Genomic DNA, 144,179 nt, shown 5'->3' with positions numbered 1-144,179 from the left:
ACAATGTATAAATCAACTGATTATTTGACTCCTCAGAAGGCTGTTCTAGGACTCAGAAGGGTTCCAGCAAGCAGAGGTCCACTCTTGCTCCCAGATTACTTTGTGTTGTTGTTTATTTTATACCAGCATTTTTTTGCTAAATCTTATCTTCTGCGTAATTGACGCTTTTCTGTCTATTTTCTTTATCTCTTGACATGTCTGATGTATATATGCAGTAATAATAACTGCACTTTGGATGCAGATAAATAATTATGATATTAACACATAGCTTCCTCTGTAAATTTGACTGTCCTTAACTGCCTGTTCTCAATGACTGAAAAAATACAGAGTTTTTATGATTTGTAAAAATAAACTTATTATCTTATAGAACTGTATCATATTCTCACTCTGTGCTTATATATGTGCTTTTGAAAAGCGGTATATTGATTTGTGTATTATTCTGAAACTTTTCAGAGTTCATGAATTATATTCAACTATTGTACTTATGAGAATAAAACTCATTAAACATTATTATTCATATACGTTTTATTTATATGTTTCAGAGAAAGGGAAGTAGGGCTTGTGCAATAGCATTGCCCCTGTGAAAATAAATATACAAATGAAATCAAAATTTTAGCTTACTGATAAATTCTGAAAAAGACTAGTTCTATAAAATTTTTTGTTGTTTTTCTTGTTTGAATGCCATTTACTAGAGTTCATAAGACAGTATTTTGAAAATCATGCACATTTGTTATGAATTAAATCCTTTATCTGGTTTAACATACTGTTTAGAATTTTTTAACAATATGATATGCATAGCATCTACAGACAGCTTTTTAGAATCTAATAAAAATGTATTTCTGGTGTGGAATTCTATTAGAAGAAAATTTCAGTGTTTTCAGTTGTGTAGGAGTATTTCATAGGGACTGACTATGTGAATAGGACATGTGAGGATTTGTGTATAAATGAATTCAAACTATTTGTGAGTGGAAACTTTCACTAGAATATGTTTCTTGGCTTGATATTAATGCAACAGAGAGCAGAATTTATTCCATTAATAATCCAAGTTCAGTGTACATTTTCTGTCTTGTCATTATTACAAAAGATTAAGAATACTATATTCATTTTAAGAACTACATTTACATATTGTATTGTACATAACATTTATCCTGTTGCAAACCCTCTCTAAATTCAGGGCTTTTTATTTTTTTAAATAATAAAACTCCCTGACAGAACACCGTCAACCAATGAAATAAAGCCTGATTGACTGTTGTAGGATTTTTCAAATTAGCACTGTCTACCAACTTCTGCTTTAGCTGTCTTTTCACAGTTCTCCCAAGAGGGAAAGAAAATAAGACTGGCTTTTGCCACAGTTGTAAAATTGCTATTCTGTAGGGAAGGATGATCAGAACAGAGCTGATCGAATCAGCCCTCCTGGTTTCTCTCAGTATGTAACTGCAGTGATGCTTATTTAAGAAATGGGCATCTCATCCATTCCTGCTTTCAAAATTTAGGGTATCTGAGTTCTGTAATGAAATGCATTTTACATTAGATACAACATCTAAACAACTCCTGGAGCAGAGAGAGATCTCAGCACTTCCAGTCCTAATTAACCTGTGGGTTTCCTCTTGTGGTATGGCTTGGGCCTATTAAATCTTGTGTTTCTTACTGCACAGTAGCACAAGTTCAATGCGTGGCATGAAAAGTTTCTTCCTCTTCCAGAAAACTGTATTCCAGTTGCTAGTGAAAGTTCTGGGGAGGTGGATGCAGAGATTTGAACTCCCTCCTGCTGAAGCAAGAACCAAATTCAGTTGATTCTCTAAACCTTAAAGGAAAGGTAATTGCATGCCAACCACCTCTTATGGTTTTCTTTTAGAAGAATGTACATTCTTGGAAGCCTCTAACTTGCTAATACTTGAGGACGTGATTTTCATAGATAAATCCCTCCCTTCTGGATTCCAGTGGGATGGAAGGAGAACAGAGAGGCAGTATTTTACATCCTTACAACGCCTACAGTGTGGAATTTTAGAGAACTATCAACTCTAATGTCAAATATAGATAGGACAAATACAGATGCAACTAGTTACAGAAATGCTTAGCAAGAAATGGTGGTAGTGATGGTGGGGAACAGAAAAACATTTGTGATACAATTTTGAAGTTAGATAACCTAAATTCCACTTGTATGCTGTTATTAAATGACTATGAGCCTGTCATTCCTGACAGAAGATTCATGGCAGAGCACAGGTATAGATACAGAAAAAATGATCATCCATACTGTTTAATTACAAGTATACTCTCCAGCACAATCTCACTCTGTTCCAACTATCATGTGAGAAAATAATTCTCAGACATACTTTGGAAATTAGCAGAGCAGGAATCATTCCCAGTAGGCAATTTGAATATTGTTAGCTTGTTTTTGATGGCAAGAGAGCTTAATAGTAGCAATGTGCCAGTTGGCTTTTGTGTCAAAGAATGCCCTAGGCTCTGTTTAGTTTGCTAGTGTGGAGTTCTATTGTTTCTAACATCTAAATCTAAGCTAAATCTTACTGTATTCTGAGGAGGTGAAGGCTGTTTTAGGAGGTTGTCCTCCTGATTTGGAACCAATCTTGAAAACTTTATTCATATAAATTATCATACGTCAAAAGTTCTATTGATGTAGCATTAACATGCAACCTATAAAGTAAGGAGAAACGCTTGTGAGTGAGGTTTTGCAGAATCAGCACATGTTGGGACAAGTGTAAAAAAAACCTTGGTATCTGTGCAGTAGTGCATCATGCTTTCAGTTTGCCTAGATTCTAAAAGTCTAAACACCAAAGCAGTCTACCTCACCTTTGTATTGTTTACACATACGTCAGCTGATTCTGTGGCCTTTCCTCAAATAAGCAGTCAAATGTACTTCATCTTATTTCTATCCCTTTACAAGGATGAGGAAAAAGAATTCCACTAAAAATGCTGACTTTGTAAGGACATACAGAATAAGAATACAATGCTGTGCAATAGCTGTTTGAGCTATACGACTTCTTCCTTTCATCTTTTCATCCACTGTGACTTTCTTATATAGTTTGTATGTCAAGGAATTTCTTCTTTGAAGAAAAAATAAGTTATGTATTGTCTGTAGTAGCCTTAAATATTCAAAGCTAAAAAGCAAAATGTTATTAATTAGTTAGAAAAGAAAAATAGTGGCCATTTTTATTATGCTAAATAGTAATTATGGTTATTACATTATTGTAAAGATTTTCAGTGAGGAAATGGAGGATCAGGTTTCCCATGTAACCTAAGGTGAAAAGATATATCTTGTACTTCAGTTTGGAATTCTTTCCAAAGAAGCAAAGAGTCAAGAAATATAATCAACAGGACTGTTCCCTTTCTTCTGCCATCCATACCTTCTGACACCTGCTACAAATCATGCATCCAATGCTTTCCACACAGTCCACCGCCCCTACCTATTCCAATATGATCGGGTTTGTACCGCTCTCCTGTTCACTTTCTACAAGTTTTCTAAGAAAGATAGCAGCTATCTTCATACTTCATTTTCTGCAACCAACTTTTGCAAAGTCCTGACAATGCCTCTGCCATCTGAGAGAAACTAATGTAGAGAGGACTCCACTTCTTCCATTCATTAGGAATAAACAGCAAATCATAAAAATCTTGTCTGGAAGGAATCATAGAATGGTTTGGGTTGGAAGGGACTTTTAATGATCATCTGGTTCCAGGCCCCTTGCCATAGGCACGGATATCTTCCATTAGATCAAGGTGCTGAAATCCCCTTCCAGTATAACCTTGAACACTTTCAGAGATGAGGCATCCACAGCTTCCCTGGGCAACTTGTTTTCAAATCCTTCATCTTCCCTTTGCTCCCTTTCTCCACATTTCAACTACCTATATTTTAATATATAAAATATAATAGAATATTATATTTTATACAGAATATAAAAATATTCTGTGTTATTCACTGTTAGAGTAGATCTTAGAAGTTTTTCTCATTTATTTTTCTTTTCTTTTCTTTACACATCATTCCTAATGTTGCTCCCTTCATTCTCATCATTAATAACAACAACTGCAATTCGGTGGTTTTCTTCTCTGGCCTCTACACTGCTTGCAAATTTTCTTTTACAATTCATGTACAGAAAAGTGCATCAGATTTGTGTTTGTCTGGGACATCTGTAATTCCTTTACTGCTGTTATACTCTTATATGACCATCACCAGTTTTCCACTGCCTGGATCTATCTCGGTGTTGGTGGGACTTTTAGTGATTTTCAGCTGGAGTAATTGCTTCTTGTCTGATGTGAGATTTGATGAGTTCTTTTCCACTCAGTCACTCTTGCTTCAGCAAAATTATTCCATCTGTCACTTCCTTTCCTACTAGGTCTTTGCATTTCTTTACTACTCTTCAGTGTAATGCATAGTTTAACTGTCCGGTTTGTATGCTGGCAGAATCTATGTAGATTCTAATCTAATCTGGATTTTATTTAAAGCTTGTGACTAGGCCAAAAAGGCCTGCAGTTTTCCTTGCCCTAGTTACTACTCTCTGGATCAAGTAAAATTCTGAATCCAGTGGGAGGGAAAACTGGGAAGGACTATGCTCAGCTCAGAGAGGCACAGAGTGTAAAGTAAAAGGGAAATAAAAGGTATTAAAATCTTAGGAAACATAAAAAAGTGCAATATGAAAAAGGATCAGCAGACTTTTAAGATAAACAAGAAAAAAATAAACCACCACAACCAAGCTTCAAAGATAGAATACTTTTTTTTGTAATTTAGATGGTGCAACATACAGGTGGTATGAGTCGGAACACTACTAGGGGACCATGAACAAGATTTTCTGAGACAGAGCAAAGTGAGAGATTATTTTTTAAAGAACATTATTTTAATTTGTTTTTTTTTTTTCTTTCAGATTTGAGTTTTCATTTTAAAATTGATCTCTTCTAGTTTGTAATTCTAATTAAAGCTTCCTTTGAGTATTCAAAGTCCTTTGGATGTTTTTAGAATAGCCATTTCTGGAATGCATGCAGCCAGATGAACTCAAAATTTGGAATGACCCAGAGTCCTGTTCAAATGCCTTAACAAACTTCCGACCCTGCAAAACTGTCAGCATTCACTTGCTCCACTGATATCCTCAGAATTAAAATTGCTGAGGCATATACATGGTGGAGGCTTACTTCCTTACAAACTTGTTTCATTCTTCAGTCAGTACATTTTTCTTTCTAAAATAAGTCTACTTCTCTAAGTTAATTGATTTCTGTATCTAAAACCACAGTTTCTGTCTCCTTCAACTCATTCTTCACAACATCCTTCTGCCTCCATTTTTCTCTCCTCAGAGGACCTTGCCAATTCCTTTTGAGAGAAAGGAGATAAAATATGTTTCTGTTTTATTTCTTAGATCTTTTTTTTTCCTTCTCACCCTCTCATATTTCTCCAGTGGTGAGGATGGGAACACTTTATATTCTGCTCTTCTCTAGTTCCACAATGTGTTCTTGAACATTTCCCATCTCCTTAACTTGCTTTTGTCTCACATTACAAACATGCTCCAATTTTTTTTTAGGCTTAGGGAAAAAAAAATAGAAGAACAACAACAACAAAAAAACCACCAGAACCAAAATGCTTAAACACACATTTGCACTTAATTCATTATCTTTTTTTCCATTTCACTTGCACTTTTTTGTTTAAAGACAATATATTTTCCCATCAAAAACCTGTTCAGTTATGGCTTCTATGCATTGCACTCTATAAAAGCCCTATTACTTTTGTCATTTCTGATGGCAAATACTTGAATCAATGTTCCAGTCTCATTCTCTGCTTTGGCTGCCATCACCAGTCATGTTTTCAACACTGCCATGCTTTTCTTTCCCTTGAAACAGAGACCTCTTTTGCTCTGGTGACCCTGTTCTCTTCTGAGTCTCTGTTACCTTGTCCTATAAAGACTTCTCTTCATCCCTTCTTCACTCCTCTATGGCTGTATGTTTCATACATCTCTGCCCTCAGTCCTTCTGTCTTCCTCTTCTAATCATAGGTAACCTTAACCATGCAACTTCAACCACAGTTCACTAATATGCCACTTTGCTGTAGTAGAATCTCCTTCTGTCCAAAGGAAAGTTTTGAATTGTTTCTCCAGTATTTCCCCATAACTATCTAGTCACCTCCTTGAACACAACCATGGCTAAACAAATATTTTAAGGAAGATTTCAAGCAAAAGCTCTTCCTCCCTAAATCTTCCTGCAGATGGAAGTGCCTATGCCTATCATTTAACGTCTCTGACTCATACAACCTTTCTAGGTCCTCAGGTATAGATTTGTCAGTGGTTTACGGGCTGGTTCGGCCTGGTTCTGTGTCTAATGGCACGGGGGGACCCATGGACCCACGCCCTGGGAAACGGGAAAGGGGAGAGGGTAGGGGGATGGGCCTAAAAACAAAACAGTGGCAACGATCTGAGGAGAAACAAATTAACTTACTAAATAAGATATCGGAATGCAAAATAACACAATATAATAGAATATAATACAGTATAATACAATATAATTTAAATTGAAACTAATAAATCAAATAAAATGAGAGAGAGTGTCCAAAAACCAAAAGGCCTTACTGTAATGCTGGCGGCGAGATGGCTAGGGAGAGAGATACTGCCAGGACAAGCAGAAGGGAAGCAAGCAAAAACAAGGGACTTCTCGTGATACCCAAACAGTTTTTATCTTTCCCTCTGAACAGAAAATGGTAACAGAACAGCAAGTAGTCCTCTGGGAAATGTAGTTCTTCTTCTCTTTTATTGATGGTTCACGGAACTGGAGCATCAACTCTTCAACTCCCAGTGCACTACATGATGTTATGATGTGGAAGATCGATAACCAAAAATCATAAAACCATGACAAGATTACCTTTAAATATTGTATTTTCCTTTTAACTTTAATCTTTAAGACACAACTTTTCCATCCATCCCTATTACTCATAGTATTATTCTCTTAGATGGTATCGGTCAGATTTCAAGCATTTGTACACAGTATAGACATCTCTATCATCTGCATTCATGTTACTTCTTTTGTATTCCAATCATTACAGTGGAATTTTTACTAAAATAGATGTCCGAATCCCACAAAACTTTTTTCTTTCCTCCCACTCTAAAAATAAATAAATAAATACATAAATAAATAATAATTTATCTTGCTGTATCTTGGAGGACTAGCTTAAGTGTAAATATTCATGTTGCAGATTTCTAAAATTAGTTGAACTTAATCTTGTCTCCTTTTCCGTTTCTCTCTTTAACACTGTAATTTTTTTTCCTTTCAATCCTACTGATGTCAAGGTATCCCCACCCTTAGACTTGGACTTAGAGTCTAGTCTTAGACTTAGAGTGGACGCTAAGTCCACTTCAAAATAGTAACGCAGGGTCATTTTCCCAGATGGTAACTTTGATTGTATCATTCATACTTATACATCCCTTCAGTAGCTGTACCTTTCACCTGAAATTTATGGAACTTTTCTTGTTCTCAGCCTTTCATCTTATTTACTGTCCAGACTGACATCCACATCCAGTTAAACCTTGCTGCTATTCCACATTTTTCACTTAAAACGTTTTTCAATAAACTTATTTTGTAGTTCCTTCTGGGCTGCCCTGCATATTTAAGGGAATGTTCCCATAAACAACTACAACACTATACGAGTTATCTTTTTAGAAAATCCCACCAATTATCTTCTTTCCTGGGATGTTTAGAATAAGCTTCACAAGTCCTAGGCTTCTGGTACACTGAGCCTCCTGACCTCATGTAAGATATTACTGTAAATAAAACATTTGGTGTTTTAAGTATTTCTAAATGTGAAATGAACAAGATCTATCTTTTCTCTGTCACCTTGAAAATTCACAATGAATATCATTTTCATGATGCTTCAGTGGAATTAAATACTGCTTTATTGCACAGTAAGAATAGCTATACGTGTTACTCAATTCTTGTAGAGTAAGAAGGATGAGCCTGCATTTTAGACTGAATTTGTCACCCGTCTCTACTGGGAATGGCAAGTTATTTACAGTAATTCAGGAGCATTCCTATCAAATAACTCAGCAGTGACAAAACTGGATTATGTGTCATATTTTAGGTTTCAAGGAAACAAAATAATATCTATGAAAAAAAATTATTTTCTCCTATCAGCTCAAGTGTTCCCACTTCATATACTTTTTCAAATAAACTTCATATACAGGCTTTTAAATTTTATAAAGAAAGATGGTAGTACTATTTTGGACACTTTACAGATGTATAGGCTTTGCACTGAATTAATTATATATAGCTAAATCTGAATTAAAAAATACACAGATGAGTGAATATGAGTGGTACTGACTTGTAACAGTGGATTAAGGAAAATATTACACTGTTACAGATATTTCTGGTATCTTTAATATTTTTAAGAATCTGTTTTGTACTATCTTTTTTTTCCCCCTTTAATCTGTATGACGAAAAATTCAATTCCTTATGGAGACTACTGAATGAAAGAGCATACATATAGTGTTATTCCCGGTATCATCAGTAGTCAGAGAATATTTATCTAAACTCAGTATTTTCCTCTTCACTTTATTTATATAATCTGGAGATATATGCATAAACAAATAAACTTTCCTGTCAACTTTATATAAACTAGGATGCAAAACGCTGTCACTTTATTTCATTAAGCTCCGCTCCACCTCATAGGATGGAGACATGAATTTGCAGTGATTGACTGCAGCAGAATTAAGATCACACACTATCACAGAGAGCTAGTGCACTTTTTAAAAATGAATTTATTTCCATAAATGTAAGCGGTGAACAACTGATTCCATTAAAATTATGGATTACTACATTTAGAATTTCTATTTGCATATTTTCTTCAAGTATTAGTTTTTGAAGTTCCATTTTAGGCAATCTTTGCTGAGTGACAGATACAGTTTCTCATTAGGTTTGTGGCATGCTGTTGTCTGAGATTTCAACTCTAGAGGACAAGCCCCATTAGAATTACTTTAAAATATGCTAAACTGTTATCAAGATTTAATTCCACAAGAAGATATATATATATTCAAGGTTATGACACTCCGAAGAGTGTCATTATTATTTTCTTTGAGAAAATAATAATAATAAAAAAGATAAAGCTTGCAAAAAATCACAAAGTCAAGAAATAATTCACACTGAATAAAATAATCTAGAAATATTTTGTAAAGCTTTGATTTGATTGCATGTTTTTACAGGGGAAAAAATCATCTTAGTAGGACAAAAAAGTAAAAAATCACATGAAATGCTAGTGAGATTATGTTACGCTCTACTTTCTAAAGCTGTAAATCCTTTTTTTTTTTTTACTCAGTGATTTGACTTTTTATTCTTGGCCACATTTATACATTCTTATTAGTCTTACAATCCAAGTTCATAGTTCTGTCTCAAGGGAGACTTCCACTCATGTTTTTAAATGGGAAAACGACCTTAATTGATAGCTGTATTTGGCTTCCTCTGAAGATCTTGAGTATGGAACCTAGGGGTTTTGTATGTTTATGAAGGAAAGGAGAGTGCAGAAGGACTAAGGAGGAAAGGAAGCTGGAAGATAAAGGAAAAAATAAAGAAGAAAATCATGAGGGAACTGCAAGTGAAGATAAAATGCAATATAGCATCAGACTGCAAATGCAGATGGACAGAAGTGTAAGGAAAAAATTACGAAAGGTGTTTCCTCGAGAGATCTTGTGTCACAGATGTTGCCACTACTGAAGAGAAATAGGATTTAAACATCTATCAGAAGCCTGCTGTTGTCCTGGTGGGAAAATAAATAGTTCAACATACAGCTCATCTAAACCAAAGTTACCCTGTAAACATTTAGAAGGTTGGGAAACTTGGGAGTTTCCTACAACCTCTTCCTTACCCAGTTCTCTTCCTTTCTATTTGTATCTTTCTCTATAAATGCATAAAATATGTATAATTATGTACAATGTATATAGACTCTGTATTAGTTGTGTGTGCATGTATGTACAACAGCTGCTCTGAAAGTAATGCTTCCTGTTTTATGATATTGGCCCATGACATCAGAGGCAGATCTTCCCACCAGCATTCCTTTACATTTTGTTGCCATGTGCAGCAGAAGGGCAGTCTGACAAAATGGTGTCTGATATGGAAGTGCATATGAAGGAAATGTCAGTCACTGAATGCCTCCATGTGGAAAAAAATTGCACCTATTGACATTTATTGACACCTGATGAACATTGATGTTCAAACAGTGAATATGAGCAGAGTGAGGTGGTGGGTGTTGTGTTTCAGCAGTGGCAACAGTGACAGTGATCACCTCTGCTGGTGCAGATTTTTATGAGCATGGCATGCCGACTCTCACTCATTGCTAGTGAAAATGCATAGCTAATGATGATGACTGTGTTGAAAAATAGTGTTTTGTTGCTGAGAATTTGCTCTATCTAGTCTTAGTAACTAGTGTTACCGTGCCCGTTGTGTCTGTTGTATTTTCTGTGGAAATGAATAGGAGGCATTAATTTCAGTGCACCCTGCATATTTATGTGTAGAGGTAGCTATAAGCCTGTATGTGTGTATACGTGCTATATAAATATGCATATATGTATAGAATCATTTGTATATATTCTTTTTAATCCCAGCTGAAGTCATGTAAAATTTTGTTTAGGAGTTGGCTGGAGTAAATGAGACTGCATGCAACAATTCCATACCTTTGTGCACGGATGCACATACTGATCATTGATTGTTTTAATATTTAAATGCAAATGGTAGATAAATGTTATAATTTGTTGTAGATGCCTATTGGAATTAGAAATATTTCCAGAAGGAAAAAAATAAAGCAAAGCAAAGGAGAAGGAAAAAATTAAAGCAAGTAAAAATTAAAGGTTTGGAATCTGAGTTGGATTCATACCCAGTGTACTTAATAACATAGCTATTCTGCATCATTTTTAAAATATGCTTGGATGTGGAATCAGATTTATTTCTCTTTTCTTTTTCTTATAAGAAACAAAAAGATTAGACAGACTTTGGAAAAAATGTCTTGAAAATGCAATAGAGCTAACATTCTTTCATCTTCATCCCAGGAAATCTCTAGCCTCAACAGGACTGAGAGGAGTAAGACTCTTCCTCCTTGTAAAATAGCCCTTGTAAATTAATCTTCTGAACATGACATTAAAAAACTGTTCAAGCCTAGTTCTCAATTTAACTTTTTTTGCTGTTGGATTCTGTTGAAGTAAATTAAGATCATCGTATTTAATCCAAGCCTTTATGTCTGTGTTGACTGACACTTGGAAGAGTTGCTTATAAACTGGATACAGCATATAGAGAAAATTCTTTCTTACAATGTTTAGCAGTAAAGCCACATTAATGAATTTTCTGAACTCAGTTTCTGAGTTTGCATAGCTGGTAAAACAGCAGATATTCACTTCATTCTTCTTGTTTTTTTTTTTTTTTTTTTTTTTTTTTTTTACATTACCGTAAAATTATTATATGGGTTACAAATGAGGTTCTAGACTTTTGAACTTTGATACTTGGCTGAGGACAAATTTATCAGAGTGGAGCAGTGGTAGAGCCAGCTGGAGTCTGTTGAGGTGTAAGAATCTATAGCTAATGTGTTTAAATAAAAGTAAGTATAAGCATTGCTGTTCTTAAAGCATTTTAAAAATCATCTGTGCTGGCCAGACAAAAGCTGATCATTTCTGTAGGTGTTGTCATTTCTTCCATGGTGTTCAAAAAAGGTTCTGTAACATAACACAGAAAGGCACTGAAGAGAGATTGTTTCCCTCATTGTATTATTCCTTCCTTTTTTCCCACAAAATCTCAAAGGGTTAGTTAGCCGAGACCCATACTTTTCCAGAGATCCATAACCTAAATTTTATTTTATAAGAAGTCCTGACAAGAACCTTGTGAAGTTCAACAAGGGGAAGTGCAAAGTCTTGACTTTGGGGAGGAATAACCCAATTCGTGTCTACATGTTTTTGTTTTTTTTTAGTTACAAAGCAACAGCATCCTGAGCTGTGTGAGAAGGAACATTGCTGGCGGATCAAGAGGTGTAGCCTTCTCCACTCATTCACAGTGCTGGTGAGAAAAATTCAAAGTGCTGAGTCCAGCTCTGGGCTCCCCGGTACAAGACAGACATAGACATATTGGAACAAGTCCACCAAAGGACCACAGAGGTGGTTATGAAGAGGCAGATACAATGAGATGATGAGAGAACTGGGACTGTTCACCCTGTAGAAGAGAAAGCTCAGGTGAATCTTAGCAATGTGTATCAATACCTGATGGAGGAATGTAAAGGAAATACAGATGGAGCCTTCTCCATGGTGCCCACTGATAGGAAAAAAATGCACCGGGCACATATTTAAAAATGTTGAAGTTCCATTTAAACATAAGAAAAAGCTTTTATTTTTTTTCTCTCCAATTTATTTATTTGTTTTTTGTTGTTGTTTGTTTGTTTTTCAGTGTTGTCAAACTCTGGCAAAGGTTGCCCAGAGAGGTTGTTAGAGTCTTCACCTTTGGAGATACTCAGAATGTAACAGTTTACTATCCTGGCCAACCTGCTGGCAGCTGATCTTTGTGAAAGAGAGTTGGACTAGAAAATCTCCAAAGGGCTCTTCCCATCTCAGCCACGTTGTGATCCTGTGATATGATGAAATAGACATCTGGAAAATCCTGCTGAGTCTCCTCTCTGCACCCCTCCTGAGGCATAACAGTGCCTTTACTGTAGGTATTGAACATTTATCTTACTTCTCTTCCCCTCCTAGTTGTGGACAAGGCACTGCTGTAAATCAGGTGATTTCCAGAGGCTGATTAAAAGCATAACAGCATAACAAGAGGGTCAGCATCTTATCAGAACCTTTTATTTATGCCTCAGTAGCATCAGAGGCCAGCTGGCTGGAAGGGAAACCAACCATGCTCAGAATATAATCATTGCCATGTAGCTGGGGTTAATCTTCCCAGCAGGCAGGTGTTGAGAGCCATGTTGGTCCTAAGACAATAAGCCTTTATAGTTTTCTTTGTTGCTGGGTTATTAAATCTGTAGACACGGAAGTATACATGAACAGCTCTATTCATCTACAGTCATGCAAAACTGAATATTACATTAAATAATTTATATGTTTGCAATCTTAAATCACTTTCCATCTTTGGCTAAGGCATAGTAATTTTAAGAGACTGTTATAACACTTTGAGATGAGGTGCCTTCTAACTCGATACTCCTTTAGTGCAGTTTTGTGAAAAGACTATCCAGAGATAGTTTCTGGGATACCTAAAAGTGACTTTTCTCTTGTCCTTATTTAGGTAGCTGGAAGGGGATTACAGTATATTGTGTAAATTTAATGTCACCCTGGCAAGAGGTGGCAGGTTAGGAATCCTGTCAGTCACTGATTTACTGCTCAACAGTAGGGAAAGGCTTTAGAACAAACCCCGCAGGAGAGTATAAGCACTTCTTTTTTGTCAAGATGTCAGGACACAACAGAGGTTAGCCACTAAGCTTAAAAGTGATTTATGAAAAAAAGACCACCTGGAGATTATCTTATTTTTATCATTTTAAAAGGACATAAAGAGATCATTTTTTGTCATATCTTTTTCCTGGTCAGTACACAAATTCACAGAGGAACAATTTACTCATAAAAAGGCCATTGATGTTATGAAATTGTTCTAATTTCTAAAGTTGCACGTCATTTATTTCTGTTACTTCGAATGACCTGCAGTGCATTTTACTAAGTTACATCCTCCCTTTTCTCACTAAATTTTAAATTTACACATTCAAACAGCTTAATTTTCCCCAAGCTGCAGGAGGCATACAGAATCTGCTAAATATTTTAATGCTGAGAGATACAGAGACTTGAAAGTGAGAGTATTGTTAAAGACTATGGCATGTTCTACTAATTTTCCATCAGTTATGGTTCCAGAAAACTATAATTTAAGACATTCTGAAATCCTAATACCAATCATATGAAAAAACAGCACTTGCTATAAATAGCCAACAATAAAAATAACCTTTGTAAAGAATAAAAGCTAGTAGTAGAAGTCATAAATTGAAAACTTCAGTGTGATTGGATTAATAAAAAAATAATCTGTAGAATCCCAACAATCTATGTTTAATGTCAAGGTCAAGACTCAAACATAAAAGTAACATAAAACAAAGCAGGGTATTATTTTTAGCAATAACAGTACCTTGTCCAAAGTTGCACTTAAAGCTGGTCTAAATTCAGTGCAGATTATTTACCTGTTTTCCTTCTTATAGCTCTTTTTTTTAAAAAAATATTATTAACTAGAAAATGCATTATTAACTGGAAAATGTGGCTTGGTTTTACAGTTACATTGTGTACCTCTTCTCTTATTACATGGAACTGTTTCCAACTAAATTGGAAAATGTTCTGCAAATCTGTGCCATAGCCTGTCTGACAGAAACTATTTTCAGAATCTAAAATATTCAGGGTGAACCAAGCACTGTTTATGATGACCATGGAAAAATGTCCTTGGATTGCTTATCATATAAAAACGAGGCTTGGCTCAAGCTTCAGCAATATAGACAAAACATAATTTTCTGAAGTTGGGAAGGAGGGGGAAGAGAGAGCATTCTTAGAGACTTTTCACAGTTAGGAAACTGAAGTTTCAGGATGGGAGCTGGGTCCCAGGTTTCTCAGTGTGAAGGACCCTGGAGAACAAGGTTTCCTTTCAGTCAGTGCCTGAGAGGCTGGAAGAGATGGAGATCCAGACACTGTGTTTGAAATGGGGCAGCATTTCCCCAGTTCCCCATAGGGTACTGACCCTACCTTGGCAGTCACGGAAGCTGAGTTTTCTAGGGCTAAGTCACAGACAAAGGAAGTAACACTCCTGACAGTCAGCTGCTCCCTTCGGAGTCGTGGGAAAAAAAACCCAAATCTCTGTTAATTGAGGAAATATGCCCATCTTTTCTTTAAGAGGTGGATGAAATGATTACTAACTTGTTTTTTGTATCCCAGCAGAAATGGATTTTTTCTTCAGAGGCTAGGTGGAGGGATTGAACCATTCACCTCAGATGCATGTGACTAGCACCCCTTCAAAATACCATAAATAACAGATAATTATTTTCTTCTGGTGTTTTCTACTCGGGAATGTAGATGCAGAAGACCTGGATATTACAAGAGTCAGAATAGATTTTTATATCCATGCCTGAACAGAAGTCTGTTTACAGAATTTCTCAGGTCCATCAGGACAAACTATGTATTAGGAAATTTGCATCACTCTGTGTGGAAGTTATTGGTTTGAAACAAAATTGGAAAACGTCCACCTGATTTGATTTTCGAATTGAAACTACAAGTTTGCTGAGGAACATATCTTCTCTCAATTATTCAGATGAATAATAATGTAACCTCTTTTTACTATATTAATTCTCAGAATAAACTAAAATTATTTTTTAGAAAGTTCCTAATATTTATCAAAAGCATAGTTTTTTAGTTACTTGGTGCTATGCGTTTCTCATTTGATTCAAATACTACAAGTCTTCTTTCTTTCCTATTGCTTGCATGAACTTTATTTTTAAGGTACTCATTGGAGCCATGTGTGTATAAAAGCAAAACCTAGAAGAAAAGTAGCCACCAAGCTTTAAAAGTAGTGAGAAACAGAAGTTGTCTACTGGTTACAGATATATGTCTAAAGTGGTATACAAAAGTATTTTTCTTTATGTAATTTGTACATTAAGTGACTGTGAGTTTCCTTTCTTCTCCTACCCAGTACCATGGCTACAGAATATAGCAGTACTTCTGAGAGGCAACATCCTTTGGAGTCACTATCAAGCAAAATTATTGCAACACAGACATATGTGCAAAATTGTCTTTTAAAGGCTGATTCCATGAGACTTTCTAACACCTCATTTCTAGCCTTTAGTCCATCTTAATGCCTACTTTTATTGTGTTTTTCAGTGAAATCCCTAAATTTCTGAAACATTTGGATCTGGCAATCTAATATGCAGACATTTATCCTATTACAGTTTACTTGATAATGAAAATAAAAATATTGTTATTTTTAACTATTAATAACTTTTAACTTCTCATTTGATTTGTTTGTTGATTTGCTTTCTTTTTGAGTGATAACTATTCTGTAAAGGATGTCTTTAGTAATAAATGCAAAAATAAATCTTGGCAATATTACAACATATCAGTCAACAGTTTCATACCATGGCAAAATTTTAAAAAGAAATATAATTTCCCTTCATTTTAAAATTCTTCTGCAAAAGGTAAATAGAACTGATGCAGCATCTTTTATATTTTTTCTTTGGAAATGAGTGGAGGTCAACTACTCTCTTAAATCTTGTAAAAAAATAAGACCTTTTTACATGCTTGGAGATCTTAAAGAAAGAAAAGGGAAATATAACAGAGTTGAATAATTATATTTTTTGTGGCATGTTATGTCACTTACATTCACCTCTTGTATGACTCCATACAGAAAATTTCATCTAGATATCTGATGTTCTATAGGGAGTTTGACCATATGAGCTTGTATAAAGATATTTTTTCATTAGAATTTAGATATGAACTTTATAACTTTTTGAAACTGTTCTTTTCTCCTCATCTGAGTACTTACTCATTATCATCAAATGATCTCCTTATCTTTTATTTTCCTTATTTATATGTGAGAAAAAATGATGAAACTCTTTGAGCATCTCATAATAGACTGTTTTACAGTCACCATATAATTTTTATTGATTTTACATATATTTTTTAAAGAATAATGTTTTGTAAAAATAAGTTACATGTCTTGTAGAATGGTATAAGTAATTATTCCATAAGCCATGACTACTATCTTAGAGACTCTAGTCATTATATACTGACTAAATCTAATACATGAAAATATACAGTGAACACCCACACCATGATGTCATTTTTAACCTTGTAGTGATAACTGTAATTTTTTAATTACTTCTCTTTTCTGTCTTATTTCAGTCCAAAACTAGGAAAGTATTTTTTTAAGAAAAAGTAATCAAGAAAATGTATTTGGAATTTGTGTAAAGAAGTTGTTAAACATAAGTTGTATAAATATACTTCTGTAATATTTTGTAATCTATTAATAAAACAATGATAACATTACATATATCGCTGAATACATCTTCTTTGATGTCATATAATTATCTTTGTAATATACATCTGCTGTAAGAGCAATCTACTGGCTCATAATATAACTGTAAAAAATTACAACAAGTATGAAATTAAAATACAACATTAAAGACATCAGTTCTCTTATTTTTTTTCTCTGAGAAAAGGCAGAGGGTCATCAACATAACTAAAAATGAAACTGTTCAACAATTCATTCTTATTATTAGGATTATTACTCAGATGATAGACGTATTAATGAACATTGCTTTCAAATTTTTAGTAAAGGAAATGAGTGAGGGTTTTAGTCTGAAGACCTAAGAGAAAAATGGAGAGAAAAATGAAGCGTAAAGCACCTGAAGTAGTAAATATGAAGAAATAACTCCCTGCCACAATGTATGTAGAGGTTCCAAAGTGGAAGTAGAGGCTGCAGCAGACTTGTTCAGGCTTACTGTATCTTCAGGATTTGCCTTGTTTTGTAACCATGTGGAAGGTTCCAGGTCCTACGGCAGAGAAAGGATGAGCTGAAACATAGGATGTCCGCAGTTCAGGAAAGCAGAAAGGGAACTGATGGTGCAGCTCGAAGGGCTGATAAAGCTACTCAAAGTAAAGCACTGGGGATCAGAAATGCAGTGCATCCTCTCCACAGTATGGGATTGACTGTTCTGACACTCCTGCATTGCTGGTCTTACCCTTATAAATACTTTATAAGGAATGGAAGGAATTTGCAAAAACTCATTTCCTTACAGGCTCTGCATATTGGTGCAGATGGTCAATGATATTTCAGGTTCATACACTGCTTTTGGGGTTAAAATATCAAGAACATTGGAAGTTTTTGGAGAAGTGTTAGATTTGGTAATCACCTGCATGGTGTTCTGGATAACAGTTCCATTCTTTTGAGAGTAGTTGGAAAATACACTATATAGAGAGTACAGCTCCTCATGGCAAAGTATGGGCAGCATGTTTTACAAAGCAGTAGTGCACCAACCCTATGTTGGTTGGGTCTTCTTGTTTCACCATTTGGTAGTGTTCTTATCTATAGCATACGTTATTCTTTGGATTTCTGATTATTTTCAGAGCCTACTGCCAGAGTTGAGCTCACAGTTGATCACCAGACTCTGAAATATTGTTGTATGCTTATTTCCATTCTTTAAATTGGACATGGGCCTCATTCTATAAAATAAGTGGGAAAACACTGTACTCACTCAAAGTGTTTTTGATCTAAGAGATGCAATATGCAATGGGAGAAATGGGAGAAGGATGAGGAAGAGCTTCCCCAGGAGGATGCTGAGGCAGTGGAGTGGTACCCAGAGGGGCTGTGCCATTTCCCTTCCTGGAGGTTTTTGAGACCCAACTGGACAGAGCGCTGAGCAGCGTCCTCTGGGATGTTGACACTGTCATGAGGGGAGGTTGGACTGGAGACCTCCTGAGTTCCTTTCCAACTTGAGTTATCTCAAGAGCCTGTGACTATTTTGTCATTACTTGGTTTTATGGGTTGCATTATGGTTGGACTTATGATCTTAGAGGACTTTTCCAACCTTAATGATTCTATGATTCTAAGGTAAAGCAGCTCTGCTATATACATAGGTCTCTTTGAAAGTAATGCCTCCTATTTATTTCCATGGAAAAGACAATAGATACAGAGCACAATAACACTGTTTCATAGAGCAAATTCTCAGCTACAAAGCACTATTTTTCAGTATAGTCATCACCATTAGCTATGCATGTTTTCCAGCGATGAACAAGAGTTGGCATGCCACACTCATAAAAATATGCACCAGCAGAGGGATGACACTGTCAGTGTCATCACTGCTGGAATGCACCACCCACCACCTCTCTGTGCTCACATTCGTTGGTTTGTCTCCATAAATGTTCAGTAAGTGTCAGTGAATGCCAACAGGTGCAATTTTTTCAACTTGGAGGAATTCCACAACTTTGCATCATAGGCATGGCCATGTCAGATGCCATTTTGTCAGACTGCTCCTCTGCTGCCATCTGTTGCGTGGCAACAAAAAGTAATGGAATATTGGTGGGGAGGTAAAACCTCTACTGCCATACCACCAACATCCACCTCTAACATCGTGGGTCAACATCATGAAATAGGAGGCATTACTTTCAGACCAGCCCTTATATGCATTTTCATATACTATTCCCATCAGAATCTGTCTTGTTAAAGGGTCAGCAACAGTTCAAATGCTGCTCTTGTACTTGTGCTTCAGCCCTTTCCATCTATTGTTGATGCTTGCTGAGAGTTTTCATGTTAAGGTGAAAGAGGAAAGCAAGAATCATGAGGCAGCTCTAGGGAAGGCAGAGAAGGCAAAGAAGAAGAGATAAGAGGAATAAGACTGACACTGAGAACAAAATTGAACGCTTTATTTGACTTACAGAAAACAACTTGTGATGGTTTCCCGTGGAATGGGGCAGTTCCTCTCTTTTTCTTCTCTCAGGTCCAGAAAATCAGCCTAGCCTATGCAGACTGCTAAGAGCTTAAAAGGGAAACCTTTCTCATTTCAAATAGATTTTTCTTAATTCCTCATTAAGACTATGGCACCCACTAAGCTTCAGGAACATCTTGCTGATGTTCAGACACAAAAAAAATAGGAAAAGGTGTTTCTTACAGAAATGAATATATAGCTAATTGCAGCTTCACTCAACTGTACAGCTTTATTTATACATTTATTTATTTATTTAAATAAATACATAATTGTAGGATAGTGTCTTGGCTGATTCAGACATATTTCAATTTGGCAACTAAATAATTCCACGCGTTTCTCATTTTTTGGTTGGAAGCCATTTGAAATCACAGATATTGTTAGCAAATGCGAAGTGTTTTTTTTTCTGTTGAAAAGTGAAGCACTGCAGAAAAAATGTTCAGCCTAAAATACACAGTACATTTTTAGCATAACTGAGTTGCAAATCATTATAAAAATATTATCACTGTATGACTTTGTGATCAACTTCTCTATTTTATCTGATCTGAAAATCTGATTTGTAAGTTTCTTGTTGTATTGAAGTTAAGATCCCAAGTTATGATCCCAAGCAAGAATAAAAGTTTATTGTGGCACATACAGATGAAAATAAATAAATAAATGAAGAAGGTGGTGTTTATATTTGTCACAAAAGACAAGTGGTTGTCATCTTTTAGGCAATTTACATTTTTCAACATGTACTACAGAATTTTATGGCAAATACTTCTCAGTATTTTGCCTTGCCAACATCTTTTCATGAAGACGTTTAGCTGAGGAGAAAAATAATTTAGAAACATGTTGTTCTGGGATTAGTATATGTTTTAAAGCCAGACAGCATTATTAATGAAAAACGAAACAAAACAGAACAAAAAAAAAACATCTCAGAGAGCATTAATGCTTTGAGGCCTTCTTAACAGAATGTTCCATAGTAAAATAGTAAAATAGCATCATTTTGTTTAATCTTCCTTGCTCTGCAATATTTTTTCCTCCTCTCTTGATCTCTACCATGTCAATGAATTAGTTATATTTAACAAAAGCTAGAGAAACAGACTGTTTAAGTGTGCAACTCAACTAAGATTTTTGAATGACTTGGTAAGCAAGCCTTATTTATAGATGTGTTTTATCCACATGCTTCCAATTCAGAAGAAAGTAGCATTTTAAATATTTGAGCTTGGGTGAGGGAGGTATACAGGAAATACGAACACCCACTGCAAAAAAAAGAGATTGCTGGTGATTATACTCCCAGCACACAAATCTCATACACAAATCTGAAAATACCGTTTTGATGTACTGCATCATTAGAATCATATCTTTTCATTCTTCTCATCTTTTTAAAACTGTAGAACAGCATATAATTTTTAGAAAAAAAAATGAAACAATATGATGCCAATCACAGACATAATTCAAATTTTTCTTGAGAGGACTTGAAGGTCCCTTTTGAGTGTTATCTTTCTCCTTACACTTTGTTCAGATTATTTAGTTTTGAGCAGGTAGGTTGAATGAAATGGTGGTGTAGGACTATGATAGACATTAAGAGGAGGTCAAATGAAATGTGTCATAAAATATTAGTGATCTTAAGTCAGCCATGTTCTCTCATAGTACTGTAGTTGAAAAACTCCCAAGAGAGTTTTTCTCTTATAGGAAACCATTTCAATTCAGATATTTGTACTCTAATTTCCAAATCTGTTGTTACTCTCTATTGCAGAAATTCTTAGAAATATTCTCTTTCATTTACTCTTTCCTTCACCTCCTTCCTGATTTTGGTGGTGCTGTGACAGTGCATTCTCTGTATCCATTTTTGCTCTGGCAAGTGCTCTTCAGGCTGCTACAAGTTCTCTTACTGTGCCATCCCACTGCTTCCCAGTTCTCCTGCCTCACACATATGTGGTATAGTGTTGTGGGTCCCACTTGGCAGACTCCTAGATTTACTGTGAGGCCAAGGCTAACAGTTTCTGCTAAGTTCAGGATTCAGACAAATACTTCTTTATTACAAGAGGGAGGTGCTCCTGAGCTCGGAGAAGGGGAGGCTATGACATCAGTCTCTCAGGGAGGAGGACATTTGCTCTCATCAACATCAGTTTCTGGCGGCATTGACTGATTTTGGATCACAGTAGGAAGAATGCTTGCCTTTCAGCATGCTGAGGTGCTTCTGTATCTGGCCTCTGATGGCTGCTAGATGGATTTTTTCACCCTCTTTACTATCTGCAAGTGGAGATGCAGCCATCTTTCAGGAAAAAAAGTATGGGCTATGAGTAGCATACTGATACCTACTACTGAGAACAGAGCAGTAGCCTGCCAAGCACTGCTACATGACACATAGCAGTGGCCTGTAAAGTAAGGTAAAAATTATACATGAATATGGATAATGTCAATGAAGAAACCTGCACCACTCATGCTTCCACCCCTACTGCCAGCTTCAGGGATTAGTAGCAGTAATAAGAATCATCAGTTAAAGACACTGGCTGTAAGATAACCAGCAGTAATAAATCAATATGTATGTTGGATTTAATCAGCTATGTCTCAAACGTATTTATAAATAACATATACTTGGAATGAAAAAATGTCAGTATCCCATGTGGGACTGGAGGAGATGTTCCACTTAGTCCTCAAGTACAGAGAAGTTCCTCTGTAACTGGAAAAAAAAAAAAAAGAAAAAAAAAAGTGTGAGGGGAATGATCAAACATCAATATCTATCCATTCTGTAATTGAAATAAGAGGGGCTTTGACCAGAAAGCATAAATTGTAGAGTGTTGTGAACCCACTGTGACTGTGGCTTTGTGGTGAACAATCACCTATGGACATTGCTATCAGCCCTAATCTTCAGATAAATAGGTAAATGAATAAGAAATATGCAAAACCCTAGTTAAAAAGCTAAGTTTGAAGTAGCCAGGATGCTTTCAGTGTAGTCAATAAAATCTGTCAGTGCAGTTACAAAAAAGCTAAGTGGCACAAATGCCAGAAGATTTAAAAAAAATGTTTGGTAAACGCAATTGGAAAAGAAGTCCTTGTAGATAAGAACATAACTGGAAAATATCCTTAGACTAGTTAAGAGATTTATCAAACTCTCAATCAAGGTTTAAGAAAGGAAGTTTGAATGTGAAGAACCTGTTAATAGCATTCAGTTAGCTGAAGTTATCTTGATAAACATTTCTCTTTAATCTCAAAAGTGTATTTTCTGCCTATTGTTTTAGAGTGAGGTGAGCCAGAGTACATTTGTGACTACACTCTATAAAGCAGTATTGGAAAAGACACAAGTCCCAAAGCAGCATGCTATTCTTCCATATGATGAATCTTCATAGAGTGAGGAATACTATTTCTACTCCATACTTGCAATATCAAAGGTATTATGTTGGTATATGTCCCAATTATCCTGTTAAGGGTATTACATAAAACAGAAATTACTATTGTAGGATTTGAATGACTAAATTTATTTTTCTCATCTGTCTTAATTTTCACATCACCAACATTTTTCAAATGCAGTAACTAGCAATCTGTTTCACTCATGCCTACATCTCAGGAGGATAACATCAAGGTTAAACTCGTTATTTCTTTAAGCCTTGTAATGCTCAGACTCTCTAACTTCTAATATTGGAACATCCCTGGACAAATTCTTGCAGGAAGGCAATTTTTGTTCTTTTAATGAAGCACATCATCTCATAATGGAAGTAGTAACCAAAATATTTGGTTATGCACAGCATATACTCAACAAAATGGAAACAGAGATCAGGGAAAGAAGGAATCTGCCTTCAGGAGTGTTTCTACTACTCATGACCAATGATTGAAATTTTCTACTTGCTTTTCTGCTGAACCTGCTTCTGGGTAACAAGGAAGACAGGCACTGTGCTGGAAACCAGCTCAGGCACGCAGGAGGAAGCTGTCTGTGCCACCTGTTATAGATGCAGCAGCTGAGTGGCATAGTGTGATTTTTCAGATTATTTTTCCTGAGTGGCTTCCTGCAGGCAGCCAACTTGTCTTAGGTAGTAATTCCCAGAAATATAGTACTTATTTTATGTAAACTGCAAACACAAATGCAAAAGTAACAGGAGGATTGTTATGCATGAGCCAATTCTAGACAAATATACCAAAAAAAGAAAAAAGAAAAAAGGCAGAAAATATTGAGGCATACTGAACATACAGAATTTTTCCTAGTCGCAAGTGATACAACCATTTGGCAGGCTTTGCATGCACTCATACCTGAAGCTATGGCTTCAAAAATGGAGGCTTTAGCAACTGTAATATTTTCAGATATTTTCAATGTGTTAGTCTGATGCTATAACAGCATCACTATCTGTGCTGCTGGATGAACTCAGTAAAGGAAAGAATCCAGATCAGATAGTGTATTAATTATATACATTTTTTTGATAGAAGTTTTCAAATCAGTGATACCCTGACCCAGTTCATAATGGCACCACACATAGAGTTATGCTGGCATAAATGAAGGTGATGGCAAGCTGCTGCAAAATGGAGTATAAAACATGGAGAAGATGAGTGTGGGGGGGAATCTTAATCCAGTATTGCTGTCAGAACAGTACTTATACTTGGGAAGCCACGATCCTGCTTGCATCAAGGATGCATGATGAGACTACCAACTAGGCAGAGACAAAAGAAAATTTTTTCACCAGGATAAATTCTCTCTGTCATAGAGAACAAAGTGCGGCGCCTGATCTTTTGTGCTGCTGAGTCCAGGTAATTTCAGTGCCCTCAGGTAATTTCAGGGACCAGAAACAGCAATGCTTTAGATTGCCTAAAAAGTTTAGGTATGGGAAGAAGGAAATTTTCCTTCTCATTCTTGTTTCCCTACCCCATGGTAATTGGTCTAGCTAGCTGTAGCTTTTATTTTGTTACTGATCACTGCCGATCATTTTCCAAAGTAGAAATTTATATTCTTATGGCTAATCCTGGTCAGTCAAGCCCCTGTTGAATCCGAAACTTCTTTGTTTTTGTTATTGTGCTTGTTCTTTTTACTAGTTTACTGGAAGTAGAGCACTGAAAGCTTGGGAGAACCCACGTGACAAACATAATTTGTTAAGTTTCTATTCCTGAGGATAGCTTAATTGGGTAGAATGCTGCATTTGAAAGAAGGGAAAATTAGGACAGCAAAAAGAACAATAATTTTTAAAAAGTGTTTGAAAAGATTGCTTTGGCAATTTGAAACCAATTCCGTTGATTAAAGAAAGAAAAAGAATCTTCCTAGAGAAGAGAAAAATAAGGTTGTTATTTCCTACATTACATTAAAAAAAATCCTTAAGCTCCTCAAGTTCTTTTTTCCTCTCTGACTGGTTTGGATCATAATTAAAGAAATTAATAAGCATAATTTTAAATCCAGCCTTTTGAAACTGTAATTGTGTGGTCAAAATCATGAAATAAACTTCATTTATATCAAATATTATCAGATACTGTTACACTATCTGGCTGTTTATTGTGTGTGTGTCCTTTAGATGCAACAATGCAACAGTTGTCACTAGTTACTGAAATTGAATTTCTCCATTACAAATGCAGTGCAATTGCCAGGTCACAGCCTGAGGCAATGGTTGAGCACCAAGTGAGAAGGCGTGGCTAAGCCAGGGAGCTGAGGTGCAAAAAATGCACCCAAGAGACTGGAATGGGTGGACTCTAGATCTGCCCCTCCTCACCCTCATTTTAGGGTTAGCAGCCGAGGGAGCAGTATCTGTCTGGGTAGAGACAGTATTACTCTTGAGGTGTCAGTTGCTGATGGAAAGAATGAGCTAATTTTTCTTCATTATTTTCTGTTGCTTTCTAGCTCTTGTGTCCCAGTAGAAGGTGCTGTCATTGCCTTCTTTCGCTGCTCAATAAAGTATGGGAGATAAGGGTATTATTCCTTTCTGTGTGCTATAATCCTGTATAAATATGTCAGTACTGTCTAAAAGCCCATTGTCTAGGTGAGAGAGAGTTAACTACTGAAAGCGTGGTGGAGACCAGGTAGACTGCTTAGTGAAAGGAATAACAGGAAACTGTTAGGAAAAAAAATAACAACCACCAAACAAGATAAGAGAAGTAAGGGTGGCTGAATATTTAAATCACTCCTTCCAGGGATGGCTAAACTGGAGAACTATCAAATTCCTAGAGCAGCCTGTGAAATGCACTGAAAATGGAAGAACTTCTACTATGCAGAGTCTTTGATGTGAATATTTAAAAGCATTTAAAATACTTTGGTCTTTGGTAGTAGTTGTAAGTAGTAATTACACACACTCCTTCCTTGTTTGTTTGGGTTTTTTTTTCTAATTTTTCCCCCATTCCATAATATTGTTTAGATTTAGAATCCATGTATACGAGAAAACTTACTTCAAGTGTTTTTGTATAAAGCTTAATTTTTTAAAAACTTTTAAAAGTCTTCTTTTGTCAACCCATCCCATGCTTAAACCTCAAATTGCACTTATCAAAATTATACCAAAGCAATTATATTCAAAATGAGATTACAATGAACGGATTACTATGAAAATTACCTTGCACTTTCAGCTGTACCAATTTCACCTGCATTTTAAAAATATTAACAGGTTTTTTGCAGGTCAGATAGTAGAACACAGTTCATATTTTCAGTGCAGTTTTACTCTTCATAAATCAACCAAATATTGTGAAATGTATTATTCTATTTCATTTTAATTATTAAGATATTAAAATACTTATTTCAATTTTCAAATTTTCAATTTTATTTATTTTTGATTCACTTTCAAGTTTCTGCGTGTGCATGTGGTCAAAAATTTCTGAAAATCTTTAGACGACTAAAGTAAAATGGGCTATAGTCTTGTTTAGGATAGTTTTTCACAGCTTTTTTTTTGTGTGAAGATTTTAATATTGTATTCTCTGTATTTATTCACGTTTCAGTGATCCTCGGTGTAATATAAGCCATATATGTTTGTGTTTTTTGTTTATCTTCTGTGTGAAGCTATCTAAGGTTGAAAGCATTTCTATTTAATTTCTTTCTATCCTTTGAGTTTAGCAAGAAAGTGAGTATGTGGCAGTTCTTATAAAAGCTTCCTACTATCAGACTATTCAGCACAAGTAATAAAACTCTGTTGTAAAGGTTTTGAATAAAGATATTTTCAGACTTACAGCCATCAAATGAAAATCATGTTTTTCATTTATGTCTTCTATGCAAATAATGGTTCCTATAGTTACAGTTAATTGTTTATATAAATATATTTATTTTATTTCATTTTAATTAAACTCTATTTTTCAGCAGTTTGTGATGGTGCTGGAGATCTCATAGCAACTATATGTTCAAATTAAATTTTGCTCTTCTGTTGTAAACTGTGTTATAACAACTTAGGGCTAAATATTCAACATTATACCACTTTGCTTCTCTTATGCCTTCTTCTGAGATAACATAAGCTTGCTTAATAATATTTCTGCTGCATTTTTTCCAGCTCTTCTGTAACAAGATCAGAGGTTTAAACTCACTGAAAGTTTCCTCCTTTTTACAAAAAATACACAAATCAAGCTCAGTGTGCCTGAGGGCGATTGATACTCATATAACTGTCCAGGCAGGATTTCACCTATCCCTTACGAGTTTGTATAGATTATACTTTGAGATACCATCTCTAAGCTGAACAAACCTAAGATACTACAAATGTCAATGTCACTTCTTGAGAAGTGACAGTGAAATGATTGTTTTATTTTTGTTGCATTTTCTTTTTAACATAATCTTCTGAAATAAATCATGATTACAGATGTATATACTGTGCAATCTTCACTAAGATTGAGTACTTCTTCATAAAAGTAGTCATATTGAAGCCAGTGGGAATATTTGCATGAGTGACATTAATAATATGCATGGATCTTTCAAAGACTGCACTGTGAGAGTGGCTTGAACTAGCTTTGCCTTTTGCTTTTGTCAGATAGACTTAAAAAAAAAAGCCATGGGAAACTGTTTTAGTTTATTCACACTTTAAAAGAAATTCAGCAAGTACGTACAAAGGCTAGCTCATTAAATAATGACTGAAAATAAAATATAAACCATTGAAAAATCATGATAATTTCAAAGCCTGTAAACATTAAATAAAATATCTTCTTGGTTTAGACCACTGGGAGATAGAGGTTTGAAGATTATAAGTCTGTTATTTATTACATTTCTTCCTTAAAGACAAATAAATAAAACTTTAGATTTTATACAACATCTATTTGGAATAGCCTGTGGTCAGCAAGAAAATAATCTGGAACGCTGAAATATCCAGCCTAATATTTCCTTAACTTTCCAGGAATTTTTGAATTAATTATGACTATAAATAAAAAGTTCACAGGCCCTGGTTCTCATAAGGAACTTCAGCCAGCACAATATTTGCTTAAAGGACAATCCAAAAGAACAGAAGTAAATGAGTTATCTGGAGTGCCTGAATGACAATTCCTGACTCATATGGTTGAGGAACTGACAAAGGGATGTGTTCTACCAAATATTCTATTTGCAAACAAGGGAGGACTGAAAGCTGAGGGCAGCCCTGGCTGCAGTAACCATGAGATAAGGAAGTTCAGGATCCTCAGAAACAGTAGCGATAAATATATATCTGTTCTAAATATATTACAAAACAAGTGATGCATAACACAGTTGCTGGCAACCAGCTGAACAGTGCTCAGCCAAGGCCCCGAGCAACAGCTGCCAGCTCCCCACAATTTTACTTTTTTTGTTTTCACATGCTGGCATATGGTATGGAGTGTCCTCTTCGCCAGTTTAGGTAAGCTGTCCTGGTTCTGTCCCCTCCCAGTTCCTTGTGCTCCTCGAGTCCTCTTGCTCCTCTTGCTGGCAGGACAGTACAAGAAGCTGAAAAACTGAGATGTCCTTAGATCTGCGCAGTCACTGCTCAGCAACAAATAAAACACTGATGTGTTATCAACATTGTTTTTCTCCTAAAGCCATGATGTAGCATCATAGCAGATGCTATCAAGAAAATAACTCTGAAACCAGGACATCAGGTTAGGGAGTACTGAAACAAAAGGGAATTTCACAGGTACATTGAACATGATGGAGTGTACACAGCAATGGTGAGAAATCTAATTAATGTTACTGCAAGGACATTCTTGAAAAGGCTGTGGAGACTGGGTTCTTGAAGACTGGATGAAAGCAAATATGGTTCCTTTCTTCAAGAAAGGCAAGGAAGAACTACAGAGTGATCTGTCTCACCTTTATAACTGGGTTGGTGATGGAGCAGATCATCTTGAAAATGATTTCCAAACAACATATGGATGATAAGAAGGCAAATGGAAGAGATCAGCATGGATTTATGAAAGACAAAACATTCCTGATCAGTCTGACAACCTCCTACAATAAACTGATTGGCTTGGCGGGTTAGTTAAAGTAGATGCCTTGAAAAAAAAAGGAAAATAGTATGAATAAACAACCGTGAGAGGAAGAAATTAAGTGGCTCGTATGGAAAAAAGTTACCATTGAAAAAATCAAGGGTAGAGTCAAGGGATAGAATCTAAATTTATGGAGTACTTATCCTCATGCCGCAATTCTTTATAATCATCTACAAAATAATTTGTGCAGTAAGTGAAAAACAAACAACAAAAACAATTAAAAAGAAGATCTCTGAAATTTCCAACTCATATGCCAGATTTCTCTAAACTTCATTTAGCTGCAATTAAATTAAACCCTGGAAGGTCTACCTGGATACAGCATAATCTATGCTGTATGAGTTGCAGTTAGTTATTTTGTACTGGGATATTTTGCTTATTCTGTATGAATACTGGCATCAGTTTCTTTAATATTAAAACACTTATTAAAATGTGATTTGTCATTCATCTCAATAATTTTTAAGGCACTTGGATATTTTCTCTACTGCATCTGATTTGAAGAAGTCTACTCCTAAGATTAATTAAAATTAATCTTGGTTACTTTTTTTGCTGGAAAGTACTTCTTCATCTTCTTGTTTTACAAGAATATTGGCCAGCTTCTCTTTCAGTACACACCAGAAGCATTTTTTGAAAACATCCTGTCACTGGATCATTACAATTTTTGAAATGTAATTTTATAGCTCTTTGTCTTATTGCTAAATTGTTTGGTCTTTTGTTCATAGCAGTCTTTAAAATCTTTTGGGCTTTCCTGTTGCTGTGTTTAGGGGCTTTTTTGTTAACTCCAGCTGCAGTAATTATGAGATTTTTTTTTAACTTTTATATTCATATATAAATTTTCCATATTTCATTATATTTAAATATTTTTAAAGTAAAATTGACAAATATTTTAATTGGAGGGGAAAAAATATGCTTCTAGTATATTTCAGAATGATTTTAACCAAAGTTGTGGTTTTAATTACAGAACTCCAGCTTTTTAACTTTCTGCCTAACCCTTTGTGATGATTTCCTTTGTTTTAGTCCAGCTTTTCAGTGTATTTTTTGCTTTTCTAGCCCTAAGAATTTTTTCCCAGTAACTGTCTTCTGCAGTGGGTAATTTTTCCTATTGAAATATCACAGATGTTTTTGGCTGGGGTTTTCTTGGCTACAAAGTGTGCAGTGTCTTTTACTTTATGAAATAATTATTTATATTTTTATCATTTATATTTATGTGATGCATTACTAGCCTGTGTTGGACTTCCAGTATATATGTTAAATAATAGTTCTCCCACAAGACCCTATTTTTTCCACATTCGATGCTGTTACTCCAGTTACAATCCTTGCAGTTCTCTGGTTAGAAGTGTTGATTCAGGGCAGCCTGAATCCTCTAGTCCTTTTACCCTGTTCAAAATTATGTCCTTCTTAACACTGTTATCGATGGTTATTCCAATCTTCTAAATATATGTTCCACCAATTTTCAGTCATACCAATTACAGCAGTTTTTTTCTCATTGATTATGTGATTCATGCCATTCTAAATATGAAATCTATAACAAGAGAAACCAAGTGCCAGGTTCTGCACTTCAGTCAAAACAACCCCTTATGATGCTACAGGTTTGGAGCAGAGTGGCTGGAAAACTGCACGGAGGAAAAGGATCTGGGGGTGTTGACTGACACTCAGCAGAACATGAGCCAGCAGTGTGCCCAGGTAGCCAAGAAGGCCAATGGCATCCTGGATTATATCAGAAATGGTGCAGCCAGCAGGAGCAGGGAGGTGGTTATAACTATGTACTCAGCATTAGTGAGGCTGCATCTCGAGTACTGTGTTCAGTTTTGGGCCCTTCACTACCATAAAGACATCGGAGCATGTTCAGAAAGGGGCAACAAAACTGATGAGGGATCTGGAGCACAAGTCTTACGGGGAGTGGCTGAGGGAACTGGAATTGTTTGTTTAGTCTGGAGAGGAGAGGGCTCAGGGGTGACCTTATTGCTCTCTACAACTGCCTGAAGGGAGGCTGTGGTGAGGTGGGGATTGGCCTTTTCTCCCAGATAACAGCGATAGGATGAGAGGTGATGTTTTCAAGTTGTGCCAGGGGAGGTTCAGATTGGATTTTAGAAAGAATTTTGTCTCAGAAATAGTGGTGAGACATTGGAACAGGCTGCCCAGAGAGGTGGTGGTATCACTGTCCCTGGTGTTGATGTGGCAGACAAGGACGTGGTTTAGTGGGCGTGGTAGTGATGAGTTAACAATTGGACTGGATGATCTTTGAGGTCTTTTCCAACTTTTGTGATTCTATGATTTTAGAAATGTCTACATTGCTGTTGACTACTGTGCATACTGTTTAAACAGCAGAAGGTATGAACTTGAGGAATTTTACAGGTCAGGATTTAGATCTTTAAGAGTCCAACAGGTTTGGACTAATACTAATTACTAATACTAATTTTCTTTGTTTGAAATGCGTGTAAATGCCAAGGAAAACAGACAGCAGACCTCAATTTTAATTGAATAAAAGAATTAGATAATCCCTATCATACTATTCTTTAAAAGTCAATAATAATAATAGTAACACCACCATGTGATTAGGAAGATTCCTAAGATTTGGGATTAAAAGTTAATTTTAAAGGTAGAAGACATTTTCCCTGGGAACTATCTTCACCAAGAGCCTTTTTTTTATACCTACATTTATCAGTTTTCAATAGGGAATATCAATATGCTCATACACTAAGAGCATCATAATCTGGTAAGAATTGATATGTTCAGATTGTGATAGTTGATAATATAAATAAAATATATAAATATATTTAATTACATAATCTGTAATATTACATTTTAACCTTACTAATTACTAACAGCTTTGCTCAAGTTGTTATTCCCAGTACAAATTTGTATGACTGAACACTGTATCAAACACAAAATATGCGCAGAGTTTAATTTGTCTTTAATTTGGGGGGAAAAAGTTAAAAGTACAGTGTCAAATCCAAGGGAGTTTTTGAAAAATTCTGCTGAGAGCTTGACACAAAGTGTTAATGGAGCTTATGGCAAGTGTCACAGTATCTTGCACTTAAGGGCTTGGGATATTATATTTCTACCCCATCCATATATTCGTTCAAGTATCAACTATCTTAGCTTCACAATGACCCTTTTATACACAAGACACCATTTGATATGCATACTTTCAGTCAGCAGTGCTATGTTAAGCAGTGCCCAAAACTCTAGCCCCTGATCCTATTCATTATTCATGGTTTTAGCCACTCCTTACATTCACCTGCACGTCTATTTGTGTGGGAGTGCACTAGGATGAGGAACTGATCCTACAGGAAAAGGTGTCTTTTCCTTTTATTGGATTCCATTCTAACTGTATTAATTACCTGTTTAAGGTTCACTGTATGACCTTTCAGACTAGCAGAAAGGCAGAAACGAGTGTTTAGATTAGATGTGGAATCAGAAATGGACCATGAATTGCTAAAATTGCATTCAGCACTGTTACTGTGTATAGAGGTGGAAGAGATGTAGAGCTGAGGGCCAACAATGCGTCGCCAACTGCCCTCTGGGCCAGACAATGGTAACAGAATGTGCCCCAACATTTCTGAATTTTGCCCAGGCTGATCAAAGTAAACTGTGAAAAGCTACCATTGAAGTAGACTCCAGCAGTCTTTTTCACCCATCATGCACCTTCCTCTCACATTGCTTCCTCAGGCATAGTCCATAGAGTAGGGATCAGACAGGCAATCCTTCTGACGCAGTGATGCTTAAAAGTGTTTTATACAAGTGAAATATTTCTGCAAGACATTCTTCCTTCCTTCTTTTTTCTGTCAAATTAGTGAACTGAGAAATCATGAAGGTGTGTATTTGAAGACCCCCTATGCTGTAACGTCTGCTTGTAAACTTAATCTACTAGGCAATATACCCCTGTCCTCCACTTCTCCGAACAGACTTTAAAACAAAATTAAAAGATACATTTTATTTTTATTTGTCATCATTACAAAATCTGTTTAGTCAGAAAGCACATATGGCAATAAGTAAATAAATAAAAAATAATCCTAGTAGTTGTGGAGATATAACAGCAAAAAACATTTGAAGCCTGAAGCATTACTGATGTGTTTGTTCTGAATGCTATCATATGCATCCGTATACAGGAGATGTATATTTGCCTTTGTGTCAGTAGGTAAAGTATTGCTAAGTCTTCATATACTTCTTAACTTACTGGTCAAAGCACACAGTTTATACTTGAGACGCTCATTTCATATTTACTCTTTACATTCATTGCAGCCTCAGGAACTGAAATATAACAACAAAAAAAACCTGCTGGACTGCCAGGGGCTGTAATCATGTCAGACTTTATAAGCAAAGTAGGATTTGGGCAGCTCAGTGTTGAGTGAAAGCACATCAAGGAGAAAAAGAGGTACTGGAGTAGGTTCATATGTCCATGTACATAAAACTGCTAGTGCTATTTCATTCTGCAGCTATTTCTACCATATCCCACATTTGTAATTCTATAATTATTTTAAGATATAAAATTAATGGCAAAAATTAGCCAGACAAGATTTATGTGTACAAAATCCACAGAAAGGTAAACTTTGCATTATTTCTTTTATAACAGCTAGGTAACATTCTCAAAAATACTTAAATAACAGTATTAATATTATGCGTGCTTGATATTAACTTAAATTCTTGGAACAAGTTTTTGCTTTAAATTATTTTATGTACAGCTACATCTGTAACCTTTCTATTGATTTTCTCAGATGGGATTTAATAGCCTTCTTATATGAAGCAAACCCAAATTTGAGAGAAGTGACTTAAAATGGTCATGTTGCTAGTCAATGGTAGTCAGAAAAAGAAGATAGTGAAATGCCCTGGAAATCCTTTTTCTGGATAAAAAGAAGCAGAGTTTTATAGCCCTGTGGGCTTTCAGATGTGCATATGGCAGAAGTTTGTGTAGGCACGCATCCTGGACATGGCTTGCAATGTAGTACGTGCATTTGCCTGCTCAGGGATACACAAGTACATCTTGAGTACTGCTGTAGAAATCCAAGGCAGTGCAAAATCCTGCAGAAGACTGCTGAACGCCGCAGTCCTAAATAATGGAATTGCTGAGCTACTCAGAACTAGGAACATATTGAGAAGGCTTGTTGACCATCCAGTTGGTAACCAGTTCTGTTCAGTACCTCCCAGAAATCTAAACAAACTCTCAGGCCAGGCATCCTGGGACTGGTTTCTCTCCTCAGATATCTGGACTCACTGGACAACACATGTTCTTTATCTCACTGAAGTAAATGTGGAATTTGCTGGAAAGTGTATGTAGAACACAACACAGGGCACAATGATACTGTACTCATAAAGAAATGTAATTCTTTGGCATTGTGTGGTCATGTTTAACATGCTGAGTAGAACTGCTATGGTGTCATAACGACAGACCCTTTGTGAACTCATGTGAAACATCAAGATATGGTTTAGCTCCACATAGGTTAAATTTCACAGTTTAAATGCATATTACATTCATACACTTTGAATACATGACTGGTGAAGCAATGTATTTTGACAGCATGACAATTTTACACTACAAAATTGGCATAGTTATCATTTAATCACTTGTTAATTATTCATTTGTCTTAAAGAATATGAGTTGGCTTCTATTTTAAAGTGTCTCCTTCCGGTGTCTGATAGAGTTACATGATGGGTTGATTGATGTTGAAGCTTTGAGGAAAACAGAATATTTTAGGAAAAAAAAAAAAAAAGAAAGTAGCAAGGGAACTGCCCAATTGGAATAATCTGAAACTGTGATGAAACTTTAAAGAGGAAATGGTAAAATTAATATAAACTACCATTCACCAGAATGATAGTAATGCTAATATTTAATGCTAATGTAAGAGAGTGTAAATGGAGCCAAAGGCAAAGCAGATCATATATACCTCAGTCATCAGCTGGAGTCCATCTTTGCTCAAGAGTTGATGTTCAGATGCTCAGAGCAAACAATGTTTTAATGGTAAAGAAAATCTGCAGGCAATGAGGACCATATCCCATTGTCCTAGTTCCTTGATATAGTATCCAATTAAACTTTCTCTAGGCAAATTGACCAAAGGAGAGGGCGTCAACAACTGATAAACTTACAGTATCTCTCAGATTGCGCTCTTCTTTCTTTTTCTTTCTCTCTTTCTCCCTTTCTCTCTTTGTTTTTCTCTTTCTTTCTTTCTTTCTTTCTTTCTTTCTTTCTTGCTTGCTTGCTTGCTTGCTTGCTTCCTTCCTTCCTTCCTTCCTTCCTTCCTTCCTTCCTTCCTTTCTTTGTGAAGCAAAATAGATTTGGCTAAGTGAGTAGGATCCGTGAAATACTATCCAGTTAGCATCTTAAATGTCTCTGCTTGCCACAAACGACCAATTAAATAGACAAAGGAGCTTCTTTACACTTCAATATGAGATAAAAATCTCTGTTTCAGCTTTCAGAAGTTATTGATCTTAGTTTGAATATATTTAAAAAAATAAACAGAAATCACAAGCTGAAAGATAACCCTAAGAAATAAACAATAGGGAAGCCTTTTAATAAGGAAGATTCTTCACTGGTCGTTAAGCACAATCTGTTAAATTTCAGCTTTGATATGATTCATTTAACTTCAGTGGAGCTGAGTATACTAAGGACTGACTTTCCAGTTAATGTGGTTGTTTTAAAAGTTTTTATTCACTTGTTTTTCACATGTATATCCTTTTTGTTGACATGAAATCCAAATTTTATATTCACATCAAAAAATCATTGTTCCTACTTGAAACACAGTATATAAATAAATACACTGTAAGTTAATTTCTTTATGAGGTAGGCAAAAAATGACAACTACTTCTTTTTCATAAAAGGAAAAATATGGTCTGACAAACAAATACAAGGTCACATAAGTTTGGTGCAGTCTGAGTAAAAACTCAGAAGCTCAACCAAGTTGAAATCCCATAGTATACCTGTGTTTATATTTTTTCTTTCCAAAAATGCTCCCAAATTCCAAGATTCAGAAGATCGCATGACTTGATCATATGTATAGTTTTGAATGTGTAATGCTAGCCTACACATTTGTTAGCACAAGTTAGCGACTGAAAGCTGATTTATGCTGCGATTATATTGAATATACTCCCACTGCTTCCAGAATACTGTGATAACACTTTGGCATGTAATGTTGGACTTTGGTTTAAACTAAAGCCCACATAGACTCGTACCAATAAATCAAATGGTGTCCAGGAATTTTCCCAGGCATGAGGACAAGACTGTCAATATTAACTAACTGTTACTAATCCTTTGCACATGCTATTTAACATTCTCTCAGACAATTCCCAGACACAATTCAGGATGTAAAAGGTTCCAGGGACTATTCCTGTTATGCAATTTGCAAGCAGCCATCTTGCTTTGGAGCTACTGTGTTGATGTAGAGCGTGTTGTTCCTGTGAGCTGAAGAGCTTAGGAATGTTTGTGGGACCTTTTAACCTCTTACATAGACACAGCTACTTGTCTAAATCCAAAATCATGATTCACAATATACAGACCAGTTATGTTTGAGAGCCTCCTTCTCTCAGATATGAAATTTCTTCCACTGATGAGTACATCTCAGGCTTCTGGACATCTACCTCTAGCTACTACCTTTTTTATTCATGTTGTGAAGATGACAATTTCAAAGAGATAAATACTTTTTTTTTTGTCTCACATAACTTCAAATAGTGAGATAATGAAAAATGAGTTTGTTTTTTTCCTTTTTTATCTCCTTTAAATACAATATTGTTTTTTAGTTTTTTTTTTTACTTTCAAGTGAAAGGACTATTTTGAGTGTTTCCTAAAAGCCATATTTGGAAATCAAATTATTGAGTACTTACTTGCATAAGTACTCCCACGACAGGTCAAAGAAATCAGACCAAAGTTAGTTAGTCAAATGTTGAATATTAAGTGCCCAGAAGAAGACTTAAGTCCATGATTAAATATTTCATTTGAAATTTTGTTAAGAGAATAAGAGTGATCTTAATGTTTTGAGGAGATTTAGTAGCTAGTTGACATTTAGTAGCTAATCTACCAGATGAAATTAAAAAAAATGAGTTAACACCTTTCCATTCTAAATAAATCGTAACGGAAATTATCTTTCCTGGGACAACTGTTAAAATCATACATCATGGAGGAAAGAAGGTGCTGGCTTAAGGTGCAATTCAAGTGAGAATGTCACCGTGTTTACTCCTTTCAGTTACTTTTGATTGGCAAAGGAAGTTTACCATCATGGTAATCATCAGGAATAAATACGTTAATGAAAATCCTTCAGTATCCTTTAATAATTTTGCATCCTACCAAGGAGAGCAAAAGAGAAGGCAGAACTTGAGCATATTAAAAACCAAAAAAAAACCAGATAATTCATGTGTAAGAAAAATGAAAATTTACTTTAATATCTGACGTCAAGAATTTCTCTTGATTGGTCAACAAAAGAGACAACTTATTACAAAGTAGTTTGTCAGGTTATATTTGGTCTACGTGGAAGACAAAGTGGCTGAGGAAATAAATTGGCTGAAGTTAGAAGAGTATTTGTTAATAGATTTTTCTCTTCATATCTCAGTACTTAAGATGGAACACAGGTTATAGAGATTATGGAATATCCATCACTATTAATTTTTTTTTTTGTGTGTGTGTGTGAGGTGAAAGAAATGTAGTAAAGACATTTTATTCTGTTTCCATACAGGGAGAAGCACTGAATCACTTCTTCAAGTCCCTCAGAATGTTTCATTTCCTTTACTTCTGTATTTCAGTGAACAAAACTTTATATGTTTATCTTAGTATCACCATCACTTCTGTTTAGCAGATTGACAATTCTGAAAGCTACGACATGCCTGTGCATCAATGTCAATAAACAGTAATAAAAAGCAGTCAGGGAAATTGAAGGGGGTTAAAGGTCTCAGGAATTATTCAGCATGAAGAAAATAAATTTGAAAGTGGCAGTTCTTCTTTTACTCCTAACTACTAATTAATCTGTTAGTTTTCCTTGGCAGAGTCCTGACAATAGCACTGGACAAAAAATACATAGTTAATTTTTGTGGAAACAAAAAAATTGTTGAAATAAATTTGGCTTTTATTGTTTTGCAAGTACAGCTTTTCACAGAGCTCTGTGGGGAGCTATATAGACATAACCAGAGATGATTCATGATGTAGGAAAATAAGAAATAATAGTAGAGTTAATAAAATAAACTGCCTCAATTCTAGTCATTTCTGGTGGCTACGCTGGTTTTTTTTTATAGTATATTCAACAGGTATTCTTCCTAAGCTTTGACTAGAGACAGGCAGTCTAGTTAAAAAGAGCATATCATTTTGCTACTTGTAACTGCTGCTGTATAAGGGTTTACAGTGTGTATTTGTTTGTTCAAAAGAATGGTTGTAAATTCTGCAGAAAAGTTGCATCCAGAAAGACTTGTTTCATTTAACTTAAACAATAGAGTGTACTGATGTCGTCATTTTCTTGTCTGCATACTTTTTACATTTGCTTCAAAAGAATATACGTTAGAAGATTAAACCACAATTCTTAATATTTGAGCAGAAAAAGTAACTAAAAGCTATTTAACAGATTAAGACCAGAATACTTTCCCACATCTTGGAAAAGTGGACTGCCCTGGGCTGTTTTTTTTTTTTTTTTTTTTTTTTTCCCCAGCAATAAGATTTCAACTTAGATCAACCTAAGTAACTGAATTCTTATTTTCTAATGTTACTGGTGTTTTCTTATCTTGTTTTGTCCTGAGGAAGCAGGTTCTGACTTCAACAGAAACTACAGCATCAATAACAGTCACTCTCGGCACCTTCCTTCTAAAATAACAAAGAAATTCAGTGATAAATGTAATTTAAAAACTGCTTACAGAAAATTTCCTTAGAAATGGAAAGGAAGTCAGGCCAAGAAACTACAGCAAAAACTTCCAAACACTTTCTGTTTCAAGAGCTTCAAATGCTTTACTTAAGTTTCTTTACCTTTTGTGTGTATCTTTTGGGAGAAATAAGACTTCTTTTGTTACAGTTGTTTGCTACAGGATGAAAGATGACATCATTGCTCTAGATGTGATTGTCTCTCCCCTTCTGCTGTCTGGTATTGCACAGTGACAAAATCATGTCAACTCTGACTGACTGAACTCCATCAAAATGGCCACCCTTTGAATATAGACCCTTCAAGTTTATGTGCTTATAAACTATTACAAAACAATAACAAAACCTTTTTAAAAAATATTGGAGAAACCAATAAATATTATAAACTAAACTTGAAGCTTTTATGGCATACTCTTGTTGTCACTGTCCTTTGCAACAAACACACATCTCTCTATATACTTATATATATTTGTTTAGCTGAATATATGTGCAATACTTCCTACTAGAGTTTGGAATTTAAGTAGGAGTGGCAGCTGTGGTATTTAACCTACAGTGGGACAGACAGAAACCCTGATATTGTGTAATAATAATTATAGCTCAAGCTGCTGAGGTGAGTTCTCTTGGATAACAGGGTCATTCCGTCTGTTCTAAATAGTATCAGTAACAGTTTAGAAAAATAAATCGGTCTGTCTCAGAAACATCCATAAAGTGTTATAAACAGTGGTATATTTTGACTCATACAAAATCCCTATTGGCATTATGCTGTTAATATACAGTGTTGTATTCTCAAAGACTGAATGGTAACTGCAGAAAAAGGAGAGAAAAATCCACCCAGGAAAGTCCTAATAAAAATTGATTGGAGAGGCTGGAGGAGGGAGATATATCTGTTCAGTATGAAAGCTAGCTGCAGTTTTTCTCTTCCTTTTTTTTTCCATCTCACTTATAGGATAGAAACAATGATCTCAGGATCTTCAATGGACATTTACCATTTTTAATCAACCAGGAATTTGGATTATTTTAGTACAAAATGTTCTCAGTGAACCTACAGGTTGCGTTCAGTTAAACTCTTTTTCTTTTGCCTCAGTTGACTTACCTTTATGAAAGTTCAGAGGACATTCAGAGGCAAAGAAATGAAATTTCTCTGATTAGACTCATGAGAGGCAGAAAGTTCTTTAAAATCACTTTTTTATATTTTGCAATAGTGTTATATTAAAAATACATTTTAGACAGTATTTTTTATAAATTGTTTTCAGTGATGTAGTAATTTATAATCTTAAATTATGCTCTTTCTTTTGAAATCAATGACAATATTTATTTAACTGTATAAAATGAAACTCTGACAACATCATTAATATCTAGATAACACAATCATAGAATATTCTAGGTTGGAAAAGTCTTTCAAGATCGTAAAGTGCAAGCATCAGCTTAACCTACTGAGTTCCATCACAGAGCCATAGAAACACAGAATGGTTTGGATTAGAAAGAACTTAAAAGGTCATTTAGTTCCAAGCCTCGTGCCATGGGCAGAGACACCTTCCACTGCACCAGGTTGCTCAGAGTCCCATCCAAGCTGGACCTCAACACTTCCAGGAGAAGTGCACGGGCAGAAGTCCAGTGCATGCATTACTTCTCTGCATAACCTGTTCCACTGCCTCACCACCTTCAAAGTAATGATTTTTTTCCTAATCTCTAAATCTCCCCTCTGTTAACTTAAAACTATTACCCCTTGTCCTGCCACTATACTTTCTGATAAGGATTCCCTTACCATCTCTCCTGAATACCCCCTCTCTGTGTTCTTCCTGGAGCCTGTTCTTTAGACTGAACAACCTTCCAGATCATCTTTAAGGCCCTCCTCTGAATCTGATGCAACAGGTCCATGTCCTTTCTATGTTGGATTCCTCAGAGCTGAGCACAGTAGGTGAGGTCTAAGTGGAGTCTCACAAGAATCATTACATCATGTTTCTTAGTGCCACATCTACATGTCTCATACATATACCTATAAGGATGGAGCCTTTGCCACTTAGATTGCTTGAGATAGTCTTTGTGATGTGGAATGAAATTGTGTTTATTTCTTCTGTGATAAAAACATGTAATAGTATATCCCAGACCAGATAACAGGCAAAGTCTCAGTGAAACACAGAGTACCCTGTGCCACCCAACTGACTGAATCAACAGGTTCCAACAAGAGAAGCCAGTTGGAGTAAGTATATCCATAGCTTTGAAAATACTAAAAAAAGCAATTTTATGTTGCACATTCAAATGGAGAAAAAAATAAAGATCATTATGTACCTAACTATGAAACTACTAAATATTGCGTATTTGAGGAGAATTGTGTCTAGGTTTTTTTTTTGTTTTTGTTTTTTATATGCAGCACTGAGTTTTTTCTTGAAGTAGGAGTAGCTACAGAGTTGCTGACTCTTTTCATTATCTAAAGTGGATTTTTTTGCGTGATCATGTGAAGTACCAGAGATTTTTAAGGTAACCATTTTAATGAACAAACAGCTTATTAGTGTATCCACACGGTTTAGACAATTCTTAGTCAGCAGTTGAAAGTTTTCAGAATCATTATTTTTGGCAAAAATGTACTTCAATTATTATTATTTGCTTATTTTCATTGAATGAATACATTTTCCAAGTTTTTGGCTTGGAATACTGAGGAACCATTGCCTACCTAGAAATGAAGACTATCTGACTAGTTTTCCTCAGATATTAAACAATCTACATCCAATGTTAAAAATAAAAAAGTGCTTTCATCTTCTTGGTAACTGGACATCCAAAAAGCTTGAAGTATGAATGTTTTTAAAATTCACAACAAATAGTCAGAGCACGTAAATAGCTCTTAAATCACAATATTTTGAGCAAAAGGAGGTAAAAGTTGTAGAAACTGGGGGAAATGGGAGTACATCTATTTTGTTATTCAGAAACTAGAAAAAGGTGATTACATTGTGCTGCTATATAGGAAAATCAAGTTCACTGTGGAGGACAATCAAGGAAGTAGAAAAGGGTTTGAGGAAGTGTAAAAAGTCTGGAAGGAGAATATGTGCTGATAGATGTGTTCACAGCTAAAAGAATTATACTTCTGTAGCATAAAATTGCATGGTGGAAAAGAGGAAAAGTATCAAAAATTGAGCACAAACTTTTGGCTTAGCAGAAAACTTTTACTAAAAAGAAGAAAAAGATTGAATATTGTTTACTGGCAGATTGCCTGGAATCTTTTTATTTAATAACTGATTGAACATCAGCACCTGAATCAAATACAATAACTGACAGAACAACTTATTTTTAGAGTAAAATTTATTGAGAGTATTCACTAAATATAGGGATATTTTGGAAGGGTGTACAAGTTTAAGTATCATTTTCCGTAGTGATTCTATGATGACAGCTAAACATCATGGAGACTGGCATACTAGAAAAGTTGGAGATAAGTGGATTTTTGTAGGAATTAACAAACTATTGGTTAATCAGAAGAATACTGATAGAATACATCTACATCAGTGCTCAGGAGAATGCTTTTGAGGAGATCTCTCTTGTCCTCCCTCTTCATTTCTAGATCTGTTGTCTCCTCTGGTCTGGTTCATATTGTGGAATGCTCTCTGAGCTCATGAACTACATTTCTCCTGGAGGGACTTAACTGTGGAATGTATTCCAGGACCACATGTAATATTATCCAACTGCTATCCCACAGGATCAGACTCAGTTTATGCCAAAGTAACTCCCCTTCATCATCAGTAGTTTCACCCCATAGATTCACTTCTATTTTGCTGTACAACTTGTTAATGCAGGCCACAACTAGTTCTGCAAAGTGTCACATGCTCCACTTTCATCACTCAGAAATGTATGCAGCATCATTTACACAAATCATAATTAGAAGAGGAGAGGAAATTGAGATGAAGTAATATAGTTAGAAAAAATTCATGCTAACAAAAAGATTTACTCCAAAACAAAATTAAATATATTTCAGTTTTGAATCTTGAGACCTTGATGCAGCAGAAATATCTATTTTAAATACACTAGTGAACATCTTTAGGTATATGTGCACATACATTTATACAAACACAAGAAAATATTCAGGGTTCCATAACAAGGCACATAATTCAAATTATAACTAAATTTAAAATTAATTAGACTTTTACCAAAGTGCACTGAGGGATTTTTTCTCTACAGTGCAACAGAAATACTTGCAGCACAGTGCTGTGTATGATTTATTTATAGGCTGCTAATGAAGACATATCTAATCATCATAATTAATTGGTATTTTTGAGCTTTGGGGCCTAATCATAGAAACTTTCAAATGTTGGCACAAACTGATTTTAGCTGTGAGGCAAAAATTCATAGGGAAACCTGATATTTCTTTGTTCAAGTTTTCTGTCCATTGAGCTTCACTACTGTCGAACGCACATCTTGCCACCCCCATGTATTGCTGTTTTGACTCCAACTTGCAGTAGTGACATCTCATCACTGATAATGGTACAACCCAGGAAATCATCAGCTTCAACCACATATTGGTTGAATAGAATCTGATAAACTTGTGTATCTTGTTCTTTCTGTTCCTATGTGAGCATTCATTGTACCACCTGGTGCAACTTTTGTGATATTCCAATGTTGCCACCATAATTTTCAATGTATTGAAGATGATATTCAGCTCCATACACAGTTCCCTGGCTGTAATCCACCAATTCACATGGATGACCTAATTGAGACACTCTTCATTTCATGGTGTGACCTCTGGAACATGGCTTGTCTTTCCTTGCGCTGTCACCACTGCTGAAACTCACTGCCTCACTGTGGTCACATCTACTGCTTGGTCTTCATAAATACTCAGTAAGCATGGATAAGTGTCAGTGGGTGACATTTTTTTTTTGCATGGGGGAATTCATTGATATACTTTTGCTTCATATGTATTTCCATGCCAGACAGCATTTTGTCAGATTGCCCCTTTGCTGCCATTCGTCACACAGCAACAAAATTTAACTGTATGCTGGCAGCAAGGTTCAACCATACCACCAACTTCTTTTTCTGATGTGTGGGCCAGCGCAGTAAAATAGGAGGCATTACTTTCAGAGCAGCCCTCTTAGAATGAGTTGTAAGTCTGATTTTACTTGTACTTGCTGAAATAAAAGTTCTTTTTACTTTAAATGGGGACAATCCCCCGTAGGTATTACAGAATTAAATTCTGTTCTCATCTCTGTTTTAAATACACATGTACAAAGAAATACATGTTGTGTAATATGGAATTACACACATAATCTGTGGATGCACAAAAAATACTGTCTAGAATATTCAGTCTTTCAGCTACGGCTGATGAATCTACCATTTCATACATCTGAAGTGAGCAGTTCCAACTTGCTGTGTCAGAAATGTCTTAGGTAATCTAGCTATTCCAAATGCTACCTGTTGTAACTGACTTCCATCTTGCCAGATATTGGCTACTGCATAAGGGGAAATTAATACTCTTTGCTAATACAAACTACAGAAGAGGAGGTAATAGACTAAACTGTGTTTATTTTCCTTTTTAATCTAAGCTCATATAACTTCCATTAAATATACCAACTTGCATTAATGTTAAAAGTCATATGTGGCAGAATAATTCAAGGCCAAACGCAAGGTCCTGCACTTGGGCCAGGGCAATCCCAGGTATTTATACAGACTGGGGGAAGTACTCCTTGAGAGCAGCCCTGCAGAGAGAGACCTGGGGGTCCCAGTGGACAAGAAGTTGGACATGAGCCAGCAGTGTGTGCTGGCAGCCCGGAAGGCCAACTATGTTCTGGGCTGCATTAAAAGAGGAGTGGCCAGCAGGGAGAGGGAGGTGGTGGTTCCCCTCTACTCAGATTTTGTGAGGTCCCATCTGGAGTACTGTGTCCAGGCCTTGGGGGCCCCAGCACAAGAAAGACGCAGAGCTCTTGGAATGAGTTCAGAGGAGGGTGACTAAGATGATCAGAGGGCTGGAGCACCTCTCCTATGAGGAAAGGTTGAGGGAACTGGGCTTGTTTAGTTTGGAGAAGAGAAGGCTCTGGGGAGACCTCATTGTGGCCTTCCAATACTTGAAGGGAGCGTATAAACAGGAGGGGGAGCAATTGTTCACAAGGGTGGATAGCGATAGGACAAGGGGGAATGGTTTTAAACCGAGACAGGGGAGATATAGGTTAGATATTAGGAGGAAGTTTTTCACCCAAAGGGTGGTGATGCACTGGAACAGGTTGCCTAGGGGGGTTGTGGATGCCCCATCCCTGCAAGTGTTCAAGGCCAGGCTGAACGTGGCTCCGGGCAGCCTGGTCTAGTGGTTGGTGACCCTGCACTTGGCAGGGGGGTTGAGACTCGATGATCTTTGAGGTCCTTTTCAACCCAGGCCATTCTATGATTCTATGATTCTAATTCTACCAGATAATTTAAATCTGATGCTTCTCTCTGAACTTTTCTTATTTTTTTTTCTTTACATATCCAAAATAGCAATTTTCTTTAGCTTCTTTGGCAGTTTCTCAATACTTTTTCTCACATCTCAATCATGTTTCATGGATCCAAATTTTCAAGGATTTTCATTGTCTTGGAACTGTAAATGATTTGTGATTGGCACAAGTAGACTGTCTCCAAATACTTGGAAAGGTCTCATTATTTCTAATAGATACTTCATCTTGTTTTAATTCTTTATGAGTATATTACTAGATGTGGCACACTGTGTAAGGCACACTGCCTATCCTGGAAATTGGAGCTAAAGGCCCTTCCATCCCAAAGCATCAATTTTACCAGCTGAATGAAAGAAGATCTGAATTTGTTGTTCTAGTAGCAGCAATTCTTAAGAACCATTTCTAGGTCTGCATACAAAGGAAAGGTCATTAAATACTTCCCTTTCATCCAGTAAAGTGCTTGAACTCAGGAAAACAATACAAAGATGCATCAGTGCAGTGCTTAAATGGTATGCATACCATTCCAGCCAGTGCACTTTAAGGGTATCATATAAAGCTAATTAGATGCCTATGTGAGTAACCTATCTTTGCCGGGACTTAAACAACTGGTTTCCTATTACAAAAGGAATAACTTTATTTCTCTAAAACTATTTGTCAAGGAGAAATACTTTCAGATATTTTAAGTGTCCTATCTGAGTTCCAAAAGAAAAGTATTTGAACCATTAAAAAACAGTGTTAGTCCATTCTTCAAGAGGAGAAATGATTTAAGTGAGTCTATCAGGAGGGAAAAAAAAAGAACACAACAACAGGGACAAAGTTAAAAGTAGCAACACTTATATCATCCTTTCAGTTTCCAGACATGAACTAGTAAGGCCATTAATACTACAATTTTTAACAGATGGCCATTCTTGGTTGGACATACACATACATCATCTTAGTTTTACCCTCTTTAATTCCCACTGAAGTCAATGGGAGTTTCATCTGTGTAAAGGAGAACAGAAATGGACCACTGGAGATATTTTTCCTTTGTCTTAAGTGACATATTGTTAAATGCAGGGATTAACACAGAAATGAAACTGTCATGGGGCACTGAATCACACAGAATTTTGTTTTAATGCTCATGAAATAAAAGTTTGTTAATATTTAACTTTCTGAAGGCTAAAATGAAAAATCCTATCATGGAACCAAGAGTGAACAAATTGCCCATAGGTGGTCTGTGATTGCATTCCTTTATCTGATGTCATCTTCCTTGAAGATTCACAATCAAGACAAATTACCTGTTTTCTTGTTCTTCAACATACAAGGACAACAAAATAATGTATATATCACCAGGAATCTGAGAAAGTTATAATTTTTCTGAATCTAAAATCTTTTGAGTTGAAAGGGACCTTTAATAATATGCAAGCCTTCTGCAGTCTGAGTAATAAGCTACACTTTAAGACATAACATCAGCTTTAGATGACCCTATAGAATACATTTGATTTTTAACTAGTACAAAGACACAGGAAAAAATGTGTTATTTTATACATTTTACATAGCCACATCATAAAAGGCAGAAATATTCCCCTGTGCATTTTGGTATACGATGATCTAGGCTGTAAACCTATTCTGACTAATCATGTTTATTATGATTGATTGAGCTAATTGAAAAACAACACAGATATTCCCTGTAGGTGCATTTTTCTCTGATAATATTTGTATAATAATAAAAAAGGGATGTTTCCAGTTCTCAAAAAATAATTATCTTGGCTCTTTTTTACCTGCCAGAACAGATTGCTTGTCTGACTGATATTAGTCAGACGGGTAAGCAGTCCGTTTTCAGGGCTTGACCATATTAAATCTAACCATTAATGGTCTAAACAGCTTTTCAGAATGAGATGTTCAGTATATCATTCTTAATGCCAATATATAAACTATTTTCCTGAATTGTACTGTATCTGCTTTGACAATGTTGCATGGTCACAAAAATATTTCTTAGCCTTCTCATCAGGGCCACCACTCTCCTAATACATTTAGTGGTCATATTTTCTTGGCTCCTAGAGTATTCTGAAAGGCCTGATAAAACTTCACACTTCACTTATCTTTGTTATAGTGAACCTTGTGCTTAGTGGCAGTTATACATCTTTGTCAGAGAAATGAGGAAAAAGCTTAAAATAACCTTTCATGAAGAACCAAAAAAGTGCAGACTGGAATATTATATTTAACTCCCTAAATTGTATGATGACTTCCTCAGAAACTGCAAAGCATTGCCTTCTTATTTATGAGATACTACAGTACTGAGATCTATTTTTTAATAAAATAAAATAAAATAAAATAAAATAAAATAAAATAAAATAAAATAAAATAAAATAAAATAAAGAAAAAAAGTGGAGTTTAGCTTTTCTTGGGTTATGTCAAATGTCTAATACAAAGGTGAATGAAATTCCAGGCTTCAAAGGCTGAGAGAAAAATAAAAACTTTTGAATGATCATCCAGCACAGGTCAGATTGCAGTTTATATTTTTTGCAGGAGAAATTTTATGAGTAGTTTTTCTCATGGAATCTCTAATACTTTTTCTTACTATTTTTATAAAATGTAGAATATTAAAAAAATATGTTTAAAATACAAAAGACCTAGTTGATGAGTTAAATCTAACACACTGAAAACAGTTTTAACTTTAAAGGAAGATAGCCTGACTCGTGACATTAAACTAGTAAACTAGTGGAGAGCAAACTACTTTCTCCAAAGAGAAATGAAGACTAGAAATAGATATTGTAAAAGTCCTGTATAATAATCTGAAGGAGGAAATCTATATCACTCAATTGACAGAATTTCCATGATGTAATATAACTTCAAGTGCACTAAGACTGTGTCGTATTTAATGAGTTGGTTTATAAAGATACCAGCTCAAGCCAAAAAAAAAAAACCAGACAAATTTCAGGAAAGTGTTTTTGAGATCAGCAATTACTTTACAGCCTCACAGTGTTCTTTATTCAACAGATCTTTTTTAGTTTCAGTTCAGCTAAACCCTTGAATTAAATTGTGAATTGGCAGCAGTCAAGTACAGTAAAAGTGAAAACGTTGATTGGAGCTTTCATTTATCTACACATGCTTTTCATAAAATTGGTCATAATAAACATTCTTCTGAAACGTAAGAGAAAATGTGGATACTTGTAGTAACAGGAACATTATGGAACTGGGCAGTCTGATCTAGTGGTTAGAAACACTACACACAACATGGGTGGAGCTGGATTATCTTTAAGGTTCCTTCCAACCTAAACCATTCTATAATTCTATGATTCTATGATTGATTGCATGATTCCACGACTGCTCTGAATTTCAATTAAAATAAAATACTTTTCTAAATTATAACCTACATTTGAATGTCACATCTGAAGATTTGCAAAATTTCTTTGTGTGCTAAAACTCACATAAGGAATGTTCATGCAGCCATCCTGAAAGTTCTTGGGGAATCACTCAGACATGAACCAGGACAAAAATGTGCCACATAAGTGATCACAAAAAAAAAATGGTCAGGAAGACCATTAAGTAGAGAAAATCACTGAGCTTCTGTTAATAGTTTATGTGTAGTCCCATCTTCCAAAAACAAAGAAATAGAATTCACAGAATCATCAGTATGTAAAGGCATTCCAGACAAAGCTTTGATATGTACTGTTCAACCGCAAAAAATAGCATGATTGACAGAACCCTACTGTTTTCCAATCCCTATAAATATTTCTTTCTTTACCTATATGTATCACCAGGACATTTGAACCAAATAGTGGGATATTTTGATCACTAAAGAGAAAACAATTTCTATTGTTTGATGGAAAGTTCAATTTTACAAGGATACCCAGTGACTCGTCCTATCACTTCACTGCATGCACATCTAAAACACGATTGATTCCGACACATCTGTTACCAGCCAGTTATTGGTGACAGAATCCTATGAATAAAAATCAGAAGCTATTTGTTGGTAGGGACATCACAATACTTTCAAAAGGTGTGTGGGTTCAGTCTCTGAAATAGTTTATTGACTTCTTTCCCAATGATTACCAGATAATGAGCAAGTGTTGCCTCATCATAATACATATTATTTTATACTGGCTTGTTAAACAGAAATGATATTTGATCATGACAAACATTAGCTGGCATGTCTTATTAGTTTTAATGATGAGCTGTATGGTATACAGTATGTTATATAGCTATATAATTCTAGAGAATTTTGTCCTGACTGAAAGGATACATGTTGTAACAAAAGATTTTTTCCCTTTTATCTGTTGATGTGCTGTTAGTGATTTGGTCTAAGATGTGTAGACTGTATTATTTTGCTCAACTATAATGTATTTATAAGGACAAAGCTAGTCACATCAGAGGCTTCATCTGTCTTCCACCATTCTTTGTATATTTCCTGTGTCCTCTCTCATATGTAGTCTTTCCAAAGATTAAAGAGCTGGCTAAGCCAGCTTTTCTGTTTTCTGTTCATTACCGCAATATCATTGTTTATTTTTTTTCCTCATAAGAGAAAATATATCCGGGGAAAATATTGTATGTGATTTGACTAAAGTATAGAAAGAGTATAAAATAAAAAGGTAGCAATAGTATTTATCTGTGTAACTCAGACACTGTGAACAAGTCTGGCAGATAACGTACTGTATTTTCAGAAAGAAATAACAATGGTGGAATTGGTTGGTTGTGCAACTTTTTTTTTTAGCTCATCTGGCAGTTCCATGCTGATATGTAGTTATCAGCTCAAATTCAGCTTGGTTAAACTATTAAAAATTCTGCCTTTTCTTCCTCAAATAGTTCTTCACTACTCCATTTCTTGATCATGATGGACAAAGCCATCTTCCTGCTTGAAATGTTAGTTTAAATTCAATTCAAGTGCCAATATCTTCCTATTTATATTCTCTTTAAATATTATAGCTCTATCCATCCATAAAATAGTCATTTCTCTTGGTCCGCAAAGTTAAATTTCTGGTCCATGTTTTCTTCATATCTTCAACATCTGATGTACTCAAACTAATCTTATTCAAAACATCACTTCAGTTCATCACTTTCTTACAGTTGATTTTTTGCTTACACTTATTGAATCCACCTGTTCATTTTCATCAAGCATAGTGCTTCTCTCCACTTTCAGTACATTTCTGAAAGATCACTTCTTGACTCAAGTTTTATTCAAAGTTTTATCTCAGAATCTTTCATTAATTTTTAAACAATATGCTCTACAATATCTTCGGTCATATCCTCCGTGCTTGAGAGAAACTTTCCATGTATAGTTTCCAAATTTCAACATTATTTTCTTTCTGCTGCTGCTAGAATGATCTTACAGTAGTTTGTCTGTTTCTATCATGTTTTCTGTTTCCCTGTAGCTCTCATCAATCTGAAAGCATCTACTTCTTACCCTACACTCAGGATGGAGTGCTACTTTGTATAAGAACTCCTTTTTATTCACTACAAACATGTACATTGCCTAGTATAATAGGATCCTGATCCTTAGATTGGTCTTGAAATTTTTGGACAATGAGCAGAATTAATAATATGATGACTGGGTGATAGAAACTGTATCATATCATTTTTACTTTCCACCAGAAAACCACTAAACCACAGTGACGTAAACAATCCAGATTCTGCATAACTTAAATCAAGCAGTAGTACACTATGAAGCTAAGGGAGGCTTACCAGAGAAATAACAGATACAGTACATGAATAGAAGCATTTTCCTTTCATATAAAGTTTTGCTCATATGGACTGTCATTTTAACAGTGTGATTTTTTTTTTTTACTCTTCCACAGGACTTACTAACAAATTCTTTTTATTATTGCAAAAATGATGATGATTCAGACATCCTTTCTGTGCCCTTCGAAGAGGGCATCTGTCTGTCCTCTTGCACATGATCCACTGAGATCAATTTTCAAAATCCTCTGAATCTCAAAAATATTTTAGGTTCTTTTTCCAGGCAAAGAGGCTGTGACAGAAGGTAAAAAGGAGCACCCTAGGAAGGTAATTCAGTTACGTGCAAAGAACCACTTTATCTTTCTGAAAAGCAGATAAGGTTCCTAGCAGGAGAGGACCACATACTCAACCAGCCTTATGGGCATATGCTATGTCTCATACCACCAGAAAACATCTTGATGAAGTGGAATGTGATGTTCTGGTAATTAAAACGACATTTTAATTAAAGTACATTCCTTCAAGTATAACCTATTTTATCTGAATCTCCCCTAGAATGTGTCTGGTTGATTTAAATGGTGTTTTTGACTTTTTTTTTCATTCTATTTAGTATCTCGCATATTGAGATTTAAGTACAGTTAATTATAGTTGATTCTGATCACATCAGTTCTCACACTGAAACTTGTAGGATCCTCCTTCAGAGCTTCATGAATTTTTCCAAAGCATGAAGTCTTAAATAAATTCTATTCTTTCTGTGAAAATTTCTAGAGTACAGAACTTTTGTGTCACCAGCTTTACTTTGATAAGATTTTTATCTGATTTTTTTTCAGAGCAGCACCAGCTGTCAATCTATCACCAGCTTCCTAGAGATGTTTCTTCTGCCTCCCTAAATTTAGATTATGTATACCTTACCATGTAAACACAAGTTATTCAGGCTCTCACAGGAAAGCTCAACCACACTTTGGTTATTTTATGGGAAACTTATGAAGACAAGCAAATACATCTCCATGCACTGAATTTTTTTGAAGCTTATAGGGATTATTTAATGTAAATTTATGGTGACAAGAATACAACTTCTTCAAGTTTGTTAAAAAGGAATTGAAGCTTTTTGAAAAGTCTGGTGTACATACCCGAGGCATTGGACAGATGGCCATTATTTAGCTTGTACTCTGGGGTACATTAAGCACAGTATAGCTAATTAGTCAAAAGAAATTATTATCTTTCTAAGTACTGATGTAACATTATCTCTAGTAATGTGTGCATAACATAAGAAGGATATAAAAAGTATTAGAACATCTCCAAAGGATGGCAACAAAGTTGGTGAAAGGTCTAGAGAGCGTGACCTGTGAGGAGTGGTTGAAGATATTTGTCTTGTTCAGCTTACAGAAGAGGAAATTAAGGAGTGACCTCATTGCCCTCCACAACTTCCTCATTAGGGGAAGTATGGAGGAAGATGCTGATCTTTTCTCTCTGGTGATCAGTGATAGGAGGTGGCAGAATGGTTAAAGCTTTAGGGGGAGCTTAGACTGGACAGTAGGAAAATGTTCTTCACCAGAGGATGGTTGAGCCCTGGAACAGGCTCCCCATGGCACTGGTCATGGCCCCAAGATTCCAGAATTCTAGTAGCATTTGGACAATGTTCTCAGAAATAGAGTTTGAACTTTGAGTGGTGCTGTGTGGAGCCAGGGCTCAATGATCCTTGTGCACCACTTCCAACTCTAAATATTCTATGATGCTATCATTCTAACATTCAAAATCATATATTCAAATTCTCTGAGAAGAACTATAGTAAAGAAATCTTTTCTGCCAAATGCCTTAGTGCCATCTCATATTTCACTAATTTTTTCAGTGCACATTTATGACCATGGGGATGAATGTATTCAGTATTCTCCCAAATTACTTTCTTCCATCATACATACAAGAAAACAAAAACACCAAAATCAAAACCAAAACCAAAACTTGTTATTCTATGATCATTTCTAGAACTTCAAGCGTCTTCCTTTCCCATTTAAATCCTGTCAGGTCAAGCTAAGAGTAAAGTTATTGGCTTTTCTCTTGAAAAGCCCTTTTTAGTTCTTTTCAATTACCTATTTTCACAAAGCTTGTGAAAACTTGCTCTCTGCTAGACATCTACCTCTTAAAACCAATTGAAGCTGCCAAATCATTTCAAAAGTTAGTGTTGAAAAATACACCTCTGTGTACTTGTACTCGAACAGACACGAATACAAACTCAACATATGGTTATAGTAACTAGATCTATTTAGGAAAACAGACAAATTTAGATTCCTAAATTTAATTATTATTATTAATAGGAAATAATAATCAATAACTACATATGTTATTAGGTTTTTTCATGAGAGATATTTGGTCACTAGGAAGTAAGCCATATAAGCAAGTGGAAAGATACCACAGAAAAGTGAGAAGTACATTTCTCACTCCAAGATTTATTAGGGAAAAAAAAAAAACAGCATAAAAAACAAAGAACGCCAACAGATGCAATTAAACAGAACTATGGCAATATAATGCTCACCTAATATGCAGAAGCATTATTAAGTGTAGAAGCAAAATCTATTTCCATAAATAGCTGTCTATAATCATATACAATTGGCATGTCATTATTCACAATACACAAAGAACAAATGAGAACAGAAAGCAATATTAGACTCATAGAATTAAGCTCCTGATTAAGTCCTCATTCAAATAACTAAGCTTCTCAATCTCTTCTTCCTCTCTCATTTCTCAAGTATGGTCATTAAAACTCACTGACAACATCATATGCAAAACATTTGTCTCATGCCTGTTCTCCATAAGAACAACATGAAGCTTAGCAAGGGACAGAATGGCTACAGCACATCAGCTCCTAGGTAAGAAAATCATCCAAATAACATTAAAAGTATCAGGCAAGAGAATACAATCTTCTCTTTTTAAAAATAATTTCCTATTTTTTTACATTAGAGAGAAATTTATCTTTGTTTTGCATTGAAATAAAACTGAAGGTGTTAGAATGCGCATTTATTAATAGTGGACTGATCTGGAGTATTCTGCATGAACATTGACTGTAATTAAAGGTAATTAGAAGTTTCCCTGCCTTGTTAAATAACAATCAATACTATTCCCAAAGATTGCAAAAGGAATTAAGAGATCTTCTTACTGATTTTTTATTCGATTATTTGAACTTTTTAGCTGTCTTCAAGGGATGAAAGTATATTGCTTTCCACACTACAATCCCATCTTAATTTGAGTTTGTGTTTACATGCCCCAAACCTGCTTAAAATAGCAGGATTAAAGACAGATAACGTATGATATAGAAATGCAGAGATGGGAACAGAGATGAAATTTTTCAGGGTAAACTTGAAAAGCACCACAAGTCAAAACTACATAGTGCTGTAGCATAATTCATCTGTCCACCCAGATATCTATAAAATCATATTCTGAGAAAGCAGTATAGCCATAACAGCAGTCTAAGATTTTGGTTACTTTATCCACTTTCAATTTGGAAGCTGGGTTATGGTGACTCCTATCTCTGTGTTTTGAGATTGAGTTCAAATCATTTTTTTCCTGTCCCATTCTGTGCAGATGATGCCACTATTTAAAAAAGTTTTCATTTTCTCACTTAACACAGATACACACTGCTACCCAAAATCTCAGAGTAAACATTAAGAAAAAATATTAAGAAATAGTAACAGCATTAACCTCCAAATCCTCCAAGCCGCAGTATAATCTCTTCAGATAATGGTTAAAACAAATTGCCAGGGCTGGGTTAGGGATAAGAAATTGTCTTTTGCATGTTTGGACACACAGAAAACTTCTGTTTCCAGCACTTTTCATGTGTTTTCTGTTTGTTTGTTTGTTTGTTTGTTTTGCTAGTTATTTTTCTCATGTATTTGAAAATTTGACTAGAATCAGAGTCAAGAGTTGAGAAATTAGTAATGCCTTCTCTACTGCTAAACACAAGGGGGCTTTAGAGTTATGGCCTCTAGGAAATGAAGCTCTATTATGGAAAGTAGAAAAGGAGCTTGGTGCAAGTTGACCAATGAATATGCATCATTGCAATCTACTCTATCCTGGGACATTAGATGCAGCCTCCAAGGGGGCTGAGCAGACAACGAGGAAACCATAAAGCTCTGTGACAAGATGTCCTTTCCTCATATTTCCGCTTTTTGAAAGAGCAAATTTGAGTCTTTAGCGGACTAAAGTAGCCCAGTGGTCAACTGGGGCACCTATATACAATTATATGAGCACTGAGCCAAATTCATCGCTATGGTCCACCTGCTTTCCAAAACATTGGAAATGCAGAACAAATGTCTGGCCTTCCCAGCCAACTAAGATGGTTTAACTGTGTATTCCAGCATAGCAGTAGCTCAGAGCAGACAGAGCAGATCATGGAATCCAGTGTATTGCACATCAAGCCAATTCACTATAATGTGGAAAAAACGTTCTGTCCAAGGAAATTAGAAAATAAAATAACATGTAATGTTAATTAATTAGTTGTATTAAGGAATCAGATACAATTATGTGTTACTAAGAAAACAGGAATTTAGTACTTGTTTAGTCTATTAGTCATTTTTTGAAGTCTGTAATTTCCTTACCTATTCACTGAACTTATAGCTTTCTTATAGCTCGTTTATAAGCATGTTCATCCTATCCACAAAATTAAAAGAATAACAAAATAAAATAATGCATTCTGGGCACATATTTATTTGCATACTTTTTTAAAAGATGAATGAGGGAACCACCACCATTTCACTTTGTTTACTTCTCAGAATATTCTGAAACTAAATAGAAGTTTTGTTTCGTTTTCTATTTCTGGAAGGAGTTTACGGTAAACAAAACAGGAATATATTTTCACATCTCCTCATGCCAAAGGACATGATGACGCATTACTTCAGAGATGCATCTGTCATATTGAGCTACATAAAGTGACATGATAGAATGTGACATGTTGATGAACAGTGTGACAAAAACTACATATTTCAATGGATCATTCAAGGCAGAATTGTAATAACAGAAGTCCCAAATTTAAAAGGAATAGAGATCTCTGGATTTCAGAGATACAGATTCTAATTTTGTTTCTTTTTTCTAGAAACACTAAAGATCGCCCAAAAAATATGTACCTAAACAGTAGTACTCCATCTCATTAGTCACACAGAAAACATAATTATTTTTAGTATGAATTTCTAGCTGCAAAAAATACCCACCCTTACAGGTAGTTAGGAAAGAGTAGGAAAGGGATTTTGTTGTTGTTTTGTAATCTGTTGCTTTTAAGGCTGCTGAATCTTGTTCTGGCTCTGTATATTACCAAGTTGTGAATAATGTAGGCAAAAAGAAAAAATAAATTTATCTCAAGAGAAAATAACAAAAAATTTATAACAGCTGACAGTTGCTGTTTATGAGAAAGTATTTTAGTATAGCAGTTATTGTACTGTACTATTACCAGACTGTGTTGTAGTTATGATATATATATGAGCTTGGATGCAGAAGGAGCACAATATCGGTTACTTAAACAAAAAGGTCTGTTGCCTTCTAAATTACTTGAACTGTGCTCATATGTTGTAAGTAAAGCTATAGGTGAAAGTATATTAATAGTGAAAAGATTTATTACACATAGTGCAACTTTAAGAAGTAAAGCCTTTCTTGTGTTTATTTATTTATTTAGTAGATTTCATAGTTAAACAATACAGTCGCGGGATGGAATTGTAACACACACTGAGAGAAAACTAAAAGAAACTCAGAATGTGAAAAAAAAATTGAAATAGAGGAAAAATAAAGGAACGCCGTCTTGAAAGTGAAAGAAAATACTCTTATCTCAGTGTTGATAGGATTTTAAGAGAAGAAAAAGGTCATCGGAAAAATTAAGGTATTTTCCATAAGCTCATGTTGTGTGTAAGTCCCCAGGGATCAAAAAATAGCCACCCTTCATGGATATTTGTCAGGTCTCTTCCCTGTGTATAATGGGATAATGAGGAATGATGCAAATCAGGTCACTGATAGCTCAGAGGTGCTGAAATTTTCCAGTCTATGATTAATCCTTGTACTAAGGCCAAATCCAAGCATTTATGTAGTCCCGGAAGGATCCCAATATCCACCTTTGCTGATTTCAAACTGAATTGTCTTCTATAACTGGTTCAGTTTAATAATCCAGAGAACACTAGAAAATAACAGAGACCACACAACAAGCTTTAAGATCCTCATAACAAGCAGAAGATCATATCAAGCCTTCATAATACACTGCTGAAGATATGGAGGTTATATTCATCGTAAATCACTGATGTCCACACTGATCCCACAACATATGGAAAAGAAATAACTTGCAGGTTTGTTTCTTTTCTCACTTCTCAATCATCTCTAAATGTCAGTTCAGTAGACTCTGCTGCAAGCAGGATGTTTTGGACTGTACTATCAAAGCCAGCAAGTTAAAACAAACAAAAAAAGCACTCCACAGGAATGAAATCACAGCCCTGTTGAAGTTATTGGCAAAATTTTACCGAGGACAAGACTTTGTCCATGGTTTAAAACACTACTAAAGAAGTGTTCTTCAGATGGCTGCAATGATTTCATTTGTTTTCACAGTCCCAAATACTCACTCAGTTCACTAACAGTGAATTCTGCTCTGTTCCTTTGCATGATCTTATTAAACAAGGTACCATTTTAAGGTAGCAGTATACCATCTATACATAAATTCTATTTTCCAATTTGTATAATTACTGGGTCAGTTTAAATGCAGTTGCAAGTGACATAAGTCAGCAAAGAATTTGGCTCATTCTATAAACAGGAGTGAAATCAGTGAACAGCTTGTGAAATGGTATTATCTTTGAAGAATAGATTATTATCAATAATTATGGTGCCCATGATGACTAATATGACTTTTATAGATCCCTATAATTTACATGATTTCTATGTTTAGGAAGGGGAGAAATGAAAAAAGCTTCAGGCTATTTGGGGAAGGAAAAAAAAAAAAGTAGAACAAAACGTCAATTTCTCAAAAGAGCATCTAGATAGACTGCATTTTAGAGCCATCAACACTATGAGCATTTTAAAGATGAGAGGATGAAAGTAAAAATAATGTGATAAAACAATTCACAACTAATATCAGGAAAAATGAAATTTCAACATTGTTGTCATTCTGCTGACTGAGTTGACAAGATGAGCTGATGTAGGGCTTTTTAAAGCTGTGACTGGCCTGCCAGCATGGATTTGTGTTGTCATGCTGAGGGCCCCTCTAATAGCCCAGAGGTAGCAGGTGGCTGCTGACTTACAGAGTCTTGCATCTATTTTATTATTTGCTGGCTCTTTTATCCCTGACAGATTCAAACATAAATAAATTCAATCAAGAACCTTTGCCTTTCTATGATTTCATTTGGTACCTGTGGCCAGCTGCAGCTTATTTCTGAAATAGCAGTACAACAACCCCAGTGACGTGACTAGAAGTAAACAAGATGTTTTATGTCCTAAATGATGATACCTGGGCATCTGAAACATGGAAGGAAAGAAATGTAAGTTTTCTGTGGGATAAAAGTACACTTTAAGACAGAGCCCTTAGCTAAACTTTTCTTGAAAGTCAAAGGGTGAAAAATACAACAATATATTGTTTTGAATAAGAGTAGAGCCAAGGTATTTTGAAAACTGTGCCTACTAAGTACAGTGGATAAAAGTATGACCTGGTACAAAGTAGTTACATTTTTAGCGTATTCTTACAATTCCACGTTCTTCACAATGAACAGGATGAAAGTGGCTTCCAGTCAGCTCTAACATTATCAACCCAAGGAGTGGTGAAAAGCTAATATCCTCAACTACATTGTATTACGTGATCCAAAGAAGCTGAAAAGGGTCACCCTTTCTTAGAGTCATAGAGAATGGCTTGGGTTGGAAGGAACCTTACAGATTATCTAGTTCCAACCCTCTCCATGGGCAGAGCTGCCCCCACTAGATCAGGCTGCCCAGGGCCCTATTCAACCTGGCCTTGAACACTTCCAGGTATGGGGCATCCACAGCTTTTCTGGGCAACCTGTGCCAGTGCCACACCACTCTCTGAGTGAAAATTTTCCCCCTAACATCTAATCTAAACCTTCCCTCTTTTAGTTTGAAAATATTCCCCTTTGTCCTATCAGTATTAGACCGTGTAGAAAGTCAGCCTACCTCCTGTTTATAAACTTCCTTTAAGTACTGGAAAACCACAATGAGGTCTCTCTGGAGCATTCTCTTCTCCAAGCTAAACAAGTCTAATTCCCTCAACCTTTCTTCACAGGAGAGGTGCTCCAGCCCCCTGATCATCTTTGTGGCCTCACCTGGACTCCAATTCAACAGCTCCACATCCTTCTTGTCCTGGGTGGTGAAGGCTTGGACAGAGTACTTCAGATGGGCCTCACAAGGGAAGACTAGAGGGGGACAATCACCTCCCTCACCCTGCTGGCAACCTCTCTTTTGATGCAGCCCAGCATACTGTTTGCTTTCTGGGCTGCAAGTGCATACTGCAGGCCCACGTCCAGCTTTTTGTTCAACAGGACACCCAAGTCCCTTTCCATAGGGCTGCTCTCAATTTGCTAAGTTTGCTCATTTGCTAAATTTGAGTTTGTCTCTGAATGCAAATACTTCAAGTCTCTTAGTGGGTGTTGCACATCTCTGAGGTTCAAGTTACTCTGTCACAGGCTGTCTGAAGAAAAAGGAGGTCTGCAGAAACGCGTGTGTGCAGTCTCTGTTTCATGATAGTTTAATTGATACTAGCAACCCATTTTCATGAATCATTTTAATGTAAATGTGAGATTTGCGCAAGGTCAGTGTAACTTGTACTTTGTAGAGGTAAATGACCAGCAATAAAGAGAAAATATTTATTAATAAATATTGATACTGTACACTTGTAAATTTTCTTTCTCTTGTCTTTTTCAAAGAGATATTTGAGAACTCTATTTCCAGCAGTATCTGTTTCTGACTTTTGAATCAAGGCAAATTTCTCCCTCTCTTTCCATTTATATTTCACTTGAATTATAGAGTAATATATACATAAAGCAAAAGCACATATTTCAGGAAACATCTACTCAGTTGAAGAGAGAGAATCACTGTTCCACCATCTGTCTGAACTGAAAGGCTTTTAAGCAGTTTTTATGTTCTGGGAAGAGGCATTTTTGATGAAATGGTCTTGTTAGCTTTTATCCAGGTAGCTCTATCCCAAATTCCTATTCAGTTATCTGATCATATTACTGAATTGCCCCTCTCTTCCTTCACTTGAAAGCAATAAATACATAGTACAAACCTAGAAGATCCTGGACATTCCTAGTCCCCTCACCTCTTCCTGCCCTAGTCTTCCCTTTTCTCCCTCCATTCTTCTGCAAAATGTAGGAATGTTGTTAACACATTTAGATTGTTACAATACATTTTCCTTCAGCAGCTTATTTTCACATTACTCTCAAAGACAAGGTCAGCAGATGAGGAAAAGTATAGCAGTGCAAGCCAGCAGAAGTAAAAGCATTTGTCAAAAGGCAAAAAAAAAAGTTTTGTTAAGTCAGTCAAAAAAGAACAACTGGAAGACAAACCAATCCTGTTCAGTGATCCAGCTAGCGGGAGTCAATTGCAGAAGTCCCAAAAATTATTTTTCTCTCCTTTTTGGGAGTCTCTTCTTACAAATGCCTTTAGTATCTTAAGAATTAGCTAAATCTTTATTATATTTGTTATCTATTTAAATGTACTCATCATTGTTTATATGTTTGCTGCAGTCAAAATACCTGTAAGATTTTAAAAAAACATAAAATAAAAAAAAATTTAAAAAGACATAAAATATTTTGCCATATTATTTTTCCATAGATATTTTCATCAATTCGTAATGAAGGTTGAGAATTTTTTGCTGTCTACAGATGTTTACACTGTGATGCTCCACCTTTCAGCTCAAGTCAGCATTTCTTCATGCAGTTAAACCTTGCTGCATCAAAAATAAAGTATCACACAATCCTGATTAAAACAGTAGAGTCTCATAGATGAGTATTTGATGTCTGGCAAATTACAAATTTAAGTGCCTTTTACTATGTGTGTGCTTAGCTGTCTCTGTGTGTCCCTAGCAGTGTGTGTGCGTGTGTTTACTTGTATTGGAACTTTTGGTCTTCATTAGATGGTGAATAAAATCATAATAATAAAAGTATGGACTAATGAAGGCCTAGATATGATAAATAACTTATATCTATGATTTTCTACAGTAAAAAAAATTATGTAAAATTAAATTATTTAATGAAAATGTGTTTTCAAGTTGAACTTATTAAAACAATATTAAGTGGAGAAAAAACCATAAGGAGATTTGAAATGAGAAAATAAAATTATATGTAAAAGTAAATACATTCTTTGTAATCCTTACACAAAGGACTTTACATAAAATAAAAAACAATACATAAAGTAAAAACAATAAGGTATAAGATCAGGGATAAATATTTTCTGTAAGTGTGTGAAATTTAATCATCTAAGTACAATCCTGCTTCCTTCCAACCAGTGGTGAGCAAACATTCATTTTTTGGTTTTCTGTGTTAATGTTGTGACCTAGCAGGTACAGGCTCCAGGAGATGCAGACCCGCCCTTGTTCTAATACTGGGAGGAAATGTATGTACACAGTAAATGGAAGCATACAGTGGCACAAATAGGTTAAGTTCAGATAATTAGAACTTTATTTAGGATCCAAGGACAGATTGTAGAGTAGAGGGTAGACAGGTCTATGCTTTTATTTTTCACATGTAATTTCACCACTAAAATAGTCTTGGGAAGACCAGGATTCCACTGCTTATACTCCGATGCACATCTTCCTTAAAATCTATCTCCCTGAGCAGAGAGGAACAGCAATTGTTAGTGAAAGAGTAAACCATTACGTTGTGTGCCACATCTTCTAGATTAGTAAGTTCCTTTTCCTATTTAGACATTTTCTGATTAGTTTCTCAAATAAATAAATAACAAAATTGAAATGCCAAAACTGACAGATAAAATCAGCAATTCAGTATAGCTAGACAAGCATACATGAACAAAAACAATCAGCTGAGAAATACATGGGGGAGTGGGATTTCATTGGTTTAAAGAGAAGACTCAGAGTGGTAACTTTTCCAAGTGTAATCATGTCCTCACCTAAGTATTTTTTCTAGTTCTTTTGTAATGGAAAAGATAATCACACCAACATTGCATCAGAACCTTTAGTTGCTAAAGCACATTTCATTTTATGTTATAGTTTATGTTACACCACTGGTTAAATTTCACACATTTTTTAAGGAAAAGAGGCCAGAAAGGTTTGCTGGTGAAATTCTTCAGATAGAAATTCCAGGCAAACATATCTCTCAAACTAATTTCAGTGCTTCAAATCCTTTTTTAGTTCAAAAGATTTTATGTTATAGAGATATTCTATGAGTTAACTTCGATGCATGCACAGAAGATGAAACAATGTCCCTTGTACCCGTAAAGCCTACAGTTAGTCTATTTGCATACAAATAGTGATTGCCTCACTAAATGTTCTTTGTCAGAGTCCAGGGCTTCTCTACCTTTTGAACTCCCCCAAAAGCTTGCTACATTTGATATTAAATATTTAGAGCTGAAAAAAATTACACTTAAAAAACACTACTTGAACAGAAAATACAGGTTTCAAGTTGTTTAGTAGAAAAGCCAAATGCTATGAGTCAGACAGTGTGTGCAATATTTTAATTTCTCTAATAAGACACCATAATGGTCCATTATTGTTTTTACATGCCACCTTACTGTGCTCTTTGAACAAATTTTCTGTCAAATTTTCTTTTAGCTTAAATATATTACATTTGTATTGACCCTAGGCCCTTTCAAAACATTATGTTAGAGAAATGTTGAAGTGTTTCACTAAAAGTGCTCAAAGCCATTTAGAACCTTCCAGTAAACATGTAGTTATTCTTCTGTCCATTAGAGATATTATGTGGAAGTTTATGACTATAGATATGAATATTTATATGTATATGTATGCACATATCTATAACTGTACATTTCTATGTATATATTCATATATATATACACTGACAGATAAACTGTAGAAATCTAAGTATTTATTAGAAACATGCTATATATAAGAAAACACAGTAAGAAATCACAGGAATGCAGATAGATTAATTAGATAACCTCTGAAGCTGACTGACTTATACATTCTAAGGTCTGCTTGTTTTTTAGAGGAGTCTCCTGATCCATTAACTGATGCAACAAAGGCCACATTCAACTTGTGCACCCATAAAAATAGGGTACACATGTATGTACCATTAGTTACGTATCTTGAGGACTAACAAAAGACTCTAAGTTAACATGGAAACAGTTTCTGTCCAGTTATTAAATAAGGATCTTAGATATGGCAATTCTACCATGAGGAATGGTCTGAATTTATGGGATTGCTGAGGACATTCAGGCCTATCAAGTTTAAACTTTCCTATCATGTCTGCTCATAATAAATAACACTTTTCCAAATTGTCTTTAGTCTGAATTCAGTTTAAATTCACTTCTTTCCAGAATGTACAAGCAGAACTGTGTATAGTGTTTGAGGAGTCCTATTATGCCTTCTGTAGTGATATATACACTTCTCTATTTCTTTACAGGTAATTCTCTCTTCAGGTAGTTTCCAAGCACAAAGGAAACTTGAGAAAAGACACTGGTCTTTTCAAACATTAATATGGAATAATTTCTTTACTTTGTATGGTCAAAATATGAAGCTTCAGGCACAAAATGAACACAGGTACTTTAAACAGCTACTAGTGATCTTAGCAATGGTAAAGAAGGATAAACTATTGTGTATTTCCTAATTCATCATATTAAATGATTTTAAAAGTGTTTTGGGACATTTAGGACAATGTGAAACAAAGGTGTGACATGAATTGTAATTAGTGAAAGACAAGTGCTAATTGGAAGTCTGAACAATAAAGGTAGAGACTGATTAATGATGGAAATGTGTAACTAATTGCAGTATGTAGAAAACCAATAATGAACAGATCAGAAAAGTGTGACAAGATCACGCAGTTATATAAAATATCAATTACAAAACTTGGAGCTTTAACACTCTTTCAAATCATCATGAACACAAATACATGAGGCAGGAAAGCATAATGCTTGAAATTTTTCAGTTCAGGAATCATAGAATCATAGAATCATAGAATTAGCTAGGTTGGAAAAGACCTACAAGATCACCTAGTCCCACCATCCACCTACCACCAACAACCTCACTAAACCATGTCTCCCAATGCTATATCTAAACGTTTCTTGAACATCTCCAGGGACGGTGACTCAACCACCTCCCTGGGCAGCCCGTTCCAGTGCCTGACCACTCTTTCAGAAAAGTAGTGTTTCCTAATGTCCAGCCTAAATCTCCTCTGGCGCAACTTGAAGCCATTCCCCCTCGTCCTGTCATTAGTTACAAGAGAGAAGAGGCCGACCCCCAGCTCACTACAACCTCCCTTCAGGCAGTTATAGAGAGCGATGAGGTCTCCCCTGAGCCTCCTCTTCTCCAGACTGAACAATCCCAGCTTCCTCAGCCGCTCCTCATAAGGCCTGTGCTCCAGACCCCTCACCAGCTTCGTCGCCCTCCTCTGAACACGCTCCAGGGCCTCAATGTCTTTTTTGCAGTGAGGGGCCCAAAACTGGACACAGTACTCGAGGTGGGGCCTCACTAGGGCTGAGTACAGAGGGAGAATGACTTCCCTACTCCTACTGGCAACACTATTTCTGATACAAGCCAGGATGCCATTGGCCTTCTTGGTCACCTGGGCACACTGCTGGCTAATGCTCAGCCGAGCGTCAACTAATACCCCTAGGTCCGTTTCCTCCATACAACTTTCCAGCCACTCTGCCCCAAGCCTGTAGCACTGCCTGGGGTTGTTGCGGCCGAAGTGAAAATATACTGTTGATACTTTGGAGGAAATGTTGCTTCGTACTTTTCTTTCTTGTAATAAATTTGAATACAGTGAGGAGTGGTTGTGGAGAAGATTTTTTACAGGCAGCAAAAGGAATTAGTAAGGATGAAACTTCAGAAAGCACAGTAATATGAATTTTTGGAAAGCATCAAGCCGCAAAGATTATCACATTGCAGCACACATATATATTTTCCAGAAAATGTAGGAATGCCAAGTAGAGGTGAGATCTGACTACTCAGTAATAAACAAGAAAGGCTGAGCAGACACACACTGCAAAGAACCTTGAGTATAAAAATAAGTAATCTCCATTGGTTTGTAAGAAGCAGAATTAATAGAAAGATGCACATAGAATGCTGTCATCACCAAAGCAATGAACTATGAAAATGATATTTTGCTGAAGCATTTTGAATATGATGAGAACCTGAATGAAAGCTTTGTTAGGGTAGCTGCATAGGAAGAGATGCACCTTGTGGTGTAAATTATGAGATGTCCTGAAAGTTGGCTGTAGCCTCAATCTGAAAGTACAGAAAGGTGATGAAGCCAAATATACCATTCAGGTTTGAGTCTCTTATGATTAAGATTTTCAGTGACGACAGAGGGACAGTGTGATGACATTCAAAGAAAATTTGAAAAGAGGAAGAAGAAGAACCAGGTGGGTTTTTTGCTTGTTTGTTTTGTTTTAAAATCAGTAAAAACTTTTTTTTTCTGTGATCTAGAGCTTATATTTTATGAGATTTTAAGAGATCTGTAAGTGCACTGAAATGACTGCAAAATTCTAAAATATCTGGATCTTGCAGTCAAATAAACCGATATATCTGGGCCTGTATGAAATGTTTCCATAAGACAAATACAATTGCAGGAAATATGAGGTACTCATATACAAAAGGTGACATATTGGAAAGCAATGTTCTGAACATTTTCTTAAAGGCACAATGGTCAATTAAATATATGTACAGTGTTTTGAGTGGCAAAAATGACTAACACTGAATTGTAAATTACCAGGTTTTAGAAAGCTAAATGCTTTAGTATATACTGCTGGTAAGTTCTGTAATGCAAAGTCTGTTTATTTTTGTCATCTGTATCTTTATGAAATGTGCATAGATACACCTGATTTGGACTAGATGACTTTTAAAGGACACTTCCATTTCTAAGGATTCCATGGTTCTATGATTTCTCTCTCTCTCTCAAAAAAAAAAAAAGAAAGAAAAAAAAAAGAAAGAAAAAAAAAAAGGAAAAAAGAAAAAAAGAAATGTTATGGTTTTGTGATTTTTTTTGTTGTCGGTATTCCACATCATTACATCATGTAAGGTACGGGCAGTTAAAGGGTTAATTCCCCGGTTACTGTAAACTGCCTTTTTTGGTGTGGCCCTCTGAGGGGGAGGGGAGGAGGTGCACTCCCCAGGGGTCTTTGCGGGAGAGGGTGGTGAAGCCACGTGGGAGACGCGGGGTCTGTTCTTCCCAGCCTGGCGGAGAAAGCACATGGTCCTCCTGCATTTTACTGTGTAAGATTTTCAGCCTGTAAACCCTCTATCATAATTCTACTAGCCTCATTTTGATATATTTAGTAAAATTAGTTGTTCCTCCTCAGATCGGTGCCGCTGTTTTTTTTTTTTGTGTGTGTGTTAGATCCGTCTACGGGTCCCCCTCTTCCCAGGTTGCGGCTCCGCGGCTTCTCTGCCGCTTTAGCCGCCGGACCGCCCGGGGGCTGGTTCTTATCGCCGGCGATTTTTTTTTTTTTTTTTTTTTTTTCTTTTTTTTTGTTTTTTTTTTTTTTTTTGGGCTTTTCCCCCCTTGTCACGGACGCAGACCCTTAGACAATACCGTGACAAGAAAAAAAAAGAAAAAAACAGGAAGTAATAGGAATTAATAGTTTTATTCTCTTCACTCTGGTCCAAAACAGTTCTCTACGAAGTGACACATTTCCCAAAGGAAATACAACACTCTCGTGATTGTATTCGAGGGCACTAAATCTGTGAGAAGACCCAGCTCCCAGAGGAATTACTCAGAAGTAAGAATTAAGAATTGAATGAGGCACTAGCTTGGCCTTTGATTTTGAGACCTCTAGTGACTTTCTTTAGAAAAAAGTGTGTCACAACCAATGGTGTGTGGGGAAAAACAGTCCCTATTCGATCTCTGATATCTTTAAATTATGTCATAATACATATTGGAATCGTATGCTAGCTAATTATTTCTTACCACAGACAAACAAAGATGCAATTAAAAAGTTGTAAGAGATTATCTTTTTCCCCCATTTTGTTTTCCTTGGCAGATCCCTTAAGAACAACAACAAGATTAAAAATAAAATATTTATATCCCAGATGGTTAATGATAAATATTTAGGGTTAGGATTTCAAAGCTGCCTAGGGGATTTGGACTCCTGTTTCCTGTTAATTTTAAAGCCAATTGTTATTGTCCAAAAGTCAGATTCATTACCTGGTATGCAGTAATCCAGTCTCAGACAAGATATCAAGTTATTGCAAAGTTGCACAAGTTTGGGTGCTAGGTGGTGTTCCACAAAACTAACATACTCTGGGATTTTTATGATACTTTTTTAGTGGATATTTTTATCATTTGACTATTACTCCGCTACAGCATCCAGCCTACAATCGGTCAGTTAAAGACAGGGATAATCTCCCTACCTGCAGGCTAGCTAGACATGTTAATTAATTGCAAGTTTTTTCAAAATGCTCCTATCTTCAAAAGCAAGTTTAGTTGTCACAATGTGATTAAGAGTTTCCCCTTAATCACTTCAACAGTTTCCTGGATGGTCATACTGACTTAGATAACATGTTTGCTGTATCTAAGGATATATATACAATGATATGTATGAAGATTATTTTTTATTGACAATGTTGTCAGTTAAACTTTCATTTTTAAGGATGGTCTTATATGAATCAGCACATCAAGATGTCACTTCTTCTGTACAGCTTTGTCAAATATAACCATTGTTTTATCTTTCATTCTTATTCCTTTTACTTGTCACATAATGGTCTGCTAATGGACTAAATATCTTTACCATTGCCTTAGCCTCCTTGAGATAATAATTAAGTGATGGAAAATAGTTTCTGATCAATGTTTAAGTAATTTTAAAATGGTGACACTTAAAGGACTTTCTTGTTGTGCAAAATAACAGAAAACAACTCTAGCTGTTAGAGGGTTGCTCTTTAGGACCGGAAATATTGGTGAGTTCTAAATGCAAAACTATTAACTGGATGATCCTTGATCCCTGACAGGAGCTGCCGGCCATGGCCCAGTCTCTGCCTCCTCATCTCCCTGTGGGAACAACAGTCCTAAGAAGATTACATTACACAAATAACAATCAGCTTGAACAGAGGACAAACCAGAAGAGAGTCCATTAAACCTTTCACATCATTACAAGCCTCATTGTTTTGCAGATGAGCAACATAAAGTAGAACATATGCATGAGGCCACTTACTGACTCTGGATAGCAGAGATTTCAACTATCTGAACCTAGTTCGTTGCCGGTAAATGAATAAATAACCTTGAAGTAATCCTTTGTTTTTGCTGGAAAGGTGCCCCGCTTAAATACCAGATAATGAAAAAATGTCCAGATACCCTTTATCATATTTTTGCTTCTCTGTTTTCTATATACTAAATTGTAATTGCTATGGTCATTGCTTTTTTCCCATCTGCTCATACTAAAATATGAAATTGACATTTTGGAGGGAGCCTTATTAAACTGGAAATAAATAAATAGGACTAAGTAGTCTTCATACAGCATCTGATTTAAGGCATAGGTCTTATCTAGAAAAGATATTTTTCATAGGGACATGGTGTCCTGAAGTTATCAGCTTCCATGGCTGTATGTCGCAACAACTGGATAAAAGATGATTTATTCAAAACTTAACTGGCTGGTTTATCTTTGTAATGTGCTCCTACAAAAGCTGTTTTTCATTTTCTGTCCTGGGTGACTGTTGATCATATTTCACTTATGGATATTTAATAGTAATTTTCATGTAATGTTTTTTTCCAGTATTATTTTCCTCAAATGTCAAAAAGCTGACTTGTTTATTTGATTTTTGAACTATTGCAATAATAGTAAAGAGCTCTAATTTTAGATCAGAACATCAGTGCTAGGTGTCTCATCTAACTACAAGTCATGTACGTTAATTGCTCATTTAGCCATTCATTAGTATTAGAATTCTTCCTTAAAGAAAGAGGCAGAACAACAGAAAGTATTACCCTATTTGACCCCTAAGAATATACTATAAACCCATTTTTACATTGATATTTTAACAAAGGATTGCACAACATTTTTTCCACTCTGAAGCGCAAGCAAAATCAGTAATAAATCAACAGATTCTTGATATACTACAATGTGGAAAATATTTATATGCATTAGTTTTCATTTATCTGATCATTTAGGAACATGCTAATTTAACTGGTGTTTGTTTTTTTTTAAAACACGCGTTAATCTGTTACACTAGTAAAAATCCAATCCCAATTAGTATTTTTTCTTAACTCATATCTTGCAGTTATATATTTCTCTTGCCTGATGTCCTGGTTTCTTCAGCTGAGCCAGTATTAACAGCACACCAGTGCTTCTGTTGCTGAAGAATGAGAGCACAGCCAGGGTCAGGCCAAACCCTTTGGCACAGAAGAGCAGCTGCCTTGATGGCATGGTGACAGCATGCAAACACTTCCAGGACTGCTGGCCTGAATTAGGCAAGAGGTTATTCCATACCATGTGACAGCTTCTGGAAGGCTACAAAGAGGTGGGGGATTGGTCATGTGTTTGCCAGCAGGTGGTAAGCAATTGCATAGTGAATATATATATGCTATCCATACATATAGGTATCATTGTATTTTTATTTCTGTTTTCTTTTTCTGTCTTAGCAAATAGCTATTTCAACCCACAAGTTGTATTTTGTTTCCAATTCTCTCCTTCATTCCAGTTGGTGGGGAATGAGCAAACAGCCGTGTGATGCTTAGCTACTTGCAGGGTTAAACCACAACACCTGAAGGATATCAGAATGTTGGATTGGATCTGTATATTCTTAGATTTGACTGAAGATATAGGAGGTTTTAATTTAATCCTAACAAATTTAGATTCTGTTTATGCAGCTATCTAACAGGAATACAAATAATCTCTCCCAATTTAGCATCATCTGCAAACTTACTTATTGTGTATTTGAGTCCTACATCTATATTGATTATAAAAATCTGAAAGAGAACTTACTCTAAAATAGAGACTTGTGGGACACTGCTAATGACTGGATAGTAGACCATTTCTTATAACACTTCAAGCCTAACCCATTAGTCCATTGCTCAGCCATGACATTATGTTTTTGTCAAACTGCATGCTGGATATTTTGTCCACAAGGATATTGTGACAAAAAGTACCAAAACCTTTGCTGAAATTCAAAAAGATTACATCATATGGCTTCTCTTGGTGCACTAGTTGGATTACCATCTCATAAAAGGAAATTAAGTTCATTAAGCAGGGCTTCCCCCCCTTGAACTGATGGCTATGACCAATGGCTGTGTTGACTTCTTTTATTTTTCATTAACTCTCAGAATAAACTTCTCCACAATTTTACAAGACACAAAAGTGACACTTATAGGCCTACTTTTGCACTTCCTTGAATCTGGGAAAATGTTTGCCATTTTGCATAAAGATTCCTACCAGTAACTCTTGATTCAGGATCCTGCACTTCCTGCAAGCTAAATGAAATGTGAATGAGGCTCACTGTGTATGTTTAACCAAAAGGGATAGAAAAGTCTCACACTGAGTATGCATATCAAATTCTTCACAGCTGGTGAACTTTTGTATACTAACTTATTATTGTACTTTACTTAGCCTAAATGCCAAGAGGTAATGGAGGGTGAAACTGGAAGGGATGTCTGGTTCAGTTAAGATTTTCTAAGAATACTGTGATGCTTAATGAAAGAAAAGAGTCAAACCCTTGGACCATGGAGCTGATTTTCAAAAGAAAATATCGATAAATCTTTTCTCATGTGATTTCTCTTACTCTTCACTTCTGCCTGGATATGGCAATTGAAAGAAGAGAATCTTTCTGCAATGGTAGGAAAACCAGGTGATTATCATATGTCTTTTTTGCTTCTATATACATCCAAACTAAAGAAAAGTTATTAAGAACACAGGAAAACTTCAGAGAAGCTCAAAGATAATGCATTGTGAACTTCCTCATCTTTCAAAATGAATGCTAGTATTGATTATTCATCACAGGTCACATACCTATAATACTGAGAAAGTTGTTTTTTCCCTGAAGAATGGGAACCCTGTATAGCAAAGAAATAATAGCATGAATTAATGTGTAGTTTGGATGTGTCATGAACAAAAATGTAACAGGAAAATATCTTAGGTAAGCATATAGGTAGACAGAAAGTGGTTGACTCAATTTATTTCTCCTCCAACATTTCTCATAAATCCATTTAATTCCCTTCCTGTACTCTAAAAGGAGGTTAAAATCCTTCCACGGTTCCAATCACAAACCCTACATCTTTTCTCATGAAACTATTAAATTATATTCCATCAGTCCTCGTGGATCTATTCACTTTCTCTCCTACTTGCACAATTCACTGTGAGTGGGCAAACTGCTTATAAAAATCTTGGGATTAGAAGTGAAGAGCTGTTGCAGTTTATTGGTCAAAACCAAGCGGAATTACTCTCTGAGGAGTTGAAGGAAGCTTACTTGGAATCTGTCTGTATTTTACTTGGGTCCTTTGGGCCCCATTAGTCCCTCACTTTCATTATCCTAAGCACCGATTCGTTTCACTTACTCTCACCTTTCCCCGTGGCCATATTACTTACAATATCTTGATGTAATAATTTTATTGCTTTGTTTTTCCTCATAAAACTTTATTGACATCATAAATAAAACATAATTTTCTGATGTATTTGCAACAATAACTATACTCTTATTCATACAGATATTGATTCCATGCCCATCATATAAGTATTTTATAGGATAAGAAGTCCTAGAAATAAAATAATTGTATCACGAGTGATTCCATAATAAATACCTCTCCCACTGTAAATCAATCATGTATTGTCTTAGTTAGGAATAATCACTTTTTCACTGCATGATTGTTTCAGTAAAAAATTAATACACTTTATATTAGATGCAATGGTTAGCATGCTGGATACTTCAGTGGTGTGCCTTTCCTGTTGTGTTTTTGAGGCAATTGTTCGGCACAGGCAAACTAATTTTCTTTTGCTTTGTATTACCTTGAGGTTTCCAGATATTCTTGCATACCTCAGCATTACACACTGCCTGTATAAAGGGCTTTCTTCTGGCCATTCAATTGGATCCTTTATGTTTTCATCAATGAGGTACTGTATTCATTATATGAATGTTCATTGTTACTCCAGTTACAGTTAAGAGTAATGATTGCACACATTAGATATGTAAGTTAATCAGAGCACTTCAAGTCAGAAGGATTCTGAGGAGGAGAGGTTTGCTAAATGTAGTGAATGAACAGAAAGGCTCACCCAGTTCTTGGTAAGTGCATATATACAAGATTCTTGATATACTTTCTAGTGATCCTTGGCTTGCTCAGTGTATTTATCACTACTATGCTTTCTTAGATTTCTTACATTTCCAATATAATAAAAGCTGTAATGTCCATTTAGGATCAGGTTAACATAAGTTTTTATTCTTACAGAAAGAGTGTGAATACATTTGGTTTAGTTCCTCCACCAGAAAGACAACAGTTAACCTGTTTACAGATGCTCTCTGGACACCTTGATATAATTCAAAGCTTAAATTGGGTCTTGCATGTACACTTTGGTCCTATCAACAGTGAGTTATGGTAGGATGTTTGTATGATGAATAGTGTTTGGAGAGAAAAAGAAAAAGAGCACAAAAGAAAAAATTAAAAATGGGAATTCTTTTTGTTGTCTAATGCAAAAGCGTTTCTAAAATGTCAAAGCAAATCCTTTGCTATTTGGAATCCATTTCTTGGATCTTTTTTTCATTTTTGAAAATTGTTGAAACTAAGCATTTGCCTCACATAACTTTCAATTGCTTAAATAAATATTTAATAGCAGAAACAAATATTACTGAAAAATTCTTCTTTTCATGATCAGCTACATCTGGTGTGTGAACAAAACATTTTTACAAAACCATCTGTGATTTTATTCTATATCTGACTTTTTGATTTAGCATCCAGCTCACTTCCTCATGAAAACAATTTTAATGCTCTTCTCAGGCTTACATTTTCTTGCAGGTCCAGTGAATGCATTTAGTTGAACAGTAAAAGTTCACAATGCCCATCTCATTAATGCCTATTTGTTGCTGTCTCTCTCTTACTCTGCAGTTTTGCCTATGTCTTCCTCTGACATAATGCAGCTTTAAAGACATAATCTTATCTGATAAGAAGAGCTTACATTCATAAATCTTTTTAAACTTAATGGAAATTTTGTTTGCACAAAGAAACGCTGGTCAAATAAAACCCAAGTTTTTTCATTAAACGTAAATGTTTAAAAGTTTTGATCCTATTACCTCTCAATGGCTATTTGTCAGTATTCTTTATCATGCTTCTGGATAACTGCAAAGTGCTAGTAGGCAAAAATTGTAACCTTAGATTCTAGGTCCACAAGAACTATGTTCAGGCATGAGTTTAAGTCTTATGTAAGAAAAAGATATTAAATTTTAACACCTTCTAAATTTCTAAAAGTTCGAACTGATATGATGTTCGAAAATTGATCTTTTTTCATTAGTAGATCCTATGCTTTTGTGAGCATTATGAAAAATTCAAAACAAGAAAATACGATATTCAAATTCATCCTTCTTCTTCAAAGTGAAAGAATTGGTTAAAAAAAAATCCTTTTAAATGCCATGTTGTTTTGTCTCTGTAAAGCAAGAAACAATAAAAACTGAATTCACATTTCTGTAATTCACATTATTCCTTTAACCTGAAACTTGACAATATCCATTAGAATATCAGTATTATGAATACATGCAGTATTATTAACTTTTCCAATAGCAACAACAAAACAGCAAGTCATCCTAGAAACATTTTGGAGAAACCTATTAGGAAATAAGGAGATAATGTTAATCTACTATAACACCAAAGCAGGACACACTTATCACTCCTTATCAGTTTGGGCTCCAACAAAGAGCAACAGCAAATATTTATCTAAATCATACTGGGTAGTAATTGCAATTAGGGCATCAACATATCTATTTTCTTAATTGATTTAGAGTAATCTGAAGTAGTGTTTGGATTTGTTTGTTTTGACAGTTTCAATGTCTTGTTCTCTTACTGATGACTATGAATAATAAGAGTATTTTAGAACTGACCATGCAAAGTTACTGGTAAATAGCTGTATTTAAACAACAACAACAACAACAACAAACAGACAAAAAAACCAAAAACCAAAAACCAAAAAACTTCCCATAAAACTCCCAATGGACGATACCTGTGAATGTATGTGAAATCCTACATCCTGTGTTGAAAACCACATAGAAAAAAACTACAAATACAATACTTCTGAACTTGGGGTGTTAACTAAGAAAAAGAACATATGGAAGAGTTACAAGTAAGCACATTAATAAGGGAATCTAATGATTTTAGTATTAAAGCTATGAAATAAAGGTCAGGACCTTTTGTACTTAAAATCAGTTAATGAAGATGTGTTATTCACCTTGTAAGGACTATTTTAAGGTCTAATACCACTGTTTTTGTTTTTGTTTCTTTTTTTTTGTACAATAAATTCATAAGGATTTATGAGTATAAAAAATACTGCTAGAGTTTCTTTAAAAGTAGAGAGAACTGGAGTAAAATGAAGAAAAATGTATCCTGTACACAAACAGTTTTGTGCTAAAATATCTCAGATTTGTTTACACTTCTGTATCTTTTTCTATAGACTACAGAAAAATGAGTAGATTTCGTGTATTTCCAAGTTTGTACAGTAAGTCTTCAAAAGCATTCGATCAGAAAGATGTGCTAGAATTTCTCTTACGCATCTGTATGAACCTTGTATGGCTGGTATAGATGAGCATGGGAGCAATGGATGAAGTCTTGACCCAGTTACCTTCCCATATGCTCATCTTGTACTGCAGGCTCCAAGTAATCTAGGCTACAGTTTTTCTAGCACCTGGAAACAGTGATACTAATGGCTTTGTACAACAGTCATTCTTTCCATCTAACTTTAGTCATCTAAAATAAATATGCAGTCTTAAGATGAGAGATAGGCATTCATTATTTAGATCAAAATCAGTTAATGTATATCCAGACTGGTCTAGACATTAACAGATGAAATATTAATGGCAATAACGGTATGATATCAATTTGTGTAGTCATTTATATACAAAAAAAAATATTTCAAAAGCCCACTATATGCTTAGGACGGCAAAAATCCTTGCTGCTATGTTCACACTACTTGATATAGCTAATCAAAAGCTAGTGTGTCTTTGTCTCTCTGAGAACCAATGGCTTGTATTAGCCTAAGAAGAGACCCTTAGGGACACAAAGCTTTCCAACATCTATTTCTAATTTTATCCTGTTTAGGTCCCCACTAAAAACCACATACCAGCTTTAAAAGAAACAGAGGCAAAAAATAGAATGGCCAGTTGCAGTTATAAGATTATCTTTTCATACACTTCAGTGTGGAGGGGTCACAAATGAGGAAATGTTTATTTTATTTATTTTGTTTCTGTGTATGACTAACCATTGGCATTAGAGATGATCGATAATTGTTTATTGAAACTCTTGCTTTACATCCAATAGGTATCCAGTTCTGTCACCAGAATGGAACAAAATACGTGAAAGTAAATGCTATAAATAAAGAACTAAGCTAACTACAAGGAAATGCTCATTATATAAACCTATTTTAATGCCTAGTCATTGAAAGTTATGTGTATTATGCATATTAACCAACATCAGCTTTGGCTCTGTCTATATCTCAGTCAAGTGAAAATCACATTTGAATCTGCACAGGTCTGAATCCAATTGTGTCAAATGTGCTATTAAATCACTTCACTGGGCTTCTGGTAAGCTCAGATAAACAGTGAAGACACTTAACTTTGTATTCAATATGCCATGTAAATATTTCTAAATATAACTAGATGATGTGACTGGTTGCAGAGGTGCATTGATAAGACAAGAGGGAATGGCCTCAAGTTGCCCCAGGGGAGGTTCAGGTTGGATATTAAGGAAAACTTATTCTCTGAAAGAGTAGTCAGGCACTAGAATGGACTGCCCAGGGAGATGGTGAAGTCACTGTCCCTGGAGATGTTCAAGAAACATGCAAATGTGGTACTTAGGGACATGGTTTAGTGGGCAATATTGGTGGTAGGGGAACGGTTCAGCTACCCGGTCTTAGAGGCCTTTTCCAATCTTAATGATCTGTGAGTATGTCATCATCCCTCCACTAATGATTCACAGTCATGAGATATTCGACAACTAAGCCAGCATCTTCTTACAGAAGAACAAAAGCAAAAAGTGACATTGTCTCTTCTGTATAACTCTCATTTCATGGGACTGATAGAGCTCTTCCATTATGCATAGTGCTGAGAAATACTTGCTAGGTCAGATAAAGGTGGTGGAGCAAGAACAGCTCTGCATTATGATAGATAGCCATACGTGAGATTAAGTTGGTATTTTTTCTACTTTTACCTCAGCTTAGAGAATATGAGCATTCACTGCACCTTAAAGTGAAAAATCAGTTGCTTCATCTGTGAATTCGTGGAGTGTTCTCTAACTTTCATAGAATCATTGATCTGGAAGAGACCTTAAAAATCATCTAGATCCTATCTCACTGCTATGGGCCTTCCAATAGATCAGATTGCTCAAAGTGGTTTTCTACAAAGTGTGACAATTGCAATGGGAAAGAGACTACAGAGTATCTTGTGATACTTGTGGTCCTTAGAGAACCTTTTTTCTCAGAAGTAGGAGATGTATAAAGCTCCAAAAGGATCATGGCTTTCATCCACATTTCCTGCAACACTTTTCAGAATGCCTTTGGTTTATTTTTTACTGAGAAGTTAGCTAAAAGAAGGCCCACTTAGAGAATCTCAACAAATGGAATGTATAAGGTGATCTCCCAAATGCTTTCTACTGTCCAGAATAAGGTTTTCCTTTTGCAATACGCAGTTAAGTGATTATATTTTTAAAATAGAATGTATTTTGGGGCAGTTTTTTAAGAGTTTTAAAACTTGGAGCTAAAGGCCTAAATATCTGATCTACAAAAGTTAGATAAAAAGGGTTTTGAAATTTAAAGTCAAGTACTGCTCATCTAACTTTTGACATTTGTAGCTAAGCATTATGTCTAATTTAGTTATCTTCAGATGCCCTTGTGAAGAGAAATGGAAACTATCAAACAGAGCTCCTAAATGTAATGCTGAAATGTTTGTGATGATGAGTCATCAAAATGCAACATAAAATAATCTGTATACAAAATAATATTTTAATATAAACTGCTCAGAAATCCATTGAACCATAATGTTTTTCCACAGTAATTATGTTCTTTGTACTGCATATGTTTTAACTATCTTAAGGTACAATATGCTATATCTATTTTTTTTTCTAATTGTAGGCAATTTAATGTGCTTTACCATTAATTTCCTACAAGCCTTTGAACAGCTTACCCGACATTTGTTATTTGGGCAGTAAATATTCTGAAGCTGAAGGGACATTTTTTGAAGCCGTGTCAACTCCTGATGTTAAAGGAACAGTGACAAGGAAGCCAGTGGTAGTAGGTGACAGAAAAAAATATAAAAAAGCCAACCAGACAACCAAAAAATACCTCTCTCAAAAACAAACAAACCAAATAACAAGAACAAAACAACTATTGTGAAAATCTTGGCCAATGAAATGAGTTTCATATCTATTGGAGGAGAACTGTGACTGTTAGTGTGAAATTCTGGGGAATTTTTTTGGAAGGACTCAGTTCAGATAACAGGGAACTAATGCTGAGAACATTCTGGCAATAAATTTCCTATGATTCCTCCTAGGGATATTAGAATTGTTTTTGGAAAAGAAAACCAAGAGAGATATGCAGTGAAGTAGCTGACATCCAACCAGATCCTAATTATTGAATATTTGAGACATTTTGAACAACCAAAAAGTAGGATAAAATATAAACACTCTGTGAAGAATGCCTTATTCAGGTGAAACGAAGCAATATTCTACTTTCCCTTGTGCTACTGGGTAGCATTTCAATACAAGTGCTTTTTTAGAAATTGCAGAGAAATAGATTGTATTTAGATTTTCATTCCAAATTAAACAATACTGTCCTTCAGAGGCACTGGATTGTAAAAGGTCTTTTTGTTAGTATGCCGACATTTCTCCAGAATAGCTTTGCTATTTGTGACTTGCTTACTCTTTGAATAAACAACCAATACTGTGCTGTGCAACCTAATTCTCCCATGCTTTCTTATAATGAAGAAGATAGCAGAAAACTTCTGTCACTCAGTTATACTTGTTACATATAGTTGATGTGAACTCATGCTCAGAAATGTACTTGTGTTCTGTATCACTGGTCCACAAAGCAGACTCCCAGGATTTAATTTGGATCTTTGAGTTGCAGTGATCCTTATGGTACATTCCTCTCTCTTAGAGAAGGATTTTTGGACTGTTGTTTTATTTCCAGAATATACTTAGGAGAGATCTACCTCCCACCATTCTACTAATATTCTCATCTGCTTCATAAAGGCTAAATAATTTGCAAAGGTGTTAGAAGCTGTATTTTTAGTGACAGCATATATCTTCTTGCCACATTCCTGGTACAGCAATGTTGGCAGGCCTCATGTTACAGAATCTCCTGATCTGTCATGTATTAAAGCTTTCCTCTGGATATCCAACTACTTAAAATACTTTTAAAGAGTGTCAGGCTCACAAGTGGAGATATTTCTTTAGTTTGGATTTAAATTCTGAGAAACTAAACATCAGAAAAGGCAGAGTTCTAAAGGTCCTCATGCAATCAGACATATGTGGTACTTCAAATCATATTGGACAAAATAAATAGCTCACTGATTCTGATTTTATGCAGTGGCAAAAGTCTAAAATGGTATATTTAAATGAAAGTAATAAAACCTAAGATCTATTGACAGTTTTGATAACAGAGATAAATACCATGGTATTCAGACACAGTTGAATCATTGTAAGTGAAGGTTTATCTCACAATCATACCCAAATAATAAAGTTCCAACTATTTTTGATTGAAATGTTTTGGGTGATATGATAACCTTATCTACATTGCTTAAATTGTTATAAAGAAGAATAATAACTGCTAGCAATAACTCAGGTACAACTCATTTGAAGCAGTATGCTTAGAAAAAGGAAAGATGGTCCAGTGATAAGGATGACAACTTAGAACTTGGAAGAGTTGACATGTGTTAGTATTGGCAAAAACTTCTTGTTCTGAAATGCTTTCTGAGGATAAATACATTAGAGCTGCTAAAGCATTTGGCCTTGACAGTAATGAGGACTCTGCAGATAACACAGACTAATAGCATTGTATTTTGTTGTTTTATTTTAGGGCATCCTAATGATTCTAATATAAAGTGAGTAGGCTCAGGGAAGCCTGAGCTCGGATCTGTTGGCCTAGTAGGCAGCTTTGACCAAATTGCTAAATTTCTCTAGTTTCTTCCTTCCTAAACATGGTGAACAATCCCACTTTTGTGAACAATCATAAAATTATCTTATGACATATTTATTTTTGGAATAAAAAAGGTGTAAAAGGTGTAATGATAACGTAAAAATCCTTGCTGTGGGACTACAACTGCGTTTAGAAGAGGGAAACACAGTTTCCTTGAACCATATATATGTTTTTTTTTTCCAAATCTTAAAATGTTCTTATGAAATTAATGGAAAAATATGGGAGCCCTCCAGTGGTGAATATAATATATCTGAATTTCACAATCTACTTATGTTGCTTGTTTGCAACACATTTGCTATAGTTTTCTGACACGTATGGATGCTAATCTTTTTGATTTTTATTAACAGGACTTGATATCATCATAATTTTCTCTGTAGATAAATACATTCCCAGATGACATCTGTAAAAGCCCAGAAAGCTTAATTTATGTCACGTTGTTTCCTTTTCTATATAGACAGGAAAACATTTGGGGACACTTTGATTTTTTGTTTTCTTGCCACTAAACTACATGGCTAATCATAGGCTTCCCCTTCACAGACCTCTCATCCTTAAGAATAGAGAGATGTTTGCAGTTCTCCCCCATTGGAGTAATAGAGATATTTGACTGGCCTGATCTCCCAGAGATATTTGACTCCTTGGATCTTCATGTTAATCTAGTCAACCTTTGCCTTTAAACTGCCCTGAAACCTGTGAAGCATCCTTCTGGAAAGGCTATGGATATCTGTCCAATCCCTGCCTTAAAGCCACAGCACCAAAGCAAGTTATACTGCTTCAGCAAATGAACTCACATTTTGGACTTCTATGCTCCATTTGTCGTGTTAAGGTGGGCTTAATATTTCTGTGGAGAAGCCTTCCTCTTGCAAGGAAGATCATAATCTGCCTTCCAAAGAAACATAACTTTAACATGCTCCATTTACACCTGTGCAGTCCACTGCGAGTACATTTCTTCCCTAAGCTTGTTACTCTTTTAACAGTATAGACAAAACCTTAGTATGGAGCTCCTATGTCTTTAATTCATGTTTGTAAGACTTTTAGATAAACATGCCAGCACAAACATCCAGTGGCATTTCCTAGTTAAGTAACATAAGTGGAATTAAAAGCAGTTTTCTTCTGAGTGAGAGATCTCAATAAAAATGTCCAAAAAAGTAGTCTTTTCAGAGATCCTTTGTGTAGCAGTGGAAACAGTAGGAAACTGAGAGAAAATGCAAAGGATTAGACATTTTTCTTTTTTTAAGGGGGATACATTTTGTGGGAAATTCACATTATAAAGTACTTGGAGTTCCCAAGAATATTCCTTCTAAGCAATGGCATCTGAGGTATTTATAAGCAGCCTTCAGCAAAAACTATACAATCAGAAATCCACGGTAGTACCATCACCTGCAATACAATTGTCACAGGCACAGAAAATCTCATCACATTGATGCAGATGTACATGTGTGCATGCACTCATTCACAGAGATTTGTATCATGTGTAGCCAGAGGAATATTCCTGAGCTCAGCTATAGGAGGAGGAAGTGTGTTTTATTCTGTTTTTGTTTTCTGCTCTACTTATTTCACATCCAAAGGTATAGTACTGGAGCATACAGAAAGCAGAAATAAGATTGTAAGAGGTGGAATTTACTTCACACTCTTTGCCTTTGGATTTTTACCATGTTTTATATAACAGCTGCAGGGGCCAGGCCTCTCATAGTCATGGAAAAATAAAGGCCGTATTTAACTGCTGGTGTAGCTGTAGAGAGTGATGTGTGTTTGTTAGTTCAAGACATCTGCTTTTTGTGTCAGCTACTAACTCCAGACACCACAGAGTGTCCCTTGTCCCCTGCAAAGCTGCATGTGGAGGCAGTGGGCCGAAGCAATGCACTGCTATCCAGTGAAGAGGAGCAATGAAAATATTTGGGTACAGCATGAACTAAGTGACAGGAAAAGAGATATTTTCAGCTGTGTCTGAGAGGTTAAGTGATTAGCGTGTGATGGCTGCTGACCCTTTAACCACTGGATGGATAAGGATGATTAACTGTCAGAGAGGCTCTGAGCTATGCAATCTGACAGAAGCAATGCTGGGAAGACACTGATTTCAGTTGCTTGGCCCACATTATACACAGTTCCCTTATCACTGGGAGAAATTCAGAATATGCAGCAGTCTAAGCATCAGTGTGCTCAGGGTGTGCATGACACTGCTCACAACAAGCCTACCTGGATCAGCTCCTGTCCTAGGCCACCTCCATATTTCCTTTCTGCTAGAACCTTTCTCTTTCAAGGACACAGTGGCTGCCTCCTCCTGTGCTCCATGACACCATTACCCTTTGCCAACTCACAGACCTCCTGGAGCACCCAGAGCCTCTGGGCTGCACCTGCTACAACCCCAAGCCAGCACCTGGGAATATCTCAGTTGTAATCTGGTTATCTAAAAATAACTATTTTGTGGGGAAAGGAGGGAAGGAGGGAGGTATGGAGAGAATAATTTAAAAAAAAATGCGAAATTTATGGATGATAAGTAGATTTAAGACCTAACAAGCTCATTTTTTTGCAACAGTTAAAAAATAAAAATCAATCATGCTCAAATGCTCCTAAGAGAATTTTGCAATTTTGACATGCAAAGAAACTTTATTAAGCCTGTAGTTGATCAAAATGGAGCTTGGAGGAGCTTGATGAATATTTACTTAATATTTACAGACCATTTCTCACTTTTAATGAAAAAGTAAAATTTTCTTTCCTTTGGCTACGTCTTGCACTTGTCACATAACTAGCTATCTAGAATTTAGATTTCTAAGCTAGTTGTATTATGAAAGTCAATGAAAGGATAGGCAGTATGAAACTTCCTCAAGGAGCATGTCAACATCTACACTTGAGCAAATAAAGTGCCAACACGGAAGTGCTTGTCCTTTTCAACTTGCTACACATGGATCCCAGATGATTGTTTCCTAATGCTTAGAAGGAAAAATTAGTTAAGAAAATTCCTATCTGACTTTCAAGTTGATAAATTTTATATTTTCACTAGGATTTTTATCTCTATAGTCAATCCTATGTAAAGCTTTGCTTGAGCATGCATAGCACCAGAAATGTACTGCCAGTCTCTTCTTATCATCTATTGTATTTGCTTTTCAAATACCAATTTATTTTTGCCTACAGTCATCCAGTGGCTTCATAGCAAAATCATGTAATGCCATTAGACATTTAAACATGAGGAATACTCTGGAATGATTGAATGCTTTCACCTTACAGCTGTAATTTTACTCCTTTATATCTAAGGACTAAGATTACGGGGACTCTACAAAAAGAGAACAGTACTAAAGCTGTTCTTCTGTCTTAACTCATTCCATAAATTAAGCGCACAGATTGAATCTGGTCTCCTTACTTTTTATTTCAATGATGTGTATTGATTTTCTTCCCTCTGTATGTACGAAGGCCTAAGTTGAGAATGTAGTTCAATAGATTTTACAGCTTTATAAGAAAACAAAGTCACATAGCAATGATAATGTCCTCAAATGTGAGAGTATACTCTGTAAACAACCTTCTTCACTCGTGGCTCCCAGCATTAAGATAAGGTATTCTTCAGTGAATAAACAGAAAATAGATTTCCTTGAGACTCTGGGAATAATAGGGCTAGCACTATTGTAATGCATTTTCACAAAGTAGTGGGAAGTAAGCAGAAAAAGAAAACATCTGGCACTAGCTACAGTTGTAAAACCTAAAAAAATAAAAAAAAAAAGTTGGGAGAGGGAAAGTTTGCTTTGTCTTTTATTCCAGTTTTCTCAGAGTCCAAGGAGACCGGCAAGACCTTTAAACTGCAACTATTTTCTTGCATTCATTTAATTTTTTTGCATTTCTTTGCTTCTGTTTTTCCCCTCAAACCTTTATTTCATTACCAGAAATATCTGCTAACTTCAATTCTGGCATATTGCCTTAAGGTTGTAGGGACTTATTGTAAGCAAATAAACAGAATAATAGAATTAATCATAGAATCACAGAATGGCTTGGGTTGGAAAGAACTTAAAGACCATCAAGTTCCAACCCCCCACCGTCCACAGGGCTGTCACCCACCAGCTAAGGATGCCCAGGGCCCATCCAACCTGACACTGAAACCTCTATGGATAGGGCATCCACAACTTCTGTGGGGAGCCTGTGCCAGTGTCTCACCACCTGCTGAGGAAAAATTTTTTCCTGACATCAAACCTAAATCTTTACCCTGAACAACCTCTGTTGTTCAGAGACAAATTATGAGCCTCAAAACCAAAAAAAGACTCATGATTGATCACTGATTTGAATGATGTCAGATTCACTCCAAGAGGGACCGAAATCTCTTTTAACTCAGACAATGAACATGATGCCTCATTAGTCTCAGCACGTTTCATTGCAATGGACTTGCTTGCATTTTCACTTTAAAGAAGAAGTCAATCTATATGCATTTCAATATAATATACTGGTTTGTTCAATATAGTTGCACAATTTGCTAACAAGACATTTTAAGGAATTGTGATGAGAAATCTAAATGCAGGTAATCTGAGGGCTTTAGTTAATATGACTACATTTTAGCTCATTTCTGTCCTATAATACTGAGAAGCATTTTTTGATCCCTGAAAATGGGTAGTTCAATATCATTGAAATGTCTAAGTGGTGAAGTATTTCTACTCACTTTTTGTTTACGATTAGTTCTGAAAATAAATACAAGGTCCAAAGCAAGCCACTATAAAGTGGGTTATTGTGCAACATAGCATAGTTGTAATTTAGTATGGATGAGTAATCTTATTTGCATAATATAAATTTTAGCTTGATTTTATAATGAATTGGCTGTGTGAGTGCACTGGCCCACAATTGGCTACAATACTAGAGTTCAGGAAAAGTGATGACATACTACATTTCCTTGTAGCAGCTCAGTTGAATTGCAAATATAATAGCCAAGAGCACAGCTTTCTGAAAGCATCTGGGAAGAGCATCAATATTGCAAATGATCCTTTAAAGACATTCATTTTTGCTGATATATTATTGTTTGTCTTCCTTATTTTCTTTCTTTTTTGCTGTTTTCCATGTCTTTTTGTGGGGTAGCAAAATAAAACAGGCAAGTGGTCAAATACTGTTTGAGGGTGACAAAGAGCTGGTGCCAAGGTTAATAGAGTTATTTCATACACGGATAATATTGTCTCTTAATTTATATATTAATAGGTCTATTTCAGTTCTCCTTCATCATATAAGAACAATTGTATGTATGTTTGGACCTCTACACCATGACAGAAAATAAGATACAGTTACCACAGCCAGTATGAAACATACTTTAACTCTCTGACAACATTTCCTGACATTTATAGCACAGCTCCTGAGGACCTTAATGACCATCATGTCAAGTTGTATCTACTATTAATATACCTCACTAGTAAGGAGTAAGTATTGTGGTTTTTATCCTGAATGTGAAAGGTCCATATTTCACAAAGATCATGAGTCCAGCTGAGTTATTAAAGCATTTCGTATAAGAGAAAAAGAAACAGAGTCATTCTTTTCTTTCAGTAGTTACCGCCTGTGGAGCTCAGATTTTATTTTCTTAAATAAATAAATAAATAAATTTAAATTAAATGTGAAAAAGATATCACTGACAGAAGCTAGCAAAGACTGTAATATTGTACCAACGTGTTACCTTGGTTTAGAGCATTTTGTTTTACATCATGTCTTCAAGATCAGGCCTAGAGGACTAATCTGAAACATTAATAAATTTACTGAAAATTTCAGTTGAATGTCTTAAACCATTGAAGACCACGAAGTTCCACTGAAAAAACTTTCCCACTAATTGCCAGTTATGATCGCTACTGTTTTCCTGCCTTCTCTGTTGCTATGAAACTTTGTGTAGGTAGCAGGAATTAGATCTATGGGTCTTCACACACAACTTTCAATATACCTTACAGAACTTCCATGTTTTCAGGATCATACCAGGCAAGAAAATTTTCCTTTAGTGAAGAACCACTTCTTGAGTGATCAAGATACACAGTACCACCTATGTAGCAAGCCAAAGTCAGAGAAAAAGGTTTTCAGAATTAACAGGTCGTTTCTGAACATTCAGTTTGATGGATGCAGATATTTCACAGCACTATGGAATAGCTTTCCTTGAAAGTGCTCCATGAACCTCATTTACTCGAGTCCCAAGCTCAAAGTAGATCGAAGCAGTTTGCTCAGGGCCTTGTCCTTTCAATCTCTGGAAATCTTTTATTTCAAGAAGATACATCATCAGACTATGATACTAAGCCTCCCTGACACTCAGCCCTAACCAAGATATTCTCACTGATACTCAGAATGAATACACACCAAATTTCTTCTTTCTTTTGAAAATCTTATCCAGAATGGGTTTCTCCTGTGAAGAGATCTATCCTACAGGATAGGATAAATCCGACCCATATGATGTCATACACCTTTTGCTACCTCTGTAATCGACAAAGAGAAATCCAGCATTTCTTGTTCATGATTCATCTGATTGTACAGTAGATTTCTAATACAGGCCTGATGAATAGCACCCCTGGATGTCCTTTTCTACCAAATTCACTGCCAATAAAGTGATCCTGGGGAGATTAGTGCAGACATTGTCATGTTCACTGTACATATTTTAAACTAGGTAAGCTAGATTATAACTATGAACTTTTAGCAAAAGAACTACCTGTCAAATTCAGACTTACTGAGTTGTGGTGAAATGGTTGCATGTTATAGGTTATAGGTGAAAGAATAAAGAAGGGGACAGACTCTTTAGTGAGGCCTGTTATGATAGGATGAAGGGACATGGTTTCAAATTAAAAGAGGGGAGATTTAAATTGGATACACAAAAAAAAAAAAATTACTGTAGGGGTAGTGAAGCATTGGAACAGGTTGCTCAGAGATGCGATGGATGCCCCGTCCTTGGAGACATTCAGGGTGAAGCTGGACAGGGCTCTGAGCAACCTGATATAGATGTAGGTATCTCTGCTCATTGTAGGGGAGTTGAACTAGATGATCTTTAAATGTCCCTTCCAACTCAAATAATCCTTTGATTCTATGATTCTATATCCTTCAGAAAGGATGCTGTTATTTTTTTCTGGATTATCATTACATATTTTTTTAATGTGTATATATATATTTAAAGTACTGCTTATACTAGTTCACTTTTTCCATAAAAAATAACTGAATAGGCATATGCAATGTCACTGGAATTATTTTCACAGTGCTGATGATGTAATATCTCAGTAATTCATTGTCTGTTGATAGAATGAATTTAAACAACTGAATTTGCTTCTTACATCTTTTCCTGTTTTCATAGCAGACTGCAGAAATGAGAACTGAAATAAATGAGAAAAAAATTTGGAGCAGTGTCTTATGCTGAGGAAATAAATGCATTTTGTATACAGAATAATGACTGTGATAGTGTTTGAAAAGTAAGAGAAAAAACAGCATTCATAATTCAATCTATATCATGTTTTTCCCTCAGTGTCAATACTGGAGGTTTAAGTCAAGGTCTGAGTGAAGAATGGTGTACATGCACTCTTGAAATTCATAAATACTCACAAATTTTAGCTAAGCTGGAGCAGTGATGTCAAAAATCTTGAGTGTGGCTTTAAGCAGTAAATGTAATAAAAGATATGATAAGTAGTCACTGAAAGGAAATGGAGAACTGGAGGATATAGATTAATTTGGAAGAACAGAAGATTATGAAATTTCTAATGCACAGACACAGGTAACACCACCTGATGTAGCACATGCAGTGTCCCCATTGCACTTCAAGGAAATGTACAGTTTGCCTCATTATTGGGCTACTACAGTGCCTGAGAAACTCGTCTTCATGCCTTAAAAACTTTTCTCATTTTATGACACATTGCACCACTAGCTGTTTTGGCATATATTCCAGGCTGTAGACTGGGATCTGCAGGAGTTAAATGTTTATTTGAAAAGGTGTTTGAATCACATGAAACTTTTAGCATCTTAGTTCTGTAGTTATGTGATTGCCACAGAGATTATTATAGTGTCATTTACCTAGGATGAAAACAAACAAACAAAAAATACAACCTCCAGTATATTTTCAGTTGCGTAAAGTGCTTTTTATTCCAGGCTTAGATATTATGAAATTTAAGGACTTACTTTTCCCATCCAATGAATTTACATCTGTGACTACTCTGCCAGTCTGCATTCCTGATTTTAATGATTCATAGAATCACAGAATGGTTTGGGTTGGAAGGGACATTTAAGATCATCTAGTTCCAACCCCCTGCTATAGGCAGGGACACCTCCCACTAGACCAAGTTGCTTGAAGTCCCATCCAGCCTGGCCTTGAGTGCTTCTAGGGAGGGGGCATCCACAACCTCTCTGGACAACCTGTTCCAGTGTCTCACCACCCTCATAGTAAAGAATTTCTTCCTAAAATTACTGCTCAAAAATTCTTTCAGGTGATCTGGTGAAAGAAGTATAGTCAACTATATCTTTAATGTGAATTTGGCTGAAATTTTTTGTTTGTTTATTTTTCCTTAAGTACTTAGTATCTTGTGCCACTTTTCTGCTATGTAGAGCAACCCTTGTATCAAACTCAGAAAGGAGAACCTAACTTTAGGCAGTTTAAGTTGTTAGTATTTGGCAGTTCAGGTGCTATAACATGTCAGAAACTGATTCATTCTGTTAGTACAGGAAGAATCGAAGTAAGCAGTGAATCTCTGAATCTTCACGTCTCTCTCTCCTTCATAGTTAAGGGCAATGATTGGTAACAGTTTTGTCAGTTTGTCACCTAATGTCAATGGAGATTCCACTTCGCTGTCTGACTGTATTTTCCCTTCCATTTGTTAAGAGGTACTAGCTAACAGAAGTCTGAAGTGAGTTAATTTTCTTAGGTAAGTTTGTAGTGAAAAATATGTAAATGGAAACAGTCTTTTCTTTTTAATTGAAATGAAGTTTTTGAAATATAACCATTCTGTGATCAGAGAATTACTACTGCAGTGGCTTTAAAGTTCTAGTGACACAGCTGAAAATATTTCATTTTAACTTCCACAATCTCATGCTGTGATGTTTTCCTTGTTCCTTATGGGCAGGTCATTCTACATATTTCCCACAGAATTCCCACAGAGGACCTTTGACATGATCTTGAAGTTACAAAAACATTTGGATGAGCCAGTCTACAAAAATGGATAAACATTCTAAAACCTTACTGGGTAAAATAATATGAAAAAGCCACCAAAGGAAAGTTGATTACCTTTGTAAGAATGTCTTTTCAATTTCCCCATTGTAGGCCTTGCAACAGTCCCCTGATGCTCACAAATGACATCTTTGAAGAGATTTTTGAAAAGTAAATGTTGGTATGCTAATGTATTACATATAAGAGCCAATGATAATATGTGGGATACTAGCACCGTTTCTTCAAGATGATTTGGTGGCTTAGTAATACAACATAGAGAGACCTAGGGTCCACAGCAAGTCTCTGAAAGACAAAGAATGGAAGAGCGATATGAAGAAACGTGTGACATAATGTGTCAGGTTATTCAACTTTAAGATATTCAAGAAGAATTAAGTTCACAATATGAATTTACTTAAGATGCAGAATCTTGAAAATGACAAAAATGAAAAGTAAAGGGAAAAGTTTAAGGTCTTCAACACCAGGATGCAGAAAAAGCTTCCAAAAATGATTTTTAAACCCAACTAAGTATTGGAAACAAAGTAATCATGAGAGTACATATATTTATTGCAAAGCTATTTACTCTGTAAGATATTTTAAATATCTTATGTATACTTAAACATACTGTACTTTAAATATGTTTCAAATATGGTTTGTATGTTTTTTTTTTTTTCATACCATGTGCATGGAATCTACTGTTGCACTGTTGCAAATATGTGGATGACCATGTCCTCTCAATCCATTTGTCTTAAACAGTATCAAGTGTGAACTGTTAACCTAAACTGAGGTAAAAGAGCCCCATTTTTAATCTTTGATTTAAAAAAAAAAAAAAAAGCTAACATTTGTTTTAATCAATATCCTACTGAAGAAAGTTTATTAGGATAATGTAAAAAATATTATTGAGTATAAACCTTGACCTCCTGAGTTCACTCTTTCAAATTTTACTTCTGAGGCTCATCATTTTTTCAGTCTTTTCTTTGTCTTCCTATGTCTATAGGTAACTGCTCTTCTGCTATTTTTAGCCATTTTATATTGAGACACCCCAAATGTTCAAAATTTAGAGCACTTAAATTTCATACTGTAGAAAGAAAGAAAGAAAGGAAATTCTTTTAAAATATCTGAATTTTTTTTTTCTTTTCCTTCTTGAGTTTGTAAATTCTTTCTGTTTTCTTCCAGGCTCCAGGGAAGAATGAGAGAAATATTGGTAGATTTTTTTTTTTTTATTTTTTTTTACATTTAATCATATGTCATTGGGCTGGGATAGAGTTAACTATTTCCCTAATAGCTGGCAGGTACTATGTTTAGGACTTAGGATGAGAATAATGATGATAATATAGCCATGTTTTGGTTGTTGCTGAGCAGCGCTTACACTAAGTCAAGGACCTTTCAGCTTCGTGTGCTGCTCTGCCAGCAAGGAGCTGGAGGTGCACATGAAACTGAGAGAGGACAGAACTGGGACAGCTGACTCAGACTGACCAAATGGATATTCCATACTATTTGACGTCATGCTGAAAAATAAAACCGGGGAGAGTTGGCCAGGAGGAAGGACCACTGATCGAGAACTAGCTGGGCATCAGTCAGCAAGTCTGAGCAATTACATTGTATATCACTTGTTCTGTACATTCTTTTGTCATCATCATTATTATTATTACTATATTTCCTTTTCTGTCCTATTAAACTCTCTTTACCTCAACCCATGTGTTTCACCTTTTCATCTCTTCCCCGTGCCACTTCAGATAGAGTGAATGAATGGCTGTGTGATGCTTAGCTGCCTGCTAGGATAAACCATAACACCAGGGAAGAAATAAACTTCATCCAGAAAGCATTCTGTCTTCAGGAAGGGGAAAGTGCAACTTTTTCTTCCCACTATGTAGAGGAAAGATATACGCATTGCCTACTATTTTGTATCTACTACTAAAATCATGTTTTCTTGAAGCAATGCACAGGTAGTTCAGTATTTGATCTTATTTCAACAGCTTTAACTTCTTTTGGTTGGCAGCTTTTCTTTTTCATGGCATCTGACACTGTGGACAGCTTTTTTGAAGGGTCTTGTACTATGATTTATGTTAATTTTTTCCTGATTTGTGTAGTAGAAGAAATGTGATAGAACAAGATTACAAGAAGACGTTGCTGTCACAGCACTTTAAACCACTATGATTTATCATAACAACACTGATTAAGTAATCAGACACTTGAAAGGAAAAAGCATATGCCACCAAGAAATCACCGCAGATAAATTTCTGTTTGAATATTATTAATTTATTGCACTTGAACTGCTTAAGAAAAGTTTTGAATTTCTGCAGCTATAGCTAAGTTAGTAATGATATTTTGTAATCATATTGATTTCCTGATGTCAGTGGTAGATGATGAGCATTTCAAAAGAGGAAAATTTTAATTTTTCAAAATTTTTATGTCAGTAGATTTTGATTTTTATTTTTAAACCTAGCTATTGCTTTATCTCTCTGTTAGGACACGTTGTTCTTGTGCTTAATGAAAATGGATGCTGTTGCCTCATTTACAGTTCAGTAAATGAAAATCCGCTCTATTTGTAGTACAAAGTCAAACGAGAACATTGAGTTTGCCATTTCTGTGATACAATTCAAACTGAATGACTCGATTTTATAACCAGATATTGGCTCAGTGCTATGACTAACTATAGTGTAAAATACAATTCATTTGAGTATCTGATAAAAAAAAACACTTAAGAATCTGTTTTAAGAAACTTGGTGAACAAGATTGCAACTACTTGTCATGTTGTGCAGCCTTTTCACCATGTTCTGCAGCTGAGCCACCTGTTGCAGGTGGTCCTCTACCTGAGCATACATTTTGCAGGCAGGTTCACCTCCACTGGAGGTGCAGCCTTTGGTCTAAGACAGATGCCCACCATCTTGTCTAAGCAGCTATTTCTGGAGCTTCCCAGGTCAATGAGCAAGGTGCACAGCCCTTCCCACTCAAACTGCTGTTCAAACTGCTATGCCCTCCCTGTCCATGTTTTCATGATCTGCTTGAAGTGCTTCTGATTGCCGGTGCCCCTTATGTATGCATTTTTTATGCCTAAGCCTTGTTATTACTTCTTGTGAGGGCTGCCAGCAGTAGCTCAACTACTCTTGGATTTCTCTGGCCCAGATTTTCTCAGTGTACAGGCTCCTCATGTGTACACCATGATCAGTTTCCAAACTGACTAGCTCTCTAGAGCAGCATGCTTCACCACGTGACAGCTGCTCAGATTTGCTTGTTTCAAGAAGAAAGGGACATATATATTCCTTGGCAGTCAGATGACATTTCGTTAAAAAGATGTGCACCTGAAATCAACCCAGCAAGAGAGTATGATCAAGAACAGCAGTAGTGTAAAATGTATAATTATGCAAGACTTTGAGGACTCACTCGGGAAGATAGAAGCTCAGCATGTTAAATGCTTTTCAAGTTGAGAGGATCAACATTTTCATCCCATCAAAAATGTAATCACATTTATAATGGTTGCTAAGGGTATCTTTGGCAAAAATAGAAATGTAGGACCAGGAAGCATCAGGAATCAAAGGGAAATCTGATGCCAGTATAGCAATTTAAACATTTGCTAGGGTAGGAGTTCATCTCCTCAAGATGAGCAGCACCTAAAATATAGGCTTTTCAACTTCTTGGTTAGCTATTTCAACCAGTAGACAACAGAAGTATATGTACCTCTTTAGATGTATTTCATCAGGGACAAAATAAATCCAGAGCTGAATGAACTCCTTTCCTCTATTTAAGAACTTATCTTTAAGTTCTTAAATTTTCAGTGGAAAAGATAGACAACAGGATCTTCCTGAATAGTATAGATTTCCATCTAGAGATATTTCAGAATTACTCAAAAAATATCACTTAAAAGAGTTTGCAAGTTAGGATGACAAAATCTTCCTCTGCACATCTTCACTTGCTTCTGTCCTTCTTTGTTAGCAGAATAGGCACGTAAGGAGAGTCCTATTTTTTTCTGAAGTCAAATGTACAAATGCTAAGTCTTTAATTGTCTTAGCCTTGTTTAGGAAATAACACAAGCCCTTCCACAGGCCTCTTCCATCCTAAAATGTATGTCTAAGGGAAATAGGATGAATAATTTCCTCTGGAAACATTTCTCTGTCTTCATTGACTACAGTGGCTTTAGACTGAGTGGAATTAAAATTTCGGTCAGGTATTGTATAAATTAGGTAACTGACTAAGGCACTTTAGAGTCCATCCTTAATTTTTGTTGCATTTCATTAAAATTACAGTAGTTCTCGCATGTGAAAATGTATAAGAATAAATAACAAAGTGAGAATGTGTACTTAAAATTGAACCATTTGCTCCCATCACTATGTGCTTACACTGTGCATTAGGGTACATCGGACTAATTCTCCTGTCCTCCAAAGGAGGATGAGGCACTGTTTTTCAGACCCATAATTAATACAATTACTCCAGAATTTTGAAGATCTGTTTTCTAGATCCACTTCAGCCACTGGGCTGGAGGTTCAGATCCATACTTTCCAGTGCCATGAAAATCTTATTAGGCTGTCTGAATAGAGGCAACATTCTGAGGGGAATAGATATCACCCCTTTGGACAAATTCTGAATGGTAAACAATGCTTGCGTGGCAATGGGAATATTTACTCAGTTATTAAATGAGGCAGACATTCTCCTGTTGAGGAGTCCTTGGTGTTTATGCATTTTATATTAAGGGGAATAAAATATGTAAGCACTCTGCAAGTTTCTGTTTAACTTTGAGCTGAAATGTGAAAACTCAACTATTTAAATGAAAATTATTTCTTAGAACTTATTTATTTTTATGTGATAAGGTTGCTCATCTCTGATATTATGAAAGAGATTTTCAGTTTCCTTTTTAAAATGATTCCCTATATAGAACAAATAGAATTTTGCTAATGTAAAATAATTTTTAAAGAATTTTAACTCCAGAATTAATTTTCATATATCGTTTAGTATATGACTTTTTCACCTTGCTCTTTAATAATTTTCACCTTTTAGGAGGTGGGAGAGGAGAGGTGGGCCTTGTTAGGACATTCAGGCACAGAAAAGTGTCAGTTGTCTTCTTTATTTTTGTTCAGTTCTGTGCAATTTTATGAATCATCATGTTTTATTGTGGCACTTGGACATCCAGAAGAAGTGTAATTTTCAAAATACTGTGACAAATTCCCAAGCAAAAGGCTGCTAAAATTAAAGAATCTAATGATAGTATCTGAAGTAGTCAGAAGTTTCTTAACATTATTTAAGAACTGGTTCACATCATGAGCACAATTTTCTATTATTATTTTCTATGATTGTTATTTTGTGAGATGTATGCTATTTTTTCCTCACTCATCTATGACTTCATTTAAAGAATATATAAAGAAGCAATTCTAAGGCTAAAATAGACAGCTAGCATTTTCCTGGCCATTGAATATATATAAACTCTGATTTATTATTATGACATTTAAGCATGCAAACATTCATCTATGCATTCAAATATCAGAGTTTAATGAAAAAAGTCCATGATTATTTTTACAGGATTTTAAAATATAACCTTTACATTTCTTTATAATGAAACATTTTTCTCATCTTCTGTGGCATGGGATAACAATGACATCTGATGGGTTTAGAAACTATATCTAATAGTATCTTTTTTTTCATTTTTTTTGTTTGAAGTAATTGCTTTCTTCTTTATTATTCTACTTTAGGCTTTATTTTTTTTTCATCAATGAATTAGAAATCTTTGCTAAAAGGAAATTGTTAAAAAACTGTAAAAAATATTTTGATAAAAAGTAAATTTGACCAGTGACTTCTTAAGAAATGCGTGTTCATTTGCAAGAAGCATTAAATGATAGTTATTTTTTCTGTAATATGCATATTGATTATGGAACTATTGTGTCTCACCGTGATTAGTATTTCACTAATCTGGTGAAGCAGGGAATGAATAATAACAATCTAATAAAATTATGGAAAATCTGTTTATATAAAGTACACCAATTGACAGAAATTATCCTTTGTAATGTAGTGAATACCTCATTAGTATCTCTCCAAAAGATTATGGTTCTCTTAATGCTTACTTTGCCCATCTTTAGCTGTTAAATCTTTTAATGGCCTAGAGACTCTATCATTAATTATTCCTTATCACTTATTTATCTGGCATTCCAGAGTACCATCTTTCTTCATTGTGAACCCAGGAAAGCTTTTTATGTGGATTTTCTGGCAAGACGTACTTAAGAACAGGCATTTCTATTGTCTTTTAAATAATTAACAGAAAAGCTATGCCATTTTATCTATTTATATCTTCAAGTGTCAGAACTAGGTTTGAATGTTCCCTCTTTTGTGATTTATTAAAATAAGTACATCTATCTACACATCCTTACCTCTATCTTCATTCATGAGTTTCTCTTGCTGACTTCATTTTCCCTCTCATAATTTGTAACTGTTCACAAGATATAGTATAGGTGAAAGAGAATCAGGTTACAGAGCACTTAATACAAGCTGGACATATGTAAAACCAAGGGGCCTGAGGGCATGCACACAAGTGCTAAGGAAGATGTCTGATGCCAGCCATTCTTGTTTATCTCTGGAAGGCCTTGGTGATCCAGAGAGATTTCTGAAGACTGGCATAGAGCAGATGTCACTCCTGTGTTCAAGAATGTCAAGAAGTAAGATCTGAGATATTACAGGCCAGTCAGCCTTACCTCAGTCCCTGGGTGAGTGATGGAACAACTGATCCCAGAAAACATTTCCAAACAAATGAAGAACAAAAAAGTGACTGGGAGTTGTCAGCATGAATTTACAAATGAAAAGACATACTTAACCAGCTTGATAACCTTCTACAATTAGGTGAGAAGCTTTATGGATGAGAGCAGAAAAATGGATGTCCATGTTGCCTTTAACATTGTCTTTGACATGTCTCCCAGAGCATACTCACAGATAAGTTGCTAAAGTATACATTAAATAAATGGACAGTGAGATGGATTGAAAACTGGCTGAACAAGTAGGCTCAGAGGGTTGAGACTGGTGGAAAAAGTCCATTTGGTGGCAAAACACAATTGGTCCTATACTGTTCAAAATATTCTTCAGTGATCTGGGAAGACAGGACAGAATGCATCTTCAGTAAATTTTCAGAAGATACAAAACTGGAAGGAGTGGCTAATATACCAGACAAGTTTCCTACCGTTCACATAAACCTGGGCAGGCTGGAGAACTTGGCAATGAGAAATCTCATGAAGTTCAGCAAAGGGACATGAGAAGTCCTGCCTGTGGTGAGGAACAAATACATAGATCGATAGGCACTGGGGCCAAATGGATGAAAAGGATCTTTGCAAAAAAGAGTTCAGGGTCCTAGCGGTCAACAACTTGAACATAAGCCAGCAATATATCCTTGAAGGAAAACAAACAAACAAACAAAAAAATAAACAGCATTCGTGGATTCATGAAGGAGAGCACAGCCAGCAGATTAAGACTGGTGATCTTTCCTCTCTGCTCAGCACTGATCTGCTAGTTTCAATTCCCCATGTAGAAATTGATATATTATAGCATATTTTCCTCCTTTAAAAGATACCATATTTTCAAAGGATTTTTGGTATCACTAGGTAGTATTTCTACTCTTTTTTTCTAGTTTTTGGGGTATTCTTTTTTTTTTCTATTTTTTTTTTCATTCATTGTTATTGACTCACTCTATTAACCATATAAATTCCCATTTGCCCTTGGAATGTGTATCCTTCAGCTGTGTATAGATTTTCAGCACATTACAGTTTTGTGGTTATGGAGCAAAGCTATGTAGTACTAAGGACAAGGTTTCTTTTTTAATGGCATCTATTTCATACTGACAATTGCAGCTTTACTGGAAGTGTTTAAATACCTAAGTACCTCATTGTGCTCATATATCAAGTTTTTACTGACATGAATGCTTCAACTGTTGATCAAATAAATTATCAGCACAAACAGTACCTGCAGAATTAAGGACAGAAAAATCTGTATAGAGATACACTATGCTGTTGAAGTCATAAAATTATCCCATGCATCAGAAAATATAGATAAAGAAACCCCAATACATGTTAAATTTTGTGTATGAGTCAAATGATTAGCAGATGGTGTAAGAGAAAATGTGTTTGTTTTCCTAATTTCAAGCATGAAATACGTCAAGTGTTAATAAAGCACAGAGTACCACAGACTGAATTATTTTCAGTGAAGAACTAGAAAGTGAAGACTTCTAACTGTTATTTCTAGAGTTAAGCTGGATTTGTTAGGTTTCTCTCTTCTTTCTCTCCATTCAAAACTAGTCAAGTAAAATTTTTGGAGATTTGACTTGACTTACACTTGGTTCTAAACTTCTGTAACTGAGTGCAGTATAATACTCAGACATGTATGTAGGCAGATACGACAAAATGTTTGTAATATGGTATTCAGAGCCTGACAGTTTCTTCTTCAAAGAAACGTGCTATATGCTTTCTTTGAAGACTGCATTTTGCGGAAGACTGAGAAATACCTCAAAAAAGTAATCCAGGAAGATTTAAGGCTGAATATCTGTCAAATACATGTAAGGATTCTTCTCATGAACAGACTACTCACCCAATATTCTACCTACACTTTTATCTTTCTGACCTCATAGATCTCTGAATCTCGTATCAAAACACCTTACTTTCCAAAAGTGACAATTTTTTGTCCATCTCATTTTCACAAATAAAGGATGAAATCTCTGTAGTGGAAAGTCTACACTACCCAGCCTTAGGGAGAAGACACCTGTGTCAGGGACATTTCTAAGCAGTAAACCAAAAGGTACTCTGAATGAGTGTGATTTTCTGAAGCCAAGTGTCTCTGCAAAGTCAGTAACTAGAGCTCTGAGCACAGGAGAGAAAGAGAAAGCATGTATTCAAAAGGAAAGAATATAGGTGTACTGAGTTTAGAACTATTTTTTCCAGGACTCCCTCCAATTTTTCACCCCTCAATGCCTGAGGTGAGATGTGTTTGAATTCCAAAGAATGGATTTGAAAACTGGAGAAGTCCCCTTCTCAGATGTACCTCCATGATTACAATCAGACTTGTTTCCCCACTGCTTTTCCAGGATAATAAATTTTGAATTCCTGGCTATGCAGCAGCTCAGCCTCAAGGAAGGTACACTAAATGACGCATTTGGGCTCTTCATGACATAGTGGTTAGATCACTCTCAGGGGTTATAGGAGAGGTGGATTCAGCCCCTTGTAAGATGATCAGGGTTGGGAATGCAAACCTCTCATTTCCTCAGTGAGCACTCAAACCACTAGACTATTAAGCATAACAGTGTCACCTTTACTGGATATCTTTCTCAGAAAATGGCTCAACACTCTGGATCCTGAGTGAATGAAAGCACCTAACATTTTCGATTAATTTTTTACACTCTCAAGGGTGCACAAAAGAAAGAAAGACACTTAAATTAGGATTGGATTGCCCTTCATGTATCTTTAGAGGCAGCCTATCTCTTGCCACTGACTTAACAACCATGGTAGTCAGAGTATTTCATCAGCTCCCTTCTAAGTCCAAACACATTTTTGTGCATCAATATCTAAATTAAGAACCTAAATGAAGTGTATAAGATAATATCCAGGGAAATTAAGTTTCGCCAGGCACACATACTATGTGCAGAGATTGATATTTGAACTTATTTTGCCAGAAAAATCTTTGGGGAGTCTTATGTTTAGACACACCTGCATCACTTTTGACCCTGAGCAATACCAAGTTGTTGTATTTTGCTTGGGTCTTGCTAGCTCATGCATCCCTGCACCATACTCCAGTGTGTGGACAGCCCGAGAATAACATTTGTCAGATTGATACCAGGAACTGAGCATCTAAATCCATATTTATGCATGCAAGTCGTAATGAGTTATTCAGAGGCAAAGGGCAAGAAGAGCCACTGTCAACTTAATGAATATTTGGGGTACAAATGACCTCCAAAAATCAGGCCATTTATTTTAGTACCTAAAAATAGATTCAGATGTTTAATTTTACATATTCAGGTTGGAAAATTTTGGCTAGAGAGTAAATTAATTGCCTAAGGTCACACAGCAAGTCAGTGTATAATGAGAAAGTAATAATGAGTGAGGAAAAAAAAGTATTTTTAATCTCTGTGGATTTATTGAATCTCAAAGCTCCTTTCATAAAACTAAAATCTTCTTGAATATATCTCTATTTTTTTCTTAATCATGACTATTTTTATTTAAAATGCATTTTTATTATGAAAATTACATTTGTCTCAATGTTTAGCCCTAATTAGAGGTATCTTCTTGTTACTATGAAAACAGAAGTTTCAGTCAAATGTTATGCAGTAGATATTTTGTTGCATAGGTATCTAATGAATGAGATGTTTGATTACAATGAGATAAGTAATCTCTCTGTAGCCCACAGTTAACATTTAGCTTGATATAACCACTAAGCTAAACGAAGGGAGAGTAAACTGAATAAAAAGGATTGTCTCTCATTAGGGGTTCATCACACACATATGCTAGCAAAACACACTGTTGTGATTGGTGATTTTGTTTGCAGATTTGTATAAAGCTTTCATCTTGTCAAAAAGAAATAAAAGAACCCAATTGTCCTCTGGAGAAAAACAATATTTTAAACCAGTCAGATTTCAAGTGTGTGAACACAATCTATAACAGTAATAAGTACATTATTAGGCAATAATAGTATGTCAGGAATGTAGTCTCTCAGTTTTTATTAAAATACTGTTAGACTGGAGCGCCATGTTCTCTTACATGCTTTCTAATTCTAATGAGCTCATTCTCACAGACTCAGCAAATAGTGTCAGCCGTATCCTTTTCAGGAGAATATAAGTTAAAGCCTAAGCAATATACTCTGACTCAAAATACAGAAAATCTCTGTCTGAAACAGTCATGCCATCAAAGTCGGCTGCACTGTGTCTACATCACAGTGCACAGAACTTCTCAAAACTCTTTCTGATAAACGCAGAAATAAAATGAGAATGGTCCTCATCTTAAGTCTTGAGGCTTAGGAAATATAGGCTGTATTTCTTCAACTGATGCCATCTTCCTGCATTACCTTGACCGTATCATTTATGTTGAGACACTGAAGACTCCACAATTTCCTAAGCTGAAAGAATTTTGAGTTTGCAAGATTAAAGTCTTGGCAACAAGCCATTCTCCACCCTTATACTTCCCTTCTTCTCCATTCTAGTCCCTACTCAAACAACCCACACATCATTTTTTTTTCTCATTTATCACAGTTTTGCTACATCTGTATGCAAATTTGATACTTGTGATATCATTTCCTAGATAATCATGTCTTTCTGTGTATTTCTTGTGTGGTTACCTAAGTATTGCTGTCCTGACAAGGATGCATTCATGAAACGGTCCTCTTCAGTTACATTAGATTCAGTACTTTTTCACATAACTCCCTCTTCTATGCAAAGGATATGCAAACAGTCAATACCAATCTCTGCCTATATACTGATAAGTATAAGAACTGAGTCTTTTCCAAGTTCACCATAACTGGGCCAGAAAGGATCCAACACTTGGCTAAGACTCCATAACAGTGGATGATCCTAACATTGTTGACCACTGGCACCACTTCATTCTGGTATGTAAACTATATATGGCCTTGAGATATATCTCTTTGCAGGAAGAGATCTCAGCAATTCAGACAAAAATGAGGGTTCCTTTGCTCATAAATGGTCTTGCTTTGTTCATGAGCTGAATTTTCTCATTGTAACTGAATGTTCAACACTGTTTTTACTCTGTTTTTATTCTGTGAAATACATGTCTTGCCTTACAGCTTGTGAAAATGAATATCTTCCCATATTAGGTATAACTTCTCTGCTGATCTTTTTTATGACCCATACTTGTGCTGGCTATCACTCCAAGACATAAGTGTTAGCCATATCAGACTTTTTGCTTAAATGAAACCAACATTAATGTTTTCAGAGGGCTTAATGAAATGAATTTATGCTATGGTTAATGGACACTGATTAGAATCAAATTCTACTGCCTTACAGAAGAGAGAAAAAGACAGACAAACACTGGATAAGAACACCTTGTTTTTGGGGCTGCTGTGCAGCTTCTTTGGACATGCTGAACATAATCTGTGGTTTCCAAACTGGAGACTCATAATGAAATAATTGACTCATAATGATTTGGCCAGAATGAGTACAGCATGTAAAATGTAACTATTATGATTATGATCATTACTGTTTATTCACAGCTTTGAAAGTGAGTCATCCTTTGATGAAAGGAATACAGAACTCCTGTGCTTTTCTCTGTTCTCTTCTGTTCATTTTCATACTTTTACATTAAAATAGTTTTAAGTCTCACCTTTAACTTTGAGTTGTGTTTGTCGCTGGGAAATGAAGCACATATCTGTATTTAACCCTTTAAGAGAATTGTATGTCTAGTTACAGAAATTAACACTGTGGTCTTCTGTGGTGTCCAGAAAAAAAGATCTAATAAGTGACTTAAAGGCAGGCTCCCGTCACCAAGTCAGTAGCTGTGCTGAATTGTTTTTTGTTGAATTGTGTTTATGGCACAAATTGTAGTGTAACATAGGGAGATAAAGAAATGAAAACATTAATTCACATAAAACATAGAGAAAATATTTCACAGAATGCATTTTTCTACATACTCAAAACTAATGTAATGATCGGAAGTAAGTTGACTTATAGCTTATTTACAGTAATATTAAGTGTTAAGAGAATGTGTGATTGAAATACATTACAATTTAATTTTAGTAGTTTATTTTACTGCTTAAATATTAAGAAAATATAAACAAACATACACAGGAAACCGTGACAGAACACAAAGCATCTTTTATGTCATTGTCAGTGGGAGATTCTATTACTCTGATTTTTTACATATATAATTTATGCTCTTTAGCAACAACAACAACACAATATTCTACTGCAAACTAAATCTGGAATATGAGAGTGAAGCAGAAGTTCTTTTTTCTTTTCTTCATACCTCTTCCCTGATAGTAAATATTCCGGAGGGCAAATGCTGTCTTAAATTGCAATATCGGCTTTCTTCTGTTTCATTAATTGTTCTTTGGGTTTCTAATGCCTTCAATGGGGCTACATGGATGTATGTATCCAGAACATAATTTGTAAACTTAAACTGAAGAGTGATCCTGTCACAGGAATTTAATACTGTAGATTGATGAGTTAAAAAGAAAATCCCTATTTTAGAGCTTTCTGCTTCTGTATGACTGTCACTAGTAAAAAGTAAAAGCAAGTCTATGTCAGGAAATGAATATTATACTGTATAAACACAGCAAGAGTCGGTGCACTGAATAAAATAGGGGCATTTTTTTAGTTGGAGACATTAGAGTTGTAGTTTAGGCTTTTAACTCTACGTAGGTCAATAGTAGTAATTAGTTCTATTCCATTACATTCTTATAGTGGTTTGCTAACCGTAATATCTGAGTGCATAATATTATTACTTCACGGAAGAATGTGATAAACATTGGGCTGATCTGTTTGCCATCATCTTTGCAATGTAAAAATACTGCATGCAGTGACCACCCCGTTGTTGTTGCTCTTCTTCTAAAGCCTATTGTTATTAAAGGAAAATATATACACATTAAGTTAACATACAATTCCAAGTGGCCAAGGCAAACTGAAGAAACGTGCTTTGTACTTTGTGAGGACACAGGGGAGACTTACTAACTTTTGAAAAGCTTTGTTTCCCCTTCAGATGAATTTCATGCTCCAAGGACTCATGTCGGAAAGACACAATTCTCAGCTACTGTCTCCATACCAGATCTTAGTTAATCTTCTAGCTAGACTGGTTCCAGGTCATTGAGTGTCTCAGAGAGATATGGTCTGTGAAACTGACCATGATTGAAACCAGAGGTAGCTTTAGGCAGTGAGGCAATCAGGGATAAACACAAGCAAATGAAGTTTGCCTACATTCATTGTCAGCAATATAGACATTGCCCACTTCTTGCCACCTTTCCTGAGAGACAAAACAAACCAGAGAGATTACCCCCTTTCTCCACAGGCTTTAGTTTTGTTCTCCTGGGCAAAAGCTGGATGCCTCAGTAGAAAACAAATAACAGCTCCACTGATAAAATTACAAATGAGAAAATTACTCTCTAAACTCTCTACACCCTGCAGCTCTTTTTTCATCTTCTGTAACTTCTCCTTTCCTGTGCAATCTGCAGCAGCTCCAAGGGCTAGCAACATACTGTGGTTTGCAAAGATCAGTGAAAGCTGGCTGCTTTCCCAGCAAAATGAGGTGTGCTGCAGGCATGCTTGGCCTGTTGTTACACGCTCCAACATCTGAGTTCACACCATGAGGGTGCCATGTTCTGTAATGGTTGGGATGAGGAGGGAACTAGACAGAGCTAAGCATCTCAGTTACACAGGACTTTTTACTATTGTGTCCTCGTAACACACCAAACACCTTTTTGTCATGACAGATTGAATTAAAACATTATTGTTTATCTAGAACTTCAATATTTCAAGATATTGTTTCCATTTAGGAAATTGTCAGCATCCTAATCACCAAATACTGTACAATACACCCCTCTCATTCACAAAAGAATTACCTTATTTTTTTAAGTTTTTTAAAATTTCTTCACTGTAATTGCAATCACTATGGAAGTAATACATCTTAATATGTAATTTATATGAAGTCACCTCACTCATCCTTGTAAATAATATGATTCTATACAAACGAAACAACATTTCCTTTGATATGCCTGCATCCAAAATTTGCTGACAAAACTTGCTTGCAAATCCTGGTGCAGTATTGTGTTGTTGTTTTTTTTTTCCCTTTGCGTTTATGCATACACTATTATAATCTTGCTGCATTGTATGGAAATTTGACCACGATGTTATTTCTTACTCATTTCTTAAATAGCAAAAGTACACTTAAAATCACATATAACACATATGAAACAGTTACTTCAAGGAGTTCAAAGTTTTTGAAATTAATAATAAAAAAGATAATAATTCCCTTAAAAATTACATTTTATAGTGACATGGCATGGGACTATAATTTAGTGTTTGCCTCCAGTACAAAAAACTTGATTCCTCATCAATATTTTAGAATTCAGGAGGCAGAAACATAAGTATTATTAAGTATTAAGCACTATATAAGTTTAAAACAGGGCAAATATATACATATTAAAGACTTGGTGGGAAAGACGGCATGGAGAGACATGGCTGGAGACTAATCTAAGTTTGCCATCATATGCTTCATGGCACGAATTATGAAATCAAAGAAGTCAATCACTACTAGAGTTGATTGGAAATAGAGATATGCCACTACCATACTGTGCAATCACATCTATCTCACAGCATTTAAAATGTATAGATGCTTACAGATGATGTATATATTGTGCTATTGAAAAATATACATCTAAATTAAACAGATAGAAATCACTTATGTTTTATCTATATTTTTTCTTTTCTTTTCTTTTTTTTTCTAATGTACATAACCCTAGTTTTATTCTCTTGTATTGCTTTTCCACAGAGCAAGCAGAAAGTAAGGACATAAGTTGGAGAACTCAGAGATTCAATCCAAATTGTGCATGCTTGGATTTCAGGCAACACAAAGCTATCTACAGGTGTTAAAGGCAATATCATTTTCTCTAGAATCTCTGCTACAAACTCATCAACCACAAGATGGCTCAGATATTGCTGCACAAGGGCAGCTAGCAGATGACTGAAAACTTGGTGAGCATCTAAGAGTATGTAATTCAAATATTTGTCCAGCTGGGTCTCATGTGAGACTTATGTGACAACACGCTCTCCTGCTTGAGTGCCCATTCTTTCCAGTTCAACCAGCCTGAAAAACAAACAGAGAAGTAGCTGCTGGGACAGCTAACACACTAGATTATCTCAATATATTTAACCCTTGACTTCATGTCTTCCTAGCTCTGATACAAAAACTGATAGCTCTGTTTAAATGTTTTGAAGAATGAAAATATTAAATATTTCTGAGAAAAGTAAAAGATATATGCTCATCTTTGTGAGCCAGTTCAGGTTTGCTACAGCACAGTAGCAAAGCATGCATTTTTTACAGAACAGCTCCATTGAAAAGGAACTCCAAAGTCCAGCTGCCTGACCTCTTCAGGGCTAACCAAAAGTCAAAGCATATTAATGAGTTCATTATCCAAATTCGTCTTGAACACTAAGAACCTAGGGCAACAGCCACCTCACTAGGAAGCCTGTTCCAGTGTTGGACCACCCTTAGGGTAAAGAATTTGCTCCCGATGGCCAGTCTGAAACTCCCCTGGCACATCTTGTTACCTTTCCCTTGCATTCTGTCTTGGGTTATCACTGAGAAGAGATTAGCACCTCCCTTTCCATTTCCCACATCAGAAAGTTTTAAAGAGAAATATGGACAACCTTTAGACTTCTTTTTCCAAACTAGACAGACCAAGTTTCCTTTGCTTCTCATAGAACATATCTTGCAGCCCTCTTACCAGCTTTGTTGCCCTCCTCTGGATGCTTTCAAGGACTGTAACATTCCTTTTATTTTGTGGAGCTCAGCACTGAAAACAATATTGAAAGTGAAGTTGCACGAATGCTAAATGTAGTGGTAGAATCACCTCTTTTGACCAGCTGGCTATTCTGTGATTAATGCACCCCAAAATGTTTTTTGCCCTGTTTGTTGCTAAGGTACACTGCTGACTCACGTTAAGCCTGCTGTCGAACAGCACCCACAGATCCACAGAATGGCTGAAGTTGGAAGGGACATCTGGAAGTGATCTGGACCAACCCCCTGGCTCAAGTATACTTTATACCCTCTCAGAGGGAATGAACACTTCAGGGTCTGAACAGTTTTTGAAAATTTCCAAGGGACAATCCTTAGCCTCTCCAGGTACTCTGTTCCAATGTTCTGTCACTCACACAATAAAGAAGTGCTTCCTTAATTGCTCTTAAGGATACAGATGCTTTACTGCTCAACTGCAATCTAGTCACTCATTTCCCAGTCTACAAAATACCTACGGTCAGCATTATTCTACCCAGGGTGCACAATCCAGCACTTATCTCTGTTGAATTTCATGTCATTGCTGATGCTCCAATCTATCTAGATATCTCTGCAAAGCCTCTCATTCCTCCAGACAGTCAACAACACCAACAAGCTTAGTGGCACCAACAAACTTTATGAGGTTGCACTCCAATCCTTCTTCTAGATCACTGATTAAAATGTTGAACAGGACTGGCCCTAGAATTGAGCCACTAGTGATTAGCCACCACCAAGATGCAGCCCCATTCACTATGGCCCTTTGAGCTTTATCACTGAGCTAGTTCATCACCCAGCATAGCATGAACCTGTTTATCTGACAGTTGGACAAACTGTTCAGAAGGAAGCTGTGAGGGATGGTATCAAAGGCCTTACTAAAATCCAGTAAGATTACATCTACTGTCTTCCCTTCATCAACCAAGCAGATGACCTTATCATAGAAGATCAAATTATTAAGGCAAGACTTTCCTTTTAGGAACACATGCTGACTATGCATGATAACTGCTTTGTTCTTTAACTGACTTTCAATATCTCCCAAGATAATCTCCATAATGTTTCCAGGCACTGAGGTTAAACTAACAGAACTGTAGTTGCCTAGATCTTCTCTAATGCCCTTTCTGTAGATGTTTTTAATGTTGGTTAGCATCCAGTCAGCATGGACCTCCCCAGACTCCTAAGACCTTTGTTAAATTATTCTGTTATTATAATGAAATGCTAAAAGATATTTGACAAATGTATATCAGTTTAAGCACACCATTTTAAACACTTTCTACATTCAATTTTGATTTTATAAGTTTTTGTTATTAAAATGTAAAAATTATTTTTCTATTATTTTTATATCATATTAGCAAAGTAAATAAAGATAGAAAATCAGATACAAAACAGCATGTTCACAGTAAAGGCATTGAAGGATGTACTATTTGATATTATTTAATATTTATACCATTTGTAAACAGCTGTTTTCTTTACAAGAAATATGAATAAGGAGGCCTATGATAAGAGCCAGTACATTACATGAGTAGGTTTTCAGTACGTCTGAATTATATTGTACTCTTTGGGGAGCCCTAAATATAGTATATTGAAAGTCTGTAATGCATTGTAATTCTTTCAGTTTTATAAACTTGAATTTTCTCCATGGTACACTCTGTTGTGGAAAGTAGGAAGCACAAACAATTTCTGAGTACTTCTAGACTGTGAATTCTATTATTAAAGTTGTTTTGTTGTTTTATCTGTAGTACAGGACAAATATGTTCAAGAAAAGCCGGTAAAGTAACAGTCATCCATTAAGCATTGTGTGAATGTTTTAGTAGAACCTTACCCAGTGTTCAAGAAATATGGTTCTGTCTTGGAGGTAAGGGATGACACATTTCGTGTTTCCTGGATCCTTGTGTGTTTTATACCAGCCAACTGAAATGAAAATAAAAGGAAGTCTGTAAAAAAAAAAACAAACTGAAGTGACTCAATGCAGGGGAAAATAATACAGAAAAACAGAACTAACAAAGAAAGTTTACTTCATACTGAATTTGTGCCACTTCAAGTTTTGTTTCTTAACTTGTAGTATTGGTCTCTTCAAAAGAGTGAAATACTTCATCTTCTTGACAGAATAAATTGAGTGGAAAATTACATAAACCCTTCAGCAGATGTTCTCTCCCACATTGTTTGGGAATTTATCCCCATTATACTGTGCTTCTAAGACCTATGCCAAGCCGAATGGGGACATTATCAAACATGATGATATGTTTAGGTGAACCGTATGCAAATACTCTCTGAAATATTCTCTCACTATCTCAGTCATATTCTTCAGTGCCAGTCAACTTCACCATGCTCTTCTCACACGCTTCTATCAAGAATCTCTCTGCGTAGGTGCTACATATATTATATTTCCATTATAAATCCAATAAATGAGAAACTGTTTTTTCTTCACTGAAGCAAAAGCCAAAGTCCAGACCTCTATAAATTGAGTTTGCTATAATGAATGGGTCTTGGAGTCAAAGCTGTCAGGCAACAAACAATAGGAAAAAATAAACCAATTTCAGTTCCTACTGCCTGGAACTTATCTATAGCTGCACAGCATATTAATTGCTGCAGATCAGATGGCATCTTCAAAATTATAATGCACATCAGTGAGTTAAGAATCTGTATAACAATAAGATTTGTCATCCATCATTCAGTGAACAGCGTAAGGCAACTTACTGTCATCTACCATCAAGTGACATGCATCTAGACTGTCTGCTTGTCCATCTGACTCTGTAGGCTCTGCTGCAATCTTTGATCTATTTTTTTTAATTCTTTTTTTTATTATTATTATTTTAATGCTCTGATAAAGCATCCATGAAATTTGTGAATGGAAACAATGATATATATGTTCTAATCTACGAGCAATTAAAATATATTCAATAAATATCTATTAGCCCTGCTTATCCATTTCCAAATGGGAATTTTATCAGTGAAAGTGCCAGCAAAATAGCAAGGGAGATTTACAGCCCAAGCCCAAGAAGGTACCTGCAGCTGAGAGGTGTGAGAAGAGATACATGGGAATCTGGGATAAATCCACAATCTCATGCTCTGGGGAGCATACAAAAAGAAATTAGAGACTACCTGCAGAGAAAAATGCCTCAGCTGTTGTTCCTGTATTTCCTTGTCTATAAAAATACACTGTCAGTTGGGACAGTGGAAAAAAGAGAGTAAAGGATTGTAACAGGAGATGTATAGTAGTGGAAGTTTTCTCCACTGGGATTAATTAGTCTTCCCTGTCATAGGAAGAATGGCAAATAGCAGATTCATTGGATGTGACAATTGGACAGAGCGTGATGTTTTTAAATAGAAACAGTAATTTACACAAGAGAATAGTCAGGAGAAGTGTGGATTCCTTTTGCAACAGTCAAGTGCTGTTTGTAATCTTTCCAGTAACAGTCTGAAAGATAATTTTGGAAGTGAAACACTATTGTGCTGACTGGCAGCTACTTGAAAATTATTCCCGCAATATCTTCTCAGTGAAGTAAGGTCACCAGCAACATGGGTGCAAAAACCAGTAACACCATTACATTAAAAAAAAACATTTTCAGTAGTATCAGTATAAATCCATCTGCTGCTGGATGATAAAAACAGAATTATTTGAGTCATAGATTCCATTAAAATGGTACATGTGAATGTAGTCAAATCATTTTTTTGTAGTGATATAAGTAGTAATATACTCAGAATATTATCCAGCTCTCTGGCAGTCTGGAGGCCTCAGACTGATATCATAACAGACCCTATATGTAAGACCAAGAGTCTAAAAAAATTAAAAGGAAATTACATACTTTTTTTAGTAAAGCTAATGAAGCTAAAAAATGTCTGTTTAGAAAACTACAGTAGAAGTTTGTTAACATAGAATCAGGGAATCTTTTGGGTTGGAAGGGATCTTAAATATCAACTAGCCCCAACCCTACTTGCCATGGACAGGTATGCCTTTCACTGGAACAGGTTGCTCAAAGCTCTATCCAACCTAGCCTTGAACACTTCCATGAATGGCGCATTCACAGATTCTCTGAGCAACCTGTTCAAGTGCGTTGCCACACTCTCAGTGATGAATTTCTTCCTAACATGCAGTTTAACCTCTTTTAGTTTAAAGCCATTACACCTTGTCCTATCACTATGCTCCCTGATAAAGAGTCCCTCTCCAGCTTTCTTGTAGGCCCCCTTTAGGTACTGGAAAGCTGCAATGCTATCTCCCCAGAGCCTTCTCTTCTCCATCCTAAATAAACTTAACTCTCTCAGCCTCTCTTCAAAGGAGAGAGGTGTTCCAGCCATGTAATCACCCTCATGGCCTCACTCAAACAGATCTATGTCTTTCTTATGTTCGGGGTGTCAGAGCTGAACACAATACTCTACCTTGGGTCTCGCAAGAGTGGACTACAGTGGAAGAATCACCTTCCTCGACCTGCTGGCCATGCTTTTTCTGATACAATCTAGGCTATGGTTGGCTTTCTGGACATATGGTTGGCTTTACAAGTAAACATCTCACATCTAACTTAATTAACAGTAAGCAACTGGTGAAAGATGTGTTCTGATGTTACAGTTCTCCTTTTCTAAGCATAAGTTAAACATTAAGTGACTTCTTTTCATGGCCCCTGCACAGGGACAAATAAAAGTTAGAGATAGGCTGTGAAATTTTTAAAAATATTAAAGTCCTGAGTTAAAAGTGAACCAGATTTAGATATGTAAAATCATTTATGGTATTTCTTAATTTCATTTAGCAAGGTCTAGATAACTGTTCTATTTTTGCACTTAAGTTGGATCCACAAAAGCAGTTGTGCTGAAGTTGTTCTCCTTTAGCTTTGCTAATACAGCTGTTTGTCTTCCTCCTGCTAAGTTAAGCTTGATACTAGGGTAAGCATACCACATTTGGAAAGGCTTACATTCCTGGGAACACATCAGATAGTGCATCAAGAGATGCTTACAGTACCAGATAGGAGATGTCACAGGAACAGAATGTCATACATCCTTGTACACTAAGACATGTGGAAGGTAGCACATTTCTTTAGTCAGCATTCATTGTCGTAAGACATTTTTGGAAGTTTTCCAACAAATGTTAAGTGTAAAAAGACATGCTCACAGGGCCAGTTATGTACACAGACTATATGGTCATGCCTCAGCCTTTGTCTGGTCTACTGAGAATATTTTCTGAATGAATAGATTGTATTTCTGACAGAAATTTAAAGGTTACTGTTTAAGAATTTCAGATTTCAGCAGGTTGGATTTCCATAGAGAAATAACTTTGTGGACTTAAAGTACCTCAAAAAACTATTAAAAATATACATAAGTTCTGTAAGGAGAGTTTATGTGTCTATATCCTATGTTATTATATTTTTCAGTTTGCCTATGGAAAGAATGAGAGGGATTCCAAGAATCTTATGACAAAAAGAGAAGTATTTGACTTTGGCCTGAAGTTTTCATTTTTGCCATGACACAGAGTTTATGTTGGGAAAACTGAACTAAAAATAAAAATTAAAAAATAAAATCAGAGCCATAACTACATTAAATACAATGCATAGCCGTAGGTTTAACTAAAACATGTCTCTTCCTCTTCCTGTTTCCCTTCCCCTTCTCTCTTTCTCTTTCTCTTTTCTTCTTTCTCTTTCTCTTTCTCTCTCTCTTTCTCTTTCTATCTCTCTCTTTCTCTTTCTCTTTCTCTTTCTCTCCCTTTCTCTTTCTTTCTCTTTCTCCCCCTTTCTCTTTCTTCCTCTTTCCCTTTCTCTTTCCCTTTCCTTTTTTCTTTCTTTTTCTATCTATTCTCCTCTCCCTCTCCCTCTTTCTCCACTACCTTCTTTCTTTCCATCTCTTCCTCTCTCTCTTTCTCCCTTCCCTCCCCTTTTCCCTTCCCCCTTCTGTTCCTTCCTCCCCAGTTCCTTATTTCCCTCTCCTCTCAGTCTCTCTCCTTTCTCCTCTCTCTGTCTCTGTCTCTCTCCCTCTCTCTTTTAAACTGCTGGACAGTTGATAGAGGGAGCATTGACTGTAATGTGAAAATATTTATAGTAGATAACATTTTCAATATTTAGACATCCGACTTCAAACATGTTTAAATTTGTTAGACTGTGACATCTAAATCAGGCAAAGCCCAAACATTTCGAAAATGGGCTCCAAGTCATGTAGAAGTGTTTTGAGAATTGTGCTTACTCTACTCATAACGCAGTTTCTACCTGTTCTGTACTAAGAAGTGATTTTTATTTTCTTTGTTTTTGTTGTTTGCTTTAATATTCAGTAACTCTGACACTAGAAGATTATAGGCGAACAATGTTAATAGTGTAATTTCTCTCAATATTTCCAAGGCAACCTGTCAATAAATCAGGTTTAAATAAATCCTAGTCCTGTAAGATAAGACAATGTTTCTGATGTGACTAGTTGAATTTTGGATATTTATTATAAGACTTGGTTTGTATGAAGCACTGTAAATTAGTTTTGGTAGTTAAAAAGAAACAGAAATTCTATCCATTATAACCAAGGAAAAAGTCATAGTTCAGCAACCTTTAATATAGATTTGATAGAAATAATAATGTAAACTCAGTAGTATATTTTTTTCAGATGTTGTCCAGGTGTAACACATCCATGCATGACTTCAGTTTTACCTACTGTTAACGCCATTTCAACTATCTACACATTATTTTCAAAGCCCTCCCCCTCCTTACCTTACCTACTTCTGTACACTACAACTCTTAAAAACATCTCCTAACACTTCATAGAATCATAGAACGTCCTGAGTTAGAAGGGATCCAGGAGGATTATTGAATCCAACCCGAGGCTCCACACAGCTCTACCCAAAATTGAAACCTTGTTCCTGAACTCCGGCAGCTCAGGACCATGACAGTGCCCTGGGCAGTCTGTTCCATGCTGTCATGGTTTTAAGACTTTCAGTTATCGGTATTCCACATCATAACATCATGTAGTGTATGTACCTGGTTCTCAGAAGAGAAGGCCTACTACATTCCCCAGGGGACTTGGCTCCCCTGTTACCGTTTTCTGGTCAGAGGGAAAGATAAAAACTCGCAGATCACAAGACCTGCTCTCTTTCCACCTGTCTCTCATCCTGGCAGCATCTCGCTCCCCAGCCGTCTCACCGTCGGTATTAGAGTAAGGCCTACTTTAATTTTGGACACTCCCTCTCTCATTGTATTGGATTTATCAGCTTAAATTGTAATTATATTGTACTATAGTGTGTTATTTTGCATTCTGATATCTTATTTAGTAAATTAGTTTGTTTCTCCTCAGATCGTTGCTGCTGTTTTGTTTTCAGGCCCATCTCCCTACTCTTTTTCCCTTTTTCCCTTTTCCCGGGGCATGGGTCTGTGGGTCTCCCGCCCCATTTGTCACGGAACCAGGCCGAACACCCTTAAACTGTTGACAAATGCCCACCGCCCTCTGGTGAAGAGAGCAGACTAACCTCCACCTTGACTCTCCTGACACAGCTCCATGCCGTTCCCTCGGGCCCTGTCTCTGTCACCAGAGAGCAGAGATCTGCTCTGCCCCTCTGTTCCCTGTGAGGAGCTGCAGCCGCAATGAAGCCTCCCATCAGCTTCTCTGCTCTGAGTTGAACAGAGCAAGGGACCTCAGCAGCTCCTCATATATCCTTCCTTCTAGACCCTTCACTATCCTTGCAGTGTTCTTTTGAACACACTCCAATAGTTTTATGTCCTTATATGGTGGCAAGCAGAACTGCATGCAGTTCTGGAGGTGAGGCCACCCAGTGCAGAGCAGAGCAGGACAACCTCTCCTCTCGCCCAGTGGTGGTGCTTGGCCTGACGCACCCCAGGGTATGGTTGATCCTTTGGGATGCCAGGGCACACCGCTGGCTCAAATTCACCTTGGCGTCATCCAGAACTCACATATCCCTTTCCCTTTGGCTGCTCTCCAGACTCTTTCCTCAGTTTGTACACATATCTGCGGCTGCCCCATCCAAGTGCAAAATCCATCACTTGCTCTTGTTAAACTTAATGCAGCTGGTGATCACCCAGCCTCAGCTGATTGTTTGAACCCCCTTTAGGCCTCTCTGTAACAAAAAGCAGTAATATCTTGTGGGACATCTGTTTTATCAACAATCCTTTAGCTAATACACTCAGAATGAAATCCTCTGCTGTCTCTCAGTTGCAAATGTGTCAATTTTCCATACACAAATAGAGGAACAGAAATACTTCAGGTCAGTATTCTGTCTAACAGCCTTACAGTTTCTGCAGCAGGTATAGCTGGGGAGCCTATGTTAAGGTCAGTTCCAACCACTTAATTTAATCCATTTTCCAATAGTTACATCTTTAAGAAGCATAGCCCTCTGTACCTATCCAGTTACACAGGACTGCTTTTCTGAAACTTTCAAAGAGGAATTTGCTTTTATAATCTGCCTTCAACTGTGGGAGCAGGTATCCCAAAGTTACAAACCTGCCTTCATCTCTGATTTCTCTTAAGGCAAGTATTAAACTTTCCTTTCTTAGACAGCTGTCTCTTCAAGATGTTTTTTAACAGCTGACTAGTTGCTAAGATATATTTTATTACATTAATTGGTTTTGCTGGCAGAGATGCTGGAAGGATAACTGCAATTCTCTTGCTATGCCTTGCACAGTAACATCTTTGACCACCACTAATACTGCTTCTACAGCCCTACTAGTACAATGGAGAGTTGTAAGATATGCTGAATAGATATTTGTGATGAAGGTCTGAGATAACCACTCTGTGGAGTAAATAGCACTATGATAAGCTGAAGTAGGCATCTGAAACAGGAAAAATGAATGACATCTCTGAATTCTTCAATCCAGGTTGGTTAGTTAAAATGTTGATGTTTCTATTGTAGCTTCTTAGAGATAAGAGAGAGGAGTCACACTGAAGAAATGGCTGGACAGAAATAGTTATGCCATCTCTAATACAATCCAAGCATGAAGGGCTCTCTTCTGTTTATATGGTTTTATTTATGTCATGGCTGCTCTTAGTGTAGCCATTTTACCTGGAAACTAAACTCTTACACCCCACTTGTAATTATTCCAATAAAAATTTCTGTTGTTTTCCTCATTTGGTTTCCTTGTGAGCTGCAATCAAAAATGAATATTTTGAAATTACAGAGCAATACTTTTGTATAGAGTTTCAAAATGAGCATATTCTTACAGGCAGTGTAAAAAAGAAAAAAAAGTAAATCCCGAAGTTACCAATTATTAGATGAACTAAATCAGTGTATAGCTGTCTTCTGGTCATGTTATTTTAAGGTATCTATAGTTGATACAGAAGTATTCATGCTGTCTATTAATAGTCAGGCATGCTATTTTGCTCCACACCGTTAAAATCAATTTGGCTATTATTAAGCTATTCCTACTTCTGCCATTTTATAAGTATCTCTTTTTCCTGCCTACTGGAGATAAAATTGAGATAAAGATATGACATTTACATTCATACATTGGTTATGGAGACTGAATAGATTTTTTCCACACTCCAGAAGCATAAAGAAACACAAAAAAGTTGTATTTACTTGAGGTTTGCAGACACTTAAATATTTCAAAATCAGTTTCTGAGGCCTGAATTTCACACCAGATTGAAAAAATGCAAAAACAACCACAAGTAAAATAATTTCCCATGAATGTTTTCTACTTAAATTTTGCTATTTAAGTCATGGGAACTGCTGTATTAAATCAGATAAGTAATTTCTCTAATCCAGGAACCAACTCTAATTGTGAGCAGCACTAGCTTCTTCAAAGAAAGATGCAAGAATCACTGTAGTGACTCCCTACTATCTGTCTGATAAATAGCTATTTTTCCTTCTTTTTTAAAACCCTGTTCATGCCTGAAGCACCAAATATTTCAGTGTTTTCTAAAAGATCTGTATGTTTTTGTGTTTTTTTTTGTCCATATAGATATCTGAATCCCTTTAAGGATAATCCTGGTAGTGAATGATACTCTGTCAGTATGCTTCCAGAGATATACATCCACAGTGCATAACTATGATAGCATAGCTCTGCAGTGCAGTCAGGGCAAAAGCAAGGGTGGAAACAGCTGTAACAGCAGAAATCTTCTCTGCTCCTAGGACACCTATGATTAGACTGGCAGCACAGAATGTGGCGTGGTTGTATTCTACTTATGTAAGGATGAATATAGCTGGTATAAATACATCCACACAGAAGACCTTTGCAAGTGTTGAACTGAAATAAAGTGTTGCTACCAAAGACATAAGTTTAGCTCATACAAGCTTAATTAAAATGAAGAAAAGTCTTGAGGCAAAAGGATTATGCTGTTAAAATACTATAAAACACTTGTAAATTGTGGCCAGGGAGCCTGCAGGAATCAGGATGATCTGTAGAGGAAGGTATGAAAGACTGGGATCCAGAGAGAGCTGAGGAGAAAGTAGGCATTGCCTCCTGAGTAAAGCATAGGAGTGTCTTATTGCACTGGAGATGCAGTGGTGAGTGAAAATTGATAAACTATTATTTGATAGGTGGTTTGAGACTTCACTGTGATTTCAGTAGCTATTTCTATCAAAATGGAACCATCTATTTGAAAAGGAACCCTATATGAAAACCTGAGTTGCTTTGGAAAACTATGGAAGTTTCAAAGCTTACCAGGTCACACTTCTTTCCCATTATGTTATAATTATTCCACCACAGAAGGACCACCGTAGGAAGTCCAATTCAAAATGTCCTATAAAATGCTCTACCCTGAAATACATTTATCATAAACATTGCTAGCTGGCTGAAGGGCCACTGAGACAGGAATGAATCATGGTCAGATACAGGCTTATTAGGTGATATGAGAAAACTGGAATACCCAGGGCTGTGAATAACACAAGCTAGAGACAAGAGAGGTTTACTTTGCCATTAGTATCACAGATAACATGCATTTAGCCATGTGTGTAAAGCTACCTGGTAGCTGGTAGAAATGTTCTAGAATTTTCCCTTCAGAGCTGTGGGAGCCATAATACCCTGTCTTCTGGTGCAGTAATAGCATATCCTTCTTTTCTCCCTTTTAGAACTGGAAGTGCATCTGCATCTGAGCCGCTTGACTGCAAATGTATAAATGTCTTTAAACTATGTGTTTCCCACACTTGAATCTAGAGCAAAACTGTATATTTAAACACACATTTTTCACAAGGCTTACTGAGAAATAATAACATGGGGCAGTTGCACAGTTCTATCTGTGAAACAGCTGGACCTTCTGGCATCCTTTTCTGGACAGACAGACAGGGTACCAGAAGGTAAAGTGATGCAGAGAAATGGGACTAATCATTAACAACTATTTGTTCTTCATACAGCAGAATAGAGTGGGTAAAGCAATGTTTTGTCTGGGGTGGAGAGGCTTCTGTACATGCTGAGGACATTAAAAATCTTTGTGAATAATGTGTTTTCTCTCTTGGAATTTAAAAAAACCTTATATTTTAATTTGTATTTTTCCTGATTTTGGCTATGTTGGTAGCACTCAAGGAATAGAACACACAAATGTCTATGCCTTTCTTAACTTTTACCTGGACTACCGAAAAGAGGAACTACATGTTTGGTTTATTTTAATTGCAATTGGTTTACATAGGAGCAACATAAACACCTAAGTGGGATGTCATGACTGAAGGAGAATTAAGCACACTAATCTGCTCTCTGTTTCAGCCATTAATATACTATATATCCTGTCTTCATTTCACTTTCATATTCATTACTTTAATGAAAAAATATATATTTTAATGATCAAAAAAATCTAAATGATTAATGGTACATCAGTTAATGACATTTTAAAAGTATTTCAGGCTGGAAATGTGACACTACAATCATTAAAAATCAGATTCAATTTCCAAAGGTCCTAATCTTAAATTTTATATTGCTGGCAGAAACATAAAATGATATCTCGTAAGCTCGGGTTCTTTCGTATGATGGAAAAGCTCAGGAGTTTTGTGAACACTGCCAGAAAATAATGTGTTCTCAGAAATTCTGGAAGTTGAGCAGGAAGATAACTGATGAGGATATGACAGAGTGAATGAACAAATTGTTCGGTATAGAGGAATTTTCAGTCCAGAGAGATCTTTTTTTCTGAGACATGGTTTGGGGTCCAAGACTAGCATAATGGCTCCAAATGGATAAAAACAACACTAAATTCCACTTCATGCATTATGCATGAGCTCTCGCTATTGGAGTTTACACCACCATCTGGTGTTTAATTATTCCCGCTTTATACCACACGGTGGTGCGAATCTAACGAAATGAATGTGCCCGTTATAACAATTTGGTGCATAGATTCTGTTTTGCTAATTATTAGGTGCCCAGCCCTCATCCTTCCTTCCTTCTTTTTTTTTTTTTAAGCTGAGAATTAAAATCTATTATGAAAAAAGTAACTATTTCTATGGACTGTCACTGGCAAATACAATGACATTTAATAGATACGCTCCCTAATGTTCCACAGTTTCTATTTGGCTGCTTGATTTTCTCTAACATCTGTACAATGTTAATTAGCTGTGCCATAGTGTCAGACTTCCTATTCCCACACACTGTCAATATTGTTAGAGAGGACATTTTCTATGTTTGCAGTTTAAAAATATATATACTTTGAAATCAAAACATTCTCTTACTTCTTGTCTCTCTCGCAGACACAGTGGCTGCCGCTACATACACAAAGTTTTCTTATGCATCCATATGCATTTCACATTATCACCTGTAGACCATTAGATTTCATTCTGTCATCAGTATATCTGAAAATAAAAGCCTGTATTATTAAATTAGTTAGGATGTTAGTTTCTACCTGCCTCTAAGGCCTGATATGCAGAGTGAGACTCTTCAGTAAACAGTGATCTCAGTGTCCAAAGGAAGGGCACTGAAAGCTGACCGTGAGTCCCATTAACAAATTTTACTGTCCCCATATATTTGTATAAGCAAACATTGTAATTAGCTATATTACAATATATAGAGAGCTAACAGGATTTTCTGCATTAATCACAAAGAAAATTTGGAAGGCTTTAGCAGTACAGTCAGCAGTGATGCTTTCTACTAGAAGATGGTGGTTATCTGGTAAGCTAATGATGTTAAAGGATATTTAGGAGATCAATGCAGTATGTAATGTAATCCTTCCTTAAACTTATGAATATTAGCTTATTTTTCTACACTGTGATACTCTTGTTAGCTCAGTGGTTTGTAAATTTGTGAGTAAAATCACAAAGTTTTTTTTGGATGAGAGCATGAGAGCCTAGAACAAAAGCACTGTATTTTTTTTTCTACCTTTGGAAATTCCCTATTCATCTTATCTATGTTTTTCCTTGACCTATTTTTCAGTAATCTTAAAATAAAACCTCAGTTTTGTATTACTTTCACAACTTGAAAAAGCCAGTCTTTCTTCATAGAATCATAGGATCGTGGAATGATTTGGATTGGAAGGTAACTTAAAGATCATCTAGTTCCAACCCCACTAACATGGGCAGGGACACCTTTCACTAGATCACGTTGCCTGTAACCCCATCCAACGTGGCCTTCAACATTCCTAGTGGATGGCAAAGTGATGTATATAAAGTTTCTAAGACTTATAAGATCTCATACATGGAATTGTGATAGAAAACAACTGTATAGAATAGAGCAGTGATTTTTTTGTGTGTGCTTGTTTGTTTGCTTGTTTGTTTTTCCAGAGAAAATAGTTGCTTTTGATCCAGAGGTATGTTGTTTTCCAACTTCTGCCGACTTCTTCCGTCAAGGAACACATAAGAATAATCCTTGTTATTTTTCGGTACTTTCCAACTCAAAACATTTTATGATTCTATTCTGGTGAAAGTGAAGACATTGTGAGATTCTGATCAGGTTCCTAGGTTTCAGGGAATATCAAAAAGTGTGCATCATGTTTCTAGGACTTGAAGAAATTAGTAAAAGTACTGTGTGGGGTTAAACTTTACATGATCTCATCAGCATTCAGCACCACTGCCACACTATGAAGGAGAAAAAATAACAGAGAAACATGAGAAGAGGAATAGATAAAAGGCAAGCACTGAGAGGAAAAACATGTTGTTTCTTAATTGAGCTGGAAAGAAAGGAGGAGGGGAAGACATTGCTTGCAGCTCTCTTTTGATGAGAAACCTTTTTGTGCCCATGACTATGTAGGTTAAAAATGTAACACTGCCTTTGATAGACAATCACATTGTAATTCTTCAGTGGTAAAGTACTGAAATTTCAGGAGTAAAATAAGAAGAGGGAAGGAGGACAGGAGCAAAAAAATATAGTTAATTACTGTGTACATTTGTAAGATGTACAGGGTCAATTCTTCTGAAGAAGTTAAGTCACCGTCATAGGTCCTTCAAGTCACTGGAGCTGTGAAAGTTTACATCAACAAAGATCTTCACTCCCTTTGTCTTACTCTCATGTCTCTGTTTTTCTCTCCCCACCATACCCCAAAGTGTCCCAGAATGTCTTCAGAGTTCCACTATCACTAGTCTACACCATACATAACATGATGGTGGGGGGGAAATGAAATAAAAAAAAAACAACAAAACACCAACTTGTAAGAGTATTACATTCAGTGTTAAGACATCATACATGAATATTTTTCTGAACCATCTGAACTCAGTGTACTATTGATGTTGCATTATTGGTGTTTTGGGATTTAATTCTTGTATACATTTTTTCATTTTACATTTTTAATTTGAGTAACCTGTATCCCTACCCATTATTTGGGCTGGGCTACAATTAGCTCCAAATGAGTTAATTCTGAAATTGAATTTTTCAGCATGTTTCATACTTAGACCTGACATAAATATGGCAAGAACAGCTTCTGCAATGGCATTTTGGCAATTCTGTTCACAGGTGGCAGAGAAAAGTACAGAAGCTCAAAAATTAACAAACAATCAGACCAAATAAAAAGCTAAACTAAATCTCCTTGAACTTTGAATAAAAGTTACATTTGGGGGAGAGGTTTGACACCATTTTAATTGGAGCTAATCCTAATGCAGTGTTTTCTAATTATACAATAAGTATTCCCTCATGGATGGAGCTGCCTATCAGCCCACTCTACAGGAGAAACGACCATATGGAGCACTCTGCAGATGGCTGGGCAGTTGCATGTGTACAGCTGTGCAGGACAAGGACCCACGTGTTTCAGCTTGCCTGTGATAGGCAGCAAGTAGGCAGCTCTGCAACATGAGAGGGGATAGATAGGAAGGGTGAAGGAAACTAGGAAGTAGCAGTAATTTTATTTATTTGTTTGTTTATTTATTCCAGATCAGTATTTTTCACTTCATTGTGAGGAACAAAATCTGGCCTCAGGCTTCGATGAGACTGTAAGTAAAAAGTTTGAATGTAACTTAAGTATATGCACACAGAGAGTAGTTTAAAATCCTGATAAAATAGCAGTGAGAATGGTCCCTCTTTGGCTTCCATGTGAGCTAAATAAGCAGACCTGAAGCAGATTGGTAGCACTAGTTTCTATCCCCAGATTTGCTCTGCTCTCATTCCCAAAACTGCTAATACCTCATTCTAGTGGCGCAGCTAACACCTTCAAGATCTGTGGTCCCACAATAAATATACTTCTTAATACTATAGAGAGCACAGTCATCTCATTCACTGCCCCGAGTTTCTTTTGTCTTGTTCTGGTGAAAGTGCACAGGAACAGGAGCTTTTGCCTGTCAGCTGAATCTGAAAAAGATAATTTTCTTGCTGCTGTCAGCTGAATGCTGCATACAGCTGCATGCAGATTCACAGATATATGCATAGACACAAATAACAGAGCTGTGAATTGGTGAACACAAAGGAACTATACAATGAAAAAGCTATTATAAAGTGCTAGACAATGTTTTCTGATATCCAAAAAATGTTTATTACAATGTATTTACATTGCTTACACAGCTTTAGTGATGCTTTGAAGAGATCCTTTAAAATATCACAGGTATAGGATGAAGACTTTAAAAAAAAAAAGAAAGAATAAAGAAAATCAGATGTATTTTTTATACAGTGTAAAATTAATATCTATTTGACTATTTCAGTGTTTATTTCATTGTTAAATGATTGATTTTCATTCAAATTCAGACTTTTTTTTTAGTGTTTCATTGCAAATGCAAAAATCAGAATTTTCCTACAAGCATTTTGGATCTTGGGAAATATATATGGATTATTGTTTTTCTTTAGGTTGAAAAAATATAGAAGTAGAAAACATCCATTTTAACAACATAGTTTTGAAGAAATTAGCATTAAAGGAAACGTGATTTTACTAAATGTAAAAGGAATACATCATTTAAAAAAACAATGCCAAGCTCTTTAGAATCAAATACTCCTTTGTACTATATGCACTGTTAAATCCTATATACTCATGGAAGAAACGGAGCAAAGGTGTTTTTTTATTTAAAAAAAAAAATCAGCCTAAACATTTTTAAACTTCATGACAGTTTGGGTGGGTGGAAAATGGAAGAGGAAATAATCTCCAATTATCCTCCTATAACTAGCAAACTTCTGAGTGATTTGACACAATGGCCAGTATTTCAGGAGTCTACACAAGTGGGAGTTCAAGCTGAGGAATGAAGTGGAAGTGCACTATACACTCTCAAGTTTTGGTCATTACTCTCTAATGAATCAGACAATATTCATCCAGTTAATCTTGACAAGCACAGAGTGTCACAGAAAGTTAAATGCAGGACCCATCTAACCTCAGGTTAGTCATATAAAAATTAGACTTCTGCCCTTGCATAGAGAGGTAGAAATGAAAAAATTGCCCTCTGGATATGCCTATCTCTCTCCGCTGATTACAAAAGGAATGCAGACTGCTTGCTCAGATGAGGATAGATTTTGCATAGATGCACTAAGAGGGATGAACCTCATGTGCAGGGTGAGATTTTCAAAAGTGCTTACATGACATAAATATTAACTTTTCAAAGAATTTCCAGGAATCTGTGTTTCTGAATTACTTATATTTGGGGTTTATTTTAATTCCTATCAAATGAATAGACAGGCACATTAGCAAAATTCAAATGAGCTGATTATCTCCTTTAGTTTTCAGTATGTTTTTTGAGCATACCTTACAATTTCTCTTTTTTTTTTTTTTTTTTTTTTTTTGCATATACATGCTTGGAAAAGCATTGCAGAAGATGATCCCCCATCATGATACATACTAAGTTAAAAAATATAACAGAAGAAGAAACATTGCAGAACTTTCATTAAAACTGTTTACAGGAAAAGAAAATAACCCGTAATAATCTTGCATTGCCACACACAAAAACATTCCTCCTGTAACTAGTAATCACTGTTTGTTTTATAGTCTAATGCATTAAAGTAGTTCTTGCATTTATGCTAGCTTAAGGAAATTGAATATTGTATTCAGTCATACCTGTCATCTCTATTTGATTATTAAATATAATTTTTCTAAAAATAGGATTTAATATTGTGTTGCACAATATTACATTGGAGGAGGGGTAACTTTCCAGATGAAGTTGTGATGCACGATAGATCAATTTAATAACTCACTGAAAAGCACTTCTTTGTTCGTATCACCACCAGATTTCACAACACTTTACCTCATGACTAATTTTGTAGGAGCCAAGATTAAAGCTGCTAGGCACCTGAATTCCCATTCATAAAGTTTCATAGGCATATGTGACAGTCTAATTCTGCTAGCATTAGACAGTAAACATGTCAAGATCCTGCCTAAACTCCAGATTGATCAATAAAATAGATATTGCCAGAACTTTTTTACCTGGCCTGATACACAGCAGAGGTATATCAAACAATTGCTGTCTCAACCAATCTAAATCACCATACATTTAAATGAATAATTCAGTGATCAGTGAGCTGTGAGGGATCTTATGTTTGACTCATTTTCCAACAGAACCCCGCACCTCTCTGGTGAGTGCCATTGACGACATGTTCCAGGGTGGGAGATCTTAGATTCCTTTGTCTCACATTCTAGGGCCAAAAGGAGAGCAGAACGACTCGGGAGCTTGTTAGCTAGGGCACTTATGTAAAGCATGGGATTGCTCCCTTCTCAAGTGATCATGTAAGTAATCCAGAAAGAGAGGAAGAGCTTCACCATGTAGAAATGGAAATATTGGCCTTTCTTGAAACCAAGTGATTTCAGTTTACACAGTAGATTGATAGTTTGTACCCCTTTGGGAAAGAGAGAGGGAATATGAGGGAGTGAGAACTGAGTATATCTTGATATATCATGAGTGTTCTAATTCTAAACTGATTTTTAAGTGCCAATCTTAATATTGATGTTTAATCCAAGATCTGTGAATTGACACCAAGGCCCTTTTCAGAATTACAGATTTTAAAATTAGATTTCTAAAAACTGAACAGGCATCAACTATACTGATGCCTTTGGAGGAATATATCTTTTAGGAGTCTCCCATGAAAAAGAGCTCTTCAACAGATCCATAACTGCAAGCTGTTGTCCTCCTCTTTCTTCCCCACGGAAAAGCATTGCTATGATTACCTTTTGAAAGGCTCTGACATTTGTTGGGCTCTTTCTTGAACAGCCATGAATCGGTATGTCAACGGAAAACTGGACAGTAACGGTGAATGACCAAGCTAATGAAAGACCTTAATAAAGCCAACAGTGGAGCAATACAATGGTGAAGCAATAAGAGATCTCAAAATCCCACCCAACAGTGGAGGAACAGGCAGGATCAGCAATCACAGTAGCTCAGGCTGCCACAGAACTATAGTTGCATTATTTTGGCTTTGTGTCCTCTTTTAGGCGCCCTGATTTTCCCAAGCATGTGACATATACATTTGCAACCACAATTTAGCATGATGAACTTTATTACACAGAGACAAACTAAGATCCACTCTCCTATGAATCTATCTCATTTTGCTTTTACAAATCCCAGTAGAAAGATTCCAAAAATGGTGTCAGGAAATAAACTAGAATATGTTTGTGAGTGACCATTCACCAAGTCCTTTCTCTGCAATTCAATCTAATCATATTCATAGCCTGGAAATGAACAGAAGCATTAGACTTTTTTATAGTGTAACACACAAAATTACTTCTTTATTATATCTGCTTTTATTTTTCTTATTTCCAGACTGGGATTCTGGCCTCAGAAACATTCAATTTTGAGCATGTGAGTAGTTCTGTGGAGTTCAAAAAGGGCAGAAGAAGTGACCAGGAACATATGACCCTATTTAAGCCTTAATCCTGTGAAGATTTCCAAATATGAAATCAATATGACTACTCACATAGTTAAAGATAGGAATGTGAACTCTTAACAGGGTTGGGACCTAACTAGAATAGGACCTTTTAATTTCATTTGGCATAGGAATTCCATGTTTCTCACAATTTTGCCACTCTTCTTCTAACCTTACAAATTATTGTTTTAACTTCCAGAAAAATTATTATTCAAGGGGTTTCAGCAGGACCAAATGGATTTGGGTGAGCTTTCCAATATCAGCCTATCAATATCTTGTAAGATAACAGAATTTCCACTGTTCTGAAAATCATAACTGTGCTAATAAAATAATGCATTCTATTTCATTGCTAAACTTCACAGAATTCAAGCAGCTAATGGAGAATACTTCCCTGTTGGCTTGTGTTGTGAAGTGTTGTGTCTACATGTATCATTAATTTTCTTTTCATAAAATTAGGCCTCATTAATCCATCCCTGGTTGCCTTGTATTTAAAAACAGAAGTTATTAAAGTGGATTGCTCTGAATTGCATAGATAAATAATATAGACTACTTGGCTCTTAAGGTTATGTCATAAAAATGTATTATTACTGACATGTATATACACAGAAGCAAAGACAAGCAGCCTTATATGTATTAACAAAACAGAAAATGAAAGAAAAGTCATTTCTTTCTTCCTTTAATATTGTTTATGTACAGTGACTTTAATAATATACAAAAAACAGCCTGTCAACTTCTTTTTAAAAGACATTCTTGGTATAAGTGCTTGCAGTTATTTTGAAAATAAAAGTCTAGGAATTCAAGGTGACATACGCCCTGCCTAAACCCCATCAAAGTCTCTAAAAGAAATCCAATAAGTATCTACTTTTGAAAATTATCTAATTCCTTAGGTATTTAAATTAGGTGTTTTCATTCTTAGCTTAAAGCCTCTTGGGTGCTCAATTTAATTGCCCAGATATGGGAACTGCATTCACACCAGGCACTGAAAATAGTCACTTGAACTACATTGAAGTCTTCAGAGAACCTTGAAAAATATGAACTATAGTCTCAGTTCATTCAGGGCAGAGTGTTCATACCACCAGACTCATAGATTTTTTAAATACTTAGCTTCTTTAGCATCAAGAAGTTAAGAGCCACAGGACAAAATAAAAGACTGATTTTTATCCGATTAGAAAGGAACTAGTTGGTGTGAAGGAATAAAAATAAAATTGTTGTCCCTCTTCTGGGTCTAATATTCTGCTTCATAGCCCAAGGCTGCCCTAATGACTAACTTCCTATGCAAAGGTGGCCACCATCCATCAGCTGGCAAGGGCAGTTGTGAGCAGGGTACGTCCCAAATGATGAGGAAAATTTACATTTCCTTTTTGTTCTTGCATTCTCAGGAGAAGAGGTGAGAAAATTTTAGTTCTGATTTCAAGATGACATAATAGAAAGAGACACCTATATTCTGTATACTGACAGTATTGCAAGAACTTTCTCCCCTAAAGCAGAATATGAAGGAAAGCATTATCCACTCCAAGCTTCCAGAAGCATCTTCTTGCACTGCTGTGGGAATTTATCCATCCATGTACTGTTCCTTTAGAAGGACAAGCCCTCCACGTTTTTGGAGAGGTAGTTTACAATCACCTCTATTAAGCAGGTAAATTCCATTTATATTTATCATGAGTCAATAGAGTGGAATAGCTTTTTTCATTGCTTTGGTTTACCTTTTTACTTCGCTTGATTTTATTCTCCAGTTATACTGTTTACTAAGGACCCTAGTTTTGTTACGTATTCATTCTTTTCTCTAGTAAATTTAATTCCATTCAGTTTTATATTTTTCTATTCTCATGTTCTACCTGCTTGTAGATACTTGGATACCAAAATACTTTGCCATGGTATCTTCATGAACGGACAAATTCTAAAATCAGTTTTATTCTAATGAATGTACTCTTCTACCAGCTCTGTGAGTGATAACCATGCCGTAAGTTTAGCTATGCACTATGATAAACTGTATTAATGCAATGTTATTGTCACTCCTCCATTGTGTCATTTTTTCATGGACTAATTCTACCATTCAAAGTCATTTCAAGCAATAACTACCAAAGAATTGTTTCCTTCTTTCTCCCATCTTTTCTCTCCAAATGCATTTTACCTTCAGACATAAGACAGAGTGTAAGTTCAACATCTTGCAGTCCTGCAGGGTTAGAAACAGAAGTTTTATCCCATTAGAAACAGATGGCTGCTACCTTCCTGGTGGGACGTAGAGAGCTCTAACTAGAGTCCCTGGAAAGCCCTGAAACAGTATATTATGACAGACTTTTCACACCTGCAATTTTGCAAGTTACTAACCTATTATATACACCTACTTTTTAAAAATTAGAAGGTGATTGAAAAATAAAATGGCAAAATATCACCAGTTTCAGACAAAAACAATCAAAAACCCACATCCTTTGCTTTAGAAAAATTATATAAAATAAAAATTGGAAATGCACTAACATGGAAAACACTTCCAAATCACTATTAAACTGATGTACTAAATATAATTCAACTAGAAGTTGTATACAGCATATACTGCTGCAGTTGATTAAGGTTCTGTTTTCCTCTAGCAGAATGGCAAAGGGTTGTAATTTTGATTTTACATTAGCCAGTGATAAGTCAGTCTCACTGGTAAGTCAGCAAACTCTTAGGAATGTAGGACTGGGAAGAAATTCATTTTTCATGTTGTTCAGTTCCTGCTATTGTAAGTATCTATATCACATAACCCCCATAAATAAATTGTAAAAGTTCCACTTTAAAAATAGTACAGATTTCTATTTTCTTTTTTTTTTTTTCTTTCTTTCCTTCCTTCTTCCTGTAAATACCAAATTGTTCTCATGTCAGTAATCTTACTCTGCTGTCTTGCCTAAATTTATCCATGATCTGACTGGTGTTTCTTTCTTTGTTTGCTTTTGTTTTAAATCTTATGTCCACATTATGAGCCAACCCTGTCTGAATGCGAGACAGTAGTGTTCCCACGTGGTCAAGAAGGCCAATTCCACTGTGGCCTGCATCAGAAATTACATGGCTAGCTGGTCTAGGAAAGTGATTGTCACTTTGTGAAAGGCACTCATGAGGTCACACCTCAAATATTGTGGTGAGTTTGGGGCCACTTTCTATAGGAAGACTATTGAGTAATTTGAATATGCACAGAAAAGAGTAATTAAGCTGCTGAAGAGACTAGGAAACTCCTAAGGAGCAGCTGAGGGAACTGAAGTCTCTCAGCCTAGAGAAGAGGAGGCTGAGGTGAGACTTCATTGCTCTCCACAACTGCCTGAAAGGAGTTGCAGTGAGGAGGGTGTCCATCTCATTTTTCAGGTGAAAAGCAAAAGGACATGAAAGAACAGTCTCAAGTTGCACCAGAAGATTTTAGAATAGGTGTCAGTGTCATGGTTTTCATTGTTATTCCTTATCATGACATCATGCAGTAAGCTGTCAGTACTGGGGAGTTGGAGCTGTGGTTCCTGGCTCCCAGCAGTTTTGGATTGCTGTCTCTGTTGATCTGTGGATGTAGCATTTGAGAACATGGTCTAGTAGTACACTTAGTGGGCATAGGTAATGGTTGGACTTCATGATCTTAAGGGTCTTCTCAAATATATAGGATTTATGATGTGATGATTATCACTTAAACTAAGTAATTTAACTTTTTTTCCTGATGTTCACTCATCTGATATAATTTAATTCCTTCTTGGTCTTCATTTCTGTGTCTAAAATAACAAAGAACATATTGTGTCTTTCTCCTGATCTTAGGTGCCTTCCTTCAGCCTATTCTAGCTTCGAATTATCCTTTCTTGATTGTTGGTGATGAATTATATACAATATTTTGGATAATATTCTACCTTGACCTTGTACAATGTCATTGATTCCTGCTTATCTCTGAAAACATTTCAAATGATACGTTGTAGGATTAGTTTTATCATTTTCATGATCATATTACCTTCGTGCCACATAGTTGTCTATTATGTATAGAGACAGACTTTCTTCCTCAGTCATTCCCACATGATGAATTCTAGATTTACTGAAAAAAGTTATTAATTACTAAATGCATGGCCATATATTTAATAGCATTGAATTTCATTCTATTGTTTTTTTTTCCAGTACTCAGAGACATCAAATTCTTTCTGCATGGTATCCCAAGTTTCCTAACTTCATTTAACTCATATTCATTTAACTCATATAATATTTCTTTCAAGGTTATTAATGAAAGTATTAATGAAATAACTCCAGAGCTCAATGACTGAAGAACTTCACTGGCAGCATCCCTCTGCCTCAGTCCTTCCTGTTCTGTACTCTTGTTGTCACTATTCAGTCATTTCTTTGCATTTTTTATAACTGCCCTTATAATTTTTTTTCCTCCTCTTCTTAACTAACAGTTCCTGTGTGGTATCAGATTGATTGGGTACATTTTCTTCCTTGTCTAGATAATCAATTATTTTTTTGTGGAATGCTATCAAGTTAGACTGGCAATAACTTATTCTTTCTTTCAAAATGTCTTTCAGAAAGAGCCTTGCATATTATTATTTATCAGAGCAATGGGTTGTCACTCCCTGCCCTCTTTTTCATGTTTCATCTTCTGTTCTTCACTAATATGAAACAACTCAGGATATAAAACTTTATTAAAAATTCTAGTTATGAAGTATGTAATTTAAAGCTCCATTCTGCTGCAAGTTCTGGAATAAAAATGATTTGGTTCCTCTGTGATTTCAACATTTTTAAAATCTTTTTATTTTACATCAACTTCATTTGTGTTAATTTCCATTTCTGAACTTCTGTTCACATACTTATCACCTTTTCCTTCTTAGTCATCATCTTTCAATTTCATAGAAAACTGAGGAAATTTTTCATTTTACGAGATATCTTCTTATTCTCATTGTATATTACTCCAGGTTTTTCTTTTCCTTTATCTTTTATATTTATGTGATTGAAGCAACTTCTTATGGCTTGACTCAAAAACAGTATGTAAGAAGTATAAAAGTATAATCTTCTCTCATTTAATCCCTATGTAGTCTTTGTTCTGTTCCTTTCTTTTCATTTCAAATATTTCTTCGAGTTTCTTGTTTATCCATCTAGATCTGGAGCACTGAGACATTCATCCTTCCACTCCTTTGGGATAAGTGGTTCAGATGTTCCCCTTTGGTTTAAATAAAATCCAGATTGTCTTTCCATTCAAGTTCCTGAATGCTATAGAGTAGTTGCTATTACTGTTTGCTTCCTGTTTATCAGTAGTTGACCTTTCAAAATCAGAACATTAGTGACAAGCAGACTTTTCATTTATCTTTGCTTTTAATTTAAATTGAACAACAGATTGTCATTTGTTCCTTAAACCTATCTATCTATCTGTCTATCTATCTATATCCATCCATCCAGCTATCTATTTAGTGGTCTGATAGTCTATACCATAATTAGTTAACAAAATACCATCAGAAGAATCAATGCTTTAAGTTGATTTAATAATTAGTTAGTGAAGTAGACACTGTCATTTTGGGAATGATGAGAGCAGAAGGTACCGAAAAAATAGAATAGTGAGATTTTTTAATAGGAAAACTAGCTGATATATGCTACTAGCAACATATTACATTGACAAAATTTATAGCACTATGATATTATCTTAAAAATCTTTAAATATTAAATAGACTCATACTTGTATTGTTTGAGACATTACCAATGTCAAGATAGTCTGGCTGCAGACATTGTGTAGTTTCTCTAGTCAATGGCAAAAGTGGAAAATTGAGAATCAGTACATCTTTACCTGAATATTGATTGTACAATATCTGTCTTTGTTCTTTCTTGAATTAGCTGGTGGTCTATTGCCCATTAGCAAACAGTTACTCGAGCAGAAGCTAATGTTACAGATGCTATAAAAAGAGCAGCAGCAGAGCAAACAGATTTAAATCAGCTCAATTCCAACAAAAACTCTTTCATCTTGAAACAATTTAAACTCTACCAAGGATAAGTAAACAGAAAGAATATATTTTCTTTCACCTTCAGCTGTCAGTAGTTTCTTTTACATTCCCTGTCCTCAGATGCAAGGAAGATTTTTGTATCTGTCCTGGTACATGTGTCACTTAAGGTGTTAACATGGTTATTTTTCTTGAGCTTGCATAGTTCTTATTGGATTTACATGATATTTAATTGTGAGAATTTCTAAACTGAAGTTCCTTTTACAGATAGAGAGCTATCAATGCCACTACTGAAGCATCATCAACATTTCTTTTTTTCCCCATAAACACTGTTTTAATCTTATAGAAATATAAAAGCAACTTAGCAACTCAGCTTAATCTTACTTTTGTATCTATACCATCAGCATAGTTATCTGTGACATAGAGTCTTGAATTACCTTTATGCATATTATTCAAAAGTAAAACTTATTTTAAATCTAGCATTAACAGTCCTATCCTCTTAATTGTGCCAATAATTATGTAGGTACTTACTATATAAACTCTTCAGGCAAATGAAGAAATCATCTTCAGATGATTTCTGTTTGAAGCAGATTAAGAAGTACTCATGGAAAAAAATCCATCCATCTGCTGGGCTTTAAGATTGTCACTTCCATCAAAGGGAAAGTATCAAACATCTGTAATCGCAGTCCTCTTTAGTATCTGTCCACAATCTGAGAACAAAATGATGGGGAAAACTAAATTAATTAGCAGTGATATTAACATTGCTTATTTTGATTAATCTGGTTGATGCATCTGGCTCCAGCTGTTTAACAACAGAGATTGGTAGTAGAGAGGCCTTACAAATAAATTACAAGAAGGCACAAGAAGATATGTTTAGCTGTCTAGGTAGATGCTTCACACAAATATTTAAATCTCTCTACTCAGGGAAACATCTTCGGGACTGAGAAACAAAATGCTCTGCTTTCATACTTTGTGTTCTGTTAAATACCACTCTTGAGGAAAAACACAAAATATATGTATAGAAGTTCTGTGGTTGCTATTGCAACCTATAGGGAGACAGACATTCTTCTCTCCAATATATGTTTGGTGATGATTTTGCTAATCGCACATAAGGTTCCTAAAATATTTTAAGTCCTTGTTCAGCAGTTGCAAATTCTGTTGTGAAAAAACTCTGACTAGCATGGAACAAACATATCCTTCTCTGTTCCTTCCCCTCACATTTGATGTGTTAGGAAATAGGTAATTACCAACAGATGTTGCAAATTAGAATGTCATGATGTTACTTTAAATTTACTCCAACAACAGATTATCTTTCTACTAAATTCAGGGGTTAAGAAAATATGAAGATAATATTTCTTTTTCTTTGACCCATTCACCTTTAGTCTTGAATCAGGTCCAAGAACTAAAGCTAGTAAATCCAACATATTTTACTAACTGCCTGTATTTGTTGAACAGGTAACTATTCCCTAATTTATCCCTTAATCCATAAATTTCTCTCTTAGTTTTGTCCCTTAATCTGATAGTTGACAAGGATGATATATAATTATATATTATATAATATAATTATCTTACAGCAAAATGATTAGGTATGAATCAGTCATCTAAAACGTCTACATGAGAATCAGAAATACTGAACTAAGGACTGTAAAGAGTATTGTATAATTGCAGCAATGACTACTTATTGAAAATCTAAAAAAAGAGAATGCTTGAGAGGCAGAAAGCTTTTAAAAATGAAAGCTTCAAATTTTTTCCTAGTTTGTCACTGAAGGTTATCACACGCTAGGGTTGTAAATTGGACTATTCTTATTGAAGTATATTGTGGTGATAGAGGTATAGTTTCTTATAAAATTCTTTATAGGCAAAAATAATATTTATTTTAGTTAGAGATAAATCTCATTAATTTGTTATTCCATTGTTTTCCTTTTTAGGATGTTGGGAACAAATGAACTTGCTAGAAATCCAAAATAAATAAATGTTAGAATACATATATTTTTAATATATATATTTTAATACATATATATTTTTTAAGTACAAATTACTTTAATCTCATAATTCATAGGAAAAAAACCCACAAAATTTACTGTCTAGTTTAAAAACAGTTTTATATATATATATATATATATATATATAAATTTTTTAAGGAGTCTCGATTCTCTTTCTCACTTAAACTTGTAACTAGATTTATTAAACATCTTTCAAAGGATAATTTTGTGTGTAGTTAATCAGAAATACATACCTGTTTCAATGAGAACAAAAAATTATTCCAGTGTCTACACTTTATTATTTACTATCCTCTTAGATTTATTTCCTGAGCCAGTTCTTTTGAACATTGATTACAGCTCACAAAGAGATATATGAAATATAAATACATAGAAAAAATATAAAATTACAAACCTTTGAAGTTTGTCTCATTAATTAGCCTGTATACATTTTCATGGGTTCATTGTTGTCATTAGCTGAAGATGTGACAGATTCAGATTACGGTAGTTGCTAAGGATTTTTGGGCTTCCATAGTTTTAGGGAAAATTTAAAATAAAATCTGTGTATTTTGTTGATTAAAACGGGTCAACAGAGTCATTGTAAGCTACCATGCAAGCTTTTCTTTGCTGTATATCACTGAGTACTAATTTATTGAACAATGTCCTTTTAAATACCAGTGATGCTCTATCTGTTCTGGAAACGTAATTACAGGTTTGCAATCTTCTCACACTTCTTCCGGGCTCATACTGGTATAACTTAATCGTCTGTAATAGAATTATTCTTGATTTACACTGCTCTATCTGAGCTGTAGAGCCAGCCTATGAAATATTTAACTTGACTCCTGCAAGCATGCACTCTGAAATTTGCAGAATTGAGTATTTAATGTAAAGAAATGTGCAAGTACTCCATAGGCATACCATTATTTCCTTTATTGTAAAAGCAGATCAATATTTTCTTGTTTTTCTTCCAAGAAGTTTTCATAGGTTTGTTTTGAGCTATACAGTTACAGAACACATCCTTGAGCTGTACAAACCAGTCTAGATCCACTTTTACTACCACTTGTTTCAACGGCAAAACTGTTGATAATTTCAACAGGAGAAATCCCTTCCCTGGCAAATATCTTTTTTATATATAATTTGGGGATGGAAACAAATGAGCTACTTTAAAACAAAGGCTGTCCTAGCAGCTTACTATTTGTTATTTCCCAGATTCCTTTTCAAAGAGAGTGAAGGAAGCATGGGCAGTTGTATCAATGAGAAGACCATTTCCATCAAGACTTGAGCATAATGTCTTTTAAAGTCCCTTCTTACAAATGCCAGCATTTGAAAAGGACAAACAGGGAAATAAACCTCAAAAGGGATGACAATAAGATATGGAGAGGAAGTGGGTGGGATAATGCATCTGAGAAGCAAAGCCCCTTATAAAGGCACTGAAGAGGTTTAAGGTTCTGTTTAGTGACAAAAGGAGTCATGGAATGGGGCACAATTTTCCCGCAGGATTTTTGTCTTTTGATGTATTTGAAACATAAAATTTCACAAAAAAGGGGTAGTTTGTATCTTGATAGGCTGGAAGTTTGTGTAGTTGACTGTGTCTACGTGTAGACGAGAGAAGTATAGTGCCAGCAATATCTTGCTGTATGTAAAATCAACTGAATTTAACATCAATTGTGAAAAATACACAAGATCTGAAAAATGCCAAGTAGTATTTGAAAGCATATGTATCAATTAATTTTCCTCCTCTTAGTATGTATGATGTCTCTGATGACAGACACCTAGACTTGATCCAGTTTTAGGACTTCATCTGCCAATAGTGTTATTTTAGAGCTTTATGATGGAAAAGGAATGGAAGTGAACCACAGCATTGTGAAGAGCCTGTAATTTTAGCCATGGTAAAGTGACTCCAATATGGGTCTCTATACTCAGAGTGGGTATTGACTGAAAAAAGAAATTGACTAGGATTTAGTGATCTTTTTAGAGGGCATCCCCACTGTTAGAGCTCTTCTGGAACCTTTCAAACTGTATTTGCCTTGGTACAAATCTCACAGGATGAATTATTATGTTTGTGGCAGACAAAATAAAGAGTGAAAGAAGAGTAAAGATTTTAAATGAGAAGTATTCTTTGTCTATGTGTCCTAAGTAAATTATGCATACTGAAAACTTCGTTTCTGTGGCTAATGCTCTTGACATATCACAGCAATTCAAAAAAACTGCTTAATTCCTCTGAGATGTGAATTTTCCCTGATGCATCAGGTACACAGATCCATTTGTAACAATGCTCAGCCACTACTCACCTTTGTCCTCCATATAGTTTATAACATCACAAATGTTTCCATATGAAAGCATTCAGAAGCATACAGATTCATCATAGGAGTTTGCTTCTGATTATTTTAATAATCCCTTGTCTTCCTTTTGCACTAAATATCAGTGCAATAGAGTTATCCCTCTGACAAGTGGTCAGAAATTCTTTCTCTAAAATAGTCAGAAAAGCTGCTGAAATTCAACACATTTTTGCTCAATCATTATTAAAACTTCTAGAGGAATTAAATTTGGTTAGCCCTATACTTAGGTTCTGAGTAGAATAATGCTTATATTTTATATTATGTTTTCAGTGGGAAAGAATTAGTGGAAAAATGTTTAGAACTGGCCCCCCAAAACCATTGTTACAATTAAGCTTCCTTATTGCTTAGTACCTCTTATTTCGGTATCATACGGTCAACTAGCATTTGGATCCTTTCAGGCTAGGCCTCAGTTGTTCTGTGCCAAGCTCTGCAGTTATGTTGTCCCATACTTTTTCTTACAAAGCCTGCATCCTCTGGTGCAGCTACATGTACTCACACTGTTTCTGTGTAATAGAGGTGGCTTCTGCTGATCATTCAACATAAAAGGACAATCCAGTCATAGAATTTTGTAATGTCCTTTCTTACATTAGGCCTTCCACATTATAGTAACATACTCAAATCAAACTTTTCTCAGATACAGGCATAATTCTGCGCAGAATTAACTGTCATGGTTTAGTTTCAAAAGCAAATTTGTGATCCAATACAGAAGTGCTGTCATTGCTCCAACCCTGAATGTTCTCCTGATAAATTGTTACAGGGGGCAGGAGAAAGATGTAACATACAAAAAGAGAGCAAAGTTCACTAGAAACAGAATTGTGTTATTTTCTTGATTTGTTGAAAATGGTTATTTTAAAGTATTTCTTTGTAAAGACACTATAGCAGACAGAAAGAAGGCTAAATAAGTTGAGGAAAGAGGCTGATTGAAAGAATCTGAAGGTGCTGGAGGTGTTTGGACCAAACATTGATCACGGCAAACAGAGAAGTGCAGCTCATTCTGGTGGAAATATTGTCAGGATCTGCCAGTCACTGCTCAGGCTTCTCTGCTAGCTTCACTCTTTGGGGTATTTGCTAATAAAACACTAAATATGAAAACACTAAATGTCATCCTGAATTTCATAATTCATGTTAAAACTTTACATTGTGTGAATTTATCCCTAAACTTTCTTTTACTGAGAAAATGTCATCATCTGATTTAGTACTTCTCAGCAGCAGTCCTTAAGAGTAGCGGCTTTAGCCTACTTTGTGATAGTTGAATCAGTACAAGTGGAATAGAAACTTCAAGTGCCAAGCAGCCACACAGTTGCACCTTCCTTGCTGAGGGAAGCCTACACCTTCTTGAATGTGTACAGTGAGAAAAGGGCCAGAGCAGAGAATCTGCCCTATGGATGCTAATGCCTTCCATGTTGCTATCACTCCATCAGACCACCCCAGAAAATAGTTCAGATTCTGGAGTTTTTATGAAGACCTTCAGAATGAAAATATTACAGCCTTCTTACCAGTGCTTTTGATTTTGCATCAGTGCAATCACATTAGGAGAAAAACACAAGGGAGAATTCAATCCTATAACTGAAACAGAAAAATCCCTTTGGCAGATTAGTTCAGACCAGTGTTTGAAGAGTATTTTGTGTGTATGTCAGGTTCTTTTCTGATCTCTAAGTAGTCATTTTGATTCATTTCATTATAGGCTCTGCAATACCTTACAAGAGAAAGAGAGAAACAGAGCATGAGACAAAATAATAATAATCCTTGAACGATTAAGTCTTTCTCCTGCCACAACATTAGATAAGTCAGACAACTATTTTTTATTCAAATATACAAGCAGTAGTGAAACTGGGTTCAGCATAGTTAGCGACCATAAGGAGGAAAAAAAAAGCACAGAGGAATGCAGGTTAGAAGGGGACGCTAAATGAAACAAAGGAGTGCTACATCATGGACTAAGACATAAATAGAAGTATGAATACCACCTCAAAAGCAGAATAAACACATGCTGTAAAGACAGTCTGATCTTTTCCTTTTAAAGGCAATAGGACTTATCCCACTGATTACTGCAGGAGAGAAAGCAGACTTTTATTCTCCAGCCTTGTTTCTTTTTACCAATCTGGTTCTTTTTCTCTCAGTTTTGACTTTCTCCATAGGCATCCCGAGAGCTTCTGTTAATTCATGTTGTCTGTTATAATTTTTCCTTCTATAGTATTGCCTTTTTATTTGATCTTTTTCTGAAACTGATATTTTAAACAATCAAAGAAAATCATTCTTCAAGGGATGCTCCAAAATTAATGCCTCCTATTTTATTATGTTTGTCCATGATTTCAGAGGCAGATGTTGGTGGTATGGCAGAAGAGGTTGAATCTTCCCACCAATGTTCTGTCACATTTTGTTGCCATGTGATAGATGGCAGCAGAGAAACAATCTGACAAAATGGCGTCTGAGGTGGAAGTGTGTATGAAGCAAAGGTGTGTCACTGAATTCCTCCCTGTGGAAAAAATGTCACCCACTGACATTCATAGACACTTGCTGAACATTTATGGAACAGTGGATGTGAGCACAGCGAGGGTGGTGGGTGGTGCATTTCAGCAGTGGCGACAGCGACATGAAAGACAAGCCACCTTCTGGTCTGCCGTGCACAGCTGTCACACCACAAAATAAAGAGCTTCTTGATTATCTCTTTCAAGTGAATTGGCAGATTGCAAACAGGGAACTGTTTATGGAGCTGAATACCAGTTTCAGTGTGTTGGAAGTGATGGTGGCAACATTGGAATATTGCAAAACTTTGTGCCATGTGGGTCCTATGAACGCTTACACAGGAACAGAAAGAACACCATATGCAAGTTTGTCAGGACCTACTGAACAAATACGAGGCTGAAGGTGACAGTTTCCTGGATCACATCATTACTGGTGACAACACATGTTGATACCACTACAAGCTGGATTCAAAACAGCAGTCCATGGAATGGTGACATGTGAATTCCCTGTCAAAGAAAAAGTACTGAGCACAGCCCTCAGCAGATGAAGTACTGTGTACTGTCTTTGGGGACGAGAAAGGAGTGGTCCTTCTGAATTTCCCGGAACTCAGAAAAACTATCAACTCTGACCACTACATCAAAACTTTGACTAAGCTGAAGGCTTGAGTAAGGCCAGAGAAGACAACCTTTCTCTTGCAACATGATAACGGCAGGCCTCATACCAGTTTGAAGACCATGGAGCACATTGCCAATCTTGGCTGGACTGTCCTACCTACCACACCCACCGTATAGTCTGAATTTGGTGCCTTCTGACTTTTGTCTGTTTGGGCCTATGAAAGATGGACTATGTGGGCAAAATTTTTCTACCAATACTGTGAAACAGTGGGTCACCTCTGGTGGTGCAGACTTTTACAAGTGCAGCATGCAGGCTCTTGCTCATTGCCGGAAAAAAAAATGCATAACTAATGGTAGTGACTATGTTGAAAAGTAATGTTTTGTAGCTGAGAATTTGCTCTATCAAACAGTATTATTGTTCTCTTCGTACTGTTGTAATTTCCATGAAAATAAATAAGAGGTATTACTTTCGAAGCAAACTATTCCAGGAGCAAGTGAACATGCAAATATCATTGAAAATCAAATGACAGTGCTTGTTTATTAAACATGAGATGAAAAAAGTTAAAGCAGAAAATGAACTCTTAACATACCATGTGAATTTTCACTTGTTGAGTGGATGAAATACTTATCAATTGACTTTTCCAATTATTAACTAATTTATTTTGCAAAAGATTCATTAATTCATTTATTTATTTATTTTTCCCTGATACAAGTTCCTACATAGATCATCAGGTTCAGATCTGTTTCAGTACAATTATTTTTAAATGCTGAGTTTCTGTATTTCTAGTAGGTTTTTTACCTCAAGATTCTGTCAGTATGTATGGAAATCAAAGTAAAGGAAATTGTTTCAATGGTTGATGAAGTTGATTCATTTACTAAGAACAGGCTTCAGAAAACATTTTAATAACTATTTATGAAAACATTGATTGATGTGTCATGAATGCTTTTAGGAAAATGAACAGGAAGCCCATCTGAAATTTCTTAAATGAAAACAGTTTGAAACTTGCTATTAATATTATTTCCTTCACCTTTCCGCTGCCTCTAATGAACAATTCAGTTGACTTTGGTACAGCTGTTCCCATTCTTGAATTTACTTTTGTACTTAAATATCTTATTTGAGGAAGATAGGCTTTTGTTTTCTGCACTATTTTGATCTCGCTTCTTACCTGTATCTCAGCAGCAGGATTCATCTATCATGTTATCTCAAACTTGCATGTCTAGTCTAAACTAGTAATCTAGCATTCTTCTGTGGCCAGTGGGGAAAGATAGTTATCTCAAGAAGGTAATTTCTTCCATCCAGAGATGAAGTGTTTGCAACTGGTGAAATGAGTTGTTCTCGGAAGGCACTATATTTATTTAAACTGTAAAAGAAAAAGAAATAACTGCTATGTCTAGAATCTTAAAGGCTAGACAGCAGTGGTAGGGTTGGGTGAAAACCTCACAAGAAACTAATGACCACCTACTTTCAGCAATTGTTGTGAATTTTGTAGGCTACTTTTTCATCCATCAAAAAAGCACCCCACAGTTAGAAACCAAAACTAAATATTGAGTTGCATTTAACTTATTAAAAAAAGGTGTGGCCAGCAGGGCAATTGAGGTGATTGTTCACCTCTATCTGCCCTTGTGTGGCCTCATCTGGAGTACTCATCCAGGCTTGGTGTACAAGAAAGATTCGGAGCTGTTGGAGTGGGTCCAGAGAAGGGTCACGAAGATGATCAGAGGTCTGGAGGACCTCTCTTATGAAGAAAAGTTGAGGGAGTTGGGCTTGTTTAGCTTGGAGATGAGAAGGCTCAAGGGAGACCTCTGAAAGAGGGAGATATAGGTTAGATGTGAGGTGGAAATTTTTCACTTTTGAGAGTGATGGAACACTTGAACAGGCTGCCCAGGGAAGCTGCGAATACCCCATCCCTGAAGGCATTCAAGGCTAGGTTGGATGGCGCCATGGAGAGCCTGATGTTGTGGTTGGCAAACCTACCTTCAATAGGGTGTTGGAATTAGATGATTCTTAAGATCTCTCCTAACCCATGCCATTTTAAAATTCCATTATGTTATTTTAATGTTGTAAATATTCGAAAAAAAAGGCAAAATGTTTAATAAATATGTTACCATACAGATCATTTCTTCATCTGATGCTCATCGGAATATATTTTCCACTTTCTGTCCTACAGGTAGCAAAATGAATTTGCTTGTCAGATGTTTTCATATTATACCAATAGGTGGCGCTGGAAATTTCTGTATTTTTGCAAGAAAAGGAGAATGACAGAGATGTATCTTTTTATCAGTACAGGTGCATACTAAAAACTAATACTTTTGCTGCCTGGAGAGCAGCAAAACAGAAATACTGGCATGGCCTGCAGCTCTTTCTTATGACTGTTTGATCTTTCAGCTATAAAAGTACTATTACTATTAATTTGTAATACTTTTTTTTTTTTTTTTTATGCTACATATACTTGCTGCAGAAATTTAGAAACCAAAGAGACTTGAGTCATACTTCCTGCTGGCATAAGTGGGCAAAATTTGAATGGCTGAAACAGTTTCTCTGCCTATCAAACAAGTGTTGGATTAGGAAATTAATACTGTCTTGGAACATAGCTTAACGCTGTTCAAATTTGTGGTTATTGTGGCAAATACACTCCAGAATTTTTTTTTCCAATTAAATACATATATTTTTTAATTGGCGTAATAAACTGAACATTAAAAAAAACACAGGATAGTTATGATGGTATTTTTCATTGCATCTTTGAAGGATGCAATGCAAGTACCCCTTTACCTTGAATTTATGCAATGGAAACATTGAAAATCTGAATGACTAGGACTAGTTTAGTGATTGGAATGATTGCTTTAGACCGATAAACTCCCTTAAGATATCCTGAACACTGACAAAATAGCACTGTATGAGAAACTAATTCCTTTATTCACATTCTTTTGGTGGTGATAATTTCAGAGTCTTCACATGAATGCAACTACTTGAATTCAGTGCAGAATAAACAGACTAGCTTTACAAAACCTGAATTATCAGTCTTCTTTTGGATATCTTCTCTTAACATGAACTGTAAGAATACATGTTAGTATATAAGCCATAGATGGCATATTTAACTTTCCCCTCACAAAAAAAAAAATTGTTTAGATAGTTAATAATATTTAAGCACACACTTTAAATTAATTTCCTCAAATAAGGACTCCTCTCTGCCTCTGTGCCTTCTCCATGATTAATTGTTAATTTGTTAATTGTTAAATTGTAAATTGTTAGATTTGTTAATTGTTAAATTGTAAATTGTTATTGTTAATTGTTAAATTGTTAATTGTTAAATTGTTAATTTCTAATAATGATAATGAGGATGTTCTATTTAAAATACACAGCATAAAATAGCAAGAAATATTTTCTGTACTTTGCTAACTGCCACAAAAAGTTTCTTGTCTGATTTTGTAGGGAGACATATCTGCGTGACTACCTTCAGTCCAGACTACTAGTACACCTCCTCTTGCAGAAAAATTCCCAAGGCCTTTTCCAGCCCTTTAGCTTATGAAAGAGTCTTTTCTGGTAAACTGAGGTCTGATCCAGTTTCATCCTAGCTTTAAAACAAGGTAAGCCAGACACATCAGCAGTCATGTCATGTACACATGTATGTACCAGTATTAATAAATAATAAACAGTCTCACACATATTTAGCTGTATTCACATATCCTTGATCCTTTAACGTAAGAACCATAAGTACTGCAGTAGCTTTGAGCAAACAGACAAGCATACATATCCTGTATTTTAAACTTTATTCTAACTCCATCTGAACATAAGGATGAGTGGTTAATGCTTTGAAGGCAATTCATAATTTTTCACTCAAAACCAGGCACTGTATGGAAGCTGGTACCCAGCTACCTGGGAGAATTACCTCGGAATATATCCAATGGGAGTACAAGTTACTAGGGACTTAACCCTGTGAGTTATCAAATAGCTTCAGCTTTCATTAGAAGTCGTAGTGGGTGGGGGAAAGCCTGAGAAAGTTAACACCTTTCATAACTGTGCCCAAGATGAATTAGTGCAATATACCTAGTGTCATGTCTTACTGCTTAATTGACTACCTCTAGGTATGAAATAGTTGGCTTTATAACAGAAAAATCATTTTGATTTATTTGATGCATTGTATATCATAAAGAAGCATGCATGAGGCTATTAATGTCTTGCATAGCTGTCATATATTCCAAGGGCACAGATAATATATTTTATCATATACAGCACTAGACTATTGTGGCAATTATGCTAAAATTTTCTGGTTTTGTCTGTTAAAAAATTTACTTTTTATTATATTTTTCCTCACATTACCCGCTCTACTTGTAAGAGTTGAACAGTGCTTTTGGCATAAGTGACTATATTGTAAATACTGCAGATCTTTAGTTGGAACAGAACAGTTGGAAATACTGACTAAAAGTGAAGATTATAACAAATCAATTTCTGTTAATTTATTATAGGCAATTGAGTTGTTAATTGCTCTCTTTGGCTCATAAACCTCAAGGTTTATTTGGGAGAGGTCAAGTGAATGGTCACATTCTCTAAATAAATGTGGCTCTGTCACATGAGAAGAATGTGTCTAGTGAGTATGATCTTAGTCTTTTCCTAAGTTTTCTAGCGCTGTTGAAAGTATAGGATTGATTAAAAGGACAAATTTTAAAATATCTTAAATCAGTTTAGAAACTAATGAATTTTGTCACAAAGTTCAGTTGGCATGATGGATGCAAGAGATCTTCATAGGGCTTCATATAATCAATAGTTGTATTTGACTTTTCTAGGAATCATCATCATCACAGAATCATGATAGAATGGCCTGGGTTGAAAAGGACCTCAAAGATCAAGTTTCAACCCCCCTGCTCAGAGTAGGGTTGACAACCACTAGACCAGGCTGCCCAGAGCCATGTCCAGCCCTGCCTTGAATGCCTACAGGGATGGGGCATCCACAACCGCCTTGGGCAACCTGTTCCAGTGTGTCACCACCCTCTGAGTGAAAAACTACCTCCTAGCATCTAACCTAAATATCTCCTGTCTCAGTTTAAAACCATTCCCCCTTGTCCTATCGCTATCCATCCTCGTAAACAGTCGTTCCCCCTCCTGTTTATACGCTCCCTTCAAGTACTGGATGGCCACAATGAGGTCTCCCTGCAGCCTTCTCTTCTCCAAGCTAAACAATCCCAGTTCCCTCAACCTTTCTTCATAGGAGAGGTGCTCCAGCCCTCTGATCGTCTTAGTGGCCCTCCTCTAAACTCATTCCAAGAGCTCTGCGTCTTTCTTGTGCTGGGGCCCCCAGGCCTGGATGCAGTATTCCAGATGGGGCCTCACAAGAGCCGAGTAGAGGGGAACAATCACCTCCCTCTCCCTGCTGGCCACTCCTCTTTTAACGCAGCCCAGGATATAGTTGGCCTTCCCGGCTGCAAGTGCACACTGCTGTCTCATGTCCAGCTTCTTGTCCACCAGGACCCCCAAGTCCCTCTCCGCAGGGCTGCTCTCAAGGAGTTCTTCCCCTAGTCTGTATAAATACCTGGGATTTCCCCCAGCCCAAGTGTAGCACCTTTCATTTGGCCTTGTTGAACCTCATTAGGTTCACATGGGCCCATTTCTCCAGACTGTCCAGGTCCCTCTGGGTGACTTTCCTTCCCTCCAGTGTATCAACTGCACTGCTCAGCTTGGTGTCATCTGCAAACTTGCTGAGGGTGCACTCGGTTCCATTGTCTATGTCACTGATAAAGAAGCTGAAGGCACCGACCTTTGGGGGACACCACTTCTGACCAGCCTCCACTCTGACATAGAACTGTTGACCACAACCCTTTGGCTGCAACCAGCCAACCAGTTCTTAATCCACCAAACAGTCCACCTTTCAAATCCATACCTCCCCAGTTTAGAGAGAAGGATGTGGTGAGGGACCATATCAAAGGCTTTGGAGAAGTCCAGGTAGATGACATCTGTCACCCTTCTCCCATCCACTGATGCCGTCACTCCAGTGAATGGTTGGTAACCTTATTCAAATAGCCTGAATACATTGAATTTCATTTAAATGTATCTCTTACAGACTTTGGGTTTGCCTGTTTTCAAAAAGTAACTCAGGTTCTTATGGATATTCAACCCTTGGAAAGTTCTATTTTCCTGGAAACAGCACATGGTTTATCATGCACCAGTACTAGTCAAAGAATCACAGAATCATAGCTTTAATGATTATTCTCTAATGCCTTTTTGCAATTATCCCCATGTACCAAATGGGTTAGTAAATTCTTCACTACACGGTGGAAAGCAGCTTCAAGTGAAAATTTGCTTAATGCCATTCAGTAACAAACAGTATACTGTATGTAATGTTGATATGTACATCATATACAGGAGCATACACCATCATTTAAAACAGGCAGCTCAAATATTGCTTGCTGATTGACTTTCCACATAAGAGGAACCATCTTAACACAGGATGCTAACCTGTGGATGTTTAACTCTAGTGGTGATAAATCCCAGTAGAGACATGCCATTGTCATACTTCTCACCATTTTTCTATTCTTGTGCAGTCACTTATATCAATGTGAAAAACAGGATAATTGGGCTACTCTGAGCAAGCATGTTAAGCAAACATGTATTTGAGGTATGAATACAACTCTTTAATTGACAACTTTTCTTCTCATTTCAGGGCCTCAGTCCCATATACTTAAAGAGTTCTACCTGAACTCCTACACCAGTTGTAGCTGAGATAGTCAAGGCTTAGCCCATGAAATTGTAGATGATGAAGGAGCTCTTATACTATGACATGAGAAATGTTTCCATCTGAAGATGTTTTCTATACTAGCCACCTACTATTTGACAGGCTATACTTCACATCATGTCAAATAAAGGGCAGGCTAACTCAAACATTTGGTATGTCTATGTCAGGATAACACATACTTTATGTTTACAGTCCCATTGGTACCTTAGAAAACTGTTTTCCATATAATAATTCTGGAAATTTTTGAGGTCTACTTAAGAAAAAAGCTGCCTGCAGTTAATTCAAATTTACCAAGAGAGCAGTCTATCGATATAGTAGTAATAAGACTTGACTAAGAGTAAAGGGTGGACTGAAAGTACTGAAAAAATCTTTCAAAATTAAGCTTGCAAAATTCATTGGGAAAATCTGCTTTGTGTTTTTG

At 35.9% G+C, this 144,179-nt stretch overlaps 2 long non-coding RNA genes across 7 annotated transcripts; one reads left to right on the top strand and one right to left on the bottom strand.

Moving 5' to 3' along the window:
• Window positions 65,964–141,894, top strand: LOC110396599. 6 transcript variants are annotated; one of them, XR_002437093.1, is made up of 9 exons: window positions 65,964–66,023; window positions 66,422–66,529; window positions 67,755–68,006; window positions 69,018–69,290; window positions 119,830–119,888; window positions 123,621–123,659; window positions 123,923–123,967; window positions 125,103–125,359; window positions 140,464–141,894. It is a non-coding gene; the product is annotated as an uncharacterized LOC110396599 (long non-coding RNA). The 6 variants fall into 6 exon arrangements; XR_002437094.1 differs by lacking the exon at window positions 123,923–123,967; XR_002437092.1 differs by having other exon boundaries at window positions 123,923–125,359.
• Window positions 100,868–112,110, bottom strand: LOC110396600. The gene is made up of 3 exons (XR_002437096.1): window positions 112,071–112,110; window positions 106,470–106,558; window positions 100,868–103,966 (listed from the first exon to the last, which is right to left on the bottom strand). It is a non-coding gene; the product is annotated as an uncharacterized LOC110396600 (long non-coding RNA).

Source organism: Numida meleagris, chromosome 3, assembly GCF_002078875.1.
Source record: "Numida meleagris isolate 19003 breed g44 Domestic line chromosome 3, NumMel1.0, whole genome shotgun sequence".
Lineage (NCBI taxonomy): Eukaryota > Metazoa > Chordata > Aves > Galliformes > Numididae > Numida > Numida meleagris.
This window is presented reverse-complemented; position numbering and strand designations above follow the sequence as displayed.